Raw genomic sequence first — 134,012 nt, 5'->3', positions numbered from 1 at the left:
CCAGATGGCCTTGCAAGTATCTAATGGCTGTTATATTAATGGGGATCGATGGTCCCTTTTATTTGATAAGGTGAGGGAATCTTCATTTTACCCAAAACTATAGGTAAGGTGGAAGCAAGAAGGCTTATTGGTTGGCCAGCAATTTCCACTGACCCAGTAGAGTGTTGGCTCTGCCATTGATTTGCCGTGTTATGTAGGACAATTAACTTCTGCTTCCTGACCTTAGTGCAGAGCACAAATTAGGGCAGGGTGTCTAGGGCTTTTCCCAGGGTCCTATAATGTGGAGGTTGCTGGCAGTACTATCTCAAGAAGTGCTCATTTCCTCCTAGCCTAGGAGGCAGAACCGCAGGTGATTTACCCCCCTAAGTGCTAGCCCCAAGGTGATGACACCTTTTCCTCTTCCAGGATATACTTCCTCCTTCAGGCAGCCACTTCCTCCCCACAACTCTTTGCTTGCCCCATTTGAACAAATTTATTATTACTCAATTTCACATTTGCAACATCTCTACAATATGCTCTCTTCTTTCTTCTATAGGTTCTCATGTCAGGCCTTAATTATTGCAATAGCTTACTGGTGGATCTGCCTGCCTCAAGTCTCTCCTTACTCTAATCCATTCCCCATTCAGCCTTCCTATAGCCTCAAAGACCAAATTTGGCATTCATTTGCCATTCAAAGCCCTTCATAATCTAGCCCCTTCTACCCTTTCCAGATTTTTTTTACGATTTTTTTTGTCTTTGTATCAGAACATAGTGAGTTTTTTGTTTCATTTTTTTGTTGGTTTTTTTTTGGCTAGGCAATGGGGTTAAGTGACTTGCCCAGAGTCACATAGCTAGTAAGTGTCAAGTGTCTGAGGTAGGATTTTAACTCAGATCCTCCTGACTCCAGGGCCAGTGTTCTATCTACTGTGCCACCTACTTGCCCCTTCCAGTTTTCTTATACCTTACTTCTCAATAGGTACTCTTCATTCCAGTGACACTGGCACCCAGGTATTCCAAAACAAGACATTCCTGGTATTCTCTGTGGCTCCCCCTTTCCCTCCGGCTCCTCTCTCCCCCATTCTTGGAATGTTCTCTGTCCTCTGTTCAGACTACTGACTTCCCTGGCTTCCTTTAAGTCCCAACTGAAATATCAGATTCTACAGGAAGTCTTCCCAAACTCCTCTTAATTTCAGTGCCTTCCCTCTGATAATTACTTCTTATTTATCCTGTATATAGTTTGCTTTGTATATAGTTGTTTGCATGTTGTTGCCTTTATTAGATTGTAAGCTCCTTGAAGGCAGGGGCTGCCTTTTGCCTTTTTCTGTATCCCCAGTGCTTAGCATAGTGCCTGGCACATAGTAGACACTTAGTAAACATTTATTGATTCATTATGGCCCATTGGCATGTTGGAACCAGGTCTTACAAGTTCTTAAGAGAAGATTGTTAGTGTTTTTTGTTAGTATTTGCACCCCCAAAATCAGCAATCAGTACAAATTAGGGATTGAGTTATTGTTTTGTGATTTGTTGAGGCTTAAGAAATTAAAGGATAAAATGTTAATAATGCAGATTACACTTAAAAGTCTGTATTTTTTCCCCAGAGAGTTGGTTGTTAAACATTTATCCTGACTGTACCTCAGTATCCTCATCTGTGAAGTGAGAGAGTTAGACTAGATAATTTCATAAAACCCTGCCTCAACCCGCCTGCCACCCCCACCAAGGTCTAAAACAGTTCCTTTCTAAGTGCCAGTAATATGACAGCTAGTATACAGAAGATGAATTCCTCAGTGTCTCCCAATTCAGGTGGCATTATTGGGTAGTCAATCAACCCACTTAGGGAAGGGAAGGAAGGGGTGGGGGGAGAGAGGGAGAGAGAGGAGAGGAGAGAGAGGGAAAAAGAGGGAGAGAGGAAAAGAAAGAGAGAGGGAGAGAGAAAAAAGGAGGGAAAGAGGGGAAAGAGAGGAAGGGGAGAGAGGGAGAGAGAGAGAGAGAGAGAGAGAGAGAGAGAGAGAGAGAGAGAGAGAGAGAGAGAGAGAGAGAGAGAAAGAGAGAGAGAGAGAGAAGGGGGGAGGGCTTGATTGGCCAGAGTAGGAAGAAGACATCTCCCAATATTACGAAGGAAATATGGTCCCTTCCACTTGTCAAATGGAAAAGAAATAATATTTACATACTAAGACATAGTTAAAAAAATCCCTACACAAGGAAGGGCAGAACATGTGCATACTGATGAGATGGTGTTGTGTTGTTCTGGAAAGAGCACTGGAAAAAGTCAGGAGACTTGGGTCTAAAACCTGGCTTTGCTGTTTGCTTACCACTTGTGTGACCTTGGGCACCTGATGTCATCACTCTGAGTCATGTTTATTTCAGGGACTGGAAACAGCAGGATAAAATAAAAAGAACATTGGCTTTGAAACCAGAGAATACGTTTTGGCCCTTCTGGGTGACAGTGTAATGGATAGATAGCAAAACCTGGTACCAGGAAAAACCTGAATTCAAATCTGACCTCAGAAACTTACTGGGTGACCCTGGGCAAGTCACTTAACTCTATTTGCCTCAGTTTCCTCATCCGTAAAATGAGCTGGAGAAGGAAATGGCAAACTACTCTAGTATTTCTGCCAAGAAAACCCCAAATGGGGTCATGAAGAGTCAAACATGACTGAAATGACTGAACAGCAACAATAACAATATTGTTATTATCTCAGGTAAGTTTCAGGCTGTTAAGCCCTCAGTTTCCTTATCTGTAGAATGGCAGAACTGGAATAGGTGATCTCTTAGTTCTATTTGGCCTCCAAAACTATGATCCTAAGATCTTTTTTTCAAATCAAGCCCTTGCATTCAATGATCTACAAAGTGTCTTTCCAGTTCTGCTTAACCCAGTCCAAGGGTATAGCTGCCTAAACAAACCAATTACATTAGTATTGATAAGGGTAGAGATGAAGGTTGAATAGATAATGGAATCAATGTTAGAGTGAATGGTGATAAATACCCTCCTCTTCACTCTCACAGCCTTCAGCCTTCATCATCTCTTGCCTGGACCATTAAAATAATGATCTTAATTGGTTTCCTTGTCTACAATCTCCCCTTCCCCCAACTTATCTCCCATAATAGCTACCAAACTGATAGGATAATGATAGGAATAGGGACTTGACCTATTATTTTAATAAAATAGGAAATTCTCTAACAATGCGGGTCTGTACCTTTTAGGGCCAGAGAGGTTAAATGACTTACCCAGGGTCACACAGCCAGTATTTGTCAGGGGCAGAACTTGAATCTAGGCTTCACTGAATCCAGGGCCAGCTCTCTATTTACCATGCCAGGCTACCTCTTATGGATTTTCTCTAAAATAACACAGATTCGACTCTGTAACTGCCCCATCCCCAGTTCCCTGCACCTCCTCAAAAATCTTCAAAGGTCAGCTAATGCGTTTAGAATATAATACAAGCCCTTGAGCCTGACATTTAAAGCCTGTCTTCACAATTTGGCTTCCACCTACATTCCAATCTGATTTCATAGCACTCCCCTACAAAACAGGGATTCTTAACCTTTTTGTGTGTCATACACCCCTTTTGTAATCTGGTAAAGCCCATGAACCTCTCTCTTCAGAAGAGTGTTTTAAATGCATAAAATAAAATACATAGGATTATAAAAGAAACCAGTTATATTAAAATAAAAATGTAAATTTTTTTCCCATCCAAATTGTAGACCACAGTTAAGAATCCTAGTCTAGAACTGGGGGGGAGGGCAACCCCCTTTCACTTCTTTGCCTAACTTTTAGACTTTAATACCTGCCTGTGGGCACAGCTCCTGATGGAAATTTCTTCATCTCTGATTTCTACCTTTTCCTGGTGAAAAGTCCCTCCCAATATAACTGATTTTGTTTTTGTTTTTGGTAATCCTATATATTTTGTTGTATTATTTGTTGGAAATAAACCAAAAGGACCCAGATGGTGCCTGTGGCCTGCTTTTGGTGGTGGCTAGTCTACCCACTGAGGGCTTCTAAACCACTCTTGGGTCTTCTGGAAACCTTGGTGCCTTGACCATGAATGAAATCTGACTGGTGAAATGTTTTGGAGGCACCACCTCTCTGAACTCAACGGACCCAACACTCCACAGTCCTGCGCGCCTGGGAAGTTTTCTGACACAAGGGTTTCCATAGAATTTCACTTCCATCATGTTCCATTCCCTGGGCTCCCACCTGAGTGAGGGTTTTGAGGGTCACGTGTGCTTTTTATTTTTCATTTTCATGCCCCACCCCTTGATTTCATTTAGTTATTTGTTTGTGTGGGGACATTTTATCTGCAGTGGCTTAGTTTGGTATCAAAACAGGTGCAGTGGAATCTCCCTTTGAGAGAAGAAAGGGGATGTAGGTTGATTTATCATTGATATTTGAGGATATTTGAGGGCATTTTCTTGGATTTAGGGTTTGCCATGTCCTGGATCAAGAACACATTAGTTTACTTGTATGACATAGATGATTTTGCTTTAGTGATAGGAGGTGGGCTGGTGGGAATCCACGACTGGGAGTCACATCAACAAACATTTATTAAGTGTTTACTAAGGCTCGGGCACCATGCTAAGCTAAGCATTGGGCAAAGAAAAGCAAAAGAGAGGCCCTGCTCTCAAGGAGTTCCTATTCTAATAAGGGAAACAACATGCAAATAACTATGTGTCATCAAACTATATGCTGGATAAATTAGAGATAATCTCATGGGAAAGCACTGATAATGAAATTCCACTTCATGTAGAAAGTGAAATTTTAGCCAGGATTTTGAAGGACGCCAAGGGAAGGCAAGAGGCGGAGATGAAGAAGAAGAGAATTTAAATCTTTTCTCTATATAAAACAAAACAAATCTCTGTCTTTTCCCTTCCCCCCACCCTCCATCTCTACCCTTGAACTAAGAAGGCTTTCATGAATTTTGGAGGTCATCTAGAGGATTTCTCTTTTCTCTCTTAGCAGTGATCAACTAACAACAGTCTACAAAGCCCACTTGGACCCCTGGATTTGGACTTTTTTCTTGGTGTCCCAGCAGCATCCCTGGAACATCTGACAGCAGTGCCTGCCTACATGAGGAGCCAAGGACAGATTGGATCTGATAAGGAAAGCAGATTATAAGCTCTACATAGAAGAGCCCAACAGAAAAGCTAATGCCATATGACAGAAGGGGAGCATCTTGAGTCTACCAACAGGACTTCCAGGAACTCTGAGTTAACCCTTTGCCACATATGCTTTCTGAGCTTGAGCCCCACTTCCTCCTGGACTCTGTATGTACCTGTCAGGACAATATGCCATAGACTTTGGGGGGACGTTTAATACCAACTGTATCAACTATACCACCTTTGTAAATACCCCTAATTAAAATGTAATTACATCAGGCCAATTAGTTGTCAGTCAAATAGTGGAAATGAATAATAAAATTTATTGGAATAGACAAGCCCTCAACCCTTCAGGGCTACCGCTAGAGTCCTGAGGGGACCTAATAGCCTCACACTGGGCTTCTGACCTGTTAGTCCAGGTGGGAGCTGGAAGAGTATATTCAGAGCATATGCTACTTAAGTAAGCAATACAGCCCTTGCCCTCAAGGAACTTATGTTCTGATGGGGGAAGACCACATGAAAAGGAGCTGGAACACGATGAATGGAGTGGATCATGTTTTGGTGGAGCCTAGTGTGGATATGACCAGGAAACTATGTGGAAATCTATTTTTGGCCAAGAAAATGTCCTGTCAGAGCCTGACATCCCCCGATGGAATCTTAAGGTTCCAGCGGGTGTGTACATGGGGATGATGGCTAAAGTGCAGGCAACATGGTGTGCAGATGGTCAGGATGTGGCATTGAAGCCTTGATCATAGAATCAAGAGCTAGAAGGGACCTTGGAAATAATTTTACTCCTATCCTCTCATTTTATAGATAAAGAAACTGAGGCCCAAAGAGGTGACATGATTTTCTTGTGATTGAAGAAGTAGTAAGTAGCAAAGCCAAGATCTAAGTCCAGGTCACTCTGGATTAAACAATTTGTTTAGCCATTCCCCAATTGATGGACATTCCCCTTAAGTGTCTGATTTTTAGCTACCAAGAAAAGAACTGCTATATATATTTTTGTACATGTAGATCTTTTTCATCTTTCTTTGATTTTCTTGGAATATAGTCTTGGTAATGGCATAACTAGGTAAAAGGATATGTATAGGTTGGTAACTTTTTGGTCATAGTTCCAAGTGGCTTTCCAGAATAGGTGGGCCAGTTCACAGGTTCATCAACAATGCATTACTATGTCTATTTTCCCACAGCCCTTCAGCTTTTGACATCTTTGAAATTATGATGGGTGTGGGATGGAAAGCTGCATAAATTTGCATTTCTTTATTACTAGTAATTTAGAGCATTTTTCAAATAATTGTTGATATCTCAGATTTCTTCTTTTGAAAACTACCTTTTTAATATCCTTTAACCACTTATATATCGGGTAATAACTTTTAATCTTGTGAATTTGAATCAGTCCCTTATATGACTTGGAAATGAGACCTTTATTGGAGAAATTTGTTGCAGATTTCCACCTCCCCCCTCCACCTGTTTGTTTTCTAATGTTTTTGTGCAAAATCTTTTTAATTTCATGTAATCAAAATTGTCCATTTTCTCTTGTGTGATCTTCTTTATCACTTGTTTAGTCATGAATTTGTCCTTTATTCATAAATCCAAAAGGTGATTTCTTCCTTATTCTACTAATTTGTTTATGATATAACCTTTTATACCTAAGTCACATGCCCATTTGGAGCTTATCTTGTTACATGGTATGACTTGTTGGTCTAAACCTAATTTCTGCCAGACCGCAGTCCAGTTTTCATAGCAGTTTTTGTAAAATGGTGAGTTCTTACTCTAGTAACTGGTGGGTAGGAGGGTGTCTTTTTCTACTGAGAATTTTTATGAGCTATTTGAAAGAAAACAGTCTGTAGGCAATATAAAACTGGGATATCTGATGCTATGTAAAATGACATAATAAAGATTATACAAGTCTACTTGGTCATAGGTCCTTATCTAGTCTAGAGCTATCCCATGATTGGTTAGGTGACATTTACAGCAGAAATACACAGGGTGAGGAGACAGACATCCTAGGCCCAACTCTGGGGCATGCAATGGGCTTTGATTTAAACAGAAGATTGTTTAGAACAATAATCTAGTTAAGTGATATATTCCTCCTCACCTTCAACTGTGGCCCAGGGTTGCATGGAGAAGAAACTTTTAATCTTTTCTATAGTGTGACCACTTCTTGATTTAGTCCTGCATGGATGTTTTCCAGAAAGAAAGTAGGAACTCGAGACATGAAGCCCTTGACCACCACATTCATAGCTATGGAGTCAGTCCTGAGACAAATACCCCAGAGTCCATCTTTAAGGCATAGTGATAGTTTGATAATCTGCTGCTGTCCTCCACAGTCTGGACCTGCTCAGCATATACCTTATGACCTGGCTCCTTACAAAGCATCAGGGGGAAAAGGAAGGGACAAAAGGGCATCTTCTGCTATTGGCTTTAGAGCAACTGAACTCCATCTCTCACTCTGGATATTTTCTCTGCTGTCCCCCCATGCCTGGAATACTCTCCCTCCTCATCTCTGCCTCCTGGCTTCCTTGGCTTTCCTTCAAGTGCCAGTTAAAATCCCAACTTCTACAGGAAGCCTTTCCAAATCTCCCTTAATTTTAGTGTCTTTCCTCTGAAAATTATTTCCTATTTATCTTTAAAATTCTTATTTGTACATAGTCATTTGCTTTTTGTCTCCCTGATTTGATTGTGAGCTCCTCAAGTTCAGGGGCTATCTTTTCCCCTTCTTTGTATCCCCAACACTTGTGTTTAGTCATTTTTCAGTCATGTCTGACCCTTTGTGACTCCATTTGGGGTTTTCTTGGCAAAGATACTGGAGTGGTTTGCCGTTTCCTTCTCCAACACATTTTACAGATGAAAAACTGGGACAGAGTTGTGACTTATGCAAGGTCACACAGCCAGTAAGTGTCTGAGGTCAGATTTGAACTCAGGAAGATCAGTCTTCTTGACTAGGCCCAGCACTCTATCCACTCTACCACTTAGCTGCCCTCATGTTGTTTAACTGACTGACCATATACAACAAGAGAGGGGGGAAAAAGCAAAGATCCCCTATCTTCCCCACCACAAACAGGTGGTAGTGGCACGTAATCTTCCTTTATCCCCAGTCTAGTGGCACCACTGTATCCTGACATTTTCATTTTGACCATTTAAATAGTATTTCCCTATGTCTCAACCAACAATTTATAGCATGGTTAGAAAGGAGACCTCCACTTATAGTCCAAGTGGGATCAGGTCAAGAATGTGCTATCATACTCTAGTCAACAAATAGGACAAACTACCAGATCTCATTCCCTTCATGACTCACTACCTTATCAAGTTACATCCCAGTTCTTAAATATACAAGGGATATTTTTTTCCTCAAAATATTTCCACAAAAATTAATAAAAATATGTTATTTCATTTGTTAATTAATCAGATTAGTTCTGAGCCCCTACATCAGTTTATAAAATAAACTGGAGAATCCTCTTTTCCATAAGCTTTCTCTCTTCTCTCTCTTTTTTCTCAAATACCCCAATTTTTTTTGCTAACAGTACAAGTAAATTGATGTGGGACCCCTTTTCCCAGTAGCTCCAATCCAACTCCTATCCACCCAAGTTCTCATCAGTAGGTGCTAGAAAGTGGAGTCTACTAGATTGTCGCAGGACACCTTTCCCCAATACCCTAGTCTGCCTTCTCAGATCTTACCAGAGTCTCGCCTTTCCCACAGCTATGTGCCTGAACCTCTCCAGGCCCCTGGCTATGAGGTAGACATGGCTGTTCATATCCATTGCCATCTACCCTACCCCTGCACCCTAAGAACCATGTGAATCTTGCTATCTACCTTATAGCTGAACCCTAAAGACCACCAAGTTTTTCCATCTGCTTTGCTGATGAACTCTTCTGTAAAGCTATTATTCCCCACTTAGAATATGAGTTGAGATTACTTGAATTTCCAGTTTGTATTCACAATGCTTAATACACAAGAAACACTTGATGAGTGCTTTTCCAATCTATATTTAAATATTTCAAAGATATATCTCTGTAATTAAAATCAGCCAGAGTTACCTCTGATCATTGGCTGTAACTTCTGACTTCTCCTAAACTCTGGGAACACAGTCCCACCATTCAGATCTCTCAGAAAGGCTGTCAAAAATCTCTCAAGAATTCTCTTCATATCCTTTTATGACATAAATATTATGTTGATACCTAAACCAGGAAAAGCCAAACAAAGAAAGAAATTTATAGACCAATCTCCCTAGTGAATATTGATGCAAAAATTTTAAATAAAATATTAGCAAAGAGATTACAGCAATTTATCGCCAGAATAATACACTATGGCCAGGTGGGATTTGTACCAGAAATGCAGGGCTCATTCAATATTAGGAAAACTATCAGCATAATTGACTATATCAATAACAAAACTAACAGAAATAATTATCGCAATAGATTCAGAAAAAGCTCTTGATAAAATATAGCAGCCATTCCTATTAAAAATACTACAGAGCATAGGAATAAATGGAGTTTTCCTTAAAATGATAAGCAGTATCTATCTAAAACCATCAGTAAGCATTTTATGTAATGGGGAGAAGCTAGAAGCATTCCCAATAAGATCAAGGGTGAAACAAGGATACCCATTATCACTACTATTATTTAATATTGTGCTAGAAATGTTAGCTTTAGTAATAAGAGAAGAAAAAGAAATCAAAGGATTTAGAATAGACAACAAGGAGACAAAACTATTCCTCTTTGCAGATGATATGATGGTATACTTAGAGAATCTTAGAGAATCAGCTAAAAAACTACTTGAAAAATTAATACCTTTAGCAAAGTCGCAGATATAGAATAAAAACACACCAATCATCATTTCTATATATTACCAACAAAGCCCAGCAGCAAGGGACTTGCTTGCTGCCTTGAGGAGGGGGGAGTGGAGGGATGAAGGGAGAAAAATTTGGAACTCAAAATCTTACAGCAATGAATGTTGAAAACTATCTTCACACATAATTGGAAAAAAATACTATTAAGTATACTTTTTTAAATATTTCTTTATATTAAACTAAAAAAAGAATTCTTTTCATAATGTTTCTTTGTAAGATAAGCAGTAAACCAGATTTATCAGGACATATCTCTTTAATCTTTCTTAAAAATAAGTTTCTCAGGAAAAAAGTTCTCCTAAAGAAAGTTCTCATTCCTTTCTCTTTGTACCTCCGTCTCCTCCATCCGTGGCAGCTAACAGTCACTCCAAGATGACAGTGAAACTGTAGCTTTCTCTAAGATTATATTCCCTCTTAATGGCACAATAACAGTATCCCAGTTTCCGTGAGAAGAGCAGTTGAAGTTGGGTTACATCTGTAAAACATTACATATGTCTAATGGAGTGTCTTATATTATTGGAGTGGCATGTCAACGTACAGGGTCCCTAACCAGCTAAGAGGACTTGGCCTTCTCGAACTCTGTGGCGGACCCAGGCAACCGAAACAGAAGGCATTACTTCACATATACCCCCAGCGCCTGGGGAGGATTGGCCGTGCCATTTGTGTTTCAGAGCATAAGGCTAAGATAGACTACATTTATCCAAGCGCTGGGTACTCCACACACTTCTGAGCTTAGATAGATACATTTATTAAGTGCTTGTTATGTGCCAGGGTGTTCTGTTGTGTTCTTTTTTCTAGTCATGTCTCACTCTTCACGACCCCAAATGGGGTTTCTTGGCAGAGAACCAGAGTGGTTTGCCATTTCCTTCTGCAGGTCACTTGACAGATGAGGAAACTGAGGCAACCAGGATTAAGTGACTTGCCCAAAGTCACACAGCTGGAAAGTGTGTAAGGCCAGACTTGAACTCAGGAAGATGAGTCTTCCTGACTCCAGGCCCAGCACTCCATCCACTGAGCTGCCCGTAATACTGGGCATACAAATATAAAAGTGGAACACCTCTGCTTTCAAAGAGCTTGTATTCTGATGGAGAAGACGGCATATACATAAATAGGAATATGCAGATATAATATATACAAAACTGGTACAGTGGATAGAGCACTGATCCTGGAGTCAGGAAGGCCTGAATTCAAATCTGGCCTCAGACATTTTAGCTACCTACGTGGCCCTGGGAAAGTCACTTAACCTCTGTCTCAGTTTCCTCATGTGTAAAATATCTCGTATTTGGGATAATAAACTAATTCCCACAGGGATTAAATGATATAATGATTGTAAAGCTCTTAGTACAGTATCTGGAACATAGTAAGTGCTATGTAAATATTAGCTATCATTATTATTGCAAATAATTTGGAGAGGGAACACACTCAAAGCTGCCTGGACCATTTCAACAGACTCTTAACTGGCTTCCCTTCTCAAGTTTCTCCTGTCTCTAAGACACCCTACCCAAAGCAGAAAGTGATATTCTAAAGCACAGGTCTGACTTTGTCACTCCCTGGCTTAATAAACTCCAGTGGCTGTTTATTACTTCCCTATTACCTATAACTATCCTTAGGCTTTCTGTTTGTCTTCCTTAACTCCCTCTGAAAAGACACTTGCCTGTCCTCCTCCTCCTATTAGAATGTAATCACTTTGTCATGATTTAGCCCAAGAGTAAGCACAGTTAAGAGTATGGCCCCCAAACACTTGCTGCTTAGTTTTGTATGAACCATGAATTAAGAATGGTTTTTGTATTTTTAACCAAAATATTTAATACAAAAATAGGTAGTGAGCTGGCCATTGGATATACTTTGCCTACCCTCAATTTAACCCTTTCCATTTATTCAAATATATTTATCTTTTTAGATTTATTTTGGATCCTGTGTTTGTATTTCAAAGTACCTACTCACCTCAGGTATTTTAATCAGGAATGCTTGAAAGTCTTTTATCCCATTAAAAATCTGTTTTCCACCTGTAGGATGAGACACAATGCTTGAGGGGAAATTATTCTTATTTATAAAGCCTTTACCTTTTCCCTTTGGGATTTTCTCTCCTTTAGGTAGTAGCTCACAAGTCTTGTGTGATCCTGACTGTAGTTTTTTAGTACTTGAACTTGAAGTACTACACACACTATTCTTTTCTTTGACCTGGAAGCTCTAAATTTTGGCTATGATATTTTTGGGAGTTTTTGTTTTGGTATTTCTTCCAGGAAACAGAAGCCAATAGATCCTTTTTTAACCTTGCCCTCTGGTTCCAATAGATATGGACAGTTTTCATTTATGATTTCTTGAATATGTCATCCAGGTTTTGTTTGTTTTTTAAATGAGTCATGTTTTTTTAACCATGATTCTTAAATTCTCTCTCTTTGAACTAGAGTTTTTTTACGTTAGTTATTTTTGATAGTAGGTGCCTTACATTTTCTTCTATTTAGACTTATTAAAAATTGTGTTCTAATATTTCTTATTGTCTGATGGAATCATTGAGTTCTGTTTGTCCCATTCTAATTTTTAGGGTTGTTTCCTTGAGCAGTTTTCACCCTCTTTTCTGAGCCATTTATTCTCCTTTCAATTCCTTCTTCCATTTCTCTTACTTAATTTATATTTTCACTTTTTATCTCTCATTTCATTTCTTTCAGGTAGTCTTCTAGCCTTTATGACCAAGCCATTTTGCCCCTTAGCCTCTGCTTAAAGTTGTGGAGTTATTCTCTTCTTCTGGGTGTATCTCCTGGGCGTCTCTTGACTCAAAATATTCCTCTACCACATTTGGGGTCTTATGTTTTCTCATATCTCTAGCCTCAGTTCCTGACTCAGGATTTTGTGCCAGGGCCAGGCTCTACTCATTTCCAAACTCAGGGCTGGGAAAGTTAGACCCTTTTTGTTTCTGACCCCAGTTACCTGGGTTCCTGCCACTGACTTCATCTCCCCTGTTGTGTCTGCACTCAGAATGCTGGAAGGTTTCAGGTCCCTTGGATCATCTGCCTTCAGAGCACTGTGGGATTTCAGAGCCCTCTGTAGTGTCTCAGGTCACATTATTGTGGACCTCCAGTTCCCCTGGAAGCATTGCAGTCACAGCATAATTGTGCTCCTGTTTCTGTACTTGTTCCTGTCTCTGCATTCACAGTCAAAGTGCTGCAGGGTTCCTAGCACTCTGGGGTGTCTTTGTCTGCTCACTCTGAGAGCTTCCTGCCCACCAGGCACAGAGGGCTAAAGGCCTCTGGTATCCTGGAACATCTCTGGCCTGAGCGATGTTAGGCTTCAAGCTGTTTACCTCCATCACACTAGCTTTCCTACTCGAAGGATTCTTCAGCCTTCTGGCTGTCATTTTGTGCAGTTCCTGGGCTGGATGAAACCACTTAGAGTAGTTGCTCTTTGGATTTCTTAATCATTATTTGGTCTGGTGCTATTTTTGGATCTTTGATGGAGTATATGTGGGATGGTTGGGCTCCTCTGTGACCTTTCATGATACCATCTTAACTGGAAGTCTGTTTGACATTTTATCAAGGACTTACATAAAAGCATAGATGGCACGCTCATCAAATTTGCAAATGATGCAAGCTTGGGAAGGAGAGCTAATATGCTGAAATACAGAGTCAGGATCCAAAGAGATCTTGACAGGCAAAAGCATTGGACTGAATCTAATCATCCAAAAAAGGAAAAATATGAAGTCTTATGCTTGGTTACAATAAAAAATGAACTTCACAGGTACAAGATGGGGAAGCATGACTAGGGGACAGTTGGTCTGAAAATGGGCTTTTAATGGGCTTCAAGGTCAATGTGAGTCAGCAGTGAGATGGAGCAGCCAAAAAAAAGTCATTGTAACCTTAGGCTGCATGGCAGTGCTTGCAGAAGTCAGGTGGGGATAGACCCCCTGGACGCCACCCTCGTCAGATCTCATCTGGAGTATTGTGGTCAGCTCTGCATGCCACAGTTTAAGAAGTATATTGATAAGCTGGAGAAAGTATCCAGAATAAGGTAAACAAGATGAAATGCCTTAAGTCTATGCCTAGTCTACGATCTGGGGATCACTTGAAGCAACTGAGGATGTTCATCTGAGTGAAGAGAAGATTCAGAGCAAAGGTGGGGGAAGGGGAAGACAAGGGATGATCTGTCTAACAGTACCATCATCCAATCCATATTTCTCCATCTTATTCACAAGGATATTGTGAGTTATGTTGTCAAGCTCCCGGCCAAAATCCAATTCTATTGTGCAGCAATCGCTCATAACCTTTTTTGGGTATGAGAATATACTTTTTGAGTATAAAGATGTCTTTTTAACATCATAAATTTCACAAATCTCTACACAATAATATTTGCATTCATATCCGATATTTTGTTGGTTTCAATAAAGGTCAAAATAACAATGCCTGATAAGAATATTTATTCAAGAATACCTGTTCTTTCAGAAAAGGAAATGAATTTAACCTTACATTACTGTTTTTGGTGAATCCATGCTGGTTCATAATGATGAGTATTTCCCTAAGTGTTTATAAATGGCTCCTTTAATTATGAATTCTAGAATTTCAAAATCAAAGTCAAGCTCATGGGTCAAAAAGAGTTTGAATAATCCAGCCTTTTTTTTTCTCTTTTTGAAAGTTGGAACATTTGCCTATATGCTGAAGCATCTCTTCTATTTTTAATGACTTATTTTATAATGAATAGTCATTTAACAATAACATTAAATTCTACAAGTTATTTCAGTACCCTGGTGATTTCAACACATTGAGGATATCTATGTGTTCTCTTGCCATCATCTTGTTTATCTTTGGTTTTTATTCTCTGGTATCCATTTTTATCCTCTGTGTGTTTTTTTTAAAATTTAAGTTGTTCTTTATTTCTTTTTTAAATTAAATTTTTTGCTACATTTTAAGTTCCAAACTGTCTGCCTCCTTCCCTCCTGCCCCACCCCACACTAGAGAAGGCCACCATTTGATACAGATAAATAAACATATATAAATCCAAATTATGCATGCTTCTATTTATCAGTTCTTTCTCTGGGAGCAGATAGCCATCTTCCTTCATAGGTCCTTTGTAGTTGATTTGAGTATCTATATTGCTCAGAAAAATTCAGTTGTTCACAGCTGTTCTTCAAACAATATTACTTTTACTGTATACAATGTTGTCTTGGTTCTGCTAATTTCACTCTTCATTATTTCATACGTCTTTCCATGTATTTTCTTTTTTTTTTGTGGCAATGGGGATCCCCTCAATTTCCAGTTCTTTTCCATCACAAAGAGAGCTGCTATAAACATTTTAGAGCACATGGGTTCTTCTCCTTTTTCCTTGATCACCTTGGACATCTTTATTCTGTTTTTCTCAATTTTAATATTCCATTATTTGCTAGAGAAATCAGAAATAAAATGAGAATTGAGTAGTATTGCTTTCTCTCTATCCTATAGAATCATAATGTACAAAACAGTAGTTTCAACATAGCTATAAAAGACTTTTTATTTTGAATCTATAGTATTCATTGCAAAATTCAGCTGTCTTTGAGCTGTTGTGTTCCTGATATTATTCTTACCAGACCATGCTAATTTTTTGTATCTATTCTCAGTTACTTCTTATTTACTTTTATCTTCTACACATCTTTTGAAAACCTATGTTGTCCAATGAGTTCCCTGTGCAGTCACATTGTTTTCTTTACATAGTTCTCTACTTTTAACTCAATGGAATCCTTTGTGTTTGAGGTATTGAAAAAAAAATTTTGAGGTTGTCTTATCGCTCTTGATCTGATTTGTCTTGTAGAATTTTGAACCACAGAATCCTAACTATCTTTTCTCCAAACTCTTTGAAATATCCCAAAGGTAGGAGAGTAGAAGTCTGGAATAGCTAATATGAGGAATATGCCAGGGAGTCTGTCACAAAATGACTCTTCTCTTGATGAAAATGAAATTATATGTAATTTTGACTAGATGGATAATGTACCAGTTCAGATGAGCTGGCCATTACATGCCTCTGTGACTTATGAAAGATCTGTTTGAGGATTTATTTCATGACTCAGCATGGGTACCTGTATCCAGTCAACTCCTACAATTGCTTCTTTCTTGTGCCTGCATTTGAATCTAATCTAGGTAAGACACCCAACCAAAGACAAATGATACCTGATATAATGCCTATCCTACCTCATGTGTGTTTTATCCTCTGACTGGAATGCCAGTAACATGAATCCAGGATCATGCTCTCATTTGAGAAGCCCCATTGGATTATTTAACAATGTTGTTGATGTTTGTTCCCCACCTCTAAAAAGAGTCATAATCACTAAATTTTTTGCAATGAATTTGATAATTTTGTTAATCTTATTTACAAATATCATATCTTGAAGAACTATTAAATAATTTAATGGAAGAACCCTGACTACAATCCTCAGTGCCAAAGCAGAAGTTAAGGAACATGAATGACAATTGCTTCTTTGACATGGTCTTGTGCTGTCTTTTTAAAAACAGGAATGAATGAATGACTTAAAAAGCATTTATTAAGTGTATATTTAATAAATATATTAGGCACTGTTCTAAGTACTGGAGAAATAAATACAATCAAGACAGTCTCCTGCCCTCAAGGAGCCTACATTCTAATAGGGGGAGAGAACAAACACTACCTGTGTGACCCTGGACAAATCACTTAATCTCTCTGGTTCTCATTGTCTTCATCTGTAAAATGAAGGGGTTGGACTCATTGGCTTCTAAGATCCATTCTAGCTTTACACAGATGACCATATGACATTGAGAGAATGAGCCTGAATGACAGGGAGCATGGTGATGCTATCAACAATACTAGTGAATTTTGGAAGAGAGGAGTGCATTTTGGGAAAGATAGTGAATTCTGTTTTGGAGATGTTGAGAATAAAATGCTTACAGGGTATCCAGTTTGAAATGTCAGATAGGCAGTTGGTGATGTGGGACTGGAGTTCAGGAGAGAGACCAGAGCTGGATATATAGATATGAGAATTATCTGCATGGAGATGATAATTAAGCACATGGCAGCTGATGACATCACCAAGTGAAATAGTATAGAGGGAGAAGAGAAGAGACCCCAGGAAAGAAACATATGGGAACACTCATAGCTAGTGGCTGTAATATGGTTAAGATCTAGCAAAGGAAACTAAGATGGAACAATGAGAATTGTAGGAAAACTGAAATGTCATGAAATCCTGGAGAGGATAGAGTCTGCAGGAGAGGTGGTCAACAGCATCAAATGGTACAGAGAAGTTAAGAAGGATGAGGAATTAAGAAAAGGCCATTAGATTTGGCATTTAAGAGATCATTAAAAACTTTGGAGACTATAGTTTCAGCTGAATGGTGAGCTAGATTGCAGATGGTTTATAAGAGTGACAGGAGAGGAATTAGAGGTGCTAAGTATGGATTGCTTTTCCAAGGAGTTTAGCTAAGAAGATGGGTGTTCAAGGAGGACTAGCCCCTCTGGTGTGAGGGCTTGCCAAGTCCTTTTCAGGGCTGCTCATCGACCTCTGGTGTCCACCTGCCACCCAACTCTCACCTGCGGCTCCAAGAAGCAGCAGCCACACCCCAGTAAACCATCTCAGCAGATGGCTAAACCAGGTTAAGAGTAACCAACAGACCTCAAACTCATCGGTAAAGTAGGGGGTTTGTCTACCCCAAGGATGTGGGTACTTCTGCTGGCAGAATGGGCAGATGAGAACAATTTATTCCAACAGCCATGAAGATGGCTGAAGCAAGTGCTGCAGAGCATTTAGAGCTTGGTTAGACATGGAAGACACCAAGGTCACCCACTGTATCCTGGGCCATTGCCAGGAATCTTGATTTTTGTCTTGCCACTGGACTTCGATAATTGGAAGAGAGAGGGAGGCTGACAACTTTGTGCAACTCTGCCTCACTTAAATCCAATCCATGCACAATGAAGGATGAACAACAACAACAGCTAAAAAGAGAAGGAGAGGTATAGGACATAGCAAGTGGAGGTAGTAGGATCTGGTGAGGGTTTTTTAAGTATAGGGAAGTCTTGGGCAGATTTATAAGTCAAAGGGAATAAGTTAATAAGTGAAGAGAGAATGGAGATTAGAGAGAGAGAATAGGGATGATAGAGGAGTTAATCTGCTGGAGAAGACTGGAGGGGCTGAGCTCAAGGGTATATGTAGAGGGATTGGCCTTGGCAAAGAGAAGGGCCGTCTATCAGAGATTGGAATGAAGGAGATAGTTGGGGATGAGGTAAGAGGATGTGAGATGAAAAGAAGGAGCTTTCAACAAATGGATTCAATTCTTTCAGTGAAATAAAAGAGATGGTTGAGGACAGAAGGGGAAGTTTGAAACAGCTGTTGAAGTGAATGGAATGGAAAATTGATTAGAGTAGTAGAAGGATTACTTTGCTGTACTGAGGGCCTACTTGAGATTAAACAATATAAATTTGTGATAGATCTAATCATCATGGTTTTGTGACTTCTTCCTGTTCTGTTCAGAGGCATGTGAGTCAGAAAAAAAGGAGGTGATTAGTGGAAGCAATCTAAGGTTGAGGTTTGGAAATATGTGAATGGTGATAGTTCAAAGGAGCAAAGTATTTGAAAGAAGAAGACACTAGAATCAAACTGGTTCACTTAAGTCTTGGATATCTAGAACTGTGTCACTTAAGTCTTGCATATATCTAGAACAGGGTGGATAGCCTGGCAGTATACTGAGGATAGAGGGATAAGAGATTACAGTGAAGGAGAATAAGTTTAAGAGTAGTAATGCATAGGAAGAGATGGAATGTGAAAATATTATGATCAGAAAAAAGAATTTCAGAATTCTTGAGCATGACGTGAAACACTTATAGATAATGGCCAGATCAAGGTTATAAATGATGTGGATACAAATGGTGCCCTAAGGGTTAAAAAGAACATTAAATTGGAAATTGAGAGGATGCCCATCAATTGGGGAATGGCTGAGCAAGTTGTGGTATATGAATGTAATGGAATACTATTGTGCTATAAGAAATGATGAACAGGCTGACTTCAGAAAAAACTGGACTCGTATGGAGTGATGCTGAGTGAAGTGAGCAGAACCAAGAGAACATTGTACACAATAACAGCCACGTTGTGGGATGACTAATATTGATAAACTTAACCCTTCTCAGCAATATGAGGATCTAAGACATCCCAGAGGCCTCGTGATGGAAAATGCTATCCATATCCAAAGAAAGAACTATGGAAGCTGAATCGCTATCATTTTTTTTTCTCTTCTGTTGAGTTTTGTTTCCTCTTTCTAATGGTTCCTCCTATTGGTTTCAATTTTTACTTACAACTTCACTAATGTGAAAATACGTTTAATAAGAATGTAAACGTATAGCCTATATGAGATTGTGTGCCATCTTGGGGAGGGTGGTGGGGAGGAAGGGGAAGAAAAATTTTGAACTCAAAAGCATATGGAAGTGATTGTTGATAAATCAAAATAAATTAATAAAATTTTTAAAAGAAGAACAGTAAAGATTGGCTTTTCCAGTACTTCGTGAAGTCCTGTAGCTTATTCTATAACTTGAAGGCATCCTAAAGTCTTTTCCCCCTTATTCTGAACCTGTACCAAAAGAATTGCTTTTGTGCCTTATCCTATGTTCCCCCTGTCCTTTAATTTTTTTTTGTTTTTGTTTTTTTGCTTTTTGGTGAGGCAATTGGGGTTACATTACTTGCCCATGGTCACACGGCTAAGTGTCAAGTGTCTGAGGCCAAATTTGAACTCAGGTCCTCCTGACTCCAGGGCCAGAGCTCTACCCACTGTGGAACCTAGCTGCCCCATGTCCTTTAATTTTTAACCTGTGTCCTACTACCCTGTCCTTAAATCCTTAAACCATAAAGAATTCCCTTTGTCTCCCTCATCCTAAGTCATTAAAATCCTTTCTTGTCCTCTCTTTAATCTTTAATCCCCATAAAAACCTCTAAAAACTATGTCATCATTCTGAAACTTCTATATAAGCATAACTCTCCCAAATATTGGGGTCTCACTTAGCTTTCTTACTAAGGAGACCTATGATGCTTTGTCATGTAATAAAAAACTCCCAATGAATGGCTACAGAGAAGGTCTAAATGAATTCTTTCACACTCAAACCACTCTTCCAAACTTGACCTCAACAAAAACCATCTCTGGAATGGAAGATTAGGTCATGAGAATTGAATAGACTGAAGAAATGGGAAGTTAAGGTATTTGAGGGAAGATCAACATATATATGTTAAAGTCCTCTCATTATGAGAACAGGGATAAGGGCAGAAAGGGGTGCTGCGAACCAGGCGTAGAACTCATTGGGGGAAAAAGGGAGTGAATATCCTTGGGTTTGGTAGAGAAGAGCCAATGCAAGATCTGGATTCAGTAACAAATTGGGATAGAGTGAAACTCAAAGAAAGAGAGATTTGAGTGATGATAATAATAGAGGGATTGAAGGGATTAGGAGTATTCCAACTTCCAACTTTTTGCAATAAATTTGGTAATTTCTGTATCTTCCCTTGTGGCTAGCACAGTGCTCTATACACAAAAGACACTGAACAAGCGTTGGATGACTGGTCAATCAACCACGCTAAATGCATGTTAGCCTAGCTATCTTGGGTCTCTGATAGCTCAAAATCCAATGATCCTATAAACTCCAGTGGAGTCCTCACTGCTGCAATCAACAATGGAAAAAGTCACAAAACTATCACTAGAAGGCCTGATATATTTATTAAATATGCACTTAATAAATGCTTTTTAATTCATTCATTCATTCCTGTTTTTAAAAAGGCAGCACAAGACCATGTCAAAGAAGCAACTGTCATTCATGTTCCTTGACTTCTGCTTTGGCACTGAGGGTTGTAGTCAGGGTTCTTCCATTAAATTATTTAATAGTTCTTCCTTTAAGATATGATATTTGTAAATAAGATAAACAAAATTATCTAGAGACAGTTTTGCGACTTTTTCCATTGTTGAAATTCTCTCTCTTTTTTTTTTTTATTAGGCAATTGGGGTTAAGTGACTTACCCAGAGTCACACAGCTATCAAGTGTCATGTGTCTGAGGTCAGATTTGAATTCAGGTCCTTCTGACTCCAGGGCTGGTGCTCTATCTATTTCACCACCTAGCTGCACCTATTGTTGAAATTCTTAAGCAACACCTGATAATTTAGGGATAGGGCTGGAGAAAACAGGCAGTGGCAAAGAAATGCATATTAGGAGTCAGGGGACCTGAGTGTGACTCCCTGCTCTGACATTGACTCTCTTTGGAACCCTGGACAATCCCTTTCCCTTTCTGGTTCTCCCGTTCCTTCCATCTATAAAAAAGGGGGGTTGGGTTAATGACCACTAAATTTCCTACCAGCATTATATCTTTAATCCTATGCCTAACAATTTCTAAACCAGAGCCATAGCGGACAAAAGATAATAGAATGGTATTTACTGTATTATTGAAATGGCTGACTGTGGGGTCAAGTCCTGGTAAAGAGATAAGGCAAAATGAGGGTGGGGAGAAGAGGGAAGGTTGAGGGACTGGAGGCCATGATATGGAGACAAAAGCATAAGTTTAACAGCTGGAGAAGGGAGTTCAAAAAGTGGGACAGGAAGTTGTGGTCATAGAGAAATATCTTTTATATTGTTCATAGTTTTGGATTACTTGTGCCATGGTTTATCTTCATCACGTTGGATAATTAGGTTTATTCTTATTCTCCACAATGTGCAGAGCCTTGTGCAAATCACGTGGGAGGAATCAAGAGAAATAGAAAACATTGCCCCTCCCCTCAGAGAATTTCTTATCTGAAATTAGAACTAGAAAAGACATTATCATATAATAATAACAGCTAGCATTTACTTAAGGCCTGAAAGTTTGCAAAATGCTTTACAAATAGTATTTCATTTGAGTCTCATAACAACCCTGGGAGGGAAATGCTGTTATTATCCCCACTTTGCAGATAAGGAAACTGACTCAGATAGCAATTGGGTGACTTGCCCAGGGTCACAGATTTAGGATGTGTCTAAGGCTAGCCTCCTTTAGTACAATCCCCTCATTTAAAACAAATTTTTTTTTAAAGTCCTCAAGGAGTGAAATCACTTTCCTCGGGTCACAGAGCTCCAAAATGGCAAGTTAGAATTAGAAGTGAGGGCTCCCTACCAGTCCAGAGCTCTTTTTGTTATATTATGCTACTTCTAGGTGAGGAGACAAAACAACCCACACACGAAACAAATTGTACATACTTACTATACTACATACTACATACATACATACATACCATACATACTGATGCAGGTAATGGAATAGAAAGATAGGTAGAAATGGGTAGATAGATATGATAGAGACAGACAGATAGATAGATGGTAGGTAGATAAAGATTTTATGAAGTATTTACAATGTGCCTGGCAGTGTAATAGTGAAAAGTGTATGAGATCTGCATCGAGAAGACCTGGATTCAACTCCTGATTCTTCCACTTATTAATGGAGCAAATTGCTGAACTTTTTGGAGCCTTTCATTTCCTAACTGTAAAATAAAGATAATAATACTTTCACTTATCTACTTGCCAATGTTTTGGGGAGAAAATAATAATAATAATAATACAAGACTTGGTAACAACAATAATACAAATAACATTTACACATCCCCTTCTTTTTGTGTGTGTTTTTATTTCTCTTTTTTTAAAAAAATGAACATTTATTTTTTCCCAATTACATGTAAAAACAATTTTAACATTCTTTTTTCAAATTTTGAGTTCCAAATTCTCTCCCTCCGTCCCCACCCCACCCCCATTGAGAAGGTAAGCAATTTCACATAGGTTATATCACATCACCTTCTTTGCAGACCAATTTATGTACATTATCTCATTTGATACAAAAACCCTGGGAGGTACTCCGAGGGTGTGCTGAAACCAGGTCCAACTGCAAATGCTACAAATCAGGGTTTTAGTTTTATTGATTGTCAAGACTTAAGAAAAGGATGGAGAAAATATTAATAATGCAGATTAGTATCAAAAGTGTGTATGGGGTATTTTTTTTTCAAAGAGCCAGCCGTTAAATTTTTACTAACCAGCCCCTCGGTTCTCTCATCTTCATTTTACAGGATAAGGAATGCTCAGAGAGATTAAGTGATTTGCCCAAGGTTCATGAAGCTAGCAAGTGTTTGATGGGGTTTGAGCTCAAGGCTTCCGACTCCAAAACTATTGCCCTAATGCCACGATGCTTGTGGTGCTTGTAAAGCACCGTAAAAATGTCAGCTGTCATCATTACAGCAAAAAGCAGAGTGTCATGAAAGAGTGAGGATAGGGTTAATCGGTAAATCTCGAGAGAGGTAGACTGTAACTTAAGACTTAGAAAGAGGAGAGAGGAAAGGCAGTGAAATTCAGCAGGCAAAATAATCTTAATGGGAGGTGGAGAGGTAAGATTTAAACACCAAACCAAACAAAAAAACCCCGAAAACCAAAACACCACGTCTCTGCTGGGAACTTGGCCTCGGAGTACAAGCCTACTCCCAGACTCCCGCTGTCCTCTTCCCGGGACAGTGGAAGGCTCTGCCCTCAGTACCCTTTCCGCCCTTCAGCTACTCCTCAGAGCTCTCAGTGGGAAACCAGCCCTCCCTGAAAAGATCTCAAAACTAGAAATTACTAGTAGCTGTGTTTGTGGATTCTATTTTTACCCCTACTGGGGCAGCAGCAAAGTTAATTTCTGAGCCAGACATTATCCTCAGGAGCGTGGACAAGCGAGGAAGTGGGTTTGTGATGCCTTTGACTCACAGCTTTGTTTTCCCTTGGAAGTGCCTTGATGCTCTCCAGAGTCACTGGGCACTTGTTTTTAAGGGCGGGTTTACTCTAAGATGCTTTTGATCCCATATTCATTAAAACCTGAGCCTGCTGCTTCGTCCCAACCCTAATGGTCGGCGACATGATTTCCCCTTTCCTAAGAGTCTCTTAACTCTGCTGGGGCTCACTGAGCAAGGGAGCTCACGGGGCTGCCAATGTCCTCTGGCTTATTTAAGGCTTCTTCCACAAATAGAAATTAATCCTTCGCTTTATTTACCATCAATGTTGGGGAAAGAAGCAAGGATGGACGGATCCTGGGAGTGGGGAATGGGGGAGGGGAAGGGATCACTGGGACTTGTGTTTGCAGTGACAGAGGGATAATTGACCAGAGGATACAAAGCTGGTTCTGCATGGCTGGCAAGAAACCTGGGAACCCAATGCCAGGGAAAGGGCTTACAACCAGAAGTGAAGCTGTGGGGAGGAGGAGAGAGAAAGGAATCAGAAATCGGTTGAGAAGGAAGGTATTTAGGGTGGGAGAGGGGTAGAAAAGGGGGGAGAGAGAAAGGGGGGAGAGCGAGAAAGACAAAGAAAGAAAAAGGAGGAGAGGGGGGGAGAGAGAGAGAGAGAGAGAGAGAGAGAGAGAGAGAGAGAGAGAGAGAGAGAGAGAGAGAGAGAGAGACTCAGACAAAGAGAACAATAGATAATATTTGCAAAGTACTTTAAGGTTTGACCAGCACTTTTCACATGTTTCATTTAATCCTTACGACAACCCTATGGGTGTTATCACTCCTATTTTACAGATAACTGAAACTGGGAGAGATAACATGACTTGCCCAGGGTCAACAGCTAACAAGTGTTTGAAGCCAAATTTGAGCTCAGGTCCTCCTGATTTCAAGCCTAGAACTCCGTGCCACCTGTCTGATTAGATTAAATTGAAATATATGTACTCACTTTAGGAGAAAGATAGAATTGTAAGTAGGAATTTTTGCACCCAAGGAGAATATCCCAAGCAGCTGCCAGGGCAAGTGGCGTGAAATATGCCCTCAGCTGAGGGAGGGTAGAGGTCAGGGACCAAAGGATACAAAGCTGATTCTGCATGGGAAAGGAGCTCAGCTCAGCTCACTTTCTGGTAGTTTCATATTATAATGTATTACTCTAGCTAACAAGACATTAAATTGTGTTGGTTCTGCTTTGCTGAAGGACTACAAGTACTTTCAGTGCCCTCAGAATCCAACACCCTGAGTAACACCCCCAGTTGTCCAGTCTTAATTATAGTCCTGGGGAAGAGAGGATAAAGAAGTTGCTACTTTCCTTTTTTTTTTTTTCCCTTAAGTGTTGTTAACTTGGGTAACATCAAGTGGATGTCCCAGAAATGCTTCTATGGCTGTCTAGAAAGGAGAGCCAGGGAAGAAATGAGAGAATGATTTTCACAGTTGGAATTGAAAGCACTTAACTTTACTGGAGTATTTGGTGAATTTATCAGCTCCCATAGATTCAATTATCACTCAATCTGATAATTCCCATAATTATTTATCCAGCGCTAACCTATTTCCTAACCTCCAGTCTCACATCTCTAGCTGCCTATTGGACATCTCAAACTGGGTGTCCTAAACACATCCTTATTATCCTCCCTGGCTCACAACCTCTGTGTTATCCTCAACTCCCCACCCTTTCTCATATCAATCTATTGCCAAGTCCTTTAGATTCTACCTTTGTAACATCTCTCAATATATGCCCTCCTCTCTCCTCTGACACTGACACACCCCTGGTACAGACCCCTCATTACCTCTGACCTGGACTATTACAATAGCCTTCTGGTTGGTCTCCCTGCCTCAAGTCTCTCCCCATTGTAGTCCATCCTCCCTCCACTCACCTGCCAAAATGATTTTCCTAAAGTGAAAGTCTAACCATGTCACATTCTGCACCACCACCCCCTTAACTCAATAAACTCCATTGGCTCCCTACACCTCCAGCATCAACTATAAAATCCTTTGTTTAGTATTCATAGCCCATCACAACCTGGGCCCTACTATCTTTCCAGTCTTCTTACTCCTGACTTTCCTTACTCTACCATTCAAATGATGGGGGGATGGGATCTGGACCCCCTAAAAGGAAAAGCCACTGAACTTTCCCACAAATTTCAGGAACCCTGTCCCTGGCATTCACCTGAGGCATTTGGCTTGGCCCAGATCACTTAGATTAGATTACTTAATTAATTTACCTGACACTCTTTAACCCCATCTAGGCACCTTTCTCTGTTACCTCTGGACCACCCCAGATTACTTGATACTTCTTAATCCCATCCAGATCTTTTCGCAGTCTTTTTTTTTTTTGGTATAAAAGTAACAATCTTACTCCTATTAAATTGCACAGATTCTTAGAATCTGGCCTGCTTCTATTGGCAACAAAATAAACCTTGTCTCTTGACTGAAAGAAGGCTTGAGTGGGAGAATTCTTTCAAGGCAGACTCACCCTGTACCCTTGCATTTCAGGGTTTCTAGCACCCCAAACCACATCACAGTGACTGGCCTCCCTGCTGTTCCTCAAACAAAATACTCTTTCTCCGGGCATTTTCACTGGCTATCTCTATGCCTGGAGTTCTCTCCCTTTTCATCGTTGCCTCATGACTTCCTTAGCTTCCTTTAAGTTCCAGCTAAAATCCTACCTGCTAAAAGAAACTTTCCTGGTCTTCCTTAATAATAGTGCCTACCCTTTGAGATTATCCTTGATTTATCTTGTATATATCTTGTTGGTACAGAGTTCTTTGTATGTTTTCTCCCCCATTTGACTATGAGTTCCTTGAGATCAGGGACAACATTTTGCCTTTCATTGTATCCCAATGCTTAGCACAATGCCTAGTGTATACTAGGCACTTAATAAGTGGACTGACTGACTTGTGGCATCTAGAGTGGTGCCCGGCACAATAATAGGTGCTTAATAAATGCTTATTGACTTACTGATATTGATAAAAGAGAGTCAACAATCTGTTTTCTCTTCTCCCATCATTGAAAAAGGAAAAAATACAAAACTATTGCAACAAATATGCATAGTCAAGGAAAAAAATTCCTACTTTGACCATGTCCCCTCCAAAAGTATGTCTCAGTCTGAACCTTGAGTCCATCACCTCTCTATCAGGAGATGGTAGCACACATCATCATTAATCCTCTAGAATCATGGTTGATTATTGCACCAATCAGAGTTTCTAAGTCTTTCAAAGTTGTTTGTCTTTATAATGTTATTATTGTATAAATTATATACAACTAGTATAATTATATCTAATTGTCTACAACCAAATAAACTGGTTCTGCTCATTTCAGTTTATACAAGTCTCTCAGGTTTCTCTGAAATCACCCCCTTTGTTTCTTTTTTAAAAATTTTTATTTATTTTTAGGCAATTGGGGTTAAGTGACTTGCCCAGGGTCATACAGCTAGTAAGTGTCAAGTGTTTGGTCTAAGGCCAGATTTGAACTCAGGTCCTCCTGACTTCAGGGTAGATGCTCTATCCACTTTGCCACCTAGCTGCCCCTTCCCCTTTGTTTCTTATGGCATAATGGTATTATTCCATTATGTCTATATACCACAATGTACTTAGCCATCCCCAGTTGATTGGTACCTCCTTTAGTTTGCAGTTCTTTGCCGCCACAAAAAGAGCTTCAGGTAAATGTTATACACCAATAAGACAACAATGTAAATGGGACAACAAAGACTCAAAAAAACAATCTTGTAAACTTAAAATAACGAAGCTTAGCCTTAAAGGAGAGATATGAAAATGCACTTGTCTCCCTTCTTTGTAGAAGAAGGGAACTACAGGGAAGGGGAAAGGATAAGGGAATAAGCATTGATTGAGCCAGGCAGAGTAAGTGTAAATAGCAGTTGTTTCTGTTCTGGCCAGAGACTCTGAGGGTTTTTACCTCCCAGAATAACGAAGGCAAACTAGGTCATCTTTTGCCTCAATTCTTAACTAGCTTTTAACTACCGACTGGGTGTTGCTCAGACAAACTGAGACCTGGAAAAGACCTTAGCTTAAAAAGGCCAGGGTCTCTAGCTGCTTCCAGAGCCACCATTAGTCATCCTGACCTATGTCTTGCCGCTGGACTCTGATGACTCTGGGGGAGAGAGTAAGGCTGATGACGTTGCCCAGCTCTGCCTCACTTAAATCCAATTCGCTCGCAAGTCAAAACATCCTCCTCCTGGTGTCATTGGTCCTTTTCAAGGACAAAGGACTAATAACAACAATGTGCTGGGCATTCTGCTAACTGATTTACAGATATTATCTTGTTTCATCCTTACAACCACCCTAGGAGGTAGGTGCTCTTATTATGCCCATTTTACAGTGGAAAAAACTGAGTTAGACACAGGTTAAGTGATTTGCCCAAGATCACGCAGCTGATAAGTATATGAAACCAAATTTGAACTCGTTTTCTTGATTCTGGGCCCAGCACTCTATCCACTGTGCCACGTCACATACAATGCAGGATTCGGTCTATGTTATGCTTAGTTTTCCAGACGTGTTTTTTTTCCCTCTTTTTTTTTATTCTTTGTTATAAGCAATTGCTTTCTAGGAGAAGGAGCATAGAGGATGATACTGGGAAGTGAAGGTGACTTTACATCAAAAGTTATCAATAAACATTTACATTATTGAAAAAGAAATCACAGGCTCAGAATAAACAAAATACTTGTACTCCCTATATTATAAGGAAGTCAGTGCTTGAACTACTATATAAATCAAGCAACAAATATTTACAAATATAAACAAATATAAATCAGCAACAAATATTTACTAAGGCCTGAGTTCCAGGCTGTGCTGGGCCTACAAAAAATCAAAATGAAATACCCCCACTCTCAAAGAGTTTGTTTTCTATGTCAGAAACAACCTGTGCATGTGTTAGTATACATAGAATAAATAGGAACTAAATCTCAGGTAATTAAATTTAAGGGACTGTGGGTATGACAGCATTAGTAGGAGGAGGCCTCAGGAGAGGGTTCCTACAGGAGGTAGAGCTTCTGTCTTGTCTTGAAGGAAGCCAGGAATTCTATGAGGTAGAGGAGAAGAAAGAAAGAATGGTTTCCAAGCAGTGTGGCTTGGAAAGTCAAGGACATGGGACCTGAAGTGTTGCCTTTGAGAATGAGAGAGAAGAGGCCAGTTTGTATTAATTATGGAGTTCAGAAAAGGGAGTCATGGATAATGCGGTTGGAAATATAGGCTGAGGCTAGGTTACAAAAGGCTTTAAAAGGCAAACAGAAGAGTTTTTATTTTATACTAGTGGCAATAGGGAGGCATTAGAGTTTATTGAATAGAGGAGACACCTGGTCAGATCTCACTTAAGGAAAATCACTTTGGTAGTTGTGAGGATGGAGAGTTTAGAGACTTGAGTCAGGAGAGAAATGAGAAAGGTCATTGAAATAGTCCAGGTGAAAGTTGATGCAGGCCCAAATTAGGATGATAGTTGTGAGAATGAAGAGAAGGAAGCAGCTTTAAGAGACATGGTGGAGGTAAAAATGATGGGATATAAGGGGTAAGGGAGTGTAAAGAGGGAGGGTAAAGCTGAGACTGCATACTGGGGAAACTGGAATAATGATAGTGCCTTCAACAGAAATCAGCAAGTTAGGAAGACGGGGAAGCTTAGGGGAAGATAATAACTTTTGTTTTGGACATATTGACATACTAGACAAAATATCTCTGGGACATCTGTTTTGAAATATCAGTAGGTAGTTGGTAACGTGGGACAGCTAGGTGGTACAGTAAGCGGATAGAGTGCCAGGCCTGGATTTGAGAAGACTCATCTTCCTTACTTCAAATCTGGCCTTAGATACTTACTAGTTGTATGACTCTGGGCAAGTCATTTAACCCCATTTGCTCCAGTTTCCACCTATAAAATGAGCTGGAGAAGGAAATGGCAAACCACTAGCTGTGTGACCCTGGGCAAGTCGCTTAATCCCATTTGCCTCAGTTCCCTCATCTGTAAAATGAGCTGGAGAAGGAAATGGCAAAGAGCTCCACTATCTTTGCCAAGAAAAACCCAAATGGGGTCACAAAGAATAGGACACGACTGAAAAGCAACAAGAAATGTGGGACTAAAGCTAAAGAGAGAGATCAGAGCTGAATATCCGGGAGTCATCTGCATAGAGCTGATAATTAAATCCACAGTAACTGATGAGATCAGGAAGAGAGATTGTAGAGAGAGAAGAAAGCCCAGGACAGAGTCTTGAGAAACAGTCATAGTTAAGGGATGTGCTATAGACGATAAACCCGAGAAGGAGAATGAGAAGGACCATCCATGCAGGTAGGAGGAGGCATGTCATTCAAATCCAGAAGGGAGAGAATATCTAGGAGGAGAGGATGGTTAAGTGGCAAGTGATGCATTGAGGTCAAGAAGATGAGGAGCACTAAGAGAAGCCCATCCTATTTGGCAGTCAAGAGAGTTTTAGTAGCTTTTGAGAGAGCAGTTTCAATATATTGATGAGATCCAAAACTATATTGTAAAGGATGAATGAGAATAGAGGCAACAAACATACACATCTGTTTTGAAGAGTCTGGGTAAGAAAAAGTAGAGGACAATACCCCAAAGGGATGGTGAGATCTAGAGGTTTTTTGGGTTTTTTTTTACAAGTCAAATGTAGAGTCACTGCTCATATGGAGCTCATGAGAGCTGGTGCCCTGCACTATTTTTGTGTCCTGTGTCCAAATATTGTGGTTTGCCTTGAGTTCAGTCGGGGGAAATCTGACCTCTAATTAGGGGCAGTAGGTTTCCTGTATTCCTTGGTTCATTAATAAACCCCAACTACAGGGGAGATGTTAATTATAGTAATGGTTCGTGTCTGGGTTTCCCCTAAAGGGAAATCCAATTGGCAATATGAATCAGATGTTAGGATACTTATTCTTACTGTGGTAAAGGTAGAAGAATTGAAGTGGATATTAACAGAATAATTTAAACTGGATTCAGTAACTTACAACTACAATTACAATCTTCTGGGAAGCTGACAGTTAAGCTTCATTAAAATAAAACAGTTTTAAGGGCTGTTCATTGGCTGATACACTTTTCACCTTGGCTTGCCTTGGTCCCTGTACAATCCAGTTGGCAAAAGGCCAATCTGGCTCGTCTTCTTTCTGGAGGCCTTGCTCCTAAGCAGACACTTCCTCTGTCTTTAACCACTGGGGTTCCAGTGAACACCATTGCCACTGCCATGCCGAGAGACAATTCTACTGCAGCTTACCCAGGTTTCCAAAGTGGGCAATACCGGCCCCTGGGGGATGCTGGAACAATGATGGGGTGGTGGTTGTAGTAACCTGGGGTGCAATTGGGGGATGTTGAATAAAAATAAGGGGGCAATGGAAGCATAAAGAAAGAAGATAGGAAAATTCCAAAAAAACATACATATGTGTTTCATCTGTTGTGTAACAGAATTAAAGTCATAGTGATTACATTATTTTCCAAATAAACACATAAAATGCAAGTTATAACCAATCAATGGTTGTCAGAAAGTCCAGCATACATTAGCAGGAATATGTGCGTTTAATGACTTGTTTATAATACCATCCTATATGATTACCTGGTGCAATATTGATCAAAATTTCAATGCATGAAAAAACCCACAAATTTACAATAAATTATTAAATTTTAAGATGCATCATTTTAAAAATTATATTTTTTTGAAATGATGCCAATTTTTAAAAAAACTGTTAAAGAAAGTACATTTCCAGGGGGCCACTGAGTAATTTTTTTTTAAAAGGTAGGCCAAATAAGTCTGAGAACCTCTGTTCTTGAACTTTCCAAATCACAACTTTCCAGCTCATCGAAACAAAATGGGTGTGTTTGAAGGCAGTAGGAAAGGAACTAGCAGATGTGGAGAGAATAAAGATGATGGGAGGGTCAGGGAATGATAGAAGGGACAATCTGACAGAGAAGGGAGAGGATGATTTCAAGGGACTAACCTTGACAAGAGAAAGGCCATTCCTTATCAGAAATTGGAAGAAAGAAGGAGAGAGTAGGGGATACAATGTCAAAGGGTTTTGAGATGAAGAGGAGAGAAGTGGAAACTCAAGGAGAATGAATTCTATTACCAATTTTCTTAGTAAAAAAAAAAAAGGAAGGAAAGAAAGGAAAGAAGCATTTATTAAGCACCTACCCCATGCCGGGTACTGCGTTAAATGCTTTACAAACATCGTTTTACTCTCCAAACGATAATTATATCAATAATTAGCATTTTATAATACCTGATATGTGCCAAGCACTCTGTTGAACACTTTACAAATATTATTTCAATTGATCCTCACAACAATCCTGGGAAATAGGTACTATTATTATCTCCATTTTACAGATAAAGAAAACAAAGCAAACAATTCAAGTGACTTGCCCAGGGTCACACAGCTAGTATCTGAGGTCATATTTATAACCTAGGAAATAGGTTCTATTATTAACTGAATTTTATAGTTGAGGAAACTGAGGCAGACAAATTAAGTGACCTAACCTGAGTTCAAATCTGGCCTTAGACACTAACTAGTTGTTGACCTTGTGGTCACATAGCTATTAAGTATCTGAGGCTGGATTTGAACTCAGATCTTCCTGATTCTACTGCACCACCCAGCTGCTTCTGAGTAAAGTAAGAAATGAGGTTTTTATTAAGAGTGTAAGGAAAGATATGGGAGGCTTGAGGAAAGAAGAAAAGTTTTGGAATAGCTTCTGTGAGGATTTAGATACAGACTCAATTAGGGAGGAAAAAACAGTATTGTCTTGACTCAGTAAAGGAGCAATTGAGGTTAGATAATATCACTTTGTAAAATAATAAATTGACATGGTTGTATGACTTCCTCCAGCTCCATTCAGTAGCCTCCAAGTGGACATGGAGAAGGCAAATGTGAGAGTCATGGCTGGGGTTGTAACTATAGAGCCCACTTCTGGGTGGGGGGGACTAGGGATGTCTTCTCCCTCTCAGGGCCCCCAGGCCCTGGATTTAGGCACACTGGGTTCAGTCTTGGGGGAGCTTGGATCTTTCAGAGCCTCAGAGCCCCACCCCAGGGGAGGTCAGCTTAGGCCTGGCTCATGTCTAGGGCATCCCCAAGAGAGAACAGAACTACACTCAATCTACAATGTGTATCAGGTATAGGACAGCTAATTGTTTTCTCCACACACACAAAGAAATGCTAAAAACACAGAATACTTAAAAGGGCACATTGGCAAAGATTTAAGCATGATACAGTAATCTAAAACTCCTATCAGGCTTTCTTGAGAAGCTGATTCTTGAAATATTAGAACATGGGACATTTAGTGGGAATGTTGAATAGTCATGTCACCTTCATTTACTCTGTGCTCTCTCCAAACAACTGCCTTAAGGCTGATGTCTTCTGGCAGCCAAGCCAGAGCTTGGGCTCCTCCTTCTGCTGTTGGCTATCTTATCCTCTGAGAAGTACTAGAACAGCCATAGGGAGCATTTCCCATAGTTCATCCAATGTCAGCTGAGAGATCCAGGTGCTCCCAACCAGAGGAATTCATGTGGTCATCTCGCAAAATGGAAATATCCATCTTTTTTTATTTTTAATTTTTTATTAATTTATTTTGATATATCAACAATCACTTCCATAAGCTTTCGAGTTTAAAATTTTTCTCTCCCTCCCTCCCTCCCCAAGATGGCACACAATCTGATATAGGCTCTACATATACATTCCTATTAAACATATTTTTACATTAATGATGTCGTAAGGAAGAATTAGAACCAAAAGGAGGGACCACAAGAACAAGAAAATAAAACAAAACAGAAGAAAAAAAGCAAATAGTATGCTTCGATCTGCATTCAAACTCCACAGTTCTTTCTTTGGATGTGGATAGCATTTTTCATCATGAGACCTTTGGAGATGGCTTAGATCCTTGTGTTGCTGAGAAGGGCTAAGTCTATCAACATTAGTCATCACACAACGTGGCTGTTACTGTGTACAACATTCTCTTAGTTCTGCTCACTTCACTCAGCATCAGTCCATACAAGTCTTTCCAGGTTTTTCTGAAGTCTGCCTGCTCATCATTTCTTATAGCACAATAGTATTCCATTACATTCATATACCACAACTTATTTAGCCATTCCCCAATTGATGGGCATTCCCTCAATTTCCAATTCTTTGCCACCACAAAAAGAGCTGCTATAAATATTTTTGTACATGTAGGTCCTTTTCCCATTTGTATAATCTCTTTGGGATATAGCCCTAGAAGTACTATTGCTGAGTCAAAGGGTATGCACATTTTTATATTCCTTTGGGCATAATTCCAAATTGCTCTCCAAAATGGTTGGATCATTCCACAACTCCACCAACAATGCATTAGTGTTCCAGTTTTCCCACATCTTCTCCAACATTTACCATTTTCCTGTTTTGTCATGTTAGCCAATCTGATAGGCATGATATGGTACCTCAGAGTTGTTTTGATTTGCATTTCTCTAATCAATAGTGATTTAGAGCATTTTTTCATATGACTATAGAAGGCTTTAATTTCTTCATCTGAGAACTGCCTGTTCATATCCTTCGACCATTTATCAATTGGAGAATGACTTGTATTCTTATAAATTTGACTTAATTCTCTATATATTTTAGAAATGAAGCTCTTATTAGAGACACTGGCTGTAACCCTCTTTCATTCTCTCTCTTCTTCTGTCTCTCTGTCTGTCTGTCTGTCTCTCTCTCTCTCATCGCCATGTGCTAGGGAGTGGTGGGGTGGTAGAAGAAAGCCACCCTCCCTTCCCTTCCCTGTGGAGAATCCCAGATAGGAAGTTCCAAGCCTTAAATTCCAGAGAGAAGAAGAAGTGATAGCAAGAGTGGAAGTCATCTCTTACATCTGTTGAGTAGATGGTCCTTTTTGGCTCAGTGGCCAATTCACTTTGACACAACCCATCCTCCTGTCCCCTACCCTGCTAGCTGTTGTCATAGGATTTGGGAAAGGTTGCATCATCCCAAAGCTCCAGGACCTTTAGCACTGAATTCTGAGTCTTTGTCCACCAAAGGTGGTCTAGGATGTCACAGACCAGGGGGCTCAGCTGATGGGCCCTTTACACTCTTTCCCCAGTTAAATACTTGCTGTTATCTGCCAATCAATTGGGATCTGTTTGTCACATTTGTCCATATCCCCAATTCTGAAAAACATTTAGGGGGCCTTAAGGGGCTCAAGCATTGCCCTTCCCAGTACCTTCCCACAGGGCTTCACACTAAGAGTCTCACGATCCAGGTGGCACAGTTCTTAATGGCCTCTTCAGTGATAGGTAGTGGTGGGCAGGAAGATTACAATAAACCCTTACATACAAAATTAAGTGAATTTAACAAACAAACAATATTTTTCAAGTTTTCATAGGTTACTTGCTGTCTGGTTATACTTATAAGAGCTTGTCCCAACCTCAGCAACTAGGAGGAAAAATGAAAAAAACCCAACAAAACACAAAATGAGTTTTCCCTCTCAGAGGAAAACTCTAGCACTGAATAAGCTCTAAAAATACTCAGAATTCTTCCAACAGGGATTAGAGACAACTTGCTTACTTTTGGGTAAGAAATCAGACTGTTCAGAGTGAAAATTCCTTCACAGGCCCACATAGCACATAGGGAAGCTCATACATTCCCCTCTTGGTTTTCCCTGCCAAGGAATAAAGCAATCCAAATAGCTGTCTAGAGAAAATTTCTCTAGGTATCCTGCAAGGAGGGTGGCTAAGTGGACAGAGCACCAGCCCTGGAGTCAGGAAGACTCACCTTTGGTTTTTCATTTGTTTTTGTTTTTCCATTGCTCCAGAACTGTTTCACAAGTTGCCATATGTCTCCATAACATACTGTTTTTGTCTTTCGATTTTATTATTTTTTTAAACATGAAATCATGCAAAACATATTTCCATATTTGCTATTTCACAAAAAAAAGCAAGAAAAATAAAGTGAGAAAATTACACTTCAATTTACACTCCAGAGTTCATCAGTTCTCTCTTTGGAGGTGGGTAGCATTTTGCCCTCCTGAGTCCTTTGGAATTGTCTTGGACCACTGTATTGATCAGAGTCACCAAGTCTTTCAGTAGCTTATCATTACAACATTGCTGTTACTGTGTAAAATGGTGTGAAGACTCATCTTTGTGAGTTCAAATCTGGCTTCAGACACTAGATGTGTGACCATGGACAAGTCACTTAACCTTGTTTGCCTCAGTTTCCTCATCTGTCAAGTGAGCTGGAGTAGGAAATAGCAAACCACTATATTACTTTTGTCAAGAAAATCCTAAATGGGGTCACAGAGAGTCAGACATGACTGAAAAACAACTGACCAATAACATCCCTGCAACATTGGGTACACCAAACAGATATCTGATGTCACCCAATGATAGGATATGTATCTTAGCTCAAATAAAGGCAAACAAACCCAGATAAACCCTAAATACTCGTGGTACTCCCAAAAGGGATCAATCAAGGTCAGTTGGAGTCAGTCCCTCATATCTTGGATTCAGTTCCAAGTGTAATGACACAGTCACTCCCAGACCCACAGGGCTCAGGATATCTTCTCCCACTAAGAGGACCTCAGCTCTGGGCTCACCTGGGTTCAGTCCTCGGGGAGCCTGACCTCTAAGGAGACAGAACAGGCTCTTTTTCTTGAATTGTTTGGCTCTTCAAACTCTCATCCTAGGAACTTCAGGAAGATTCACTTAAAACCTAACTATGGCTCCTTTTTAAGGGCTCTTCAAAACAGAGTACAAAGGTATTTACTGTACTAGAGTAGATCAGATATAGGGTAGCTATTTGTTTTCTCCATAGAAAGAAATACTTAAAATACAAAAGACACAGAAGTGCACATTGACAAAGACTGAAAGCATGATACCTAAAATGTCTATTAAATTTTCTGTGGACGTTGACACTCGAAACATTAAAAACTGGGTCATTTAGTGGGACTGCTGAATAGTCATTTCACCTTTACCTTGGCTCTGCCCTATCTAAACGATCCTCAGAAGGTCTAAGTCTTCTAGCAGGCCAAGACTTCATCTTCCCATGCCATCAGTGGGCATTTCCTCCAAAAAGCATTGTAGCAGCTGTAGGAAGCACCTGTCTTAGGGTAAGCAACACTAACTGAGGACCCAGGAGCTCAGAGGCTCCCACCCCTCTCACTCATGAGGTCATCTGGAAACATCTCTAGTAGGATAACTTGGCCTCAGACACTTGCTAGCTGTGTGACCCTGGACAAGTCATTTAACTCCTTTTGCCTTAGTTTCCTCATCTGTAAAATGACCTGGAGAAGAAAATGGTAAACTACTCCAGTATCTCTGCCAAGAAAACCCCAAAATGGGGTCACAAAGAGTTGGACACAACTAAAATGACTGAACAACCAGGGAAGGAAACATACAGCAGAAAAAGTAGCCATGGGCCTAAGGCCTAGGCTCAGATCACCTAGGCAACACATGTTCTCACTGCAGGGGCAGGTGGGAGGAGGTGTTCCTCTCCTCACCTCATGGGAAGATCCAGAGACAGAAAAGTCCATACCATACATTGGGCAAAGAGGAAGAGGGAGAGAGAGCAGAAGTTGTCTCTCTCTATCAAATCCACCAAGCAGGCATTTCTTCCTGGCTCAGCAGCCAGTCCTCTTCAACTTAGGTATGCCTTGCCACCATCAGGGGACCAAGGGACTGCTGTGTCATCTTAAATGATGTCATGCAAATAAATCCTCCTGTACTGAGCCCTACGTGTAGCTCAGATGGGAGGAGAGGGTGAGGGAGACTCAGCTGATTACCTCCGTTATACAAGGGATGAGGGATTCAAGGGTAAAGGACTGTGTGCAGTTGAATTGATTAACTTTAGGGTAGAGATTGGGAGTAAAGCCAAATAAACAAAAGAGTAATGGCAAAGTACTGAGGGGGTGGAAGGATCAAAGATCTGTATGGGAGTAAAGACTAGGGAGGGCTGGAATGGCGGAAGTGATGGTCAGATCTAGGAATATCAGTTTTTGATCATGGAATATATGGGTAATGGTGAGCTCCTGGGTATGACTATCCCTGCGCCTAACTGAGGTAGAAGTGAGGAGTGAGCCAGGAGTGAAGAGTACGTCATGGGATTCGAGGTGATTGAATGACTGGGAAATTGGGGTGTTTGAGGGAGTGTCAACATGAGTGTTGAAGTCCCCAGTATAAGGTAGGAGGTGGTAAAGAAAGGAAGACAGTGAGCCAGGTGCTGAAATCCTCAAGAAGGGAGGGAGAATGACCTTGGGAATAATAGACAACAGCCACCTAGCCAGGAGATGCACAGGGTGAAAAATGTTAATGGAGTGAACTTCAAAGGAGAGGATGCTGCTGAGTATAAATGTGAGTTATTATTGGTTTGTTTGACACAAAAGAAAGACTTTTATTCCCTCTTACATTAGACTCCTAGCCTTGGCCATCCGTCTCAAAGGGGCACTGGGAGAGATTATTGACTGTCTCCTTGCTGGAGGTCCGGGGGTGGGTGGGGAGGATGCTAAAAAACTGAAACCAACCATTCTGCTTATGGTTTAGTGGCAGCAACTTCTTGGTACACAATACGCAGAATTGTTGATTTTATCTCATGTACTGCTATGGGAAGGAAAATTTCTCTTATTCGTTTCTGACTCTGACATGCTCTAGGCTAACTTTCCTCACCACAATGATAAAAACAGAACAAAAACCCAACAACAGGAAATCTGAATTCTCTCAGGTTTCCACTTCGAGGATGGGTGAGGTTTGATTTGGGATAAGTCCTTTGGACCAAGCCTGAGATATCTTTCCTTTGGCCCATGGAACTGCTGCTCCTTGCATAGCCGAAGCTGCCAGCAGATCAGAGATGGGAGATGGGAGCTTGGAGAATGAAGTGGAAGAGATGGAAGGAGATAGCATGCAGCTTTACTAGAAGATGTTTCCGCTGGTGCTGAGAGCTCATGTGGGTTCTTTCCCCACTCTGGCTGCTAATTAGAGCAGCCCCATGAGGACATCAGGCAGTAAGATTTATCTACAGCCTCCTCCTTTTCCGCCTTCCACACCATCTTCCAGGTACAAGAAAGGTGACGAAGGAGCCCACCAAAATAGGGGCTGGTGATGATTTTTAGATACATACACTTCTCCAACTGTCACACCCACACAATTGAGGGATCGTGTGTGTACACACACATATATTCACTTCAAGCATAGTTCACGCACTAGCCATCAGAAGAATGGCTAGTTTCAGGAAGCCATCCGGGATCCAAACCCCCATGCTCCATCATTCCTTTGCAAAGAGCATAAGGGGACCAATGAGTAGGGCATTCCACTGTTTGATTTGTGGTGGCGGTCAAGGACAGAAGGACCCACAAGGGTAGGGATGGGAAGGAGCAGGAAGAAACCCCACTCTTGAATTGATTGACCCAAAGCTTTTTGAAAGACTAGGAATCAGATGCACTTTTAAGGAAACAATGCCCCCTGCTGATAGAGACTAGGTTTGCACCTCCATACCCAGAACAAAACTGAAAGGGATGTAGGGTTCTGCTTAATTCACTTTGCCCCCTGGGCCATTAGGAAAACCAGGGTCTTTTTTTTTTCTACATGGAAGAATTGTTGCCAGGAGAGTGTGGGAGCCACCAAATATCTCAGAGGCAGAGCATTTAAAGTCAAAAGACCTTGGTTCAAATCTCAGCCCTGCCTGAATGATTTTCGGTAGACCTCATTTATAAAACGTGAGATTAAACTGACCCTTCCAGCTCCAAATCTATCATCCTATGATCCTCACAGTGGTTCTAGGTCATCTATTCCACATCCTAGCTTTTGCTGCAAGCGGTGGTGCAATTGAGGCACAGTGGTAAAAACTATACAATGGTCCTCTTGAAATCCCCAGCATGACTGGGGCGGGGGGGGGGGTGGGGGGGAGATGCCAGGCTTAAGTACTCCCAGCCTTTAACTAGACTGCTGTCCAAGGTGCCAGGTCCTAGGAAACTCATGGGATGCATTACTTCAGAGACTTAACCACCTCATCATCCCTCTTCTTCCTAGCCCTTCCGCAATCAAGTTGCCCTTCCTTCTGGACAGCCTCCTGCAGCGGATGGGCACTGGATCTGCAGTCAGAGGACCTGGACAAGTCTTTTAGCCTCTCTGGGCCTCCTGACCGACGTAAGGGTAATTAGAGACGACAGCATTCTTCTAGTCTCTAGTCACTGTTCTCATTCTTTCTTCTGTTGGCTTTTCAGGCTGTCTTCTTTATTCTCTCCGCCTTCATCTTTGGACCCATCCCTTCTTCCCACTTTTTCCTCTTGTCTTCTGCTCTTCCATTCTTTCATCTCTCTCCATCCTGTCATCTCCTCAGGTGTATTTTTTCCCTTGCCTAGTTTCTCATTCCTCTTTGTCTCTGCCTTCTCCTTCCTCTCCTCATAGGGCTCCCCAGTTTCTTGTGTTGGATTTGGAGTCAAGACCTGGGTTCAAATCCTACCTCAGTTTAATTCAGCAAACACTTATTAAGTGCCTCCTATGTGTCAGGAATATCCCAGAATAAAGCTGGTGAGCTATGAAGCCCCTTCTAGCTGGAGATCTGTGCACCAAAGATCTTTACTTCTGAACAAAGCATATTCTTTACTTAAAATGCTCAAGGGCCACCTTGTTGTCTTCCCCATTAGAATGGGAAAGCAGAGGGCAGCTAGGTGGTGCAGTGGATAGAGCACCAGCCTTTTAGTCAGGAGGACTTAAGTTCAAATCCAGCCTCAGACCAAACACTTGATACTTACTAGCTGTGTGACCCTGGGCAAGTCACTTAACCCCAATTGCCAAAAAGAAAAAAAAATAGAATGGGAGAGCAGGGACTGTTCTGTTTTTCTATTTGTATCCCCAGAACTTAGCACAGTGCCTGACACATAGTAAACACTTAATTCATTCATTTACCTCTCAAACCTCCCATCTTTATTCTTCCCAGTAGTTAAGGCTCTCCCCTCCACTATTAACTTGCTATTCTATATGTATTTTTCTGTGTACCAGTTGTTTCCTCCAGTAGAATGTAAGCTACTTGAGGGGTCAGCACCTAGCAGAGTGCCTGGTACTTGTGTGTGTTCAGTCATTTTTCAGTTGTGTCTAACTCTTCATGACTCCATTTGGGGTTTTCTTGGCAAAGATACTGGAGTGGTTTGCCATTGCCTTCTTCAGCTCATTCGACAAATGAGGAAACTGAGGCAAACAGGGTTAAGTAACTTGCCCAGAGTCACACAGCTAGTAAGTGTCTGAGGCCAGATTTGAACTCAGGAAGATGAGTCTTCCTGACTGCAGGCCAGGCACTCTATGCACTGTGCCACCTTGCTGGTACATACCAAGTACTTAACAAATGCTTTTGGAGGGATGTATAGAAAAGGAAGAAATCACAATATACTTAAAGAATGTTTTCCTCACCATAACCCATGCAAGTATTATTGTTCCTTTTTTACAGATTAAAAAACTGAGGCTCAGGGAGGTTGTGTGACCTGCCCATGGCTATACAGGTAATGAGTATCTGGGGTGAAATTCAAATTCATTTTCCTGACTCCAAGTTCAACCCTCTTTCCCCTACGGAATGCGGTCCTTCCCTAAAGTCTACATGTATTATCACAGAACTCTGACTTATTTCATTCAAACTCTGAGTGGAATTAAGCAGATGTCTTCCCTCTTTCCCCATATCACAGGACCCTTTAAGATGATTGCCATTTATCTGCCAATCAATCCACCAACAATCCTTTATTGTTGGACATCAGTCATGTCTCACTCTTTGTGACCTCATTTGGGGTTTTCTTGACAAAGATACTTAAGTAGTTTACCATTTCCTTCTCCAGCTCATTCTACAGATGAAGAAACTGAGGCAAAGTGAAGTGACTTGCCCAGGGCGGCACAGCTAGTAAGTGTCTGAGGCCAGCTTTGAACTCAGGAAGATGAGTCTTCATGACTCCAGGCCCAGCAGTCTATCTACTGTACCATCTAGCTGGCTGTTACGAATTGCACTAGATACCATGGATACAAAAAAGTGAAAAAGTCCCTACCTTCAAAGAGTTTACATTCTATTGGGAAGACAACATATGCCTATATAGAATGTTCCCAAAGCCCCAGAGTCGGGCTTTTTTGTATACACCCTGTCCGGGAGATCAGGGAAGGCCTCAAATATCAGGTAGTACTTGAATTCTAGGCAATGTGATGGATCAACCATGATTTCAAAGGATTGATGCTGAAGAACGCCACCTACCTCCAGACAGAAGAAGTAATTCACCAAATAAGCAGAATGAGGCAACTATGTGTCATGGTAGATGGAGCACTAAGTCTGGAGTCAGGAAGACCTGACACTTACTACCTCTGTTTGCTTCATTTTCCTCAGCTATACAATGAGGGTAATAATAATACCTACCTCCCAGGGAGATTGTGAAGATCAAATGAAATATCTGTAAAGCACTTAGCAAAGTGACTGGCACATAGTAGGTGCTCTATAAATGCTAGCGATGATGATGATGATGATGATGATGATGATGAAGGAAACATGAGATGTACAAATGTAGAGCCATCTCCACTCCAAATGTGCACACGGTCTATTTGTGTCCAAACAGTGGGAGAGCCTTCCAAGATTGGATCGGTCTGATCAGCTACAGTCAGACACACTGACCGTGATCCCAACATAGTGAGCGATGTCATTTTGGTTCTCTTCAATAACAAAGGACAACCACCTGAATGAGATACACATATTTGGACACAGCCAATTGGGGTAATTCATTTTGCTTGACTCTGCATATTTGTTACAAGGGTTTTGTTTGTTTCTTTCTTTTTTATGAGTGGAGAGAGGGAGCAAAATAAATACTTGATAATTGTAAAGAAAAAATTTAATTTTAAAAAATGAGCTGGGTCTTGAAGAAAACCAGGAATTCTAAGAAACAGAAAAGGGAAAGCATTCCAAGCACAAGGACAGCCAACTCAAAGCTCCCAGATGGGAAAAGGAAGGATGTGCTGGAGTCAGTTGTTAAATTTTCAGTGCAAGTATTTACACCTTGGAAATGTGCAAAGGATAGAAATCAGAGTTTGATTAACTGTTTTGCCGATTGTCTAGACTTAAGAAAATGATGAAAAAAATGTTAATGCTCACTCAAGTGAAAAATATGTCATGGGCATGTTTTTAAATAGATTCCCCCTCCACACCCTGAGAGCTGATTATTAAACATTTACCACCTCACCTCTACGTGTACCTGAGTAACAGTAAGAAGGACAATTTGCCTGGACTATAAGGAACATAAAAGGGAGTAATGGGCACCTACACATTTGCACTGAATATTTCCATTGAGATGGAACCAATGACCACATTTAACATAATTAAAACTTCAAATAGCACAAATTTGAACACATGACCACTTCAGGGGATTCATTATTCTTATTAATTGGGACCTAGCCATAATAAAGGAGGCAGCCAGGTGGCTCAGTGGATAGAATGCTGGACCCAGAGTTCAAATCCAGATTCAGATACTTACTAGCTGTGTGACCCTGAGCAAGTCACTTAACCTCTGTTCGTCTTTATCCACTGAAGAAGGAAGTAATAAACCACTCTGTTTTGGGTTGTTTTTTGTTTGTTTGTTTGTTTTGGTAAACCACTCTGGTATCTTTGCCTAGAAATCCTCATGGACAGTATGGTCCATGGGGTCACAAAGGGTCAAACACGACTGAATAACAAAGCTATAGGGCTAGTAAGGGAGGTTGGGACCATATTGTAAGGGGCCATAAATGCAAACCGAAGAGGCTCATATTTTGATTGTAGGAGCACTGAATATCCTCTGGAGCTGTTTGAGAAGATGGTCAGGTGAGTTTGCACTGGCAGGTCACTGGAAGACTGGCTGGAGAGAGGAGTTCTGCCTCAGGGAGGCCAGCTGGCACCAGCAGGCAGCAGTACTCTCCAGGAGGGTACAATGGGAAGAACCCTGGACACCTGTGTTCTGGTCCTAACTCCACCAGTAACTCACTGTGTGAGTTCAGGCAACTCGCCTTCCCTCTCTGGGCCTGTTTCCTCCTGTGTAAAATGAGGGGCTTAGTGTGCTGCTAATTGTTTAACAACCAGCCCTTTGGGTGAAAATGTTTAATGATCAGCTGGGGGGAGGGGAATGTGTCCCTGATGCACTTTTAAGTTTCACCTGCTTTATTTACATTTCCCCATCACTTTCTTAAGTGTAGACAACTGACAAACCCTAATTTGTAGCATTTTTTCCCATTTTCAGGGTGGAAAGGCTCACACTGACCATTTAACAAGCGGCTCTTTCTGGCTCCAGCACCCCTGTGAGTTAGCTGAGAAGGTCTCTAGGCTCTCTTTCACCTCTGACATTCTGTGGGTCTCTGTCGCTGGAGCCACATCTGCATCACCAGCAACCAACCTTGGAGAGGCTTTTACAGGCCTAAAGAGCTTCAGCTTGCATCGAACAAGGGGCATGCGATATGAGAGCTGCAGTCTGAGTATTATCACTGTTCTAAGGCTTTGAGCAAGAGGAAATAAAGGGAGAGCCTGGTCAGGCGCCAACCTGAGACACAGCAACAGTGCCAACTCTAGCTACCCAGATGCTATCAAAGCATACAGCACCAGGCAGGGGGCAGGAAGTCACAAACAATCCCTCCACTCAGCAAAAAGGCACCGAGCCCATCCTCCCCCGGCCCAATCAGCAGGAGCTCTGGAGCAGAGGGCTGTGGATAGCAAATTTACCAGAGGGAGTTCTACGCATTAACATAGGTAAGGTACTCTGGTATTGAGAGAAGCATAAATTCAGAATTTAAAAATACCTTGGAGTACATCAAGGCCAATTCCTTCATTTAACAGATGAAGAAACTGAGACAGAGAGATCGTGATTAGTTCAAGGTCATACAGGCAGGAACAAAGCAAAGCTTGAACGTGAACCCAATCCCTATGAATCCAAATCCAGTCCTCTTTCTATTACATCATAATGGACCTTCTCTTTTCTCTTCCGGAGCTTTCCTATCCCAGAATATTGGGAGCCTTAGTTAGTCAAATACAGGAGATTGGTACCTGACAATTGCTGGTGACATTTTCTTTCCCTACCATACTCCAGTATTTTGTCCCTACACCAAACTGATTTCCCAGTCGTTCTTTTAACTCTTTTTGCTCACTCACACCTCCCTGTTCGGGATGCATTGCCAAGTCTTGTTGAATCTACCTCCTCAACATCTCACGTCCTCTGCCTCCACACCTTGGTAAAGGGCCATCCCCTGTACCTGGAATGCTCTTCCTCTTCACCCCCCTTTAAGGCTCCACCTCTTTCAAAAGGTCTTTCTGAATTGCCCCAGATGTTAGTATCCTATCCCCCTCCCCCCTTGCAGTATATTTTATTTACATACTGCATTTACTTCTCTTAATGTGACATACCATTCTGTTCCCTTCTCTCATCTAACACTACCATCATACTAGTTCAGGCCCTCATTACCTCTCACCTGGACAACTGGCTGGCTACCTCTCCTCTCTAGGTTCTCTTAGCTGTGTGACCAGCTGCTCTTTCTCAACCTCCTTTTGCTAGATACTCTTTCATGTCCTGCCTATCCCTTGTGAATGATGTACTCGTCTTTTTCTCTTAGTTGTCTACATTCTCTCTGAGTGACCTCATCAGCTGTGATGAGTTCAATTGTCATCTCTATGAAAATGACTCCCAGATTGATATCCCCAGCCCAGTCTCTTTCCAAAGCTCCTTTCTTATATAACCAACTGCCAATTGAATATTTCAAGCTATATGCCCTGTAGGCATATTAAATTCAACATGTCCAAATCAGAATTCATTATCTTGTCCTACAAAACCTATCCCTCTTCTGAACTTCTCTTCCTCTATGCAGGGAGCCATCATCCCTTCAGTTCCCCCCGTTAGATTCTTTGGAGTCAATCTTGATCCCTCACTCCATATATTATCCATTCAGCTGACGAGTCTTAGTAATTCTACCTCCACAGTCTCTCACATTTTCCCATTTTTCTTAACCCATGTGGCCACTACCCTTGTTTAGACCCTTGTCCCCTCTTACATTAGTCTCCAATTAATTCATCCTCCACACCAAGGCAAGGTGATATTTTTAAAGCCAAGGTATGATCATGACACTCCCCTGCTCAAGAAAAGTCCACTGGTTCCCTAGGATCAGATACCAACTATTTTATTGGGCATTTAAAGACCCTCACAACCTGGCTCCAAAATACCTTTCCAGGCTCATTACATATTCATGTCCAAATGGGCAGTCTTGCCACTCCTCATGATTGTTTTCTTGTGCCTAGAATGTTGCCATTTTTCAGTCGTGTTTGACTCTTCATGACCCCTTTTGGGGTTGCCTTGACAAACATACTGGTGTGGTTTGGATTTCCTTCTCCAGCTCATTTGACAGATGAGGAAACTGAGGCAAACGGGGTTAAGTGATTTGCCCAGGGTCACACAGCTAGCAAGTGTCTTAAGGGCTGATTTGAACACAGGAAGAGTTCAAGAATAACCTTTGTTTACTCTTATACATTTATACTTCCCCCAATAGGGGGTAAGCGCCTTGAGGACGGGATTATAATTTTAGAGCAAGAAGGGACCTTAAAGGCCACTGAGACAGCTTTTGTCTTTGTATGCTTATGGACTAGCACACTGCTGGGCAGACATGTTTTATGTACTGATTGATTAGCCTCCTTATTGGTCTCCCTGCATCGTTTCTCCCCTTTCAAATCCAGCCTCTACAAAGCTGGCAAATTGATATTCCTAAAGCACAGGTCTGACCGTTTCACTCTGCGGAAGAAGCTTCAGCAGCTCCCCTCGACTACAGGACCAAATACAAACTCCTGTTTGGAATTTAAAGCTCTTCATAACCTGGCTGCAGTCCAACGTTCCAGGCTCATGCTTCAGCCAAACCAGCCTGCTTGTTGCATATGCATGTTTACATGTGTGTGTGTGTGTGTGTGCGCGCGCGCGCACGTGCACATGCACACACATGCATGTCTGTGTGCGTGTATGTCGCACATTTGCATACCTGCGCATGCCCACATACATACATACACACACACACACACACACATCCTCTGCCTTCGTGCCTTTGCAATGACTAGCCCTCTGTATGCACACATATGTATACCTGCATATAGGCACACACATATACATACACAAACATTTATGTTCCATCCTCTGTCATGCCCTTCCCTCTGCATCCGGAGTGCTCTCCGTCTTCATCTCTTGGAACCTTTACCTCCTTTCATGGCTCTGCCTCCTTCAAAGAGTCTTTCTGAACTGGCCCAGATGTTACTGTTCTATTCCCCTTCCCCATCACTCTGTATTTCATTTATATGTTGCATTTACTTATACAAACATAATATATCATGCTTGTACATCTTAACCTGGGGTCCAAACTTAAAAAAAAACAACCCACATATATGTGTATATGTATATTTACATCTATTTAAAAATATATATTTAAAACACTTAATAACTATTTCAATCTAATCTAATAACTTATAATCAGTTTCCTTTGTAATCCTATGTACCTTATGTGTTTGAAAGCATCATCCTGAGAAAGGGTCCTTAGGCTCCACCAGACCACCAGAGGGGTCCAGGACAAACAAAGGTCAGGCCCCTGCTTTCCTAACAATAGAAGCTGTGGAAAAGCAGGGGCTGTCTCACTTTTGCATTTCCACTCTCTAACCACATAGTAGATTTTAATGACTACTTGTTGATTCCAAGTTCTCTAGGGCTTAAGTGGTCTTAAGAGTTGTTGTGGTCCCAAAATTCATCACCTGCAACCAACCTGGTGATCAGAGCATCCCTAAATTTAGCTAAGCTGGTCCTCAGCCAAGACATACTTGAAGGCTTCCTGGCTTAGTGGGATCTCCTTGTACAGAGCTGGCTTAGCCTTAGAGAAGCCATTCACCCACATACCACATACACTGCCTTTCTTTTACATCCTTTCTTCAATCTCCCTTTCCCCCTTCTCTCCTACACGTTTGAGAGCTAACAGCATCACTCAGAAGCACTAAAGGCTACTCAGAGCTGAAGAAGTGGCTAACTTCATACACAAAAAATTACCTTTCATTAAAGAAGTAGCTTCTAATGTCTGCTCTGCAATTAACTGTGTGACCTTGGTACATTATTTACCTTTTCTGCTCTATTCCCCCATGTCACACGGGGAGAATCATTCAGTGCTGGGTACCCACTTCTCATCAGCATCATTTTATTGGGGGAGGGAGGGGCATGGAAAAGTCAAAGTTCTGTGATTTGGTTAAGTTACTGTGGGTACTTCCTAGTGTGGAAATTCCTTTCACTGATGGATGTTCTCTGTTCTTATGGATGTTGTGAGGATAAAACAAGATGCTAAATACCACAGTGCTCTCACAAGAGAGCTCTAAAATGCAAAGATTATTACTCCTAGAGACAGATGGTATTCTCCCAGTAGGGAGGACTGGATGATCTTGCAGAGGCCCAGGACTGTTTTTCTGCCAGGGCATTTGAGGCAAGTGACCAGTTGTAGCTCATAAAATGTAAAAAGCTGATTAATCAAGTCCAAAGGAAGTGGGAAGGCAGAACACTAGGGAAGATGGTGAAGGGCATACAATGTCATTCTGGGTGTCTGACCACCATGGAAGAAAGACACTTACTGTGAATGCTGAACCGGGAGTCACAAGTCCTAAATTCTAATCCCTGCTTTTCCACTGACCTTGAGAAAATGACTTACATTTTCTGGGTCTCAGTTTCTTCATCTGCAAAAGGGACACAACCAAGCCAACTCCTCCCTACCCTGAAGGGACGTTAGAGCAAAGAATACTATGTGGTTTTCAATTATCACCTTTATAGGTTATCAGTTGCTATTTGCAGATCTTGTCTCCCTGCCAACACCCCTAAGACCAAGGCTGTAATAATACTCACTTCAACACTAATCATAATCAGAAAAGCAGGGGGATGAGTGGGGGAATCCACACAGCTTACCCACAACAAACCATCAGATTAAAGATTAACTTTAGTGCCTTGGGTTCCCTCCTTGCCTAGAGAGGGGTGAAAGTGTTTTTGATTTGCAAATTTGAGGCCTTAAGTCTTGATACCTCTTGGAGCTGGCTGAGCACGGATCTCTGACCCAGACTGCTTAGCATTCAAGGCCTGCTCCATGAAGAGTAAACAGACTCTGACCAAATTAAGGGCACAATTTTCTGGTAGCAAAACAGAACTTTGCTACAATGACCCATGAGCCACTCTGCTCTCCTGAAATAAGAAAGGGCAGACAATCAATGTTTTCTGCGATTGCTCTGAGCAAGCCCCCGTGGTTCACAAAACTCAGTCCCCAAACTGGATCACAGATTTAGAGTTAGAAGGGATCTTAGAAACTGAGTTCACGCCCTCATTTTCAAAAGGACACAGCAAAGTCAAAGAAGTTAAATTACTCCCCAAGGGTCACCCAACTAGGATCTGAACCCAGGTCCTGACTCCCAAGTCTAGGGCTGGACTGCTCTAGACTCCTGGAGAAGTCTGGTCGAGAGAATCCACATCAGTTCTCTCTTCTTCCTTTTTCATTTGTGGAATGTAAAATACGTCCTCCTCCCATCCCTTTGAACCAGCCCAAGCCACCATGTTTGTCTCTCTCATAGAATATAGCTGGTACTCCTATTCCATCTTAATTTGATGCATGCTATGAGCTGTCCTCCAGTAGCAAGGGGAGATCATGTTGAGCCATCCACACTCTTGCCTGGTACCCCAGTGACCAACAGTGGGGATTTTTTTAGGCAGCCAGTTTTTCTTGGTGGTGAGCTAACTCGTCTAGGTGGCAACCAAATCAAAGACTGAAGCCTTGTTAACAACATGCCCTCCCCATCTAGGATAACCCATTGGAGAAGCTAGGTTTGGAAAGGATCTTTCCCAGGAGGAAGAGAGCTAATTGATGCAAGCTTTCTGAATGAAGAGAGCTGAGGAAGAAGGAAAAAGGGGGAAGGTGGCGAAGAGCAAGATGCGAGCAGATGTACACTACAACTCTTCTTCCAAGGAGGTGGAGTTTAAAGGGAAAGAAGCCCTTTGGGACAAAACTACAGAAACACCCCTTCCCTGCCCAGGGAGGGAGATTAATGAAATCCGAACCAGGGCTTGAAAGGTTGGCTAGGGGGAGGTGAAGCCACCGCTCAGGAAGGAGGCTGGGCTCCCATCTGGAGAGCCAAGGGGCTGGGGCTGCTGAACAGATGGAGTCAGAGAGGCAGCTGGTGAAAATGCACTTTCATGTGTAAAGTTTGCTCTTTGGAGGATTGCGCTCTCCAACTTTGAAGACAGCACTGGGCGGGAGGCTCTCCTACACACACATACACACTCACAACAAAACTTCAGCTGGGGCAACATGCCAGGGCTTTTTGCGAGTGCCCCCTTCAGCAGGCAGAAGCTGGCACTGTGGCACCTTGGCAGAGGACTGTGTGACAGAGGGCTGTGAATCTTTAACAGTTACGGAGAATAGAGGAAGAGGAAGAACGAATCCTGCTGTTCTCCCTACCTCCCTGCATCCCGGGGGGGGGGGAGAAGGGGGGGTAAGAGGTGGAAAGTAGGTGGACTAAAAGTAGGAGAGAGCAAAGGAGGTAAGCAGGAAAAAGTACATTCATACACCTTCCCAACTCCCTTCCCACACAGGCTGGGTTTCCATTTTGGAAAGTCGTCTTCTCTCTTTGGGGAGAGAGGTGTCAGAAATATCAAATTCACAACAAGTACTGCAGCTATGGACGCATTTCACCCCTATCACAACAAGAGAAAAATCCACAAGGAGATAACAGTTGCTTTTACTCTAGCTAAGAACTTCTCGGACACCAGAAAGATATATTGGAGAACGAACTCTCTGAAGTGGTTATTTTGAGAGTTTCTCCAGAGATGTCTGACAGTAGACAAGTCCTCACTTAAAGAGAAGGGACTGGCTAGAGCCGCTGAACTCTCAAAATCCCTACCCCCCCCCCAATTTTCACACTGCTAGCAATTCAATCAGACCAAGACAGAGGAAGAAACCTGGGAAAATGATCAAAATATCCCTCTTCTTTTTTATTGAGGCAGGCTAGGTTACTGCCCCCCTCCATCTTATCACAAACAAAAGTCATTACTCATTCCTGTTTAAAAAAAAACAAAACAAAACCCAACAATATTACTTTTTTAGAACCTATGATTTCTTTCTTAAAAAAACAAAAAAACCTAGAACCCTCCCTCTCCCCTTGTTGAGTCCAGTTTTCAAGGAGATGTTGAGATTTGAGAAAATAAGTTAAATAGCCTTGTAGTGAATCCCAGGATCTTCCTAGAGGGACGTCTTCTTCGAACTTTTGCCAAACTTTGCATCCAAGCCAAGACCTGTGGAGGGAGACAGGGGGAGAGAGAAAGAGAGAGAGAGACAGAGAGAGACAGAGAGAGAGAGAGAGAGAGAGAGAGAGAGAGAGAGAGAGAGAGAGAGAGAGAGAGAGAGAGAGAGAGAGAGAGAGAGAGAGAGAGAGAGAGAGATGAACTTAGCTTCCCTAAGGGAATTTGTAAAGTCTGAGGAGATAGGCCTCAAGACCAGCCCTATAGGTCTACACATGTTCAGGATGTGAAATAAATTAGGCAAGGCTCAAAAGAAACCAGAGGCTTTAAATAAAATGGAATGCACAACACTGGCATCAAACCTTCCTTGGGAGCACAAGCCATGCTCAGGTGACAACTTAAAACAATCCTAAAATACAGAAAAGCATGGAAAATACTGGCAAAATGTAGGAGGGTCAAAAGCTACTTGGTATCAACTTGAAAGCTGCTTTGACTCAGACCAAGGCTAGGCTAAATTAATCAGATGTAAGAAAATCAGTAACTAAATGTATTTCCCCACTGGACGGGGAGGTGCAGATCTGTAGTCACTGCTGCTGGGGAAGCAGACCGGTGGATCACTTCTCTCTGGGAGGCTAATGAAAATCAAAACTGGCACTAAGTCCAGCCCCGAAGAAGTGAGCCCCTGGGTGCTTGAGGAGACATGAACAGCCCGGGCTAGAAAAACTACAACAGGTTCAAGTTTCCATGCCAATCAGTATTAGGATCAGGCCCATTAATGGCCAATGCATTTCCAACCTGAGTAAAAGAGGAAGATGTAGTCTTTTTTTTTTTTTTTTGGCTTTTAGGCAATTGGGGTTAAGTGACTTGCCCAAGGTCACACAGCTAGTAAGTGTCAAGTGTTGGGTCTGAGGCCGGATTTGAACTCAGGTCCTCCTGACTTCAGGGCTGGTGCTCTATCCACTGCGCCACCTAGCTGTCCTGACATAGTCTTAAAACAAAAAATTCCCCCCACACTAAGATGTGCCTTCAAAATAGCACCCATCAGGCTTAAAGCTTAAGCCACTGCCAGGGCCCAGCCAAAAAAACTCACCCATGAACACCAGCACAGTGCCCACCCACTGCATGGGGCTGATAGGGTTAGCAAAGAGGATCACAGATGCCAAGATGGTGAAGAACTTGCGGGTTGTGGTGATGATGGAGCAGGTCAGAGGACCAAAATACACAACTGTCATGAAAATAAAGCTCTGGAGAGGGAAACACAGAGAGACAGGTTCAGGCCAAGGACAGGCATTTGATTCCAAGACTTTAAGCCTTCCAAAAAAATAAGCACCATGGAAGTTTATGGGTAATGTGACCACTCCTGCCCTGGACAAGCTTCATTCTGGGGGACTCACCTGGCCCAGGGCACTGGTCAGGCCAAACAGAAGGATGTTGTAAAGGATGCTGGGATATCGATCGGCAAAGCTAAGGAAGTCCCAGAATTCCCCAGTGAACAGGATTCCTGAGGGTGGAAGCAATAAGACACCCAAGGTGACGTAAGGAAGGAGCTGGGATCCTCTCCCACACATATACCAGGAAGCCTGAACCCCTCGAGGGTCACTCAGCTCTCTGGAGAATTAGGGTTGGGAAAGAAAGCATATGGAGCAAAGAAGAACTTAGGGCTTGGAATTATTCTTGTCCCACCATGCACCTTTCCCTGTTCTGTCTCTTGACTTTTCTTGACTGGATAAATCAGAATCTCAAACCTTGACAGTTAACTAGTTAATCCCGTTCAAGCAACCAGATAGCAGAACACAGTATGAAGAACTGGGTTAAATTTACATTTGCTTCTTCCTTCCCCTGGTAGACTATATGCTTCTTGAAGGCAGGCTGTCTCCCCACTCAAGACTGAAATCTCCTCTCAACCTTCTGTCTTCTCTGGACACCTTGCCTAGGGCTCTGCACATAGCATGTGCCCGATCAACGCCTGCTAACTCAATGTGCTGAATACAGGTAACAAGCAGTGAAAAGGTGATGGGAATGGAAGGGGTTTCTCCGTAATTCAGGGTCTCTGATATACGACATCTCGAGGCCAAGGCTGGCTTTCATTAGGAAGGTGAGTCTGTGGCTGACCTACATCAGGAGAGCCTGCCAATCCAGGGGCAAATGGTGGGAACAGCGGAACTGGCTTCTTACCAGCTCCCAAGAGCAATGTGGACCAGAGGTTTATGTTCAGCATCATGTGGTTAGAGCCTGTTTGGTAATGAGCTCGCATGTGATCCTGGGAGACACCTGTCAGTCCATCCAGTGTCAGAGACAGCAGCTGAGAAATGGAGGGAGCAGCATGAGGGGAGAGGGTCAGCAAAGCTCCAAGCCCCAGGGAAGGCATGGCTCTCCCCCTCGGGACTTCTCTGAGAACAGCTGTCTTAAGGCAGAGGCCATGGTTCACAGCATCATAAACATACAGCAGGAGGGGACCCAAGGGATCACTGAGTCCAACCCCCTCATTTGACAATAAGGAAACTGAGGCCCAGGGCAGTTAAGTGACTTGCCCAGGAGGCAGGATTTGAGTCCAGTTCTTCCTGGCTCCAAGTTCAGGGCCCTGTCCACCTTGCCAGGCTGCTTCAACAGATGCCCCATCTCAGCTCTTTAGTCATGCAAATCATGCTTCATTCTTAGCCAACCTCCAGGGCAGTGGGGTAATCTGTGGGATGGGTGATTTAGCACTTTCCAGAGAAACAGGCAACTTCCCTCCCCACTAATACTTACACACTACACCTGAGGCTGACAAGTAAGGGTTAAAGTAGAGAAAGCCAACCCTGACTCAGAACATAACAGCATTCTTCCTGTTTCTAGGGTTCTCAGAACCCAGGTGTGGAAGAACCGAAAGAGGTATTTCTTCTTTCCCTCTCCCCAATCCTTGGACTTTGGGGATTTTACAGCATAATCTCTAGTTATATCCTGCTATAGGGTCCCGGAGTTAGCAGGAAGCTTCTTGACACAAAGCTGACTGTCTTTGGCTATAAACCTCACATGCACCCTCTGGGGAAGGAGAGGCAACTCAATACCCAGGCCTTCCCCAACAGCCTCAGTGGGGTAAGGATCCTTGCTAGGGGAAAAGACCTTGAGTGTTTCAGAACAAAGAATGTTACAACTCTCCCATCAGTAACTTCATACCAGAAGTAGCTCTCCATAGCCAACCAAATGCTCATCAGCTCCAACCCCTTTTTTGGGCTTGTACATGAAGAGGGCCACTCCAGCCACTATTAAGAGCACACAGAGGTATTTAGCCACCGGGTATTTCTTCCTCAGGAGGGTCACTCCAAGGAGCATAACTGCCAAGAGGAAGCAGAACCAGAGAGTCAGCTACCTTCCCAGGAGACAGGAAGGAGCTGAAGATCTCATTGCAGAAAGGTGTTATCTAAAGGAAAGGGCACCAGGGGAATGAGGAGAAGGTCCTAGGGCTGGTGTGGAGAAAGGGCTAATTAAGTAATATGACTGAGCAAAGCAAAGGGCATAACAGGCTGGAGAGAAAGAGCAAAGGTGAACTGAATAAAAAGGAATAGCATAGGGTCTTGGAGGGAAGGGAAAAGCAAAGTACTATAGTAAGTTGTCTACTGGCATCTGACAGATATATCATTCTAATATAATATAAAAATAAATATGTAATTCTAATATAATTATCTGAAAGAACCTCCAGTCTCCAGCCCCCAGATTCCATGAGGAATGAACCCAGAATGCCAATTCATGGTTATTCAAAACAACAGAAATATAAATAATGTGTGCTGGGGGCTCAGAGAAAGGAGAATATCTTGAATTTTAATATGAGAAATCATATTTAATATAATCTAAAGGCAGAACCTCTTGAGTGGGACAGCAGAAGTCACAGGGCAGGGTGGAGTTAAATGACAGGAGAAGAGGGAGATGGAAAGTTGGGATCATAAAAGACCCAAGATGTAGCTGCAAGCCAGAGAGGGAATAAGAATGGGAAAATCCAACATTGCTTACCTGGAATAGGTTTACAGGATTTGCCAAGGACCTTAAAAAAAGGATGGAAGGTACAAATGATTAAATTCTATCACCGTTTAACTCAGATGCTGCTAACATTTCAGTTTTTTGCTCACTTTTCAACTGTTACTTCTGATCAAAATCTCCTTCTTTCACTGAGTCTGACCCCTGTAGCCTCACGTCAAGACTATTCTTTTTCATTGTAGAGATGCAAATCTAAGGAAAGAGCTCTTAGGTTGTAAAAACCTAAGCATCTGCTCTGGGCTACCCCTCCAACCCATGTACCATTCCCTGAAGTTTCACCTGAGTTGGATAGTTGACAAACTGTAATGCAGAGTTGCTGGAGACCATGGCACCCAGGTAAGAGAAAGAGCAGGCTGCATAGAGCCAGCTCCTGGTCCGATCCACCCTGGCAGTGTCAAAAAACTGGATCACTGGGAGAAGACAAAAAAACATACAAGAGAAGCCTGGGAGGGCTAGGACTGACCACAGGGCAGAGAGGCATGGAAATTCTGAAAGAAATGTTTCTTCATTAAGACAGGAAGCTCCCAAAGGACAGGAACAGTTTCTACTCTCATTAAAACAGAAACTTTCTAAGGGACTATGTGTTTCCTTTTCTCTAAGTCTACTCTCAGGGCCCAGCCATGGGCTATTTATTTCCCAGAGGATATTCTGTCCCAATTACACTGAACAATTAATCCTACAATAGTAGAAGGGGTGAGGGTGAGAGAGGGAAGAGAGAGAAGACAGGTAGGGGTGGCTCTAAGAGGGAAAATCATTTAAACCAACTGGGTCAACAAATTCCTGAAGTTGATAAAGAAAGAAGAGTGAGAGCAAAGAAATAACTAACATCTTCAGCAATGGTGTAAAATACACAGGATGCCTACTTTCTTCCTTTCTTACTTCTGACAAAGAATTTGTCTAAGGAATCCCAAACAAATCAGTGGGTTCTAGGACTGGGAGAGCATCACCATGGGCTTTAAAAACCCTATGGGGCCAGGCAGAGATCACCCAGCACTCAGGGCCTGAGCGGTGGTGTCTCTCCCAGATTAAGTACTCACAGATCTTGGCAAATACCGCATTGACCACACACTGGATAAAGACCAAGGTTAAGGCAAATGTGAACTTCTCTTGTTTGGCACCCTCTCCATATTTTCCCCTCGTGCTGAAAAGGTAACAGGAGGAAAAAAGAAATAAGAATGATTTTGAGAGCAGCTGATATTAATACGGTGCTCAAAAGTTTGCAATGCACTTTACAGACATCTCATTGGCTTCTTACAACCCCCCCCAAGCAGATGCTATTATTATTATTATTCCCATTTCACAAATGAGGAAATCAAGACTTAGAGAAATTAAACTCCTTGCTTATGGTCAGGTAGCTAGTAAGCCCGAAATGAAATTTAGCCTGGGCCTTCCTGACTCCAAGGTTTAGCACTCCCAACAAGTCACCTCTCCTGGGCAAACTGGGAGAACGACCCCAAGATGATCACTGGTTTTGGGCAGTGCCGGCATGAGTCTTGGCCTCAGCAGTATGAAGATCGGAGTTCAAGACTCCCTTTTGCCACTTACTCAAGACATAACCTTAAAACAAAGGCGGGAGGTGGGGTGAGTCTCCAGTAAATGCTTTACTTACTTCCCTACCCACCCACAACACGGTGCTCAAAGCACCTGAACCTGAAGTTCTGGAGACCTGAGTTCAAATCCAACCTCCCACACTTAAACTAGCTGCATGACCTTGGGCAATTCCCTTAACGGCTCCCAGCCTCAGTTTCCTCATCTGTAAAACGGGGATAATAATAATACCATCCAGGATTCCGATAGGGAATCAATGAGATACATTTGTAAAGCGCTTTGCAAACCTTACCCCTTGCTAGCCATTGTTATTGTTATCAACTGACTCTTTGCACCCACCCCCGCCCCTCCCCCTCCCCGCTGGGGGGCTTGGCTGTCATTCCCTCCTGTCACGGAAGGCGTGGAGGGTCAGGGGTGGCCCCGAACCCCGAGGAGGGCAGTGTCCAGGGATGAAGTGGTCGCGGGGAGCCCGGGTCGGTGGAGCAGGGGCGCAGGCGGGAAGCCCCGCCAGCTGGGGGTGGGGGTGGGGCATAGCCTCCGGGGAATCTGGCCGGGCCTGAGGGCCCCGAGGGCGGGGTCCGGGTCGGGGGCGCTCACATCTTCTCCTGCAGAATCCCGTAATAGAAGTAGCAGATGAAGACGCCGAAGAAGCAGAGCGGCAGGCGCAGCCGATCGGGCACCAGGGCGCCGCTGGCGGCCATGAGGCGCGGGGCCGGGCCGGCGCGAGCCTCACTCAGACTCCCCAGGGATGACGGCGGCGGTGGCGGCGCGGGCAGCGGCAGCTCCAGCCGGACATCGCACACCGGCGACGGGGCTCTCATAAGGGTAGCCTGCGACTGCCGGCGCCGCAAGGCCCCGCGGCTATCTTCGCAGCAGCCAGACCCGGGAGGCGGAGGAGGAAGTGCCTGCGGGGTCTCGCGACATGCTTCACCGAGGAAGACGCACCTCCGAGCCTTGACGTCTTTCTCGATGGCCCGGGACACCTAGATCGCCACGGGAAAAGCTACAATCTTGAGTCTTTTCAACAAGGCGATCTCAGGGGCAGCCCCATCAAGAACCCGGTGGGGGACCTTGAGGAGCGGGGGCGTCCTAAGGTGACGTAACTGGATGTGGAGCCCGCCGATTGGCCACGTTATTGAAAGGCTGCCGGAGGTAGGGGGCGGAGAATCGGGGAGATAGAGCGGATCAAAATAGCCTTCTTCCAGGCTTCCCCTGGATCCTAGCGCTTACCCGCCCCTACAGCTTTTGAGTTTGTGAACGCTGTGGCGCCCTCTAGTGTCCACAGCCTTACCAGTCAGCCCCATTGGATTCCCTATCCTTAGGCGAGGCAAGTGTTGAGACCTAGGGGGTAGCCTCTCCTGCTCTGGCCTAGCAGTAGTCCTCCAGGGGGGGACAGCTGGGAGGTTGAGTAAAAAATCAAAAAGACATGGCTCCACTAACTAGCCATACAACCTTTCAACCTTTTGGTCCTCAGTTTCCCCATCTGTAAATTGGGTATTAATAAAGCCTGCCCTTCCTGAAGCACAGGATTGTTATAAGGACCAAATGTGGTAAGGCATGGGAAAGCACTGTGGTGACTGAGAAATGGCCTGTAGTTGCAAATGTAATTGTTACTCAGACCTCAAAGCACTTTCTCACTTATTTGCCCATAATCCCTTGGAGGAAGAGAAGAGGTTCAGGATCATGAAACAGACCAGGATTGTAAAACCCAGTGCTTGCCTGCCTGGTCCCCATGACTGCTGCCCAAGTGAGCTTTCTGGCTCCCTTTCCACTAGCCTCTTTGTAGAATCCTCCCCAAATAAGCTTCCATTTGGGGACATTCAGGTGAAGGGTCAGAGAGAGCAGCTCTTGCAGAGCAACCCCATCCCCCAACCACACACATTTTCAGTTGATGTAAACCTCAGACAGTCTGTTGGGCTGAGAGCCACTGCAGCCCCATAAAGGTTTCTCCACTTGTAGCCGCCTCCTCCTTTGGCATCATCTCAACCAAAGGAAGGAAACACTGGGCAGCACCACACCCATGACTTTAGGCCTGACTTGCACTGAAGATTTAGAGCATGGTGTCATTTTATTTTTCAAGAGCAAAGGGAGGCAGCCCATTCTTCCTGCTCCCCCCCTTTCCCCCCACCAAGGGACCTCTCTGCAATCATTTGCTGTTTTGCTTGTTCACTCTCAATGAATTTGGCTTCCATCTTTGCAAAGTGTTCCACAGGTGAAATACAAATTACTGGAATAAGGAGTAGTTTATCCCCTCTACCCCACAGAATTTGAAAGATAAGAGTAAGATGACAGGATTAAGCAGCCTATGAGTGTGGGAAAATCTGCCTTCTCCCTCTGGCTGATTTTACAAATACAAGAAAGGAGGGAACTATTGATTTATCTAGTCGAGATTTTTACTTAATCTCACAGTTTGACCTCCTATTTGTAAAACTATTTAAGTAAACTCAAATCCTACCCAGTTTTCCTGGACAGTCCGCATTTCAACATACACCAACCTATCATTTGTCAGTCCACTAGCCCCAGAAGTCTCTTCTTCTTTAGGGAGCCTTCCTAGACCTCAGCCTACTCCAGTATGGCTGATAAGACATATATCACCGTCTCTTTATATGACTGGCTTCATCTATCTATTTGTTTTCTCTAGGCAAGAATTCTATGGGTCCCAAAATACGGCCACACTAGTAGTGCTTAAGCTCAAAGCCAAACTGGACTTGATCCAGTCTCTGATTATGCACCAGGCTTCCCAGCCTCTGCTTTTGTTGCTTTTCTATGCCTGGAATGTCATCCCTCTCAATACTTACTGAATGCCCACCTTTTAAAGCCCAATTGAAAGCTTTCCATGATTATCCTCTCAGAACTTTCCCCCTTCTTTCTTACAGAGTAAACTTTGTTCATCATCCCTGGAAAGCATGTAATACTGTGTATTACAGTTATCTGGGAGTACTATGCCCTCCCAGACTAAATTCCATGAGGATAGAAACTACAGTATCTTATCTAAACCCTAATTCCCTCAGCACTTGGCAGTGTTTGGCACATAGTTGGACCATAAGGCATTTCTTAAGTGCTTACTATGTGCCAGGTTTACTGTGCTAAGTGCTAGGAAATAAACACAAGAAAGTAAGACAGTCCCTTATTCTCAAGGGGCTTACATTCTAGTGAGGGAAGGCAACAGGGAAGTGAGCTGCAAAGAGCAACTGAAAGGGACCTCAGAGCCTAGTTAGTCTAAGTCTCATTTTACATATAGGGAAAGTGAGGCTCAGGGAAGTTACCTGACTTGCTCAAGGTCCCACAGGGGGTAAAGCATCAGAGATGGGAAATGAACCTAAGACTTCTGCCTCCATTGAATTACACTGCCTTCTATTAACTCATAATATCCTTCTCTTTTTGACAAAAATTATGAATGAGCAAACCTCTAAAGTGTAATGAGCAGATTCTCTCAGAGTTGAAATTATCCAGTCCTTCATGCCTTAAATGAATGGTGCCTCCCTCCATTATTTGTAGTGTGGGGTAAGAGACTGGTGAGTTCATTACATGCCATGTTCTCCAGTGTTATAGAAATGAAAAGATAATTTTCAACAGAGGTGGACTTCTGTAGGTCTGCACCTGCCAGGCCTGGTAATTTGTACACAGTTCCTGAATTTGAATGTAATCTTTGATGAGAAGGATGATAAAAGATCCTCTATCCCTAGGATCCCCCAACCCTCCAGAAGAATCAACCAGGCCTATGGTCGCTGGGAATATTTATTTATTTGGACTATTAACACCAAGATCTGCAAAAAACAAAAACAAAAAACCACCTTTAAACACAGGACAAGGAAATTCCAACATTAACATTCCTCTTCAGTTTCTCTGTGTAAGCTCTGCGGTACAGAAAATATACAAACTTCAAACAGCTGCAAAAATAGTGTCTTTGGGAGAAAATAGAGTTTCTACATCAATACAAGAAAAATAGGCATTTTTCAAACCCAACCTGAACCTGGAAGAGGCAAGAGGGTAGGCAGCAGCGTACATTCAGTCATCGTGCCTCGCCTCAAAGGGGAGGCACCAGCTCTCCCTCCCCCCCGCCCCCCACCTGCCTTCAGGGGTAGGCAGGCTGGACCACAGCTCCCGACAATCTTCAGTCAGGATGAAGGCGAGATGAAAATGTCACCAGGAACACTCTGCATTCCCCTCTCTGCCCACAGCTGGGCTGGTCCCGGCTTTGGGATTACTTGGATCAACTCCTCCAAGGAGAAGGGTGTGGATGAGGGAATGCACATAAGGGATGGGGTGCAATGAGGGGAGGCAGTGAGTTTTCTCTCCTGGGCTTTTCTTCTCTGAAGGAGAAAGGGAAGGGATCCTTTCAAGGCCCCTTCTTCCCCCTCCCCGAGCCAGGACCAGCTTCCTTGACAGCTGAGAGGGATAAGTATCTCCTATGGGGTTGTCTGTACTCACTTGCTTGGGATGGAGGGACCAAGGCTTCCATGGCCATTTCTCTTCCAAGGGGAATCAAGAATGAGAACACTGACTTGAAGAGTGGTGAGCTGCCCAGCCCAAGGGAAAAGGCAAGTTTCCTCCCCCTCCCAGGAGCTGGTACCTGACAGAAACAGGAACCAGGGCATTTTGATGTGATAAAAGGAAGATGCTCAAAGGCCAAGAGAGGATGGGATCCTTGGTCTCCATCCAGGGGAGGGGGAAGCCAGCCATAAAGGCACTGGTCTGCATGGTAAGGTGGGAGGAGTTGGAGGAAAGACCCTCAAACTACCAGGGAACTCTGGAAAAGCACAGACTCCTCAGAGGGTGGAGTGCGCTGCCAGGGTTCGAAGGGTAGCGGGGGAGCTTTGGGAGCATCGGGGTCCTTTCGGGGAGAGGTCAAGAAAGGACTTGGAGCTGTTGATGGACAGGGGGACCCTGGGGTGGTGGGGCAATTTCGGAAGAGGAAGCCCATACTGGGGAAGAGGGGCTTCACCAAACTGACAGGACAGAAGGCAGAGCCAGTCGGGTTGAAGTGGACTTTGTTCTTGTCAGGGCAGGAAGGCAGGAAGGTCAGGTCAGGACTAAGGGACCTAGAGGGCAGAGGGAGAAAGAGAATGAGAGAGAAAGGCATGAACAAACTGAGTCAAGCAGCAACAAATATAGAGTCTGGGGAGAAGGGAAGCTCATTCTCCTCTCTGAGCTGATTGGTGCTTTGGTAAAGATACAGAGACTTTAGGCCCATCTGTTTTTCATCTTCCCAGAGGCATCACTAAAAAACAGGAAATAGACTCTGGGTAGGATCAAGAGGGACTAAAGTTGGACAGGAAGGAGAACTTCCTGAGGCAGTGAAAAATGGAGGCCTGGGACCATAAGTGATCTCCCCAGGTTCAGGCAGCCTGAAATCAGCATTATGGACAAATGACCACATGGAGGTCTGTGTATTCTAGAGATCATCTGAAAAGGGTGAGGAACACCCCAAAGAGAACAAAGGAGAGGCATCTTGGGACAATGGAAAAGCTCTCTGGAACCATCCCACTGGCTACCTACAACCTCCGTGCTCTGGGCAAGCCTATACCTGGCAGTGTCATCTTGGACAAGTTACCTAACTTTTGAACTGAGCTTCCCTACTCCCCCATAAAGGGAGAATCAGGTCTATTCTCTTGGCTTCCTAAGGGTGATGGAATGATGAAATGAACTCAGATGAGAAAATGTTAATTCAAGGGATGACTGTGATAATCATGGGCCTTGTACTTAAATCCTTTGAGATCCTGAATGTGAAGCAATAGAGAGGGCTGGAAAGACTTTTTGAGAAAGTAGAATCCAGGAAGGAAGAGTGAAGTTCTAATACCCTCCATAACTGGTTATTACTCCAATTCCAGAATTATTCTTACTAATATGAATACAAATTCACATCTCCACAGCCCTTTGTGGTTTCCAAAATATTCTCTGAGGTAAGGGAGAACTGAGCTCCCAGACTCTGTGGGCTTGAGGGAGGGGAACAGGGAGTGTATGGCAGAGGGGACTCCACTGTGAGTTTGCCATCATTCCTGCATCCACTGATGTGACAGCTCAGGTCCTCTCAAAAGAAAGGAGTTGGGAAAATTCCACTGGTGGGCTAGGGATGGGGAGGGGAAAAAAGGAGCAGTTGTATATACTGTAGTTGGGGGACAGGAAAGTTAGACTCATTACTCATTGAACTCAATGCCAAGGTGCCAGTTATTGCCCGCTCAAGTGTTTCTCTGGAATATATGGCCAGGATTTTCAAGAGGAAAAGAAACAAAGAATCAGAAACTATAACTAACCAGGAGAAAAAGAAACAATGTGGAACTTCCTTAAGGAAAGAGTGACAAAATAACCAAAGGAAAGTGTAGAATCTTTGCACTGAAAGATCTTGACCCATAGTTGAAATGGAGGCTTGCCTAGAAGCACAGCATCAAACCAGAAAAGCTTGAGGTATCTTCTAATTCTGTGAGTCAATGAAAAGACCAAGAGAATCAACAGCCCAGTGTCCTGGTGGGAGACTCTTGGTCTCTGTAGAGAGCAACAGCTATATACAATTCTAGCTATATACAATTCTATACTCTAATATCATTTTACTGAACTGTTCTCAGGGAACATACACTGAAAGAAAGTCAACTGCGAATTTCTGTGCTGTACTGAAACAAAATTTATCAATAAGATTAAAAAAAATTAACCCAAAAAGGACCCAAGAGAAAAACAGTTTTCAGATCTGCAGGGGCTAAAAACTCCCAAAACATCAATGGCAGCCAATGCTGGAGGAATAATCAATCACTCAATCCCATCAACTCTAGGAGATGCCTGACAAATAGGGGACAGCTAGGTCCTAGGGAGAGTGGCTTTTGCTTCCAACCCTGGTTTAGACTGTTTCCATTACCCCATTATGACGTTCCTCCAACTATTACCACATAGGAATATTAGAAACTTTTCTTAGAAGAAAGTAAAACCTTTTTAGCAAAGAGAGAGAGTACAGAATCCTAAATTCCTATGCTGGAGAGCTCTCTTCCCTTATATACTACAGTGGCCACCCTGAGCACCTCTACTTCTTGTCTCTCACAAAAAAAACAAACCAAACCAAAACAAAACAAAAAAACAAACGGTAAGTCCTAGCATTCATTACCTGCCCCATCTCTCCCTGCCAGGGTTAATTCCCCATTGACTGCTGAACAATGGACAATGGAGAATCATCATGGTTTAGTGGAAAAGGTTTTTGTACAGAAAAGCAGATTTGGAGCCATCCCCACTCTGCTGCCACTCACTATCTTTGTGACCTTGGCCAAGTCAAGTTAGCCTTTCTAGGCCTCAGTTTTCTTATCTGTAAAATGACGGAGTTAGACTAGAAAACTCTTCCAGCTTTAGATCTAGGATTCTGGGAATCAAGAGTGGATCCTGCAGCTCTTGCTCAAGGGAACAATACAGAAGCCTGGCAAGGCAGGACAAGCCCATCCTTCAATTCTCCTGGCTAAGAGAGGGGTGCTACAGCACAGATCATCCAGAAATTCCTAACTCAACTTTGGAACCTGCTGTGTTTATTTGTGACTAAGTTGGCTGCTTTGAGAAGTCATGAGACTTCAAATAGCATAGGTAGGTGGAGAAGCATCCAGGAGGGGCTGGAAAGCTGTCTAACTCTTGCCTTGACTCCTCCCTGCCAGGAATGAAAGGCTCCACTTTTTTGGCTGAGCAGAGCAAGCCTCTGTGCCCCATACGACATCTTCACTGGACTAGGAAAGCTAGGAGAAACGAGAATCTTTCCCTTTCACTATCTACTGACTTAACAGCCATGTATAGAGTAAGAAGTATTCAGAGAAGAATGACAAAGATTTCTGTAATCCAAGCAGTAAGAAGAACCAAAAAACTGGCCACAGAAAACAAATGGCAACTTGGATGAACTGAGGGCTCAACATGAAAGCAGGTGCCAAGATAAGGCTGAGTGGGATTCCCCTTCCACCCTCATCCCCACTCCTATCCCCAGTGTCCCCCCCTCCTTCCCCTTCTCTTTGAACAACTCACGGAGCTTCTTCAAAGGCCCGGACTTTCTCACAGCCCTCCGGGGGCTCCCGCTTAAACACATAGCTGTGGTTGGGCCGAGGGGATGAGGCAAAGGCTAGCACTGGAGATGGGCTGTCATCCTCGAGCAGGACTGCACGGGGTGGAGAGGGTGCTGAAAGAAGAGGAGGAACCGGGCCAGCCAGTGAGGCTTTGAGGAAAATGGCAAAAATTCTCTTCTAATTCTAAGAGAGACGTAAGGGGATAAGAGAGGGAAAGACGGCAAATCTGTACCCACAATGATGCCAATTTTGCCCAGCCCAAGGGGACCGAACACTGGCAAACCTCTGCCTTCTTGTTACTGCTCAAGCTTGTAACACTCTGCCTTGACTGCCAGTCTGACATCTTTTTTTTCCTTTTAATAGCTCCTGAAATCCAACCCCTCTTCTAGAAAGTATTCCTGAACTTCTCAGAAGCAACTTAAAAAGTCCATAATCCAACTTTAAACATAAAATTCTATCTACTCTCCCTAGTCTATGAACATGGATTAAGCACCTACTGTGCGCCCAACCATGCCTGGGGATGCAAAGAAAAGGCAAAAGGCAGTCCTTGCCCTTAAGGAGCTCAAAGTCTAGTGGGGCAGATAACATGGAAACAACTATGTACAAACAAGCTCTATACAGCATAAATGGGAGACAAGTCAACAGAGGGAAGGAACTAGTATTAAGAGGGATTGGGAAGACTTCTTCTAGTAGTTGGGATTTTAGCAGGGACTTGAAGGAAGCTAGGGAAGCCAGGAGGTAGAGATAGAGAGGGAGAGCATTCCAGGCCTGGGGAACAAGCCTGTGAAAACGCCTGGGGTCAGGAGGAACATGAAAGGAGGACAGCACGCATGGGGAATGTTACAAAGGGCTTTGGACTCCAAGCGGAGGATTTTACATTGATAGGGAGGCACTGAAATTTATTGAGTAGGAAATTGATATAGTCAGACCCAAGCTTTAGGAAAATCACTTGGCAGTTGAGTGGAGGAGGGATTAGCGTGGGGAGAGACTTTTAGCAGGTAGGTCAACCAGTGGGTCATCACAACAGTCCAGGTGTAAGGAGATGAGGGCCTGTACCAGGGTGGTGCCATTATCAGAGCAGAAAAGGAGAGGTATTCAAGAGAGGTTCAACGGCAAAATCGACAGGCTTTGGCCACAAATTGGATAAGGGAGGAAAGAGAGAGTAAGGAATACAGAATGACTCCTATGTTTCGAGCCTGGGTGACTGGATGGATGGTGGTGCCCTAGATAGTAACAGAGAAGTTTGGAAGGGGGCAGGATTTGGAGAAAAGATTCTCCATCTATTCAGAATGCAAATACACTATTTGTCTTCTGTTTGTTCACTGCCTATCTTCTCTATGTTTGTCCACATATGTTGGACTGTATATTCCTAAAAAGCTGATAGACACTGATTCTCTTTACAAAATAATCCGAATAAGTAGATGAGTCATAAATACCTTATGATTAGTTGATAAGGCAGAAAGGCAAGGCTTTAAGCTAACTGGCAGGCAATGAAAGGGACATCTGTCCCTCTAGCCTACAGGCCAGCTTTGCTGTTCTTACCCTGTCTACTTACCCTTTTCCTTGGGGGTAGGTGTCAGTTCCTCAGTTGCACCTCGGGGTTCAAAACGGCTGGCTTGGCCAGCGAGTTGGGGAGATGCCAGAGGCAAGGAAGGGGAGAGAGAAAGGTTGCCTGGCTCCAGGGGAAGAAGAGAGGAATCGCTGTTGCTACCCTGAGCAGGGGCAGGGGCACGGTGACCATCAGGGACATCCAGGATCTGGGAGAGGAGGAAGTTATAAGAAAAAATTCTCATTTTATCAACCCAACTCAGTCACCAACTTTTAGAAACACTCTTGGGTAATTTTAACATCCTGATATCCCTTCCTCACAGCTACTATCTCAAATATGATTTGGATCATGTCATTTCTGTTCAAACCCCTTTTCACTCCGCTGTCGTCTTTCCCTGACATCTTGACCTTATTTTGTACCATTACCCACCATATACTCTCACCTCCAAGAAAACAAATAGTTCCTCCAACCCCAAACCGGTCAAATCCCTTCCTGGCTAGGATAACCTTTTCTTAAGGCATGATTCATCTTTTTTCTCATCTCCAAAAATTTCAACTTGCCACCAGAAGGCCTTCCCTGATTACAGCCACCTTGATTCTGACTTGGTCAAAATTCATTTGCGATTGTTTTTGCATGTTCCTTTGTAAGCATTCTCCCTCCCCTATTACTGTGCTAATGCACTATATCCCAGCGATGAAATAGAGGACCAAAACTCTGCCTCATACCTGCCCCCACACCCTGACCTGATTTCTTGTTATTATTCCCCAAAATAATTGAGTTTTAGTTGGGCACCCAGGAGAGAATCAATCCAAGTTTTGGACTGACAGCTCTTGAATCTTAAGGATCAGTTCACTGCTCTTTGAATTCAGGTACTCTGGCTCTTCCCCCACACACTTGGGCTCAAGCTTATGGGGGCCGGGGGAATGCTGAAAAGAACAGAAACACTACTCACTCTCAGCAGCTCCTCTTCACCCTGTTCCTTCACAAACACCTCCTCTAGTTCTTGATTGAGTCCCTCCAGGCTTCGATGCAGGCAGGGGCTAAGTCGCAGGACCGGGGAACCTGAGGGAAAACTGGGAGGAGAGGCCTGGGAGGAAGGACAAATAAGTCCAATGAGTTAAATAAAGGGGACTTTAGGTAGGCTTTCTTCAGCATCTGGAGCTTCTGATTCTTCTGTCTGTCTGGGCACCAAAGGTTCTGCGAAGAGCCAGTAGTAGAGCTGCCGACAACTGGCTGGCAGAAACAAGAACTTTGAAGGTGATGTGGAGGATGCTGCTGAAGGCCCTGTGTCCATCTGAAGTAGCTGTCCCCAATGTCAAAGGCCCAGAGAGGCCACAGTCTTGCAAAGAGGGCAGCATCATTACCACCATTTTACAGGCAGAGACCAAAGTCAAAAAAAAAAAAAAGCAAAGAACCTTTCCAAAATCAGCCACCAATCAGGGGCAAGACTAAAATCTTCATCTTGGTCAGTTACTTGGCATAGCACTCCACAAAGTCAGGCAGTACAGTGAAAGAAACATCTGGACCAAACTGACAGCCAGGCCTAAATAAGGTTATGCCCAGAGAGAAAAAGAAATGGGTCAGGAAGGGCCCCTGATAGTCTAGCACTGGCACATACCCTCAGTGCTCCCCGAACACCATGGTCTCCTGGGACTGGGGAGCCCCTCTCCTTCTCCTTCCCATTCCGGCTAAGTTTTGTCCTCTGCAGCTGTTGCTTCAGCTTGGTGATCTGGCAGCCCAAAGTAGACCAGAGGAGAAAAGTAGGTCAGACGTAGCAAGAAGAACCAGAGTATCCCTCCCACCCATGTGGTGACTCCTGGAAGAGGCCCGGGAGGACTGGAATTGACTCCCATCTCTGCCCCGAGAGGCCTTTATGGCTGGGATCCTAGCTTTGTATTCAGAGCTTTTCTAAAGTATTAGTCAGATGGACTAAAGGATGGATTGAAGGGCCTTCAATCTCAACTAAGTCAGCTCTCATGAAGAGAAGTATCATTAACAACGATAATGAAACAGTACACTGTCTATTCTCCTGCGTGATCTATTAGCCAAAATATAAAAAGTAACTCCATAGTTGCTTTATCTGGCATCCAGATCACCAGTTTTCAAAGAATGAGAATACCACCAAATATACCTAGCACTAATATCACATTGAACGTAAGTGCTCTTTGACTAAGAAGACAGTTTAGGGTTATTAGTGTGAACATCAATTATCAATTACTAAAGAGGCACAAAAGTTCAGACTGAGATTTCCCTCCAACAGACTTCAGGATAACAGAGTCATACACTCTTAAGGATAACAAATAATTCCTTTGCAGTCACATGGCACTCTTTACTCCTCACAGTAGGATCACATCCAATTCATTTTAGTCTTTAATGTAATCCAGCCCTGGGGTTAAATAGGGTAAAATGATTCTCTGTGTCCAACAGCTGGAGAACCTAAGGCCCAGAGAGGCGTCTAGTACAGTGGATAGAGGGCTGGGGTTCAAGTTAGGGGAAAATAGGTTCAAATCCTACCTCTGACATTTATTGCCATGGGCAAGTCACTTACACCTCCCTGTCCTCAGTTCCCTCATCTGTAAAGTGAGGAGGCTGGACTCAATAGTCTCTGAGATTCCTCCCAGTTATAAATCTAGGATCCTAGGAGGCAAGGACTTAATAGCAAAGTCTGGGCCGGAACTCAGGTTTTCCAAATTCCCAGTCCAAGGCTTTTTCACTAAATCATGCTAAGAAAGGGACAAGTTCTCTTTTTCAAGAAAGAATTCAGGGGCTGTTTCTGGATTCCATTAGCCCTAGATAGTTATGGATTGCAATTATCTGTCACAAATTTGTTATAACTGAACTTTCCTTTTGCTCGCCCCCATTCTGCCCAGCACATACCCAGTTCCATACCCCAAAGTCCCCAAATTGTACTTACTCAGCAAATGAGTATTCATTTTAATAGTAGCCCAAGCCAAATAGAATTCGAGGGTAAATATGGTGCCCCAAAGCCACAGAATGCACTTCCAAGTTCTTCCAAAATGATTATAGATCATTTGTTATCTTGAGATCTTTATACCATGACTTCCCTCCCTTCATATAGGTGACTAAAGAGATTTTACTGTGATTGGCTCTTTCGGGTGATGACAAATCCCTCACCTACCTTGAAAATTAAACATTGTTAATAAATAAAACCATGCATTTCCATGTTTCTTGGACTTTTAAAGTATTTTCGTCTCTATTATACTAACTATATCCTCCACCTCAGTAAAAAGGAGCTTGCAAGTGCTTTGTTGGAGAGGATGGAGCTGGCCTTAGAACCCTAGAATCCTAGCCTAAGGCTCTCTATTTAAATTCACTGCTTTTAGCTCCCAGGGGAGAGGGTGGGCCAGGGAAAACAGAGCTAGTAAGTGCTTTAAGCTATTTTTTTTTAAGACTAGATACACAGTTAAGTAATAAACACCATGGGGGTTTGTCAGTTCCCAGGGCCCTAAGTCTTGCCTTTCTCCAGTGCTTAGTTCTGTGAAGTGCCTTCTGGCTCCAGCTGCAAAGTCATAAAGGGGAGACCAACTGGGACTCAGACTTTGTGCTTGGCTCCTGGAAAGCATTAGCTGCTTTGGGCCTAGCCTATGCTTGGCAGGAGGGTCTGAACTCCTGGGTCCCATCCTGCCAGTGGGACAGGAGTTAGCTTGCAGAAGTCAGTAAGTGGCCTGGGGGAACACTCTGGAGACACATGCTGAAGGAATGGCACCATGGGGCAAAAGTGGTGGGAAAGAAGGGCCAGATCCCCCGGCCAGAGAGGAAAGGCGACCATTACCTCTTTTCGGTGGTCTGTGCTACCCCAGGAGGCAGAGCGCTTGTGGGTGCAGGAGCCGGTATGCTCACCTTCCAGCTCATGCCAGGACAGGGGTGTCTGGAGGGAGAGAAATGTAGTGAGGTGGACCAGCTCCTATGGCAGGCTATGGGGAAGCAAGAAGAGGCAGAAAGCTCTTCAGCCTTGGGCATCAGGCAGGCCCTTGAAGGGGCTTCAGGATCCACTTCAGTTCCTCCAGCCTTATCCTTGCAACCTTCCCAACCTCCTTCCCAAGCCACCTCTGAGAAACCTTTTCTGATCTGTTTTGGTCACCTCAGCTCATTGGGACTCTAAATCACCAGAGACTTCAGTTTGCACTTAATACATCTGAACTTGCTAAGTATGTATTTTTATATGTTCCAGTTCCCCAACTTGTCCAGGAGCTCCTGATGGTAGAGACAATTAGACTGTGGGTGGTTCCCTAACAGAAGGGGAACACGTATGGTCTTGGTTCAGTTACTCCAGGTGCTTACTACCCCCCAAAATACTGGAAATGCCTTTCAGCTACTTTGTCAGGCTCCACTAATGAGTTCTGGGTGCCACATATCCAGAGAAAAGCGACCAAGATGGTAGGAGGGCCTGAAGACATCCCATATATGGATCTGGTAAAGGAACTGGGTGGGAATATATAGGATAAACAAAAGGGAGAGAGGAAGAAGTGGGAAGACATGATAGCCAAGATCCGTAGGGCCTGCCCTCTGAAGGTATCAAAGTTGTTTTACTTGGCTCCAGAAAGGCAGAATCAGGAGCCACAGGTGGAAGTTGAAAAGAAACAGATTTTAGCTCCCTATAAAGAAAAACTTCCCCAAAGCACTATCAAAATAGAAGGAGTTGCCTCAGGAGGCAACTTCCCTCCTACCTGAGGGCTTGAAGCAGGGGTCAGAGGACAAGTTGCTACCAGTGCTACAGCAGGGGCACAGTGCCTCATGCCCAGCCTTTTCTATCCCAAAAGGTTGGATGACAAGGTTTTGGCTCTATGCATAGTCCCCATGGTCCCTCCACTTCCCATTCTAAAAGAAGGGTTCCAGCATCGCTGTATTTCCTCTCTAGCTTCTACAGACAAATTCTCAAAGACATGAGGGTCTAGGTGGCAATTCCCAGCACCTCTGTTGTCCTCCCCCTAAGAGGCTGCTGCAAATTCAGAGAAAGGGAGAAAAGGAAACAAAAACAAAATACTCCACAACCCAACGGCCACTGAGTCACTCCAGTGAAGACATTCAGAAGCCATCCCCTGTGACCACACTCATGGCAGGTGGCCTTTTGAGGCACAGCAAGAGAATGAAGATGGATGACAGCTTCAGAAAGGAGGATCTTGTCTCCTTTCCCCTTCATTCCCCAGATATTTATCTATCAGGATCTCATTGAAATTTGTTTCAGAGAGGACACCTTTCCTAAAACATATGGGCATCCCCTCACTGGTCAGTATCTAGATGCTCCCCACCCCCACTGACCTGGAATTAATTTAGTGCAACAAATATTTGTTGAAGCACCCACTGTATAAAAGATGCCGGTGCTAGTATACAAAGATTTTAAAATGACAGTACTTATCCTCAAGAAGCTTATCCTCTATGATGTGGGTATTTATGTGTGTAAAAGACAAGGCATGGACAGATGCATTTAGTACAAGGTAATGTGAGGCAAAGGAATATACTAGAAAAAGAATTCTCTGAAAATCTGAGAAGAGTTAACACCTTCAGTGGCTAGGAAAGGGAAAGGTTTAGTGTTTGAGAGAGAAGAAGATAGGCCAGGTATCACAGAAGACATGGCACCTGAGCTGGGTCTTAAATGAAGAGGTGGCAGATATGCCAAGTTTGGATAGCAGCCAAAAGTCTAGTTTGGTGGAATGAATAATGGTGTTAAGGGGAATAATGCTGTCTAAAAGAAAGCTGGAAAGGTTAGTGTGGCCCAGCCAGGTTGTAAAGGGCATCCCCTGTAAAGGGCTATGGAACTTACAGTTTATCCTAATGAACAATATTGATGTTTTTCAAGAAGGACAGTGACAAGGTCATACTTGTACCTTGGGAAAGACATTGGCAACTGTGTGAAAAGTGGGTTAGAGAGGACAGAGAGCTTAAGAAGTCAGTGGGACACCCTGGAGAAGATGTGGAACCCTGAGGTTGAGGTCAGACCTGAATATTTAGGGCTGGAAATAAGGCACACAGGACATATTCATCCTGACACTCCCGACCTCATACCTAATGGCCCTGCTAGCTGGACTTTTTGTAAACTAAAACCTTGGAACTCATCATGCTTCCCAAAGCTTCTTCCTCCCTAAACTAGGAAGTTCCTTTAGAGTGCTACAATGTCTATAAATGACACTTATGAAAGGAAGCGCTCCCTGCAAAGTAAGACTGGACAGCCATTATCTTTCCTGTACCCCTTTTATCCCTGCAGGTATGTGACTGTCCCTTCCTGAGGTTGAGGAAATTGTTCCACCCTGACCATGGAGTAGGTCAGCAGGAACCTTGAGGCTTACCTAATTCCCTTACACCTGGGAAGGTGGTAATGACTTCAACTGGAGGGGCTGATGAACACCAGAGTAAGTCCAGATTCCCTCTCCTCCAGGTAGCTTTTTCCAATAGTAGCTCATTTTGTGTTCAATGTCTACTACAATCTATCCATCTACTTTCTCTGCTGGCATGTTATGTAAGAGAGAATGCAAGCAGCTATGGGTTATTAGTAAGAGCTCTGTAAATATCTTAAAATACAGAATCATCTCTTCCCTTAAGCACTTTTTTGACCCCTATCTACTTTCTACTTAGGAACTGATAATGACACCTCATGCCAATTGTGTAGGTATAATCTCTGCTCTTCAGCCCGGCCTTCATAGCCCTTCTCCTTTCCTATTTCTCCCTGCTAATCCTCAAAGGCCTCTTCTCTAGATGGGCAAACGTGCTCAGCATTCCCCTTCTAGAGATTCCCTCTCTCTTCTTCCCAGTCGAGATTCCCTCCTTTGTTCTCTTCCATCTAGTCTTATTCTTCCTTCCCCCATTTGCCTTCTCTAGGAAACCTGCCCTTGTGCATCTCACTTGGCTCTGATGGCTAATTTATTCCATCTCCCTTTTGTACCAACAGACTAGATTAGGTCATTATTTCCCTGTCTTTGTTTATATGTCACTGTGTAAGTGTTCTTAAGTCAGTTTTATGTGTATTCATTCTTCTCCAACTAAACAGGGAGCTTCAAGGGCAGAGTTGTCTTTTCTGGATGGGAATGATATTTCCCTTCAGGCTATTGCCTACTTTATCTGGGTCTCATGCTAATGTACAACACAGTGATATGCACTAGGGAAGTAATGAACTGACTGTTAAAAGTACAAAAATCCATGGCTAGGGAAGAGATCCAATTCAGATCCCTGACCTCTTGGCCACAACAGAGATCACCAGGCCTCCAGGCCTCTTCTGCTTCAGAGCACTTCTAGGAGATTCTTTCTGAACAGTCCTAAATCTGCTGAGGTTAAGGGGAAAGTATAGCATGGCTAAAAAGATTTTCCTCATCAAGGGGACCAGTGCACCAGAACAGACTTATTTTTAACACCAGGGCGCAGGGGAGAATTTGGCCTGTCTGGTGGTGTCGTCAGTCACTGCCTGCAGATGATGCTTAGATTATGCAAAGCAAGACGTGGGTCAGATGTTGCCTTATTTGCAGGTTAAGAAATCCCAGAGCTGCAGCAGCTCAATAATTGTCTGGGACATGCAGGAGTTTGATTGGGAGAAGGGGGGGGGGGCGAGGAACAGCCTCTCTGGGAATGACCCAGAAGGGACACAAAGAGGTTGGGAGGTGGAATGGCATCAATCAATCAATCAATATTTATTAAGTGTCTACTATGTGCTAGGCACAGTGCTAGGTGCTGGAGAAACAAATACAAAGAATGAAATAAACCCTACTCTCAAGAAACTTACATTCTAACCAGAGACAACAAGGACATATATGCACTATTCTGGACAGGTTCGGAGTTTTAGATGTCACTCGGACATCCAGTTTGCAATGAGAAGATGTATCTAAGACCCACCCAAATCTGTTTCCCTGAAACTGGCACCACAGTCACTGAGCATATTTAGAGCTGGAAGTGACTTAAGGGACAATACAGTCCAACCCACTTATTTGGCAGGGGAAAATAAGACCCCAGAAAAAACTGGAGCATGCCTTGTCCAAGGTCAGGAAGGCAGCAGAAAGGGCCCTGTTCCCCACTTTGTTTATGATTAACTATGGCAGCAGAGTATGCCCTAGGTATAAAGCAGTAGATGGGCCACCTGGGGGCTAACACAGTTTGATGCAGGGCCAGGAGATCCAATGAAAGTGAACAGTCTGAGAAGTCCACACACCAGCAGTTTGCTTCAAAGTATTAAGGTACCCAAGACTCTTAATTCCAGCATGTCACATGCCTAGATGCCTGCATGTATGTATGTGTATATGCGTGTGTGTGTGAGCGTGCACTCTCACACATGCATACATACCTACGCATGCTCTTTATAGCAGAACAAAAATGGAACTGCAAAAGTCAAAAGGCAAGTTAATTATCCCAATAATCCTCTGATTTTTTTTTCATCTGACCTCATTGCCTTTATCACCCCATTATCAAAAGAGCCAAACCCACAGAATAAGTTGTCAATGCTGCCACAGTGTTAAGAAAGGGAGGGCCTTTGTAATCTTTTCTTGGTTTCAAACAATACTACAAAAAAAAAAAAGATCATAGCAACACTGGTTTGGGGGAAAGAGGTGCTATTAGGGTTGAGGCTAGGCAGAAAATGAGGTAATAAGATGAACAAGGGAAGGAGCTTTTCCTCAAGTAAGTTATATTCAACTTTGTACCTCTGGTCTTCCCCTCCCTTTGTGTTTGAGAAATGCCAGTTAGATCTATTTACAAGGGCTAAGCCAGTCCAAAAGCAGCCCAACCTGTGGGGAACACACCCACATCCTCTAGAAACAACTGGAAAGTGGGGAGCAAGGCTGTGTGGGATGGGGAGGGGCGGATACCCTGGTGTCTTGTCTACAAAAGAAGGTGGCCAACAGAGGAACTTTCTGAAATAGTTGTTTCAGCTGTGGTGAGACCGCTTCCTCCCCTCTCTCTCTCTCTCTCTCTCTCTCTCTCTCTCTCTCTCTCTCTCTCTCTCTCTCTCTCTCACAAGAAGGCAAAATGCTTTGCGCAGCAAGAAGGCAGAGGGGGTAACCACAGCTACTGGCCACAGGCTGCTGGCAGCCCTGCACCTTCACCAGCAGAACTACTCCACAATGGCTGGCTGGGCAACTTCTTCCTAGCTAGTGACTGTTAGGAGGAAGGACGGGCAAAGGGTGGAAAAAGACTACATGCTTGCTGCAAAAGAGAAATCCTTGACAGACACTTCAAAGGTGCTCACAGAAACCCCTACAGACCAGGATGGGGACAATGATGGTACATTTCCATCAGTTACTTAGTCAGAGATTCTCCACTTTTATTATTTGTTTAGCCAGGATGTGTGGGGGAAGAAAGGGATTTAACTGCAGAGTCACATCATCTAGGTACATACCTTTTCAGCTATATAAATCATTTAACACTCTTTTTATTAAATCTGTCTGCTCCCCGCTCAATGCTTGCCTGTTGACAATCTAAAAAAACAAATCAAATGCCCTTTTCAGGGTCTGGGGACTTTTTTGGTTTCTGGTGACCTCACTGCATCACATTCATATCTGAACAGCCTTCCAAGGCTCTACCAGCTGGATAGTCCTTTCCCATGTGCCCTCAGCTCCTGCTTCATTCCTACCTAGTCTGTCTGTTCCATCTAAGCAGACTTCTTAGAATCCCTAGTCTTCCTCTTTTTCCTTTGCCCAAGTTGTCCCACAGATCTAGAACAATTCCTCTTCTTCCCCTCTCACCCTAACCTAACTCACTCTTCTGGGTGCACAATTTTAAGGCCATCTCTTCCAAGAAACACTGGCTTAATTCTATCCATTCTCCCAGCTAACACAGTCCCATGAACCCATCCAACCTGGTATCATTATTATTATCATGTAATTATTAACAATCACTTCATTCACATATGGTACTGTACTGTTTACAAAGTGCTTTATTCACAATCACCCTGGAACATAGGTAGTGAAAGTATTATCCTCATTTTATAGATAAGCTAACAGGCTCAGAAAGTTGAAATGAATTGCCTAAGGTCACACAGCTAACAAGAGCACACCTGGCATTTGAACCCAGGTATCCTAATTCTAAAGACCAGACATAGTCTCTGCTCTTAGGCAGTTTAAAGTCTAATAGGAGAGATGGAACCCATTTACATGAAAGGCAGTGTGGTAATGGAAAGAGTGATGAATTCACTCTGTGCCCCAAATGTCTAATAATATAGAGCTTTGCTCCTGTGGGATCAGGCAGGAAATACCTGCTGACTGTTTTATTGTAGCCAAAGTCAGTTGAAAGTTTTTAACCCTGACTTCTGCTCTGACAGCAAGTCTCGGCTACATAACGTTGGCAGCTATGCATACAGCAAGGGCTCAGTAAATGCTTGCTGCCCATGTCAAGGTTGGGTCAGGCAGAACCCTTAGTTGCTTCAGAAAGTATCTACATAATTAGGGGTGTGAAGAGGGCTGGGCAACCCAGCCCACAGACATTGCTTTAGGCCTCCCTGCAAAGACATGTAGCAGCCAGGAAAGCTGAGGCAGATGTGCTCCAAGATACAGGGTACAGCTGCTTCCTCTTGGGTGGCAGAGGTAAGGCCTTATCCCAGTTATAGTGAGTATAACAGATGACAAACTGTATTGGCATGGGTAGAAGTGACATGATAGAGGGTGGGAGAGAGGTATGGGGTGGAGTGGTAACAGCCACTAGATTGGTTTAAGCAGCGTACCCTGGCATCAAGCCCAAATTTTAACAGTCTTTGGCTTTCAGAGCTTCCAAAGATTCATGGGCACTGCCTCCCCTCCTCCATCTTTTTCCAAATGGTTTCTTTTGGGGACCATGTCATTCAACAGTGATATAACGGGATACCCATTTCTTGGGGAGAAACAATATTGACAAACACTGTTGCCACCTCTGATGGGCATTCACATTCCAGTGCCAAACTCAAGCAAGCTGAGGCCTTTTGGTTGAAGGGAAAACTGGGACCCTTTAATACAAACAGATCCTGAAGAGGTCAGAATGCTCCATGGGTACAGCAGATCTTTTGGTTTAGAGACAGAAAGGCAGAGAATGGATGCCCATGGTTTCTGAATTCTCCTTCCCTGCTGCTGCCACACAATATTTACAGGTTGCTATGAGTTCCTAGAGGTCTGGAGCCCATCCACAGGAAAGAAGAGAACCGTGTGGCCCTAGATCCGCCAAGCCTGAGGAGGGAGCATCTCCGACCTCTGCCTCATTGTGGCAGTGAGCCCAGGCCTGTTATATAAAAGATCTGGCCTACAGCTGCAGCTTGACCAAAAACACCAAGAAGCTGGAGCCCTGGCCTTTAGACCCAGCCAAGGAAAATCTAACAGCTTTGAGCTGGAGAAGAAAGCTGCAGCTAAGGAAGGGGATGAGGGCTTCCTCGAAAGTTGGGAACAAAGGCTTAAAGGGTACAGATCGAAGTATAAGGAAACCTGTAGACTAAAACAAGATATTGTCCAGAAATAACAGATTCTCTAACCCCTTAAAATCCCATTCTTTCTGAAAGACCTCCCTTGCTTGGGCAAAAGGAAGTATAGTATCTAGATTCCTGCCTGAGCAATGAGGAAAGTGCCCATGGTAGCAGAAGATACTCTTTTCTAAGGATTGAGGAACAGCAGTGGCTTGAGTCTCTGGACAAGGCCCTGTGACTTGGCAGTGTAGAGATTTGTCTCCAGGTCCCACCATCCTGCCTCACTGTTCTTCTCAAACACCTACTACGGTCAATCACTTTGTTGCCAACTCTCCTCGACAAATAGAGCCTGATTTCTTAACCTCCTCTGCTGCCCACCTTCTGGCTACACTGAATTCTTTGGATATATGCTCACTCATCTTCTCTAAACAAGAACACAAGTTTTTTGAGTTCCAAGCCCAGTCTTATTTCCTTCATCCCAATGTGTGAAAGGCAGTGCTGGACATTCAAATATTTGCTAATGACCATTAGAAAGACATTCTGTAAGAAAAAGTGAAAATTGGCATTATGTGCCCTGGAGAAGAGAGAGGTCTTTGGAGGGGTGTGAAGGAGGGATTTTAAACCTATGAGGAAAGGGGTAGAGAAGGTGGTAACCGACTCCTAGTCTATTTCAATAAGGACAAAAAGGAGTGGCTATAACTTCAGCAGGAAAGATTTAAGAGTGGCTATTGGGAAAAAAATAACCTCAAGAAGCCCTAAACCAAGTTGTATACTTATTTTGTTTTATTGCATTTCCCTTTAATGCACTTTGTGGATGTTGCCTTTTTTTTTTTAAACAAATTGAAGGTTTGTGGCAACTGTGCATTGAACAAATCTATCAGCGCCATTTCCCCAACAGCATATCTCTGTGCCTCCTTTTGGTAACTCTTGAAATATTTCAAACTTTTTCATTATTATTATATGTTATGATGAACTGTGATCAGTGATCTTTGATGTTATTATTTGTTTTGTGCCATTGTGAACTTCACCTATATAAGATAGCAAACTTAATCAACAAATGTTGTGTGTGTTCTGACCAGCCATTCCCCCATCTCTCTTTCTCTCTCTCTCTCTCTCTCTCCTCTCTCTCTCTCTCTCCTCTCTCTCTCTCTCTCTCTCTCTCTCTCTCTGCCTCTCTCTCCCCCTCCCCTTAGGCCTCCCTATTCCCTGAGACACAATATTGAAATTAAGCCACTTAATAACTCTACAATGGCCTCTAAGTGTCTAAATGAATGGAAGAGTCAATCAATCAGATAAACTTCATTGTTGTCTTATTTTAAGAAATTGCCACAACCACCCCAACCTTCATCAACCACCACCCTGATCAGTCAGCAGCCATCAATATGGAGGCAAGACCCTCCACCAGCAAAAAGATTATGACTTGCTGAAGGCTCAGATGATCACAATTAAGATATATACATTGATATTAAAGAGATAACACTATTGTACACTTAATAGACTACAGTCAAGTGTAAATATAACCAAGGGACCCAAAAAATTACTTTGGGAAACCAAGAAATTACTGACTCACTTTATTGCAAAATTCTCTTTATTGTGATGGTCTAGAATCAAACCTGCAGTATCTCTGAGGTATGCATGTAGTATGTATTGATATTTTGGTTGATAGATAACTCTCTGGGAAGGGTTATATAATCAGTTAAATTCAACTAACATTAAGTGCCTAATGTAAGCAGACCACTGTGCTAGGCACAGAGGGGGCAAGGGGACATACAAAGTTTAGAAAGACAAGATACCTGCCTTCATGTAGCTTACATAGGAGCTGGTCATATATAGGGGAGTGGGAGTCTAGTCTAGCTGGGCCACAGAGTATATGGAGAATAAAATAAGGCTAGAAGGGAAAGGTGGTAGAGGGCTAGTCCATCAGACTATATATTAAGGGGTTGGAATTGTGTTCTGTAGAAATTTAAAGGCACTTTTAAGAACTTAGAGGCTACAGGACCATATCCATGAATAAAGAAGATAATTCTTGAGGAAAGATAGGGAGCAGGAGGGAGGAAAATGGAGTCAGGAAGATCTGTTAGAAGACTATTTCAGTAGCCCAGGTGTGATAAGGTCTGAGTAAGGATGGACAGTAGGATTAGATAAGGATATGTTTAAGACAGATAACAGAGCCACAGGAAGGACTTAGTAACTGACTATTATGAGAAAGGAGAGAGAAAAAAGAGGAAAAAACCAAGGTTTCCAACATGAGACTGGGTAAATGGTGTTTTCACAGACAGAAATAGAGGAGTCAATAGGAGGTTTTGTGGGAAGATTTGTTTTGATCATGTTTAATTTGACATGCTGACAGGACTGTCAGTTCCCTTGACATTTTGAGTATGGTTCCGGAGCTCAGGAGAGAGGTCAGTGCTAAAGATATAGACTTGGGAATCATTTATTTAGAAATAATAGTTGGAATTTTTGCAAGTCAATGAGATTGCCAAAGTGGGAAGAAGAAGAGGACGGACGACCTTGGGGAACATTTCCCTTAAGGAGACAGGAAGATGAGAAAACAGCAAGTGATCATAGGACTCGAGAGTTGACACGGACAGGAGGTCATCTAGTTCAAACATGCTCATTTTGCAGAAGAGAAAACAGGGCCAGAAAGGTTAAGTTTTGCCTGAGATCACATGGCTATCAGGTGGAAAATCTGGGATAAGAACCTAGATTGTTTGATTCTAAATCCAGTGTTCTTTTCCTTCCTGGTAAGAGAGGAAGGTAGAGAACTTTGAAAGTGTAGTGTCATACCCCAAATAAAGGCACGAATGATGCTCTTTGGAAGACATTTCTAGGTTTATTAATCAATAAGGATATTATAGGATAAATCAAAGTGCTTGCCTTCTCAAGGATGGAGAGATGAGGGAGAGAATTTGAAATTCAAAAGTTTAAAAAAATGCTTGTTAAAATTCTTTTACATGTAATTGGAAAATGTTTAACAAAATAAATAATAATATGAAAAATAATATTATAGGAGAATAGCAAGTAAAAGAAAACAACATTCCAATAAGTGGGACCTTTGATACTACAGATATCAAATCTACCACCTTCCTACAACTAGAAGTCAATTCTCTATTACATGTGTAAACTTTCAATGCGTCTGATTTCCCCCTTTTTCCCAAGTCACCATACCCCTTTCAGTTGGAGTATATTCAAGGAACGCAATCTATTGCTGTCCTAAACACAGCATTAGGAAGGCAAATTTACTTTTTAAAAAATCATAACTAATTCCAAAGGCAAAGCAAACTCAATCTGGGTATCCATCCAAACAGGAATTATTCATGGCAAAATTTAAAATCCCAAGATGACTTTTATCTTCCACCATTTGGATGGATATTTAGGAAATGCAAATCATACTACTATGAATCTAGGCAGGCAAAACAGTATGTTTGAAAATTATCCCAGTATATCTCTATTATATGAGCCATTGCTGTTTACTATTAGTGTGGATGACTTATGTTATTGATCAAGTGCCCCCTAGTTGGATCACCCATCTCAGTCCCATACCTGCTAGGGAAAAAGAGGGAAAGCTCCATTACCTGGGTGGCCTTGTCATTGGTGTAGCAGGTGAAGATGCCATCAGTGTCTTTCGGCCATTGGCCCAGTAGGTAGGAGCCAAGAATTGTGTCCAAGGAGAATGTGCGTCGGACTCGGGGTGGTCGATGCCTACATACCGACTTTTCTGGGGCCGCTGAACACGGGACACTGGCTAGAAGAGAGCACAACCCACATACTGACATCAGCACAGAGGAATCAAATGCAGTAACCACCCTCAGTCAGCCAGCTTCACTAACGCTATCCTCAGCATGCTTCCCTAACTCTGTAAGATCCTTACCGCTTTTTCTTCTATAATCATCTCGTTATTTTTGCTATTTTGGATTAGCTGTTTTAAAAGTAGAGAGGGAAGAGGAGGAAGTGACAAAGAGACACTTGAGCAAGGATGAGGACCCTTTTGTCATCAGACAGCATAGCATGCCTTTTGTTCTCAGCTCTCATCTCCCTCCCTTCACAACCTTGGAGGTGAGGTCTCTGGCTTCTCCAGTCCTGAGAGGTAAACCCTCCTTGCCAGCCCCTTTCCAAAACCCTTTAATTTGTTGTCTTTCCCCATTAGGATGTAAGGTCTTGGAGGAAAGAGGCTATATTGCTTGCATTTGTATCCCCAGGTCTTAGTACAAAGCCTAGCAGAGAATAAACATTTAATAAAAAGTTCAATCTATCTAGGAGGCCAAGTCATTCTAAGGAGACCACATAATTATACATGCAATGTTACTGATATCATGTCAAATCTGGTTTGTTAAGATGAAAAAAAGGTCTTCAGGTTCTCCCTAGACTTGTCTTTCTCTAAGAAAAGGGACTAGACCTCTCCTATCTTCTAGATGTCTCAGTATCTAGTACAAGGTCTTGAGTACTGAGTAAGTAATCAATCTATGTTACTGACAACTCATACTTCTCTCAGAATCCAATTCCAGGGAAGCAAGACAATCAAGATGAAAAGAATAATGCCTGCTTCAACTATCTGGGAATGAAGAATACAAATTGGATAATATCCATGACTTTGGATGGATTTCTTTCCGTCCTTTCAGGCAGACATATTGGGCAGTGAAATTGAAGCAGAGGGAAGCTGGGAGCCAATCAAATTTATTCATTTCAATAGTACATACAGTATGATATATAGTGAAGGCAGAGGTTGAAACTAGTGGTAAATTTTTAATTTTCTGAATCATCTAAGTTTCAATTATTCAGGTTATCCCAATAGTCATTAATAATTGAATTTTAGCTATAACAGATTCATAAAAGTGTCTCTCTTCTAAAACAGAACAAAATGCTTTCACATTTGCAAACAATTTGATGTCCCATAATCCAAGGCAATATTTAATCCTAGATGGACTTCTAACTGCCATCCAGATTGGTAAAATGGCAGAATAGTAGATCTAACAACCAAAAAGGAAGAAATCTATAAAAATTGAAGCTAAGATAGAAATACCATACAAGGTAGAAGTCTTATGAAATATTCCTCTCCCTGCCCCCTCCCCAACTCCATTAACCCCATGGGCATGGACAGCATTCAGTCAAGGAAAGTCAGGAGTTGGTGGGGAGTGGGGGAGGCTGAGATAACAAACCAGCTAGAGGGGAAAGGAATCAAAGGAGTTTTCAGACAGTGGAAAACACCTAGGGTCAGCCCCTTCTCCAAACAGTCTACTCCGGGCAGGGAGGGAAGTTGAGGATTAGGGGGGAGGGTGTTTCTGAAACAGCAGAAGTGGTAGGAGCCAAAGAGAAAGGAGGAAATCCATAGACAAGGTACTGAGAATTTTTTTTTAAAAAGTAGGGAGACAAAAGCCCACAAGAGAAAGGCTAGCTTCAAAGCAGATAAACCAATAGTAAGACAAAGAAAGATAGTAAAAATTAATTTAAAAAATGTTAAGGCCATAAAACATTGAACAAGTATGAAGGAAAATGAACTAAAAATCCCTAGTGAAAAAAGAATTTTGCAGACTCCCCAGAGCAAGAAAAGCAAAGGGGCTCAAGTCATAACCAAAATAATATGTGCTGCAAAGCTGAATTTAATCGCTAATGAAAAAAGATGAACCTCCAAGGAAAAGAGGCATTCCAGGCCTCCTTTGAGGCCTTCAAATTTATTACCCAATCTAGATGTTTTGTAGCCTAGCTAACAGTCTCCTCCACAACTTCTATATTCATACTAGGGGGACTTCAGCATAAACACTGATGTTCCTTCAAACACCCTAACTTTCCATTTCCTCAGTCTACTCATTTCCCAAGACCTATTTTTCTTCCACTACTTTTTTGCTACTCACACAAATGGTCATATCCTTGATCTTGCTACCACACACATGTACACACAAACGTGTTCCACTTCGATGTCCACGAATTCCAAAATTCCTTTAACCAATGATAAATCTTTTATCATTCCATCTCTCCCTATGCCTTTCAACTCCTAACCCTACATTTCATCCTCACCATGACCTCCAAATCCTTCATTCCTCATTACTTTCCCAAGTCATTACCCCTGCTTTGGCTATACTCTCATCACTTCCCAATCTGGACCTCTTGGTGGTAAACCTGTTTACTCTACATTATCCTCTGCTCTTTGAATCCTTTGCCTCTTTGTCCTATTGCCAATCACATACCTTGCCAAACCCCAAATCTGTGTTATCCTACCATTTGCTTTCTTTGCTCCTACTCTTATGTCCCAGAATAGAGCTGGAAGAAGTTGCAAAACCACAAATAGGTACACTAAAAATATATGTTATCTAATATCACCTGAGCCCTCAATGCACTAAGGTAATCCTCCAATACCTCCTTAATTGACTATCTAGCCCACTCATAAACAGTTGTTACAAACCTTATTCTCTTTCCTCAAGCCTCCTATGACAATTCCTCCCAGCTGACGACCTTCACCAAAAAAATTGAGGCAATTAGCCAAAAACCCTTATTTCTCCCCTTCTCATCATATGGCATGTTGCAATCATTACCCAGTATCTCCTCCTTTACTCCATTCTCTAATGAAGAGGTGGTCCTTCTTTGCAAAGGTCAACTTCTGTATACAGGCTCTTGATGCTATCTTCTCCAGTAGACTGCAGCCATAATCATTCCCACTCTTGTCTATCTTCAATTGCTCCCTATCTAATGCATCTTTCTCTACTGACTACAAACACGACTGTTTTCCCCATCCTTAAAAAAAATCCTCATTTATGCTATAATCTCTGCTAGTTATTGTCCTATAATCTCTCCTCTCATTTAAACTTCTTTAAAAAAATAAAAAAACCTACTACACTGAGCACCTCTAGTTCCCTTCCTCATACTGTCTTCTAAATCTTCTGTAATCTGCCTTCTAACTTCATCATTCACCTTCAAATGCCCTCCCCAAAGTTACCAATCATATCTTAATCGCCAAATTTAATGGCCTTTTCTCAGTCCTCATCTTTGACTTTTCTGCAGCCCCCGACACTACCAATATACACCTGTATATTCTCTCCTCCCTGGGTTTTCACAACACTGCTCCCTCCAAGGTTCTCTTACTAGTCTGACTGGCCCTTCTTAGTCTCCTTTGCTGGATTTCCAGCCATGTCATTCCCACTAACTGTGGATGTCCCCCTAAGGTTCCACCCTTTATCCTCTTTTATCTCTGTAGTCTTGGTGATCTCATTGATTCAATTATCAACTCCATGCAAATCCCAGATCTATATCAAGCCCTAGCCTCTCTTCTGAATTCCATCTAGTCCTGTCTACGGGGCATTTCAAACTGGGATGTCCTACAGACATCTCAAAGGGAACATGTCCAAAACAGAATTCATTGTCTTTTCTTAAAAAACCTACCCCTGTTATGAACTTCTCTATTACTATCAAGGGCACCAGGATCCTTCTAGTCACTCAGGTTAGTAACTTCTGAGTTACAAAGCTCATGAGAGTTGTAAAGTTCAACTTTTTACTCCTCCTTAAACTAGACAACATCTCTTGTTCATGTTCCATTACCTCCACTGACATCCACCATCACCATTCAGGCCCTCATCATCTTGTCTCAACTACTGCACTTGTCTTCTGAGTGGTTTCCCTGCCTCAAGTTTCCTCCCCACTCCCATTTATCCTCACAACTTCCTAAGTGATTTTTCCTAAAACACAGGTCTGAAGGTCACCACCTTTCCCCATCTCCATGACTCCCTTCCCATACCCTGGCAATCAATAAACTCCAAGGGCTCCCTATTACCTCTAAGATGAAATACAAACTTTTTTCTTTGGTATTTAAAGCTCATCACGACCTGGTTCCTTTCTACCTTTCCAGTCTTCTGACATTTTACACTCCTCCCTACTCAATCCATCCACACTGGTAATATTTGCTGTTCCTCACAGAGGACACTCTACCACCATGCCTTTGCATTGGCTGTTCCCCTAATAACTTCCACCTCTTAGAATCTCTGCCTTCTTTTAAGACTCAAATCAAATGCAGGAGTCCTTTCCTGGTCTCCCCAAGCTGCTTGTGCTTTCCCCTCTAATGTTACCTTCCATCTCTTCTACACGTTTCTGGTAGCTAAATGTTACTTCTCATGAAGGACATGGGAAAAAAATGGAATAAAAATGGATATACAGTCTATGAATCAGAGAATAGAGGTCATAATAGACTAGAAGTGACAGAAATTGAAGGATTCTAAATTTATATAAAAAAAAGAGGGTACCACAAAAAAATGCTACTTAAGCTAAGTGGTTTGGGGCAGAGAGAGGGAGTGGAAAGGTTTTGAACCATAGGCTTATCTGGGCGGGAAAGGAAGGTAGATAATTAAATACATAGGAAGAAAGAGAAATTAATAATTTAAGTAAATCTAAGCAACTTGGTAAATGTGTAGGAATAGACCAGTACCAAAGTAATTTACTAATAGCAAAAACTAACTGTGGGGACAAAGTGAAGACTATAAAAAAGAAGAGTATAAACAAATCAATGTAAAAGAAATAGAGGAAAATGTAAACTTAACCATCACATCTTAAATATAAATGGATTAAATAATCCAATAGAATGAAAGAGAATGGCAGAATGGACATAAACAAAATCTAACAATTTGTGCAAACAAGAGACACACATAAAAATAAACATACACAGAATAAAAAGGAGAGGCTACAACAAAATGCACTAGGGATCAGGTGATTCCAAAAAAGGAGAAGTTATAACCATCCTGTTGCTGAACAAAGGAAGGCAAAAATGTCACAACGCCAAGGGAGAGAAGCAACGAAAAATCATCATGCAACACAAATTCATTTTTAACATTAGCTTAATAGGAAAGCAAATCTGCTATTAATCAAAATGTATTTATCCTAAAGGTAATACTTTTAAAATTAGTGGCTGCTTAGCTCCATCAGAGCCAATGGTATGCTCCTTCTGTAAAGAGAATTTTAGACTTGATTATATTAATTTTTGCTTATTCTCCCTATAAAACAGGAAAAGGCAGGAATTACTCTCATCCTTTATAGGTTAAGGATGTCATTAGTTTGCCCTAAGTTACAAAGCACATCATCGAAAAAGCATTTCCATCTCCTAGGACCTAGGCTTTATCTCCTCCACACTGCCTCCTTGTATTACTTTCATTTTGGGTATAGGATTCAAAGGGTAGATCTGGCTCTTTTAGGAGCTTTTACCTCCCAGAGCAGCTTATTAACAAAATATTATTACCTCATTCTCCTAAAATCATACAAATCCACAGAAAACGCACAGGCTCTGAAAAGCAAATTTGTGTAAACCACATGGCAAGGAGCAAAAAGGCAGGCAGAAGGACAAGACACACAATAAGGACAGGGGAGAGATCTGGATGTCACAATTCTCAAATCTATTTCACCACAATCTGGAAGGAAGCAGTTCTCAAAGAGAGAAAGGCGAGCTGCTTCCACCAATCCCTTGGGCTATGCTTCGTTGTTCAATCATTCAACTGTGTCTGACTCTTCGTGACCCTATGGACCACACATAGTACACCAGGCCCTTCTATCCTTCACCATCTCTTGAAGTCTGTCCAAGTTCATGTTCATTGTTTCTAAGACACTGTTTATCCATCTCATCCTCTGCTGTCCCCTTTTCTTTTTGCCTTCAATCTTTCTCAATATCAGGGTCTTTTCCAATAAGTCCCATTTTCTCATTAGGTGGCCAAAGTATTTAAGCTTCAGATTTCAGTATTTGGTCTTCCAGTCAATGGCCTAGATTAATTTCTCTAAATATTGACTGATTTGATCTCTTTGCTGTCCAAGAGACTAGAATGCTTCACCTATCTGGATTTTGTACCAATCATACATCACTTTTAGTTCTATACCACACTTCCCAACAACATGCACTGTATCCTTATTCTCCGTAATAGCCAATTTTCCATTCACTACATTCATGAAAGATGAGGAGTACTTACAATCCTGGAATAGGTGAAGATACAAGTACTTTCTGGTCCCTCCCTAGTGCTCGGACCAGCAATCGACTGGCATCTTTTCCCCTTCCCTGGCTCTTGCTGTTACAGGGAGCAACACTAACAGTCAAAAGGCAGAGAACAAGGAAAGAAATCAGGATATTCCCAGTTAGAATCACTGGCCTCTCTGGTTCTAGTAGCAACTGATTCACAGAAAGAGAGAACTGACTGAACTCATCTGGAGAAAGAGTTCTGACCTGAGTAATCAGGCCTAAATTCTGACTCCTTTGTCATCAAGCAGAATTGATGGGTCTCCCTAGATTCGTCTACTGAAGGATGGAGAAAGAGAGCTGGCTCCTGCTCCCTGACCTCTACAACAACCACCATCCTCTGTTGGTGCAGCCCATAGACACAAAATGAAAGAATTACCTTTCTCTGTCATATGTCCTTTTGCCAGTCTCCCTCTTCCCTTCTAACTAAGATTCTTGACCTAGCTAGGACCTTCTCAGGAATGCAAACAACTGCAGCACCTCCTTTGGGCCTGAAGGAGAGGGAAAAAGACTGAACTTTGTTGGGAAAAGCTTCTACCTCATAAGGTTAAAATGAGGAGCAAATAAAAGCATGCTTGTAGAGTATTTTGCAAGATTTAAAATGCTATATGTGAGTTATTATTGCCCATGGCCCCCAGCAAAAAGGGGAAATGGTAATTTATAACTTAGGCCATGGTCCCTGTGGAAGTTATATGGAGTTCTAGTTCTGTTACCAAGACCATGCACTGAGGAAAGGTTGAAGTGAGGTGGACTGTTCTCTTTATAGCGCTACGGTAGCGATATGTATTATGACTGTTATTGTTATTAAAAGGGAACCAGGACAATCTTTAGTTCAAAAAGGCATCAGTAGCTAGCTACAGAGCTACATCTAAGCATGCTCACTTAGCCAACAAGATCTTGGTACCAGTGAATTAATCTAAGTGGGCACAATATAAGCTTGGGGGTCAGCTGACCCCTGTTTCTATCCCCCATGGATTTGTCAGACTTCCCAAGAAGATTTGGACAGTGTTGGGCATTGGACACCACCCAGCAGAGTTTCTGGTCTTAGGAAGAGGAAGAAAAGCCACAAGAGGAAGTCACCACAGCTGTCTGTGGTTAAGAGAGCTACTAGATTCATTTAGGGAAGGGATTGGGTACCTTCTTTCAGATTTGGAGTGGGGGAGGAGGAGGAGGACAATCAACATACAGGCAAAGAAGCATGCACATCCAGAAATGAGATCATGGAACCATAAAGCCCAGAAGCAGAGTTTTAGGCCAGGACAGCCTGGACAGTCTGCAAGGGCTGAGGCTGGGCCATTGAATAAGGGTGGAGTGTCCTGTTTACAGCACCCTGGTGGTGTTATCAGCACATCGCAGGCACCAGTCTCCAAGGCCCTACCACCTGGCTGAGAATCCTGGCAAGAGGCCAGGACATTTCACCCTTTAGCTGAGCAGTGGTGGGGGCTTTCAGTTCTTGGGCAACGGTAAAGAAAAAGGAACCAGAGATAAGAGGCCTCAGGTGCTATCTTCCAGCACCACTCGGCTCTGTCTCCCAACTGCTCTCCCTTATACAGCTTCCTTAATGGGGCAAAGAATAGGTCAAGTGTCTTGCTGTCTTGGAGAGGTACTGTAAAGGAGGGAATACAAACAAACAGTGACTCACACAGAAAGACACAGATAGGCCAAAGCCAGCGGACATACAGAAGGCCAACACCTTGCTTCATCCTAAGACAGTGAGGACACTGAGGTCAGATTCAGCCAAAGAAAGGTCAACCTCTAAACCAATCAAACAAACCCAAGTGTAAGGCCACTTGGCAGGTCTCAAACAGGGTTCAGGGCAGCTCTTCCCTCTCTCTGCCACAATAAACTATTGCCACCCAGCTTTTGGGGGCAAATACCTTCTCTCTCTCTCCCCACTAGCTTCCTCCTAAAAATTCAGTCAAGGCCCACATGGCCCTAGCCTTTACTCTTCATGGCTAATTCTCCCTCTTCTTTCACCCATTCCTGCCCTGGAGAGAGAGGGGGGGAACAAGGGACATGAACAATGTTGGGAAGGAGAGAGTAAGAATATAGAAGACACAGGAAAAGAAGAGAGCTCTATGGCTGCTGTTTTTAGCTAGACTAGTGACTCGTTGACGGACGATGGAGATTCTGAGGCAGGAGTTGAAAAATAGCCACTGGCCAACTTAATTTGGGCTATAACTAAAAAAAAATTTTTTACATCACCTTCATTTCTGAATATATTCCCCCACCCTTGTAACTAAAAAAGATAGGGAAAAAACCCAAGCAGTGCAACAAATATAACACATTAACTGAAGTTGACAGTATATGCAATGTTAAATACTCCTATTTCCCCACCTCTGCAAAGAAGGATGATACGTGAACACTCCTGTTTCTTCTCCAGTACTAATTATTAGTGTTGAGTTTCGGAGTTTGGGGTTGGTTTTTTGAAGGCATGGTTTTGATTTTGTTTTTTTGGTTCTTTCCATTTATAAAGGAATAAATTTTAATTTTTCTCCCAGAGTGCTCACTTCACTCTACATCAATTCAAATAAGTCTCTCTATGCTTCTCCGAATTCTTCAGGTTCATTGTTTCTTATGGCAAATGTAGGGACTGAACTAGGCAACCTCTAAGAAACATTCCAACTCTAAATCTATAAGCTTGTTATCTTACATACCACAATTTAGCCTGGGCAATAAAAAGGTAAATTTCATTTATTTTATTTACTCAGAGCTCAGTGAGTTAAAATGGGTCCAGAAAAGGGAATGAGGTTATTCTCTGGCATAAAGCAGTCCAGGAAACTCTGCTATGGGCAAGAATGAGCAACTAAGAATGAGCAGAATGAAAAGCAGAATGGTCAGACACTCTAGAACAAAGGCTCTTGCTATCTGTGAACATGTTTATTTGTTTTTTAAATTGAAATTCTATGCATTTTATACATTTAAAAAAACATTATTTTGAAACCATAGACTTTACCAGACAGCCAGAGGAATCTATGTCACACAAAAGGGTTAAGAACCTTTGTTCTATAGAGACTTGCAAATAGGAAGTGCTTAATAATTATCTGTGGAATGAAAAAACCAATTACAAATTACTTTTGCATACTGTTCTGTTTTAAAACCTCATTATCCCTGCTCACATTGACCAATGATACTTTTTCCAACACTTCTTCCTGTGCCCCTTTGTACTCAGCTCAGGTCTGAACATAAATATAAGTTTACAAAAATTACAAAGTGGGTCTCCTTATATTCCCCCCCCCCCAAATCCTGATAGCACCTTTAAAAATCAAATGGGAAAATTATGTTTAAAATGCCCATACCCTTTAACCCAAAGATCTCACTGCTAGGTATATACCTTAAGAATATCAAAGAAAAAAAGGCCTTTGTATGTATGTATATACATACATGCACACACATAAATACATGTATATATGCACATGTGTTTGTGTGCACATATACACACATACACATAGCAGCACCATTTGTAATAGCAAAGAAATGGAAAGAAAGTAGGAGTCCATTATTGGAAAATGGGTAAATAATATAATCGCACCATAAATAACATAACAAATGTGAAGAATTCAGAGAAACACGGGAAGACTTGTATGAATCCATCATGCTGAGCAAAGTAAGCATAACCAATAAAAAAAAATCTACACAACAAATACAAGCATGTAAAGGAAACAAGCATGAAGAAAACAAAACCAAATGCAGGTGCATTTGTAATGACCAAGCTTGGCACTAGAGATGAGCTGAGAAAACACAGGTGCCTTCCCCTTAGCGGGAGCGGTCAATGTTGCATGTATTGTCAGATCTGGTTGGGGTATAGGTTGGTTTAGTTCAACTATTTTTCTCCTTTTTCTTTTTTAGTCCTTGTTATAAGGGAACAAAGGTAAGGTGAGGGGGAAGATATATTTGGAAATGAATGTGATATAGCAAGATATAAAACAAAAGGCATCAATTTAAAAACAGAAATCAAAATCAAAGATAAAGAAAAAGCCAAAAAGATCTTTCTTCCTCTAGCCCCACTACCTGATTTCTCCTAGGCCTTGGGCACATGGTCCAGACACCTATTTTTCCATGCTTTCCCACCTCCCTGCCTTTCCTCACACTGTCCTTTCCACCCTGTATGCCTGTTTGTCTCCCCTCCTTCCCATGTCTAGCAAATTGAAATCCTACCCAGCCTTCAAGATACGGCTCAAATGCTCGATCCCTGAAGAAGCCTTCCTTCCCTGATCTCCAGGCAGAAGAGATCTCTTCTTTCTCAGATTTCTTATAGCACTTTCCCTGCCTTATGAGCACTTACTACACTATGATCACTGCAAGTAGGGATTATTTTACTCTTTGTCTTTGTATCTTCAATGCCTGGGACATACTAGGCTCTTAGTTCTTGTTGACTGATTATCCCGAACAACCTGGATAAGGCACTTAATATCTCTGAGCCTCAGTTTCCTCATTTGTTAAATAAGAGAATTGGACTAGATCAGTTGTTCTCAAAGTATGGTTTGGGGACCTCTGGGGTCTCCAAGATCCTTTCAGGAAGTTCACAAGGTCAAAATCATTTTCATAATCATACTACGATGTTTTAATCTCTAAAATGGAAAATATTGGTAGACATAGCCCACATAAACAAAACTCTTTGAGGGGCAGGGCCCTCAATAATTTAAGAGCATAAAAGGATCCTAAGACCAAAAAGGTTTGAGAATCATTGGACTAGATAATCTCTAATCCACAACTAGATAATTCCTTTCCTGGTCTAAACCCTATGATCTAATAATACTTATTTGTATTGTGTGACACAGCAGCCTGTTGAACCATAAGCTCCGTGAGGGCAGGGATAACCTTATTTATCTCTGTATCTCCAGTGCATAGCACAGTACCTTGCACAAATGCTTAATAAATACACCATCTTGGTTTCTCCTATTGGTTCTAATTTTTACTTACAACATCACTAATCTGAAAATATGTTTAATAAGAATGTGTATATATGTGTAATACATACATATATATATTGAGAGAGAGAGAGAGAGAGAGAGAGAGAGAGAGAGAGAGAGAGAGAGAGAGAGAGAGAGAGCGCGAGCCAGCCTATATCAGATTGTGTGCGTCTTGGGGAGGGTGGTGGGGAGGGAGAGGGAGAAAATTTTTAAACTCAAAAGCATATGGAAGTGATTGTTGATAAATCAAAATAAATTAATAAAAATAAATGCACCATCTTGGCTGTCCAAAAAGGCATGTGCCCTTCCAAGACTTTTGCAGGATTAAGAAAAAAAAGCATCTAAAAACATCAGGGAAAGGAGAAGCTCAAAGATGGTTGGGGGGAGGAGGGTGTGCTGAGGGTAGTTATAAGATCTCCTGGAGAACACTCTTTTCCCCAAGACACCTGCAGCTGGCAGCTGTGATGGAGATACAGGATTGAGAGCATACCAGGGGGTGCAGTTTGCTCAGTGTAAAACTGCAGGGTCCTAACTAGGAATTTTAGTGTCCAGGACAAAATCAGTGTGGGAGGAAAGGAAGCATCATTCCCCAGAGTTACCTTTGTTTCCTTCAGGAGAAGGCTGGCTCTAGAAGGGATATTCTAACCAAAAAACGTAATGGAGGTGGGGGAGAAGAGAGGGGACAGGTCTGTCCACACACATCTCTTCCTTTTCCCCTAGACACCTGCTGCAGCTCCCCCCTTCCTTCATTATCTCACATGCTCGGCAAGCCAGTGAAGTAAGGGCCCTGAAGTACAAGGTACAGGAACAATGGTCTTCAGAAGGAAGTATGTCTCAAAAATGTTGGTGCCTGGAATAAAGCTCCTGTTGCCCTGCCCTAGTTTAGCTCTGGCAAATAGCAATTTGGGAGAGAGGAAGAAGTGATGCCTAGGGATTTGCAGCAAGCAAAGCACAATACCACCAGCAACTCTGTCTTTTGTTCTGTTTTATACATATACTGGGATAAACAGAACAGTGAGGGTTTCAAAGCCCTCATGGTCCAACTTGGGAGGGGGTGTGGCATGAGAGTTGTGTAGAAAGTGTGCTCTAGGGAAAGTTGTGTTTAAACTAAAGTCTCCAATTTGACCATTTAACTACTCTTAAGTGCTTCTTGGAAACAACACAAGGAGTCCTTGTGTTTCAGATGAGAATACTAAGAGAGGCTTCAGATATTTCCTTCAGCAACCAGTGGTTACTGAATTCAAACATCATAGAGAGAAAATAATCAGAAAAAGGACACAATTCCCTTTACCAAGAAGAGTTATAAATAGAGAAAGAGAACTCACATTTGTTGTATACTCACATGAAAAACTTCTCTGAAGGGTCTGAACTCATTACTAACACCATGTTATGGTTTATAGCTCAGGATAGGAGAGCCAAGTGAAGGAATTCCTGGCTTCACAGTCATTCCCCTGAATAAAGCTTGCTTCTGCAGGCAGCTGGAAAAGGGGCCCAAGGAGAGACCCATCTGGAAATGTCATTGTGGGAAATCACTCAATATTAGGAACACTAGAGCATTTCAATACTGCAGGGAGGACACCACCAACTCCAAAGACAGTATGCACATTCAAACTGACATTTGCTCTATTCTTAAGAAGTTGCAGTTAGAAGAAAATGAAGTGGTGTGAACTTTTCACCTTTAATCTAAATTCTCTGCAGCATTTCAACATCCTCTCCCTCTCTCCTTCCCTCCCTCTAGTTGTGTGCATGTGTGTGTGTGTGTGTGTGTGTGTGCGCGTGTGTGTGTCCCTGACTGAAGTATGTTTTCCTTTGGAAATTGCTGGACCTTTGCACTGATTACCATAAATAGCATAACAGAATGTTTTTCTAATACTCTACCCCATAGGTATTTGAAAATAAGAGATTTGGGGTGGTCTATGGACCCAGAGAGTTCCCTGGCACAAACGTTCTTGCATGTCACTACTTGTCACTAACTGCTTCCTAGCAAAGACATCAAAAATAAGTTTAAGTCGACTTTTGAGTCAATAAATGGTGTGAGAATAGGACCAGTGAAGGGAGATGATTATACTACTATCTTGGATTTCTGTTTTGTAGGTTAAAGCATTATCCAACACATTTTCATCTACCTTCATATAGTAGAGAGGCTGTGGGAGGCAGGGCAATCTAAAAAGTGGAAAGAGCACTTGATTTCAGTTCATAGGACCTGGGTTTGAATCCTGCTTCTGCCACTTACTGTGTGTCCTCATACAAATCACTTGACCTATTTGGGTCACAGTTTCCTCATGTGAAAAGAGAGAGTTGGACTACATAGTCCCTGGTCCCATTTAGCTCTAAACGATCCATGAGTTACAGACATGGCTCAGGGACAACCAGTAAGTTCTGAGAAATCACACAATAGCTGAGATTCAGGTCTCCCTCTTCTGAACTGGTCTCTTTTGAGGATGTCCTTGTCCTCCATAGTCTGTTTCCCTTGAGAAAGAAGACGAGTAAATCATATCCTGGAGACCAGATGGAAAATGCCCAGGTCTCAAAGAATTCTACACTGCTCAGGTATGTCTCAGAGGGAGAAGGCACCAAACAAATCAGGCCATAGGGCTTCTTTTTCTGATCCCAGAAGAATGTAGAATAAAGGGAAAGAAAACAAATGTTCCTTTAAGATTGTAGTCAACTCAACCACATGTGAATTATTGGCTTTGTGGCCCAGTCTGGCTTCCCCTTGTGTCTCTCCCTCCACTCCCAAAGGAAACTTCTTGGCTGCAGTGAGTTTAATACATGCTTAGATAGTTCACATATGTACTATTAATTAAAATAAAACAGAATTGGGAAAAAATTTTTGGTAGCATAATGCCACTTGCTTTCCCTCTACTCTTAAAAAAAAGTCACAATACAAACCTAACAGAAATATTTTTAGATTATGCATCATATGGTATTGTTCATACCACTGCCCATTCTCCTTAATGTGGATAATGCATAATTGCATTTCAGAAGGCACATGTTCAAACCACTTCCCAGCTAGGATCTTTCTTTTCTTTTTCTTTCTTTTTTTTGGCTAGGCAATGGGGCTAAGTGACTTGCCCAGGGTCACACAACTAGTAAGTGTTATGTGTCTGAGGCCGGATTTGAACTCAGGTTCTCCTGAATCCAGGGCCGGTGCTCTATCCACTGTGCCACCTAGCTGCCCCCCAGCTAGGATCTTTGAATATTTCTACCTTCAAAAGTTCTTGCTAATTTTGAGCGAATACAAGGTAAGCTCATAGACTGAAAAATAGCAGGTACCTTAGAAACCAGGTAATACAATCCCTTCATTTTACAGATGAGGAAACCAAGGCCCAGAAAGCTAAATTGATTTGGCCAAAGTCATACAAGTAGCCTGGTAGAACTGGAATTTGGACCTGGGTCCCCATAAGCTTGATCTCTCATGGGGAAAAGGAAAATGAGAGACAGAAGAACAAAACAGTAAATGGAGCTTCCACCAGATAGTCTTGAACACACAAAGAAGCAAAAGCCCATGTGTGGGTTAAATAGTGACAGAATTCAAATGAAAAGGATAGTGATACAAATTAATACAAGGATCCTGATCTCCTATTTACTCTTATCCAAAGGACAGTAGCAAAATACTTAGTCCAAGAGAGGGTATGACTGTAGACAGAACTTTTAAGTGGTTATTACAATTAAATGGACCTGCTATGCTTTGAATTAGTTCATCTCTTGAATGGGATGTGGAGAGAATGATTAGAGAAGACAGTCAAAAATGCACAAAGGAATAGTCAATTACTCCAATGGGGAAAAGCTAAAAGAGCTGTGCTGGTTGGCTGGGGAAAGGGAGGGCCAGCTAGAATGTAATCTTAATGCTATTTTCTCAGAATCTGAAAAAAGACTTTGTTGTTGTTGTTGTTGTTGTTTTGAGGCAGTTGCTATGTCACTTACTTTTACAGGACTAAGCAATAGAAATGGATTTCAATTAAAGCAGGAAAGACCTGAGTTGGCTCTGAGAACTTTTTGGCCATGAAGCCTTCATGTTAGAATGTGGGAGAGTCAGACTCTGGAGATAATCAAGACAAATGGACAATTATGCATCCTAGATGGTTAAACATTCACCTGACTGAATTAGCTCCATCACTCTTTCTAGCTGTATAATTCTAGGATGGTACTTGATACAGAAGAAAGGTAGTGCATAAAAAAGGGTCACTGATAAATTCAAAACACTAAGCAGCTTCTCCTTTGGGAAACTAGGGCTCAAAAAGAAGGGCAAGGTATTATTTGAGGAAGGATTTAAAAAGATGAAAAAAACACCACATAAGGTCACAGGGAGAATTTGCCTACTGGAGTGTATCAGACAGCTGTGCCACAGGCTCTCCAATGGTTCCCTCCCCAACAGGTGAGAAGCATAAATAGAGCTCAATTTACCTGTGGCTCACCACAAGCAGGGATCAGCAGGGGTCATGTCACATGATCAGAAAGCCTTGGTCAGGCTAGGATTAAATACTGCCTAGGCACCCATAGCCCCAGGTACAAAATATTTTAATTCCCTGCAACACGTCAGTAGGCCTGTGACTGTCAAAACACCAGAATCTGAACAAGGACTCTGATTCATTTACCCAGGGGGAAGGTTAAGGGAGGGGAGAGAAGCATGTCTCACAGTGCTGCTACAGTCGTGCACCCAAACAACTTTCTCTTCTCGCTCACGGCATGTATATAGCCTATTCTTCCTACACACATACCCTATCTTCTGCTCTTCTCCTGCCTCATTTTGTTAGCTAGACAATGAAGGGCCCAAAATCACCAGGTAATCTCCTCGTTCTAGCACTGTATGAGTTGAGACAGCTTCATTTCCTTTAAGGCCCTACTGAAGCTCTCTAAAGGAAGTTGCCATCTTTGATCACCACCACCTGTTGGTGCTTTTGTTTCCTCACTTTACACTTTTATGCTGTTACATTCATTTACATTTGTCTCAGTTTCTGTACCCTTTGTTCCCCATTCAACTGGCAGCTCCTTAAGGATGATAGACATTACATCTTTACATACATAGCTCTCAGAAGATGGGGCTACTCATAGAAGGTGGTCAATCAATAACGTTTAATGACTGGTGGGCACTCACCTTGTTCTACTACTGCATAGCTTCTATGTCCCATCCTATATCCCTGGGTTTCCATTCCCTTGCTTCCAGTACTGTAGAACTGACCCAGCATGACCTCAAAGTAACTGCAAAATCTCACACTCTGCTCCATCCATGCAAAATCCCCTAATTTTAATTGATACAGAAGAACAAGGGCCATTCCTCGATACATAAGCAGTCAAAGAATCTGTATGGTCAGTTTTCAGGGGAATAAATGCAGTTAACAGGAATCATATTAACAAAAGCTCCAGATCACTATAAGGCAAATGCAAACTAAAACAACTTTTAAGGTTCTAACTCAGACCCAAAGATGACAAAACACTAAAATAGTAAATGTTGGAGGAGCTGTGGAAAGAAAGGCAAACCGGTCTAATCATTCTGGAAAATAATTTGGAATGATACTAAAGAAGTCACTAAAGTCACTGTAGAAACCCTCTGACCTAGCAGTTTCATTATTAGTCTATACCCCAAAGAGGTCAGAGACAAAGGAAAAGTTTAAAGTACTTTCCGCAGCAAAAAAAGAATTGGAAGGAAAATGGGTGCCCATGTTTGGGGAATGGATGGAAAAACTAGTATGTGAGTATAACGGATTATTATTGATTATGCCATAAGAGATGCTAAAAACAAAGGATTCAGAGAAACTTGGAAAGACATATGAACTGCTGCAGAAACAAGCAGAATCAGAATGACTTACATGAAGAGCATAATAATGTAAGAAAAGCAATACTGAAAGATTTCAGAACTCTAATCAATGCAATAACCAATCATGACTTTAGAGGACTGATGGGGAAGCATTTCTTCCTTCTCTCTACAGAGAGATGGTGGACTATAGGTATAAGGTGAAGTATGCATTCCCAACATGGCCAATGGGTTGATTTGTTTTGCTTGACTATATTTATTTGTTACAAGGGAGGGTTCTATGAGGGTGAGGAGAGTCAATGGTAAGTAATGGAATATAAAAAAGAAAAGAACATTAATGAAACTTTTATAATTCATAATTTTTTCTGGGCAATATCCCAGGGTAGCTCCCTTCCTGAAGTCCTAGTTTTGCCAGTTATTCGGATATCTTGAAGGAGGCTCAAAGGTTATGTGGTCCCTCCAAGTTAAACCTAGTCCAAGAATATGTCCTGATTAGCCCCTCAGGAAAGAGTCTTTGATAAAGCATGTCACTCAGGGAGGAGATTTTTCTTACAGTTTATGTTCCAGATCGTCAATGGTATCTAGCAGATGCTTGTCATTTTGTCCTTCAACACTTGTATCCAGAGGAAAGGAAAGAGACAAAATAGGGCGTGGCACCTCAGCATTAATGGAAGACATTTTCCACCATCTTCTGCTCCATAAGACAAGTGTGGACCACCTTCCTTAAGTTAGAAGCCACAGCTAAGACTTCGCCTTGTTTCACATACCTGGTAAAGAAAAAGCTTATGCTCTTGAGAGCAAAAGGGAATTAATCTGATCCAGGGAAATTGTTTGGGATGTCAGTTTCTAAGACCTCTCACCCTTCTCTCACAGCCGGTCTCCAGGGCCAAGTCTCTGAGAGCTACTTGAGGGCAACTGCTCAGTTCACATGGCATACTTTAAGCAGAGCCGTTTACACAGCTGGTCCAACACAAGCCTTCAAGCTGCAATCAACAAATCCCAGCAGGGATTTGGGGTATTGGGCACACTTTCATGGTTTCTGATCAGGATCAGAGAAAACAATGAAGCAGTAATAACCTTTAACTTAAAAACAAAAAAAACCAGTTTACCACTTCCATGGGTCAATACAAATTGTAAGCAAATTAAAAACTAAATGTTTGTGGCCTTCCTTGGTGTGGTTGAAGGGAAATACACCTAAGAGTAATGGGACTGGAATCTACCTTCATCTAGCATAACCCATACTAGGATTTCCTAAAAAAATGATGCACAAAGTTAGAAGGATAACTGTTGTAAACATATGAAAAAGGGAGACAGGGAAGTGAGGGAGTAAATTGCTACTTTTTAGAGCAAACAGCATATGTAGGCCAAGCACATTTGAGTAGTACAAAATGGTGCCTGACAGGCAGCTTTGGGGACCAGTTTGCAACGGCAATGCCCCTGTGTACAGGTGTCTAGCAATGGCTACCAGAAAAAAAAATCCATTGTCTTTCTTCCTGTGCCTAATGCAGAGTTCTCACAAAATGTGCTAGTCTTTCTATACGGAGAGGACCCTCTTGACCCACTATGTGCTGGATATATTAGCTTACATTTATAAAGCATTTTCTTGTTAGAAAGCACATTATGCAAATTAACTTATTTGATCCTTCCAACCCCCCTGTAGTAGGTAGTATAAGTATTATTAACCCTGTTTTACAGATTAGGAAACTGGGGCTCAAAAGAGGTTGTACCTTGCCCACCCACCCACCAAGTGGTAATGCCAGAACCTGAAGTCAGGCTTTCACACTTGAAGTCTAGAGATCTCCCCAGGATACCACAGCGTCCTTTTGGTCACAGTTCTTTTTCTAGTAGTGGGAAAACGGTTGTGCTACCCATAACCCCTTACCTGGTCTCCCTTATGTCCAAAGATATACCTTTGCAAGACAGTTGGCTAGAGTAGTTTGCACCCAGAGAATGGAGTTTCTGTGTAAACCTGAGTCACCCAGTGAGACTAGGATCAGACCTACACACTTGGCCTCATTAACAGCCTGTTCTTGACCAAATGATCTCCCAGGGACTACAAGGAGCACATCTGCAATTACTATTTCTCAGATCTCATCATAATAAAATGCAAAATAGTATTATTTCATAGTTTCCACACAAAGGCCCCTGTTGTAAACTTATGGAAAGACATAGATGAGAGTTCATGGGCTGGCATGGATGGGCTGTGATCTGCATTTCTAGAAGGCATAATAACCACAGAGCTTAAATCACAGAGTAATAGCCACAAATGATCATTTAAACCTCATCTTCCACATTGAGAAATCTACAACGCATCTCAAGAGAGAAAACAGGACAGTACAGAATGATTCTTGGAACAGAAAGCCAATAAGGAAACTGGTTTCCCGAGAAGATACCTGGACATCCTGACAGCATTCCCCAAACTTCAGCTGACTGCTGCAAATCTCCCCCGATTGTGCTGCTTCCAACACTAGACCAAAAAGGTTCAAATATATGGCATACACCAAATCCACTGCCAGGATCTGAGGCAAACTCTGTCCACGTCAAGGAGCAAAGACAAGGGTGGAAGGTAGCCTGCTGGGCTGAGAGGCAAGAGATCTGGGTTCAAGTCTTAGCCCCACCCTCTTTTGCTTATGTGAACTCAGATGAGACACAACGTCTTTGTTTCTGGGTTTGGGGGTTTTTTTGGTTTTTTTTTTCAGTTGGCCCATCTGTCAAATGGAGAGGTTTAAGAGCTATTGTGATAATACATATTGACAAAATCCCATTAAAATGAACTCCATGGGCCCTTCAATTTGCATTGTTGTAATATCATTTGGTTATAATTAATTGCAGAAATCACCTTCCCAGTTTACTGGAACTGAAGATGAATCAAAGCTGAAATTCAGTCTTCCCTAAAGTGAGTTTGTAAGTGAAAAAGAAGTGTTCTATAATATGGAAAGGCAAGAATTGCCCCACATGCACATGTGACACCCATTTCTTCCCCTCTTCAACATCTGTGTACTGTTCTGCTCTAGTGGGAGTTTGGTCATATAGGTAGGTGGCACGCTGAAGGGTGAAAGGCGGCTATGAAACTGATGGGCCAATGCTACCTGATGGTAGGTCCAAATTGTTTTCTTCTCCCTATCAACAAACACACTCCAGAACACCTTCAGGTCCCTTGGTTAAAGAAAAGCTCATTTATAGACAGAGATTAGAGAAAGTATTTGTTATACGAACTTGCTCACTTTTTAGAATTTTTTTTTAAAAAAAGGTCTTTCTCTGATAGATCACTGTAGATCTTGTCAGTTCTACCAAGTTAGAGGGATCTTTTTCTAGTGCAGGCCCAGTGTTGAGTGCACATCTATCATCCTAGGACCAGTCTCAGTTTGGAGGGGCTCATTAACAGAGAGTTAGCTACCATATGATTTTTATTTACCCATAGTAACTTATGCAGAGAATTTATTAAAACATAAAGGGCTTATGATCCACAGAAGTAGAAGGAAAAACACACCGCATAAAAAACATGTACTTCTTTCCATTCTCCAAAGAGGTGGAGGAGTATGGTTACGGAATAATGCAAAAACAGTCAGACTGAGTTGTTGCAATGCTTAGTTTTGTTTATCTGCCTTTTTAATTTTTTATTCTTGATTATAAGGGATGGTTCTCTGGGTAGGCAAAGGGGAAGGGACATTTTGGAAAATGAAGGTGATATAAAAACAAAAGATAACAATAAAAAAAACTTTAAATCACAGATCCTTAAGGAACTGAAATAAGTAACAAAAACAAATCATTGTTTTCATGAGCCACAGAAACAGTTTTATCATATAGAGCTTTCTTTGTAAACATTACATAACAGAATTTTACTTTTCATCTTTTTATCTTCCACAGCACCCAGCACAATATCTTTGCTTATATAGGTGTTTAATAGCTGTGTGACTTAAACAGGTGTGAAAATAAATGCTGAAAAAAAGTGGCTACATAAATATGATTGAAGAATTATTCTACATTCATCCCACATTGGTAGGAGCTGTCTACACTATAGCAACTATCATGGGAAGACCAGTGAATAAATCTGTGAAATAAACTAGGTAAATACACAGGTGAAATTTCCTAGAGGTTCAAGTCATTGCCCCCCCAACCAGGCAAATGCCTTAATGATCTCGAGTCATTTGTAGCCCAATAACCCCAACCCTACCCAAAACTAGCAAAGGGAGTGTTGTCTGTGAGTGGGGGAGAGAAAACATATTGTTAGAGTAGATAATCTGTCTGTCTGCCCAGCTTACCACAAGGATATATGGAGGGGAAGTTGGGGGTGGGGGAGGCAGTATTGGGCCCTGCTCAGGAAAGAAGAAGATAGGTGTCAAGCATCTTGCAGGAATGGAGTCTAGGTCACATGGCAAATATGCTTTTCTGTATCACTGTCCTCTCTTCCTGGAAAGTTAAGGGACTATTGCTATTTAATACCAAGTTTTGTTTTGATGTTTTTCCTCTAGGCTTCTCAGTGTCTCCTATGAACACTCAGCAAACACTTCTGACTTTCTACATTTTAGACTACTTCCTTTAATAAATCTCAAGACAGATGCATTTGTCTCCTTGCTCCCCCCTCCATCAAGCATGGCTAGTGAATTGCTCTACAATAGGAAATGCATGTCTAGATAAAACCCAGGAAGAGCTCAAGCAGCTCTCACGTGGTCCCCTCATGTCACTCATATTCATTAAACATAATCAACTCTCAGTTACTTATATTCAGAGAGATCCTTGGCATTGGTCTCAAAGTCACTTATACTAGGCTTCAAAGTTTTATTAAGCAACCACTTGATGAACTTGCCCTCAAAACACTTAAAATCTAGCTGGGGTGATAAGACATGTATACAAGTGAATTTCCCTTATTGTCTGTTTTGCTTCAGCTATTCAGATGCATTTCTATTTGCTGACCACACAAATGACTGGGAACACTAGACCTGAAGTACCAGAGGAAAGCCACCTTGGACCACTACAGCAGGCATCAAGAGCTAAGTCTTAGTATTGGCTATACCACTTATTAATAACTGTGACTTTTAACATAATCTTTTTTAGACCTTATAAATACCATTTTACAGATAAGGAACCAATACCCACCCTATCTACTTCTTAGAATTGTCGTGAGAATCAAGAGGTTCTGTACGTGAAAATGCTTTAGAACTATAAAGCACTATAGCAATGTAAACTATAACCCCAAACTGGTCATATTTTCAACTTTGCTGTAACATAGCTAAGCTTGAAGGTCTTCTAAAGGGTTGGTCTATGGAGCTTTTCTATAAAAGCAGCTGTTTCAGGAATACTGAACTACAAAATTATGGTTGTAGTGAGAAAGGTTCCAGGTGCTACCCTCTACATCCCAGAAACATACACACAATCTCTAAACCCAGACCATGTGCTATTTTGAGATCACTCAGGCTGCTTCCCCTCCACTCCCCAAATGCTAAACATCCCCCACCCCTAAACACTCTGCCAAATCTGATTGGGATTGGCTTTTTTGGCTCAGGAGGTCTAAGCTTAAATGGAAGCTATGAGGCAGTGTTTCAAGCAGCATGCAGCTGTAGGGAAGGGCACATGTGTGTTATCAGTAGTGGTTCTATCAATATTGTGTAGGCGATCAAATATGCACAAAGTGAAGAAAGCTCTTAAGAGAAAGGGAGTGTGTGGTAGGGGTGGGAAGGGAGGAGGTGGTTGAGAGAAGTGGCTTCTCTTCCAATCACATTTTCATTCTTGTCAAATGTTACACCCAGCCTGGCAGGCTTATAAAACCACTTCACTCATGCCACCGTAGGCCTGGCTTCTGCCTTCACCTCTAGTTGAGACAACTGAAGGCAGGGTGACACCAGAGGGCAATAAGGCACAGCAGGAGGCAGGGAAAAATCTCTACTTTTTATGTTTTTCTGAGATAGAGACAGACAAAGAGAAAGAGAGAGAGAGAGAGAGAGAGAGAGAGAGAGAGAGAGAGAGAGAGAGAGAGAGAGAGAGAGAGAGAGAGAGAGAGACTAAGAGTCAGGATGACAATGGATGACAGCAACAGCCTGGCCACCTGGACACTTTGCCCAGTGACCTGGCATCACCAGATTATGCCTGGTGGGCTTTGAGGGGGAATATCCCACCCTGATCACCACAACCATGATTAAGCTGGACAATTAAGCTGAATTCTGATTCCTGATTAGGGTTATTTTAGGAAAGTCACCAGTTTAATTCTACCTCCTTTTCATCCCTCAATCACACAGCTCCTAGTAAGAATTCAGTACAAACCTAACAGTAGCTAGAAGAAAATCAACCTCTCATTTGTATTTTTGTCTAGGTTTAACAGTCAGGTAGCTTTGCTGTTTTACAAGAGCAACTAAATCCCAAACATTTGTGGTTTCCATGGATTGACCTGGTTACTGCCCAAGCTCTCACTCCTCCCTCCACGAGCTTCAAACATGTAGTAAAGAGAGCCTTTAACCCCAGCCATGAAATCCATGGAAATGCCATATCTTGGAACTAGTTAGGTTTCAAGCCCAGAAACCAGAACGAATAGAATAACATGCCAGTAATCTAAGTGATAAAAGTAAAACTACCACTTGGGGAGGTAGAGAAAGATGTGGGAGGAGGGCTAGGAAGTTTGAGTATGACTGGAAAAAGGGATCAGCACTGAGGGTGACTGGGGGAGTGGTACCATGCTCTTCTTCCCTCTTCTCCTATTCAATTTAGCCACTATCCACTGGTAATAAGCACATTGCCCCAGCCCTCCCCCTACAAAAATACTAAAAATCTGTTTAAACTGTAGGGTAAGCTCCTCTGCTCTTGGATTCGGAAGCATGCTGGGCCTCCTTCAGAAAAGGGCAGGCTGCCCGCTGTCCCCAGCATGCATTCTGAAAACAGGGCAGGCAAGAAAGGAAGGCTAAAGTTTAAGGGAAGCAGGGACAACAGCTGGTCAGATAATTCCAGAGCAATCACGATTGGTCTAGGGGAGGGTGTTGGTAGAGAAAACCATTTCAACCTTAGCTAAGGAGGACTGACTGCTAGCCAAACAAGACCCTGCTTAATTCATCCCCTCTGTACCTAAACCCATTTGACTGAGAACTAAGGTCAGGCATAGTAGAAAAAGTACTGGACTGAAACCCATTTGACTGAGAACTAAGGTCAGGCGTAGTGCAGAAAGTACTGGATTGAGAGTCAGGAAGACTAGAGATGGAATCCTGCCTCAGGCACTTACTAGCTCTGTGACCCTACGAAAGGCACTTAACCTCTAAGCCTCAGTTTCTTCATCTGTAAAATGGTGCTAAAAATGGCACCTATCTCACAGAATCAATGACATCAGGTAAAGCTTTTCTTTTTCTTTGCAAACCTTAAAGTGCTCCATGAATGTTAGCTATTATTATTCTTTACTGTGTCTCCTCAGCACTCACATGCTCAGTATGTACTTTTTTGTGCAGTAGATGTTGATTTGTTGATTCTTTTAAAAGCCTACACTCTGTCTCCCTAGTTTTATCTTTGCTATTTAACTAAGAGATGCTACAATACCCACCTGCCATCTCTTCATTTATATTCAGGCACCAGATGATTCAGCTGGCAGGGCTGGCAGGCCGAATAGGCTGGGGCTATTAGGACCCAAAGCCTCCCCCTAACAAGCAAGTTTTCCCTAGAATAGATATGTGGGAGAATCATGATGAAGAGATGAGTGACAGCAAAGAAGCATCTCAAACCATCACAGCTGCCCTGCCAAATGCTGTCCATCAGCTAATAAGCCATATCTAAAAATAGGTGATGACTTCTAGGCAGCCAACGGAAGAAAATTCCCATTCTCCTTAGAAAAGGCTTGCTAGTTCTCCTACTAGGGATCAACAAAAGATCTGTTAAGATGTCTTTCTAGGCCTCCCCCTACCCCCTTTATTAGGCAGCTGAAAGCATGAACAGCTAATCCACAAGCAGGCTCAGAGACCCCACACCCATCCCAACCCCCATCCTCACCCCACTACCTCCCCCAGACCTGTCAGCTCTCTGGAGCTCATGAGCAACCAGCAAACCTGTAAGCTTAGCTAAGGGTGAGGGAAGAGTCTCTACAAGGCCCAGATTTCAGTTCCAGGCTCTCTAGGGGATTGAATCAAGTTTTATTATTATGAAATGCCTTGATAATGTTCCTTTAAATTAAAATCACCATTAATTTTTGGTAGTGTTCCCACACACACAGAAAGTAAACTGAGGCTTAATGTAGGCCAGGGGATAAAAATTTTAATGACTGCAAAGCTGCATATCCAATAATAATCCAAAAAGGAAAGGATACAAACGTGGAAAGAGAAGGTACTAGAAAGTTTAACAAGCAGCAGCTGTATAAGTAAGAAGGGCTAGAGGCCATTGTGCCACGAGTCATCTGCTGTTTCTTTCACATGGCAACAGCAATTTTTGCCCTTGCCAAGGGAGGAATTGTGGCATAGATAATCCATGAATTGTGGATAATCCAAAAAATTTTTTATTTGACTTTGGAATGTTTTCCATCTTACATACGAACAGGGTCCAGTTAGTATTCTAAGAAATACAAACTCTAATTAAATAATGAAGTTAGACTGAAGATTCAAATCAAGAGGTTGAAAGCAGTTTGACTTTTTATGCCCTGTTCTTGACTCTAACATCTGTCTCCCACCGGACTAGAGAAAGAAATGTCATCTTTTCTGAGCAAAGTTCTCTCCGTCACCTGCCTGGCTCACATCTACTACAACAGGGGCTGTAAGAGGAATGGAAAGTTCTAGCTCTTTACTGCTTTACAGAATGAAGCCAGTCAAAGTACAGAATTATATATAGGAGGTGAAAATGCAAACAAAAACCTGAAAGCAAGACCTGACCCATAATGGGGGGAAAAAAAATCAAGAGCTGGTCCTGTCCTATCCTGAGCAAAAAAATCTTCTGTATCCTCTTGCTGAGTTGTACTTTTAGAGGAATATTAAGATTCTCAAAGAAGACACTCCATTTACAGTGATGCCACTTCGATCAAGGGCTAAGATAATAGAGTAACACCCCTATGCACCCAAACAATGCAAACCAGTGATGCCTTGGGCACATCTTGGGAAGATACTAGTTGCCATTTAAGCTATGGGAGCTTTATAATTTTTCCTATACCTGGAGGCCAGGGAGACTATCATTCCCTTTCCCTATATTCTATCATCAGAGATCCTCACCCAAAGATCCTGTTACCCAAAATCTCCCGGCAGGCTGCCTGTAAGGCCTGACATGCATTTCCTTCTTACCTTTGTCTCTTGGACTCTGGCTTCTTTCAGGGCTTAATTTGTGTACCACCCACTACAAGAAGTCCTTCCTGATGTGATCCTCTAGTTGTTAGTACCTTCTCTCTCCCTCCTCAAATTATCATGCATATACTTCTACAAGTACATGCTGGATCTAGGGCTGTTCTTTATTTGGTTTTTGTATCCTCAGTACCTAGCTAACAAAAGGCCTTGAACATACTAGATGCTTAATGCTTATTGGCTTGGATTACTATTTAAGAATTTCACAGCCTGCATTCTTTCCGCTACCCAAATATGGAGCAACCATACAAAACACACACACACACACACACACACACACACACACACACACACAGAGTCACATACACCCCTCACAGGAGAGGACAAAGCGATTATGCAACATAGTCCCAAATTCCAAAGGGGTTCTCACGGGTGATAATATTTAAAGGGTTGGACACTTCAGTAGTACCATTTCAGGCTACAGAGTGCTTTGTTTTACTAAAACCATTTGGAGCAACAGATGAACTGCGCCTGGCTGGGAATGCCTTGTTTTTAAATGCTCTCCCTACAGAAGTTGCCTCAATTCCAGGCTTTGGAAGTGACAATTGTAGCTGTTCTGAAGGGGGATTTTTAAATGCACCCCCAAGCCAAAATTACAACAGGGCAGTTCCCCAGAGTAGAAAAGCCATTTTCTATTCCAAACAAGCTATTCCACGAACAGGTTCCAGTATCAGTTACTAGAAGGATTAAATATTGGTGGTTCCTTTTCTTCAGACCTATGATTAATGCATTTCAATAAGCAGACACCCTCCTTTATGCAGTTCCCCAACCCCCAGGATGGGAGTTTTGAAGACAATGCACATACAGTGGCAAAATAATAATTACTGCTATTGATAATAACCATGCTACTTCATATTCAGATGGTCAACCCAGGTAGCCCAATCAACTTCATACACAATAATTCTCCCTATGAGAAAGATAGGCCTTTAGTGCAGCTATCAATATAGTCAACTCAATTATGTGCACATAGAGACAAATGCTAATGTAGGTAAATCCGGGACAGCAGACTAGCCAAAAACAATTTCTTTGAAATGTACTTTATTATAGGATGGGGGGAGGGTTAGGAAAAGAGGAAAGCAGGAAAAGAGAGGTAGAATGAAGAGACCAATTTATTAATGTTGTTTCAGTCTGCCTGATAGACAAGATACACAAACACACACTACAACTGACACCTCCAGGGATAATAAAGGTAACCCCTAAATGCTAGGAAGGAGTGGGAAGCCAGATTGGGACTGGACTTTTATTGTGGATCATCCCCAAGCAGATGGAGAGCTAACTGAAAACAGATGCCCCCAACTCCCCTAAAACTTGTCTGAGTGATTATATGTAGTTGGTTTTCACTAATGTCTACAGATCAGTTTGGTAGTTTATTAAGTATATTAGTCACTGGTCTTTTATACCAGAATAATGGTCAGTTATATTCCAGGTAAGTTTTGGTGGCCAGAGGAAGTAAACAGAAAACTCTGGCTACTCTGGAGTCCAGTCATCATTCACAGCATTGGTAGACTTGAGGAAAATTATTTATAAAGCTGAGTTAAGTGTTATACTGATTTTATCTATATGGAAACTGAGGCACCAACTAGTGGTTTTACCCAGAATGAGTCAGGACTAGAATCTAGGTCAATTCGCCTCCTGATCTAGCTTTGCCCATCATTAAAGATCCTGGAGAAGCATAAGAGTTAAGAGCTTCCAGATGGTATAAATGTGCTAGAAGAAATATAAAAAGGGGGTGGAAGGATAGATGAAAATCTATTCCCCTAAATCCTCTATCTTGGGTCCACATTCCCCACTAGCAGCATTTTTGTCTTTCCTGGAATCTGTCTTAATTTTCCTCTCTAGCCTGCCTAGTTTGGCCTTATTCATACCAGAGACTGGGTTTCTAAAATAAAATAAGGCACTAAGGCTAACAAACTGAATTTTTTCTACACTTTCAACATGACTGAAAAAGGACATCCCATGCAGATGAATGGCAGCCACAGGTAAATTCCCCTCTTTACATAATAACCTTTTTTACAAGCTCTGATCTATCTAGTCAAGAACAGGACGAGGTGTGGGGCAGGAAGATAACTGCCTAGCCTGGAGTTAACGTTACATCACTTGGAGATGGGAGACTGAAATACTAACACTAAGAACACGTAATTGTTCTTGAAACCCTGTCTCAAACTTACCTGGTTTTTTAACAGATGGGTTTCAAAATCCTGTTTAAAAATGCTCATTTTAAAAGACAGGGAGTAAGAGAGTGCAAGGGGAGGCCCTGAAATTCTGAAACCTGCAGTACTGGTTTCCTACCAACCTGAGTTTGCTCTTTGAAGCCTGAAAAGGCAATGGGGCTCCGGCCAACAGTGCTCTCAACTTGGCTGGGGGGAGGGCATGGGGAAGGCAGTTTCCAAATGAAGGGGGTTTCCTTCTATAACACGAATTCTACAGTTCTTCATTAAGCCATCTTTGCTGCTTCTCAATGTGAAAGTGGTAGTTTGAGCAGACACTGGAGGGAGAGGCACTGGAATTCCCAATGTTTAGGAACTACAGGGGGAAGGGAAAATTGTCTTCTGCCATTCCAAGGCAGAGCAGGCACATGCTCAGAATGCTTGGCTGCTAAGTTTCAGAGGCCCTGGCCTTTGCTGTTGTTTCCTCCTCCCTGTTCCCTTTCCCAAGATTAATGGGCAGGTTATCACAACAGCCATTAGGCAAACTCTTTAGAGAAAATCCTACCCTGCCATTTTGGAAGTCTCTTCCACTTCTGACTTCATTTTTTTTTAAATAAAAAAATCCAATAAACCTCCCTGATCAAGAGAAGGGGTGATCAACCCAGTAAGTTAGGAACCTTTACAAAAGTGCTAACTATACAATTTGTTCCAAATCATCTGTCAAGTTGAGAGTTCTCTATTCTCTGTTTTCTCTCTAGAATCACAGGGCATCAGGAATTTTAACTGGTGCAGACCAAGCAAAGAACCCCAGGCACAGAAGTCCACTCTCTTACCCCTAGCCCACATTATCCACCATCTCCATCCTGTTTAGGTCCAATTACTGACTACTCCTCCAAAAGATATGCCAGAGGAAGCTGAATGAACAGTTGTTCTTAAAACATGTCTGCCAGCAGGTTTCCAACTACCATATGAGCCACACGTTTATTGGTTTCCAATTAAAATGACTAAGGTTCTAATACCTGCTACTCCACTAATTTCCTTGGGTTCTGAGTTTGGAGGAGCCAAAATATAACTAACAGGTTTCAAACTCTGTGGTTTGTTCTACAAATAGTAATATGTATGAGTTAGTTTGGGCATTGTCTTTCTCTTCCCCACTGGATTCTGGACATATTTTTACAACTGGATCGCCATCTTGCTAGCAGATGTGACAAGTTTCTTCTCTATTCTAAGGTTTGATGGTCACTGCTTAACATAATTCAAAATAGAGTATTTCTAGGAATAGAGTATTTTACTTCAGGGAACCTCTTAATTCTAACAAAGAATCTGGCTAATAACTATACTACAGAGAGCTAGGGTATAAAGTGTCAGAGTTGTAGCATTTGAAAATCTAGAGAAAATTGTTAATGCCTACAGAATAGGGCTTGAAACTGTACAGTCCCTGAGGTGCCATAAGTGTTCAATGATGCTCAATCGATGAGGATCTCCACACTCACATCTGGTATGAATCAAATGTAAAGCAAATCACTTTCAACTTGAAGCCAATCACCTTGTGAAAGTGGATTTTTTTCATCTTTCCTAGCAGACTACATTGGTGGGGCTGGTAACAACTTTGGATATGATAGAAAAGTTGACTTATTCCCATCTTGCATTCTATAATGCTTCCACCCCCACTTCTCCAATTTCCTCCCATCCTCTGGTCCCCAACTCATGCTGTTAATCAGACATCACTTTGGGTGCTGTGCTCAAGAGGAAAATTGAGTGGGCAAATACTTGCCACAGTGTATCAATGACAAAATCCGCATCCTCCTGCCAGGATGCCCAACAGTGTGAGAGGAGAGGGCCATGCCTAGGTTCCATCACACACACACACACACACACAAAACGTGAAAATGAGGCAGCCACACTAGGTACAGAGATCATCCTGGAATTAAAAACTTCTAGGCCAGACTCCACCTAGGAGGGAAAGAAGGGAATCAGAAGGAAAAACTTGAGGAGGGAGGTGAAAGCAGCTAAATTAACTCAGGGCTGCCCAGTGTCAGGAATGGGGAGGAAGTGGCATAAAAGGAAGCTCAGATGAAGTGGTAGGCAGGGGAACTGTAGTGAAGGAACTGGCTGGGCCAAACTGGAGTTTGGAGAACACCCCCACCCCCACCCCACACACGGTCCAGTGTGCTTTAATTACACGTCCCTCCCCCCATGCAGGCATCAAATCCCCAACCAAGCAACCAGACCTCTCCCCATCACTCAACCCTTCTCCAAACCCCCCTATCCTATGACTTCCCCACCCCTGCACCCCTATCTTCCAACACCCCCCCTCCCCACCCCACTGAGTCACTCCTCCCAACCAGGCTCCTCCACCTTACCGAGCCCCCAATGTCACTCCCGTGGTCACTGCGCCCCCCCACCACGCGCGTCTTCTTCCCCCTCCCTTCAAGTTCCCCCTCCCCCACTCCCGTCACGCGCTTCTCCCCCAACCGCTCCCCTCAGACCCCCGACTCCGGCCCCGGTCCCCCGGCCCGGGCTCACCTGCGCGGCCGCCCCCGTCCCGGCGCTGGTGCGGCGGCGGCTGCAGCTGGAAGGGGACGGTGGCCCTAAGCGGCTGCAGCCCGGCCCGGGGGGAGCCGACGGGGGCCGGAGGTGAACAGCCCCGCCGGAGCCCCCCGGCCCCTCCGCGCCCCGGGCCCCAGGCCCCTCCGCCTCTGCCGCCCGCTGCGGCCCCCGCCATAAACCCTCCCGACTCGGCCCCGCAGCGAGCCCCACACCGTCCCCCGCCCCCGCCGCCACAGCTTATGAGCCCTGTGGGGCGGGGACCGGCCCCCTCCAGTCCCGGACTCTCATTGGTGCATGCCCACCAGGCCCCGAACTCTGAGCCCAATCGCGGCTCGTATATTCTCGGGCCAGAAGTGATTGGGCGAGATGTCCGTCCATCCTCGCCCAAGACTCCGCCTTCCCTTCATATTGGCGCTCCTGGGAGGGGGCTGGTCTTTGGCTGCTGCCAATGAAAAGACAAAGAAAGGAGGAGCGTCACGCCCAGCCCCAGGTAGTATGCAAATGATTTGCGTGACATCAAGTGATGAAAGGAGCAGTGGAGGGCAGGATGGCCAGGTTCTAGTGACATCACGACATCTTCGCAGGTGAATCTTGAGCATCCCAGTGAAGGCTATAACATTAAAATGTCCTAGTTGAGAAATTCTCGTTTTATCTAATGACATCATCTGAATCTGGGTTCTCTATACTCCCTAGGGTCTCACTCAGAAGTATGCCAAAGTATCACATAGTTTGCATATAATTTGTGTGAAAATAGCAATGAACTAAATCCACCCAGCTTCCCATCACACAGTCTGTTTTTCTCCAAATCTTCTCCAGCCCCTACATTCCAAGTGAAGCAGCTCAACCTAAAACTGAACATTAAAGAATCAGAATTTTATAGTTGGAAGAGACTTCAGGGGTTCTCTGGTCCAACTCACACCTGAAAAGAAATTCCTACCATAACATACCACCATGACAATGGCAATTGGTCCTTCTTTCTCTGCTTTAAGTCCTTTGAAGAGGGGAAAATCTACTGTCTCCAGAAGCAGCCCATTCCACTTTCGTACAGCTCTAATTATTAGAAAGTTTTCTTGGCATCAAGTCTACATTTGCCTCTTTGAAACTTCCAACTATTTCTCCTGGTTCTATTTGGCCAAACAGAACAAGTTTAATCCATCTTCCACACAGCCATTCTTGACCATAACTATCATGTTGCCTCTGAAGCTTCTCCTTTTCAGGCTAAACATTCCCACTTCCTTCGGCTTATCCTCATATATCATGGACTGAAGGCCTGGCATCATCCTGGTTGCCCTCCAGCTTATCAAAATCCCTCAAAAATGTGTTGCTGTACTATACAGGGTACAATGAAGTTGATCTTTTGAACCCTATTGAATTTCATCTCATTCAATTTGGTCCAATGCCCATGTCTGTCAGGATGTTTTTGGATTCTGACTCTGTCATCTAATGCATTAGCCATAAATACCCCCACAATCCACTTTATATCACCAGCAAATTTGATAAGCATGCTATCTGTTGCTTTTATTCAAGTCACTGATAAAAATATTAAACAGCACAGGACGACCAAGTACAGATTCCTGGGCCACTACACCAGAAACTACTGACAAGTTGACATTACACCATTAAAAACTACTTTTTAAGTCAGGCCATTCATCTAGTTCCAAATTCATTCAGTTTTATTGTTGTCTAGTCCATATCTGTGTGTGAAAGAGAAGTCCAAGGGAGTCATCATTCCATTTGGTGAGTTCTCCAGTCCAGAGGATGAGATTAAAAGGTATATTTGTGGGGGAAATGGAATATGGGCATGCCCACTGTGTCCTTACTGATAGGAGGCAGGAATGGGACTCAAGATGATTGGTTGACTGGGACCCAGAAGGACAGACTCTACTCAGAGAAACCACTCCTGCATATAAAAGTGTATTGTGAGACTGGTTTGGCCCTTGTTTTCCCGTTCTGATTTCCAATCCACTTTCAGAAGGTGGAGAAACCTGCTTTTCCCCCATCTCTCCCTCCTTCCCCCTGCCAGAAGTAGTTAATGGAAATTTGTGGCAGAAGTACATGGCCCACTTCAAGTGCTTGTCCAGGTGGCCTGGAAAGATGGCCTAGACCTCAGATTCCTAGGCAACCTCTCTCATCTCACCACTTGATTTTGCCACAAATTGTCATTGATTGTGTCATTGGAGGAGACTTTGACATTAGGTCCAATGCTCTTCCCTTCCCCTGAACAACAATAATCTATACTATTGAGGAAACTGGGGGCAAAGGAAATTAGGAGATATACCCAAGGTCACACCTCTTGTAAGTGGCAGAGCTTGGTTTTGAACCTAGCCCCCCCCCCAGTGACAGATCCAGTGACCTTTCCACTGCATCATACATCTATTATATAACAAAGGAAAATCAAATAAGATGACATGAAGATAGGCTTCCCACATTTGCTATGGAGGATACTACGAAGGGTTTTTAATGGTTTTGAAGTGACTCTTTCAAGGTTTGTCATTTGGAATGTTTTTAAATTGACTAAGAAAATGAAGAAATTTTTTTCCCAAGAAAGATGGAACAGCCTCACAAACGGCAGTAAGGAATAAACTAGTTCTTCTGTGTTTTCCCGTAAGCTCTTTAAAATTTAAACTCAATTTTCTTTACCTTATTCTCATAGAGCTCCTTTATTCCAAACAGTATGCAGTGCTTTCATTTCTGTTCTTTTATTTATCCTTGTGACTGCTCTGGGACATTCTAAAAATGGGGAAATAAGCCCAGAGAGGTCAATTGAAGTTTATACATTCCCAGCCCAGGCCAGGATGAGACGTCACATGTTCCATAATACAACTTCCCTTTCGCTATTACATTTGGGGCTCCTAGCAAGTGCTGAGCTAGTGTTAGGCAACTTGCCTAAAGCAGTAAATGGTAGAGCTGAAATTTGAACCCAGCTCCTCTGACCCCATATGCAGTGCTCTTTTCCACTGCACCAAAACCGATTTTTCTGTGGAGTCACTAGATAAATAAAATATTGATAGTGTATGAGCAGGCCTTGGCTTGGAGTTAGGAAACCTAGGTGTAATCTGTGACTCCATAGATGACTTACTAAAAGATCTTGGGCATTATATCACATCCCTGGACCTCAGTTTCTCCATCTCTACTTTATCTGCTCCAGGAAGTTTGTTAAGAAAAATAACAATAACAGAGACAGAGTACTAAAAATTTTTTAAAAAGCATTAGACAGACTCATGAAAGAAGCCCAGTCTTCTGCCTCAGAAGGAAGTTGAGCTGAGGATATTCTACTGGGCCTCTGGACAAATGGGTTTCAGATCCCTGTGCCTCAGACTGGCTGCAGGTTATCCAGGACCTATGACGTCAAATGAACAACCAGTCTATCTTGAACCCTCTTCACTTTTCCCCTTTATACTGTTTCACTTGGTGATGTCGTCAGCTCCCATAGGTTCAATCACCATCTCCTTGCAGATGATTTGTGGATCTATGTATCCATCCCTAGTTTTTCTCCTCAGCTGCAGTCTCTCATCACTAACTACCTTTTGGGCACCTTAAACTAGGCAGCTCAAACTCAACATGTTAACAACTGAACTGATTATCTTCCACTCCCAAAATGAAACCTTCTTCTAAACTTTACTCTTGCTACTTAACACCAACCTCCTAATCACCCAGGTTCGAAACCTGTATCATTTTCCACTCTTCCCTCTCAGTCACCCCACACAGCAAATCTGCTGCTTTATCTTGCCATTTCTAACTTCATAACATCTCTTAGATCCATCCCCATCTCTCCTCTAAGACAGACACTACCCTAGTTTGGTACTTTACTTCTTGCCTGGACCACTGTGATAGCTTCCTAAATGGCCTTCCTACTTCAAGTCTCTCCCCACTGAAATTCATCTTCCACTGAACTATCAAAGTGATTTTCCTAAAGCACAGGTCTGAGTTTATACACACACCCCTCCCAGCCCCTCACTCCACCTCCAGCAGTTCCCTATTACCCCCAGGATCAAATATAAAGTTCCTCTTTTTATCATTTAAAACTCTTGACAACCTGGCCCCTTCCTACCTTTCCAGTCTTCTTACTTTTTAATCCTTCCACATACTCTACAATTCAACTAAGTAGGCCTACTTGTCTTAAATGTGACACTCCATCTCCCTTCTCTGTGTCTTTGCATTGACTGTTTCCCCCACCCCACACTCTACCTCTACTACCATACTTAGAATGCACTCTCTCCTCTCCTGGTCTCTCCAGTTGCTAGCCCTTTCCCTTCTAAAATTACCTGCCATCTATTCTTGTGTATCTTGTATGTATCTAGTTCTTTTCATATTGTCTCCTCTGTTAGAATGTGAGAGTAGGTATGGGGGACAACCAGAGAAAATGCTTGAGAGTAGGAATGGTGTTTTTGCCCTTTTTTGTATCATCAGCACTTATCACAGTGCCTGGCACATAGTAAGTGTTTAACAAATGATTGCTGGCTGACTGACTGATACTGTGGAAGAATTGGATCATGTCCAGATTGACATGGTTTCTCTTGATAAACTAAGGAGCTGGCAAAGGACGCAGAACTCTGCCCCAGTTGGAGGAGCAATGAAGAAGGCATAAAGGATAGAAGAGAAGAGGCCTCTTCCTCGTGGGTATCAAACTAGACAGCCGGTCCTTATTCTTTTCTCTATCAATGGCCCTTGTCCCTGACATAAGTATGATGAGAGGATGACAAGGTTTTGTGAATAACAACAACTGTCCTCTTTCTTCATCAATAGGGACTCTATCTTGTAGAGTCAATGCTGAAGACAGAAGAAAGAATCATACATCATCCTCATGGAAAAGTCATCTTTATTGCTATTGTCATCCCCATTTTTGTGGTCCCACCATCATGACTGCTATCATCAGCCTTCAATTTCAACAAGTTATGGCCTTTATCTTGCATAGAGCACAAAGCTGGGTGATGTCGAATATGAATGATGGAGACTCAGTTCCTGCCTACTGAGGTCTTTGAGACTGAGACAGATACAGAAACAAGGATGAAAATGGAAGGACAACACCAAGAGCTGAACAATAAACCCTAAACATGCCAATACATCATTTTGATCTCTATCCCATCCACTTTGTGTATCTGTATAGTAAAATGTCCATATCCCAGGAACATGCCCCCATCTCTCCTCTGATACTGCCGCCATTCTAGTGCAGGCTATCACCTCAAGCCTTAATTACTGCAATAGCCTGCTTTTTTTTTGGGGGGGTGTCCTGCCTGCCTCAAGTCTTTCCCTACTCCAATCCCAATCTCCATTCAGCCGCAGAAGTGATTTTCCTAAAACTCAACTCTGATCATTTCACACACACACCCAACTCAATAAACTCCTATTGCCTCCAGGAGCAAATAATAAAATCTTCTGTTTGTCACCCAAAGCCCTTCATAACCTAGCCATCTCCTATCTTTCAAGTCTTCTCACACCTTACCACTCCCGGCCCTTAACCCCCACATACTCCTCAATTCAGTGACACTGGCCTCCTGGCTGTTCCACAAAAAAGACAGTCCATCTCTTGGCTCTGAGCATTTTCTCTGGTTGTCCCCCATACTTGAAAGGCTCTCCTTCCTTGGTTCTGACTAATGACCTCTCTGGCTTCCTTTAAGTCCCAACTAAAATTCCACCTTCTACAGGAAGCCTTCCCTAGACTCTCTTAATTCCAGTGCTTTCCCACTTTTAATTATTCCTATTTATCCTCTATTTAGCTTGCTTTGTATATATTTTGTGCATGTTGTCTCCTCCACTACATTGTAAGTTCCTTGAGGGCAGGGACTGTCTTTTACCTCTTTTTGTATCCCCAGTACTTGGCACATAGAAGGCACTTAATAAATGTTGATTGATTTATTGATTGATTAACTCCTCCCCATCCCCCTCCAGTGATTCTAGGTTAACTTTTCTTGCTAAACATCTCTCTGTACTGAGGCAATGTAAATGACAGGCAGCATGGCATAGTCAATAGAGGACTGGACTGGGATAGAGCTCTGGCCTTGGAGTCAGGAGGACTTGAGTTCAAATCCAGCCTCAGACACTTGACACTTACTAGCTATGTGACCCTGGGCAAATCACTTAACCCTGATTGCCTCACCAAAAAAAGAAAAAAAATAAAGGACTGGACTTGGAGTCATGAAGACGTGGGAACAAATTCCATCTCTACAACTTTCTAGCTATAGAACCACAGGCAAATAACTTAATCTCTCAGAGCCTCAATTTTCTCATCTAAAAAGTGGAAATACCAATATACTTGTAGTACCTACAGTACCTATCCAACAGAGTTATTTCAAAGCTCAAATTAGATGAAATGTGTAAAGTACTTTGTCTTCTGTGTACATGTAAACTGCACTGTAAATTCTTTATCAGATAAGTCTGAGTCATTGGGTGCAGCTACTGCTTAGACTGTCCCAAAAAGACTTGGTCTTGCAGATCAAAAGGCTACCAGAGAGTAACCCAGAAGTGACCGGCAAAGAAAGTGAGCACAGCACAGGAAACTCTCTATAATGGTGGAAGTTTAGAGTCCTGGTAGATTGTAAGCTCCTTGAGGGCAAAGACTGATTTCTTTTTGTCTTAGTATCCCCAGGAATCAGTACAGTGTCTTGCACACAGTAGGTGTTCAATGAATGTTTGTTGAATTGAATAGGTGGAGGGGGCCAAGATGGAGGTATCACAGTAAGATCTTCTAATCATTTCTTCTCAGCCCTTGAATTAAGAAGGTTGTGATCAATGCACCAAAGAGCAGCTTGTTGATATAAAGTTATGCTCCATATTCCTTCCAGGTTGTACCCAGGGCTCCTCTCTGTCATGGACCAACCTACTGGAATCAGCAAGCATAGTTTTACATCCTCATTTGCATCTAACCCAGTACCCAAATTCTAAATTCATCAAAGAACAAAGAAACTGATTGTGTTTGGTTAGTTCTTTATCCCAGGGATTATCTCTGAATTTCCTAGTGAAACCCCAAGTGTCTAAGTCTTTGGTTAGTTACCAAATGGATGAGACTTTCTTCAGCTACCCCTGAACCCCATAATTTTTAAATAAAATGAAGGAGATAGTGAAATACTTTCTCTACTCCTAGCTTTCCCCAGCCTGCCTCCTTTACCTAGTCTCTCTCTGAAATACCAGGCTCTGCTCCTCAGGGAATGAAATCCTGAGGAAATGGGGTCAGAGCTGAAGGAACGGAGCAATGAACAGGGATGAGAGACCCATGGAACAAATGAGGTTAAGGGAACAGCATCTCTTACAACTCTGGACTGGTAGGTTATGGCTCCCTGCGCTGCTTCCTTTTACTCCCAAGGTAACCAGATGACGCACAGTTCTGTGGGACAGTTCTGAATTCGGACCTCCAGTTCCCTTTGATATCTATCTACCCCCCACTGACACATTTTTCACTCTGCTTTTCACTGGGCTCTGTTCCTTTCCATCTTCCAACTTTCTGTCTGTCTGTCTGTCTGTCTGTCTGTCTCTCTTTCTCTCTCTGTCTCTCTCTTCTATTGTCAGGCTCCATGTCTCTCATTCCTTCCCTTTTCCATTGTCTCTGAATGAGTCATACTTATTTGCTAAGCAACAAGCCCTTTTAAAATTAGTACCTCTTAGGCTAGAGAAAGGAAGGATAGGGGCTATAAGCCAAATAAAAGAAATTGACTTTTTCTGGTCAGTTCCTAGAATCGAACCTGGTCATTGTGAACCCCAACCCTTTGGGGAGACCTCGGGCCATGAAATGAACTCGAAGATACCCAGACTTAAAGCCAGGAGCAAAAATTCATTGCATGGTCTCCTGTGTTTATTTCCTCTGTGCCTTTGTACATACCATTCATTCCATCTGCGATATCTTCTTCCTATTCTTTTACCTAATCCTTGCATGTATGCTGGGACTACTTTCCCTTCTTTTTTTTTTTTCTTTTGTGGTGAGGCGATTGTGTGTCCCAGGGTCACACAGCTAATAAATATCAAGTGTCTGAGGCTGGATTTGAACTCAGGTCCTTCTGACTCCAAGGCCGTAGCTCTATCTACTGCACCACCTAGCTGCCCCCGTGGGGCTACTTTCCTACACTTCTTTTTGCACTCCAGCTGGGTCCAGCTGAGAGTGGTTACTTTATATCAGGGCTCTAGGTTATCCCTGAGAGGTTGGAAGTATCTCTCTAATGCTCATGAGCCCCTAAGGGTGTCCTTCTGGCCATGATTATCAGTCATATCAATGATTCAACCGTACTTAATTAACTTTCAGAAAGGGGTATTTATTATGTTGGTATAGTTGGTATAAAACATTTCCCTGAAAGTCTTTGATATACTCTTACACAAGTATATATGGAGTCCAGGTGGAAGTAAGTCCAAACTTAGAGATCACATGTAGCAATGTGGTAACTCATAGTTTCTAGAAATCATTTTGCTAGAATCCTTAAAATGTCCCCCTTTGGTATGATGTAGTCTTTTCTGCTGGGCTCTTTGTAGGGCCTAAAATTTGTTTCCTCATCACATCCAGTCTATCCTTAGCTCCCCATGCAGACAGTGCTGTCAGCTGTTCCAGGGACACTGCTGGGACATCAAGGGAAAAATCCAAATTCTGAGCATCCTTTGAAGTTTAAGGGTTCCTGTAGGCTAGGTGAGGGGGAATGGCAGCCAAATCCTTCAGCCAATCAGAAAAGATTTTCTGTCACACATATGGAGGTATCCAAGACCTGTTCACACTTGAGAATAATAGAGATATATTCTCACTGGATACATATATTTGGGCTTGGCATTGTAATTATCTAAGCTGACCTTCCCCCACCTCTCTTTACATCCATCACTAACTCAAGAACTAACTTAAAACTTCCTTCCTCCTGGAAGCTTTTCTGAATGAACTGTACTCAACTCTGATCCTTTCCTCTGCACTACCATACTTAGTTGGTAGCAAGTTGTTTCACAGATTCGGAGCTAGAGGGGACTTTAGATGTCATCTGGTTCAACTCCCCCCCTACACCCCACCTTTACCATTTTATAGTTGACAAAACCGAGGCCCGGAGAGGTAAAGTGATTTGTACAAGGTCAAAGCAACATTTGAAGTCCACTTACTCCAAAGTTAGTTTTATCCTCAATAATATTGTTCTCAATTGTATTATCACTGTTCTCAAGGTTTATCACACAGAGTTCTAAACTTCAGAGTCAGGAGAGTTCTGAATTCCAACCCCAGAATAAATTAGCTGTGTGACCCCAGGCAATCACTCATCTATTTCCTCATCTGTATAAAGGGGATGATAATGGTGGCTTCTTTGGTTGTTTCAGTTGTGTCTAACACTTTATGACCCCATTTGGGGTTTTCTTGGCAAAGATACGGAGTGTTTTGCCGTTTCCTTCTCCAGTTCATTTGACAGATGAGGAAACTGAGGCAAATAGGGTTAAATGACTTGCCCAGGGTCACATAGCCAGTAAATGTTTGAGGCCAGATATGAACTCAGGAAGATGAGTCTTCCTGATTCCAGGCCTGGAACTCTATCCAGTATACCATCTACCTGTCCCAATGGTGCCTACACACATAATTGTTATGAAGGTTAATTTAGATAATATACAGAAAGCAGTAGATAAGTGCCAGCTATCATCATAATCTCCTCAACTCTTTGAGGACCATGACTGCCATCAAATTTTTCATGTTTCCCAGAAACCTTAAGTAGATGGCCCTGCACAGAGCAATTGAACAGATGTGATTTATCTAAATTTATCACTTTTTCTCCAACTGATATTTCTGTCTTGTTCTGGAAACAGAATCCAAAATATGCACTGGCTGTTGGGAGAATTTTTTTAAAATTGAAAAATTATTTACCCAAGAAAGAATTCTCTTCCAACCCTTAACCCCTCACCCAAATGGGCAGAGGATTGTTCCTGTTCTTGGCTTCCTCTCTTTCAAGATGGCTTCAGGTCAACAAGATGACTACAGCCTCCAAATCAGCTCTATGGAAAGTTCTCTGAGGACAGGGCTGGCCTTCTTCCTCTTCTTCTTCCTCTCCTGTTGTCTTTGTAGTATTTAGAGCTGTGCTCTTTCTGCAGCAGATGATTTCTAAGATTATATGTGGCTGAGGTTAGTTAATATACTCACTTCTGTTAGCTTCCCATGTGGTTCTGAGCTTAGAGAAGCTGGATAAAGGACAGGGCTTTTATAGCAGGTTCATTAGGATACTACCAGATGGCATCTGAATCCACATAGAAGCATACTCATAAAAAAACTCGGGTATAATTGAGGCAGCTAGGTTGTGCAGTCCATAAAATGTAGGACTCAGAGTCAGAATAATTGATTTTAAAACCTGCCTCAGATATTTTTTAGTTGTATGACCTAAGGCAAGTCACTTAACCCCCCTGAGCCTCAGTTTCCTCATCTGTAAAATGGGGATGATAATAGCACCTACCCCCCCCACTTGTTGCAAGAATCCAATGAGATAATGTACATAAGATGCTTCGCAAACCTTAAAGTGCTATATGAATACCTAGCTATTAGTGTTATTATTATTATTATACATATGTGGGGCAGTCTACATTTTTCAGGGGTAGAAATACTGGGACAAGTCAACAAGCATTTATTAAACATCTACTGTGTGTCAGGCACTGTGCTAAATACTGAGGATACAAAGAAAGGAAAAAGCATTCCCTGTTCTCAGGAAGCTACAACTAACGGTGGAGACAATATACAAACATTTATGACACTGGACTCTTTGCTATTCCTCCCATGAGACACTTCATCTCCTGACTCTGGGCATTTTCACAGGCAGTCCCATGTCTGGAATGATTTCCCATCTTTGCCACTTGGCTTCCCTGGCTTCTTTTAAGTACCAGTTAAAATTTCATCTTCTACAGGAAGCCTTTCCCAATCTCCCCCTTAATTCTAACACCTTCTCTTTGTTAATTATTTGCTATTCATCCTTTATATAGTTTATTTGTAGATAGTTATTTGTATGCCATCCTCCCCATTAGATTGTGGGTTTCTTGAGAGCAGGAACTGTTCTTTACCTTTTTTGTTTTGTATTCCTCGTGCTTAGCACAATGCCTGACACATAGTAGGCATTTAATAAATATTTATTAACTGACTGGCAAAATGTACAAACAAATGTCCAAGATCAATGGGAGATAATCTGCAGAGGGAAGCCACTAGCATTAAAGAGGATCAGGAAAAGCTTCTTGCAGTAGGTAGGATTTTAGCTGAGACTTGAAGAAAGCCAAGAGGCAGAGGGGAGGAGGGAGAGAAGTCCAGGCATGGGGTGCAACCAGAAAAAATGCAGAGAATCAGGAAATGAAAAATCTCACTCTAGGAACACCAAGGAGGACAAAATCTCTGTTAAGTAGGGTGAAAACTGGAAAAGTAGGAAAAGATCATGTTTTAAAGGGCTTCAAAATCCAAATAAAAGATTTTATATTGATTCTGGAGGCAATAGAGAGCCACTAGAATCTATTGAATGGGAATTGACATGGTCCTGGTTTTAGTAAAATCACTTTGAAAGCTGACTGGGATGGACTGAAGGATGGACTTGCTGGATGTCACACACCATCAGTGGCCTTGAGGATGCGGGTTCCCCACCCCTGGCCTGGGGTGTTAGGAGACTCAAGGCAGGGAGGTCCTTACACAGAACGAAAGGATCTCTACTTGCAGTGAGCTTACATTCCAATGGAAAATGGACAATGAATTTGCTGGCTGATGTGGGATTCTCAAGGCCTTCTAGCACCCCAGGTAAAATTTTCTCCTCCAGATTTACTTTACATTTTGTGATACCTGTCCTGGGCACTAGAACTATTGGTTATGACTGCAGGTACAGTCTTGCTCTGTATCTGTTCACTCTCCTGAAATCACAGGAATTCCAAGCAGTGCCCTGACCTCATAGAAATGGTGATCAGTGTGCTGGGTCAGGATTAAACGGAAACTCTGGCAAATGAATGAGCATATGGTCAGAAATCCGAGTACCTCTAAGAACAAGGTTGAGCTGATTGTATCTTGGACTTGTGGTAGGGCTGGATTCCTTCTTAGAGCATCCAGTTAGCCCCCACCACAATTTAAATCTTTTCCTTATTTATAAAAAAGGGGGGGGGGGTTGACTGGTGGAACAGACAGTTATTGGCCTTGTGGCTGTAGTAGTTCAGCATAGAAAAAGGAAGAAAAGTATAGGAGACAGGTCAAAGGTGTGCAAACTAGTCCCTTTCTACCCTCCATTTAAAATTCTCTCTCTTTCGACATTGAAGGTCAAAATTGGGAAGGCAGTCACATTGCAGTTTGAGGGACCTGGCAGCTCTGCTCTTGTAGCACTCTCAATTACCTCCATGTCCTGTAGTCTTATTTTCCTGAACATTTGTTTTCACTTAGACATGCATTCACCAGCTATTTATTAAACTGCTACTATGTTCTGAGCCCTGTTTCTAGGCACTAAGGAAGCTATTGAAAGCTTAGATAGTGTGAGTTCTTTGCTTTCTTGGAGTCTATAACCTAGTAGGTGTTTGGTTATTTTTCTTTTGTCTACAAAGATGGGGTCATGGATAATAGGTTTAGAGTCCTTAAAGGTCATCTAGTCCAATCCCTTTACTTAACTAGTGAGGAAACTTTGGCCTAAAGAGGTTAGGTGACTTGTTGGAGGTCACACAGCCTTTGTACTGGCCATCCCTCCTCTCTGGAACATATTCCCTCCTCTCCTCCACCTAACAGAAGCCATCATTCCCTTCAAAACACAGCTCAATTTTCCCAACAATTTTTACCAAATAATGAATTTTATCCCAAAATATTAAGTCTTTATGCTTGTCAAATACAAGGTTATCATATTTATTTGCTGCTATATATTATGTGTCTACTCTGTTCCATTGATATACTTTTCTATTTTTTAGCCAGTACCAGATAGTTTTGATAATTACTGCCTTATAATATAGTCCAGAGAAAGAACTGATAAATGGAAGTATGTATAGAATAATTTTACATATTGTACCTATTTGTGTCTAATGCTAGCCATCTTTGGGAAGGCAGGGGGGGAGGAAGAAAAAAGAAATGTACATAACTTTTTATATATTTAAAAGGAATAGCAAGTTGTACATAATGCAGTTGTAGTTTTGTAGTTTCATGTGAAATCATCTTTATTATACTATGTTATGGAAATGCTTGTTTTATTCCATAAACTAAAAATAAAATAAATAAATAAAAATATGTTTAAAGAAAAAAAGAGACAGAGCTCAAACATTATTTTCTACATGAAACCTTTACTGATTTCCTCTAACTGCTACCTTTCCTCCTAAATGACATTTCATTTAACTATATAGTATTGATTTGTATTTATTCTGTATATATTTCTAGTCCCTTTCCCTCCTTTCCCTTAGAAAGTAAATTATTTAAGAATAGGGGTTGCTTCATTCCATTCTTTGTATTTGTATCTCCAATGTCTGGCATATAATAATTAATTAGTTGTGTTGATTGATAAGTAAAGGGACTGAGATTCAAACCCAGGTCTTCTGATTCTAAATTCTATGTCACAGACAGCATACAACTGGATCACACTTCCTTCACACTCTTTGTCTCCCCTCCTAGTTCCTCTTCCTCCCCCCCTCCAAAAAAGAGAAAGAAAGGAAAAGAAACCCTGAAGGTGTGTCTACTCATAAATATGCTCCTGGTCTCAGAGCAGAACAATTGTTGGAATTGTGTAAGACACACTTACTCCTGAGCGTAAGACTCCCTCCTTAAGGCTCTGACTCTAGGGTGTCTGTTTAGCCTATGGCCAAATACAAGCTGGTCACACCCCATGCATGGCCCTTTCCCCAAGATTATAAGTAGAATCTTAAACTCCTAGAATTTACAAAAGTCAAGGCAGATCTTAGACACCAGCTAGCTCAATTCCTTCATTTTATAGGTAAGAAAACTGAAGTGACATCTTCAAGATCACACACCTTTACTGTCACCCGCTGAGAAGCTATTACCTTTGAGGAGACACCTAGGACAGAGGGAAAATTGATATAGAACACAAAGGAGTGTGGTTCTTTAAGAAATCCTGCAGGGTCAGGGAGCCAGGGACCACTTCAGCAGCCTTCACTCTGTGCCAGGTAGAGTAAGAGAGCATTTGTCTGTTGTCTGGAAGGAATGTATCAGGGTCAGAAGTAGCTAAGGGAGAAGACACAGAACTAGGTGCAAAGCAGTGGGCGATGATTTATCTGGAAGGGAAATTATGTTTTAATTCCAAACCTAACACCCCATTCTGTTTAATAGAGTGAATGATCACCTCTCTCTCCTCTTTGCCTTTACCCTGTCTTGAGGTCTCCTTCCTCCCTGTCTCCCAGGGTAGAGATGGGGGGGGGCAGGGGGGGGAGGGTGGGAATAACAGGATAAGGGGAAAGTAGTACCCTGCTTAGGCTGAGGCTAGGGGGTTGGGGGGAGGAGTGGGGGAGCTTTGCACTGACTAGCTGGACTGTGCTCTCTACTGCCAAGAAATGCTGGCCCCATCGCACATCCAGTCTGCCAGCTCCCCACTGGAAAGACTGACGGCTGGGTTTGGTTGGTAATTGTTGGGCCCTCCTGTCTGCTGCCTTCTCTCTCCCTTCTCTTCTGTGAGTTTTGGGCCTGCTGCCCTGCAGAGACCCCCAGGATGGGGTTAAGGGAAGAGAAGCCCTGCAGCATATTCCAAGATTTTAGTCCTGGTCTAGACTTCCTATTACTTGACATGCAGTCATTTGTGAGGCTGGTGGAGAGAGTAGGGGAGAAGGAACTCCTTGGCTATGTTCCCACGGACCCGCCACCCGCTTGGCAACAAGCAAAAATGTCTATTGTCTAAACACCATTGAGCTCTCAAGCCCAGCTTGTAGACAGAACCTAGCCGTCATTCCATGTGAGGCTTAGAGATTGGGGCTCTGGGATCATAACTAATGGGATCTTAGGCACACAGCTTTTCTCATGTATAAAATGAGAGTTGTACTAGATGACCTCTAAGATCTCTTCCAGCTCTAAATCCCATGATTCCTCCCTCTTGTGGGGCAGAACCCTGGGCAAAGGTGAAGTCAAACAACTGAGCTGCTTCTACCTCCTGCTTCTGACCACGTGACCCCTTACCTCCTACTTTGCTGAGACAATTGAGGTTGCCTCTTGTAAGCTCCCTCATCTCCTCTTGCCCCATACCTCAGACTTCACCTAAATGAAGACTCCCTTTGTTTCCTCTTGTCACTGAGGAAGAGGTGACCTATCTTTTGGTGAGGCTAAACCTCTCTAGTTCTGTTCTTGTTCTCATTCCTTCCTTACTCTTTGTTAATGTGTTTCATGATCATTCGAGATCTCTCTCATGTTCATTAACTACAATCCAATGACAACTTCCTGCTGGACGTCCCCAGCTGGATAGTCTATTGGTATCTCAAACTCAACATGTCCCAAACAGATCTCTTTATTTTCCACCCAAAATCTACCCCTCCTACAAATTTTCTGATTCCTGTTGAGGACACCACCAAGCTTCTAGTCATCCAGGTTTGAAACCTAAGAGTCATTCTTAACTCTTCTCTGTCCCTCAATTCCCCTTATAGCCAAGCATTTCCAAAGTCTTGAAGATTCTGCTTCCATATCTCTCAAATCCACCTCCATCTCACCACTCACATGCTGCTATCTTTATCACACATCACTTCTCATCCAAACTATTGCAATAGCCTTCTGATAGGTCTTTCTGTTTGTAGTCTCTCTTTCCAATCCATCTTCCACATAGCTGCCAAGAAAATTTTCCCAAGGCTTAGTTCTGACAATGCTACTCCCTACTCAGTAGATTCCTGTTTCCCCTAACATAAAAAAAAAAAATACCAAAACCTAGCATTTAAAGCAGTCTACAGCCTGACTCCCACCTTTCCAGACTTATTTCATATTGGAAAGAGGCAAAGTCCATTTATCTGCATCTTGTTTTTGTCCTTTACGTGGTCTATGTTATCTCCAAACAGGCCGAGGGTAGGAGTAATACCCTAAGGCCCTACACTCAGGCTAGACAAATTTCTCCTTAAAAAATATTAACTAGGGCTTCAACCATTGACTAGCTTCCTAGTGGCTACAATACCAAAGTCAGTACATAAGAAGTCAGGAGCTCCTCCCTGAAGCTTCTGATAAGAGGACCGGCTTATCTAATACAGACGCAGGGAAGTTTTTCTCAACAGAAACAGTGCTGTATCTTTGCTGAATATTCTTTCCCTGCTATGGCTAACTAGACCTCCTTCTTGTTAACTGTTGAATGAGTTATGAATGTCTTATTTCATTCTAGTTCTGAACCTGAAGCACCAGGCTGTCCTGGATTAGGCCCAGCCTACAATATTGGTGATGATTGGCACCACTGGATCAGAATTGCCTAAATGAAGTGGGGAAAGATTGATGTAGAGAGAGAAGCCCTGCATGACCTCTATGCTTCTGTTAGAGCAGGCCATTGTCCTGGGGGGTAGTGGGCAGGAGTGGGATAAGAGAGTAAACTATTTGTGGTCATTCAACTACTTCAGACAGATATGAATATGCTCTGTGTCTTTTAGAACCATTTCCTGAAGATAAGTGCTGCAAACTATTATTTGTGAATTTGCATAATTTTTGTATTTGGGAGTGATATTGATCTCCAGTCCCATCAGCTGTGGTAGGCTTTGGCCTTCTCTGAAGGCTGGTATTTGGAGATTCTCTAAGTACTGTGTTGAAGAAACTGCTTGTCTTTTTTTTTTATGAGGCATTTGGGAGGTCATTGGGAACACTGCCACAAGGACATTGTTGGGAGTCTTTGCTGCAAGACACTGAGGGGAGGAAAATTCGATACTTAATCTTCCTTGGGAATCCATAAACACTTCCAGAACTGGGAATATGGGCAAATAGCTAGATGAACTTGATTTGCTGGGGATAGGGGTGGGGAAGGAGGACTGCATCACTTTTAAAAAGTTTAAAAGTATAAATAGCTTTTGCTCTCACTTCTATAAACTATAAGTCTTTTTTTCCCCTCCTAGGACTTCCAGTGAAAGGTGGGTGAGGGATTTCCTCAGAGTAGACCCCAGAGCAGTCCTGGGCATAGGGAGACGGTGCTTAGGTCTCGGCAGTGGTAGTATCTGGTAAAGGGAAACAGTAGCAGCATTCAAAGTTGCACTGAGGCACCATGCATAGGAGGACAGTGCTTTGGCACTGGCACAAGTGTGAACTATCAGGCCCTGAATAAGGAGGGCAGTGTGTGTTCCTGGCCAAGGGAGTGGTAGGGGGCCCCAATGGCATCAGGCAGTAGAGTAGGTGACAGTTACAGCAGAGTGGGTAACAATGGGCCCCAACAGAGTGGGCACCGAAAGAGGCAGCGGTAAAGGCAAACCCAGCACAGCCCTTGGAATCTAGAATCAATGGGGCTTCTCCACATTGCTGCCAACATAAAACCCAGTTATCATCGGACAGTTCTCCCAGAGATGGCTAGGAAGACCAAGGGTGGTGGGGGGTTAGCTTGCTTTCTAGTGACAGGAGAGGAATAAAACTGTTTACCTAGCCCCTGTGGGAAAAGTATCCCTCCAAAGAAGCTGGCAAGGGGACAGAGATTTGGTATTCTGGCTTTCCCAGCCACCACCATGGAGCTCCCAAGGAAGAGGAAGGCCTGGGTAGTAAGTTGAGGACACTGAGGTGGTGGTATTCACTGGGGCAGGGTAATGATCTCTTAGCTATCTTACTACATATTGCACTGCCCTATGATGAAGAGGAATGATTGCTCCAGAAATGTCATCATACTGTGGTCTTGATGCTCTTACAGATGCTCTTCTTTATCATGAGATAAAGAATGCATACAACACAAGAGCAGGGGCGGAGCCAAGATGGTGGGGTGAAAGCAGTGACCTGCTTGAGCTGTCCCCCAAACCCCTACAAATACCTATAAAATACCTCTAAACAAATTTTAGAGCAGAAGAACCCACAAAAAGACAGACTGAAACAAATTTCCAGCCCGAGACAACCTGGATGGTTGATTGGAAAGGTCTGTTGCAACAGGCTGGGAGAGAAGTGCAGTTCAGCATGGGCAGGCAGGCCAAGACCGAGCCTCAGGGAACTAAATCAAGGGGAGCTGTGGTGGTTTCCAGACTTCTCAACCCACAAATGCCAAAGGCAGCCTAGAAGGTCAGTAGGAAAGGTCTGTTAGACTTTGGTGAGAGAGGAGATCAGTCAGGCCCCAGTCCTGGTGCAGCCCCAAAGGGCAGCTGCTTCCTGAGCTCTCAGTACACAGACAGAGGGGGGATCAAGCAGGTGATCAGAGGGGTGATGAGGCAGGAATCTCTTGCTTTAACCATGCTTGGATCTGGGTCACAGTTCTGGGTGGCAGTCCTGGGGCAAGGAGGATCGCTGGCATGGTGGAGCTTGTGGTAGCAGTAAAGAAGGAATCCTCCTCCCAGTTCCAAGGCAGAAAAGAGCGCTTGTGTTCACTCATACACCAGAGCACAGACCAGTAAAGGAGTAAACACCTTGCCCTTGATCATACCACCTTGGAAGAACTGAAAATTTACAGGTCCCTAGGAGTATCTCTGAAAACAGCTGCACAAAACCCCTGAAGCTTAGGACAGTACATTCTCCACACTGGAAGCAGACCCCTACCTTAACAAAGAGTTTATAACTCAAATAATTGGCTGGGATCATGAGCAAACTGCGCAAAAAAAGTCAGACCATAGAATCTTTCTTTGGTGACAAAGAAGATCAAAACATACAACCAAAAAACACAACAAAGTCAAACCTCCTACATCCAAAGCCTCCGAGAAAAATGTGAATCAGTTCCAGGCCATGGAAGAGCTCAAAAAGGATTTTGAGAAGCAAGTAAGAGAAGTAGAGGAAATACTGGGAAGAAAAATGAGTAATGCAAGAAAATCACGAAAAACAAGTCAACAGCTTGCTAAAGGAGATCCCAAAAAATACTGAAGAAAATAACACCTTAAAAAATAGCCAAATAGCAAAAGAGGTCCAAAAAGCCAATGAGGAGAAGAATGCCTTAAAAAGCAGAATTGGCCAAATGGAAAAGGAAGTCCAAAAGCTCACTAAAGAAAATACTTCCTTAAAAATTAGAATTCTCCTTGCAAATGGAAACTAATGACCTTATGAGAAATCAAGAAATTGTAAAACAAAACCAAAAGAATGGAAACATAGAAGATAATGTGAAATATCTCATTGGAAAAAGAACTGGCCTAGAAAATAGACCCAGGAGACATAATTTAAAAATTATTGGTACCTGAAAGCCATGATTAAAAAAAGAGCCTAGACACCATCTTTTAAGAAATTATCAAGGAAAACTGCTCTGATATTCTAGAACCAGAGGGTAAAATAGAAATGGAAAGAATCCACTGATCACCTCCTGAAAGAGATCCCCAAAGGAAAACCCTTAGGAATATTATAGCCAAATTCCAGAGTTCTCAGGTCAAGGAGAAAATATTGCAAGCAACCAGAAAGAAACAATTCAATTATTGTGGAAACACAATCAGGATAATAAAAAATTTACTGGCTGCTACATTAAGGAACTGGAGGGCTTGTAATATAATATTCCAGAGGGCAAAGGAGACAGGATTACAACCAAGAATCACCTACCCAGCAAAACTGAGAATAATCCTTCAGGGGAAAAAAATAGATATTCAGTGAAATAGAGGACTTTCAAGCATTCTTGATGAAAACACCAGAGCTGAATAGAAAACTTGACTTTCAAATACAAGACTGAAAAGAAGCATAAAAACGTAAACAGGAAAGAGAAATCATAAGAGGCTTATTAAAGTTGAATTGGTTACATTCCTACATGGAAATACGATATTTGTAAGTCATGAGACCTTTGTCACTATTAGGGTAGTTGGAGGGGAAAAATATATGTATAGATAGATAGATAGATAGATAGATAGATAGATAGATAGATGGAACAAGGTGAGTTGAAGATGAAGGGGTGATGTCTAAAAAATAAAATTAAGGAGTGGAAGAGGATTATACAGAGAGAAGGAGAAAAGAAGAGGTAGAATGGGGTAAATTATCTCACACACAAAAAAAAAACAGAAAAGAAAAGTCCCTTACAGTGGAGGGGAAATAGGAGAAGGTGGAAGGGAATGAGTGAATCTTATTCTCATCAGATTTGGCTTAAAGAAGGAATAACATACACACTCAATTAGTTATGGAAATCTATCTTACCTTACAGGAAAATGGGGGGAAGTGGGGAAGAAAAGGGAGGTGATAGAAGGAAGGGCAGATTAGGGGAGAGGGTAATCAGAAGCAAACATTTCTGAGGAGGGACAAGGTCAAAAGAGAGAACAGAATAAACAGGGGGTGGGATAGGATAAAGGGAAATATAGTTAGTTTTTCACAACATGACTATTATGGAAGTGTTCTGCATGACTACACATGTATAACCTGTATCAAATTGCTTGCCTTCTCAGTGAGGGTGGATGGGGAGGGAGGAAGGGAGAGAATTTGGAAACCAAAGTTTTAAAAATGAATGTTAAAAATAGTTTTTACATGCAACTGGAAAATAAGATACACAGGCAATGGGGTATAGAAATCTATCCTGCCCTATAGGAAAATAGAAGTAGAAGGGCATAAAAGAAAGGGGGGAGGTGATAGAAGGTAGGGCGGATTGGGGGAGAGGGTATTCAGACTGCATGCTGTCTTGGGGTTGGGGGAGGGACAAGATGGGGAGAAAATTTGGAACTCAAAATCTTGTGGAAGTGAATGTTGAAAACTAAAAATAAATAAATTAATTAAAAAAGAATGCATACATAAATTGCACAGGTATGACGAGGAAATAGTTCAATGAGAATATCAACTTTGAGTGTGGATGGTATGTGGTATGTTACCTCCTTTTGAGTTGTCCTAAGACGGAGTTTTCCTTCATTGTTGGCTTACAAAACCACTATTTTTATTAAATTACTTGGATCCTTCATTCAGATTTTAATAGGTGATTTTCAATTAGCTCTGATAATGGCATAAGAATAATGATTAAGAAGTATGAGATTATGCTGTTTGACCAATAATAATAAATGGCTGCTCAACAAGTTGACCGCTGATTCAGGTAAGGATGAGTAGATCTGCAGTTAGTGCTGGGTAATAATAACAGCTAACATTTATATAGAGCTTTAAGGTTTACAAAACACTTTACAAATATTAACTCATTTTATCCTCACAATAACCATGGGAGGCAGGTGTTATTTTAGAGTTGAGGAAAACAGGTTAAGCGACTTGCCCAGGGTCACCTAGTTAGTAAATTTCTGAGGCAGGATTCTCTGGTTTGCCTGACTCTAGGCTTAATGCTCTAACCACTTACCAGTTTACATAGGGAGACCTATTGTGAACTACAAAGAACTGACATCATCCACAACATGGACCAGATCATTAAGATCTAGGACTCTGTCTTTCCAAGTGGGGAGACAAAGCCTTGAATTTTTAGTCTTCATTCTCCTCCATAGGAAGAGATTAGAAGTTGCCTAAGAATTTTGTTGAAACTGCTTGGATATTTTTATGTGGCATTTGGGAGGTCATTGGGAACAATGCCACAAGGACACTCTGGTACAAGGCTTTGGGAGGAGGCACCCCTCTTAGTCTCTCTGGGGACCATTATATTAATTTTTAAAATCTCTTGTGACCATAGTAATCCAGTAGTGATAAACCCAAAGATCCAAGCTTTTGGAACAAAAGCGCATTATTTGACAAGAACTGCTGGGAAAACTGGAAAATAGTATGGCAGAAACTAGGTGTAGACAAACATCTCACACAGTATACCAACATAAGGTCAAAATCGGTCCATGATTTACAGATAAAGTGTGATACCATAAGCAAATTAAGAGAACATGGAATAATCTACCTGTCAGATTTATGGATAAGGGAAGAATTTAGGACCAAAGAAGATATAGAGAGCATTACAAAATCTAAAATAGATAATTTTGATTATATAAAATTTAACCATTTTTGCACAAACAAAATCAATGCAACCAAAATTATAAGGAAAGTAGAAAGCTGGGATTTTTTTTTTCGCAACAAGTATCTATATATTTCTCAAATATATAGAGAACTGAGTCAAATTTATAAAAATACAGGTCATTCCCCAACTGATAAATGATCAAAGGATATGAACAGTCAGTTTTCAAACAAAGAAATCAAAGCTGTCTATAGTCATATGAAAAATACTGTAAA

The 134,012-nt window shown here is 42.4% G+C and overlaps 2 protein-coding genes across 6 annotated transcripts; both read right to left on the bottom strand.

Annotated features, from left to right (window-relative positions):
- Nucleotides 1-50,548: 50,548 nt before the first annotated feature.
- On the bottom strand, nt 50,549-57,435 carry SLC35B1 (solute carrier family 35 member B1). Of its 2 annotated transcripts, XM_020997712.2 has the most exons (9): nt 56,972-57,435; nt 55,864-55,967; nt 55,106-55,236; nt 54,803-54,833; nt 53,972-54,129; nt 52,991-53,117; nt 52,210-52,316; nt 51,906-52,059; nt 50,549-50,869 (listed from the first exon to the last, which is right to left on the bottom strand). In XM_020997712.2, exons 1-9 carry the CDS (start codon nt 57,193-57,195, stop codon nt 50,817-50,819), a joined length of 1,089 nt encoding a protein of 362 aa, XP_020853371.1. In that variant the 5' UTR covers nt 57,196-57,435; the 3' UTR covers nt 50,549-50,816. The 2 variants fall into 2 exon arrangements, with proteins under 2 accessions (XP_020853371.1, XP_078012114.1); XM_078155988.1 differs by lacking the exon at nt 56,972-57,435 and having other exon boundaries at nt 55,106-55,314; nt 55,864-55,878.
- A 2,663-nt stretch (nt 57,436-60,098) lies between these two features.
- On the bottom strand, nt 60,099-112,115 carry FAM117A (family with sequence similarity 117 member A). 4 transcript variants are annotated; one of them, XM_020997408.1, is made up of 8 exons: nt 111,902-112,115; nt 80,876-81,045; nt 69,735-69,830; nt 67,560-67,670; nt 66,894-67,028; nt 65,948-66,149; nt 64,355-64,505; nt 60,099-61,416 (listed from the first exon to the last, which is right to left on the bottom strand). In XM_020997408.1, exons 1-8 carry the CDS (start codon nt 112,098-112,100, stop codon nt 61,107-61,109), a joined length of 1,374 nt encoding a protein of 457 aa, XP_020853067.1. In that variant the 5' UTR covers nt 112,101-112,115; the 3' UTR covers nt 60,099-61,106. The 4 variants fall into 4 exon arrangements, with proteins under 4 accessions (XP_020853067.1, XP_078012113.1, XP_020853068.1 ...); XM_078155987.1 differs by lacking the exon at nt 111,902-112,115 and adding an exon at nt 105,458-105,479; XM_020997409.1 differs by lacking the exon at nt 69,735-69,830.
- Nucleotides 112,116-134,012: the final 21,897 nt, after the last annotated feature.

The sequence above is a fragment of the Phascolarctos cinereus genome, unplaced genomic scaffold, assembly GCF_003287225.1.
Source record: "Phascolarctos cinereus isolate Bilbo 61053 unplaced genomic scaffold, phaCin_HiC Scaffold_5;HRSCAF=322, whole genome shotgun sequence".
Lineage (NCBI taxonomy): Eukaryota > Metazoa > Chordata > Mammalia > Diprotodontia > Phascolarctidae > Phascolarctos > Phascolarctos cinereus.
Note: the sequence above shows the minus strand (reverse complement) of the source record. Positions and strands in the feature narration are given on the sequence as shown.

Coding starts and splice junctions, on each gene's coding strand:
- SLC35B1 (XM_020997712.2), bottom strand. CDS start 57,195: ATGAGAGCCCCGTCGCCGGTGTGCGATGTCCGGCTGGAGCTGCCGCTG. Junction 54,130..54,802: donor ATCCTGTAAACCTATTCCAG/GTAAGCAATGTT, acceptor TCCTCTTGGCAG/TTATGCTCCTTGGAGTGACC. Junction 50,870..51,905: donor CACTGTGCTGGTGTTCATGG/GTGAGTTTTTTT, acceptor CTCCCTCCACAG/GTCTTGGCTTGGATGCAAAG.
- FAM117A (XM_020997408.1), bottom strand. CDS start 112,100: ATGGCGGGGGCCGCAGCGGGCGGCAGAGGCGGAGGGGCCTGGGGCCCG. Junction 64,506..65,947: donor ACCTACCCCCAAGGAAAAGG/GTAAGTAGACAG, acceptor CTCTTCTTTCAG/CACCCTCTCCACCCCGTGCA. Junction 61,417..64,354: donor CGGGCCTTTGAAGAAGCTCC/GTGAGTTGTTCA, acceptor TCTGCCCTCTAG/GTCCCTTAGTCCTGACCTGA.